This window comes from Delphinus delphis, chromosome 3, assembly GCF_949987515.2.
Source record: "Delphinus delphis chromosome 3, mDelDel1.2, whole genome shotgun sequence".
Taxonomy (NCBI): domain Eukaryota; kingdom Metazoa; phylum Chordata; class Mammalia; order Artiodactyla; family Delphinidae; genus Delphinus; species Delphinus delphis.
Window position 1 is genome coordinate 42,872,878 of NC_082685.1, and position 109,403 is coordinate 42,982,280.

Below are 109,403 nucleotides of genomic sequence, written 5' to 3' on the forward strand. Positions count from 1 at the left end.
TATTACTGAGATGGAGAGGGAGGGAGAGAGAGGAAACGAGGGAGGGAAGAGGAGGAGGAAGGGAGAGTGGAGGGAGGGAAGGAGGGACGGAGGGAGAGAGAAGACAGAAATTCCTAAGATGGGTTCTTTCTCAAGGACACACTCCTTTTACCTCTTGATAATCACTATCCTGTTTCAGTCTTCACTTCCTTGTTTTACTTTATGCTTTGCTCTCGTATGTATTCATCACCTATCTTTTCTGCATATTTTTAAGTTTCTAATGGTTTGATTTTTTTTCACTCTTATTTATAATCCATTTGGAATTTATCTTATCATACGATGTGAGGAATCAAAAGTTAATTTTCCACAAATGGTTTATCAATTTTTTCAGCACTGTTTAGCATAATACTTTCTTCCTGAATCAGTTTTTTAAAGTCAGATCTCTCAAGATGTAATTCATCCTCTTGAAGATTATAATGCCATGAATTCTGACAAATACATAATGCATAGTCACAACAATCAAGACATATAGATGGAGTATTTCCATCATCCCAGAAAGTTTGCTTGTGCCCTTTTGTAGTCAATCCCCCATCCCCACCTGCCAGCTCCTGGAAACCACCAATCTGTTCTCTGTCCATACAGTTTTGCCTTTTCCTGAATGTCAACTGAATATAATTATACAATGTATATAGCCTTTTTTTTTCCCCCAATGTTTTATCCAGCCTTTTGAGTCTGGCTTTTTCACTTACCGTAATGCTTTTGAGATTCATCCATCTTATTGATGAGAAGTATTCCATTGTAGGGACGTACCACAATTTATAGATTCAATCTTCCAGCATTAAGTATAATGGTAACCATAGGGTTTTTGTAGATGCCCTTTATCAGATTGAGGAAGTTCTAGTTTGCTGAGTTTTTATCATAAATGGATGTTCAATGTTATCAAGTGCTTTTCATGCAGATATTAAGCAACACATCTTGGTCCGTCTGCCCTGGGAGTAATAGACTCTGCCACTCCAGAGACTTGAGGTTGTAGTCTACTGTCCAGGGAAAATTGTCCAGGTTAGTAGGCAGGGCCTTGGGCCTCACATCCACTGATCACTTTGAACCCTGTGGGTAACTGAGTTTGCTGCCCTACCCACAGTAGCTTAGAGCTTTTGATCCCTAAAGGAGGAAAATCCAGGGAAGCCAATGGCATTTTGTGTCCCCAACATCCATTGATTGCCTCCCTCTGCCTGGACCTCAGAGGTGGGCTCAAGAGGGCCAGCCTCCTGCCCTGCTCCCAATATTTCTTGTGAGCACCTGGTGGAAGTCTGTGGAAGAGAGTTTGTAGCTGAGTGGAAACTCCTCTTCTACCTCAGCTTTCCCAGGTTTACACACTCACCCACACATGGATTTTGTGTTACAATTTAGCTGATTTCTTCTCCCCACGTGGACAGTGGCTGTGCCTCTCCTCCCCATGCTCTGCCAGAATGCGGACAGTTGTGAAGCCCATTTCTCCTCGGAGGGGCTTGTCTCTCTTCTGAATGAGGTTACTTGGTTGCCTCACAACCTCATCTTTCTCGTGAGCTCAACAAAAGTAATGATTTTGTAGTTTATCTGTCATTTTCTCATTATTAGGACAGAAGCGATGTGCTTAGCAGCTTTCTGTAACTTAAGCAGAAATATAAGAACATTTCAGTTCCACCTTTATCCTAAACCATATGTATATACTTGAGCCTGTTTGGCGGGCTATTTTTATTCTTACACAAGAATCATGCTACTTTTATAATAAATCTTTCTTTCTAGCAGTGTAAGTCACCTCTCAATCTTCTAAAAATTCTTCAGCCTTTTATTAAGCTTCCCAGGTGACCTTAGGCTTATATTGTCTAGTTAAAAAGAAAAATACTTTTGACATTTTTATTAGAATTGAAATGGCTGAATTATCGAGTTATGCCATCCAAGAATGTGGTATGCTCTACCATTTATTTAAGTCTTCAAGTCTCCCAGGTAAGTTTTACAGTTTTATTTATATGGGTCCCGCATACTTTTCTTATGTCAAGTTTATTCCTAGATATTTTCTATTTTAGTCTCTATTTTAATGCCTTTTTAAAATTGTATATTCTGATGATTATTGATTTAAGGCATAAGCATTGACTTTTATATACTGATTTTGTAACCAGCTGCCTTACTGAACTCTCCTTACTTCTAATAATTCTTCAGTTGATTTTCTTCGGTTCCTAGGGAGGCAATTATATGCAAGTAATAATTTGTCTCTTCCTTTCCAAAGATTTTTCTCTTATTTCATTTTATCTTACTGCTTTGACTAAACTTTTGGTAAATTAAATAACCATGGATGGTGGGCATACTTGACTTGTACCTGACTTTGGTGGGAAACTCCAGAGCTTCATCATTAAGTACGATGAAACCTGAGGCAGATACAACAAATTCGCTTACTGAGCAGTCACTCAAATTCCCTTCCAGCCTGTACTTGAAAAAGAGGAGAAAGGAACAGCCCCTGACATTCAGAAGCTGGCCAGGCACTCAACGCTGTTATTCTCCTTTCATCTCACAGAATACCAACTCAGACAAGGTCATTCTGAGAACATGATTAAATCATATAAAGCAAGTCCACAACATAATTTTGTCTAAGCACAGACAAAAATAAGGTTGCTGTGCCATCCACAAAATACCAACCATCACCCTCTTTTTGCTTAAGTGAGTGACTGTTAATTCTTTATCAATTAATGACACCTGTTTCCTCACCCTAGTCTGCCCTCCCTATGTATAAAATTTGAGATAATCATAGAATTCCCACACACACACTTTCTGATGGCATCCAATACTGAGCAAACCTTAGCTTCCCTAGACTCTCCACAACTCAATCAACCAAAGCCCAGATCCTATAAAGTCACTCAACCAAAGCCCAAATCTTAATATCCTCTTGCTGAGGATTCCCCATGGTTCCCCACAGTGTGTGTTCTCCCTTGCTGCAACAATAAACCTGACTTTTTCAACTATAATTGTGATCATGGTGGTCTCTGGCTGCAGGACATTGACATGTTTTAAGAGGCTAGAAAACTAGAAAGTACATTTCTATACTCCTTTATAGCTAAGGTTCAGTCCTATGACATTTCTGCCAGTCACTGATACCCATGCTTAAATTAGTCTAACAAGATGTTGGAATGGGACACTTGCTACCTTAGTGTGGTGTCTTAGACTGAGGCACCACTGTGATAGGTATCAAGATGCCAAAATGATCGTGAGAGAATCACTTCTAACTCCCAATTATGACTCAAGTTCATCTTTTGATCAATTCTAATCCAGAACCGTACAGAGAAATAGAATGATCCAGCTCATTCCTACAAAGAATTTTAAATTTTTTCTGTATGTTTTATGCCCTTGTCTCATACGTATTTTTTCATTTGTATTCCTTTTTAATTGTAGTTGATTTACAAGGTTGTGTTAGTTTCTGGTATACAGCAAAGTGATTCAGATACGTATATATATACACACACACATATACTTTTTCATATTTTTTCCATTATAATTACAAGATATTGAATATACTTCCCTGTGCTATACAGTAAGACCTTGTTATTTACCTATTTTATATATAGTAGTTTGTATATGCTAATCCCAAACTCCTAATTTATCCCTCCCCCACCCCCTTTCCCCTTTGGTAACCCTAATTTTGTTTTCTACGTCTGTGAGTCTGTTTCTGTTTTGTAAATCATTTGTGTCATAGTTTACATTCCACATAAAAGTGATATCATATGGTATTTGTCTTTCTCTTTCTGACTTACTTTACTATGATAATCTCTAGGTCCATCCATATTGCTGCAAATGGCATTATTTCATTCTTTTTTATGGCTGAGTAGTATTCCATTGTATATATACATATATACACACCACATCTTCTTTATCCATTCACCTACTGACAGATATTTAGGTCACTTCCGTGTCTTGGCTATTTGTATCATTTGTATTTCTTATTGGACTTACAAGATCTGTCCATTTCAATGATTCTTTCCCCCAAAGAACCAAGAATTAGGAGTGTTTTATTATCAAGTATATTATGCTTAAACTTTCTTTTTAAGAACAAATTTCTGGTTTTAGGGCAGTATTTTTAAAAGTGACCTAGGGCTTCCCTGGTGGTGCAGTGGTTAAGAATCCACCTGCCAAAAAAAAAAAAAAAAAAAAGAATCCGCCTGCCAATGCAGGGTACATGGGTTCGAGCCCTGGCCAAGGAAGGTCCCACATGCCCCAGAGCAACTAAGCCCATACACCACAACTACTGAGCCTGTGCTCTAGAGCCCGCGAGCCACAACTACTGAGCCCACATGCCGCAACTACTGAAGCCCGTGCACCTAGAGCCCGTGCTTTGCAACAAAAGAAGCCACCGCGATAAGAAGCCTGCACATCGCAACGAAGAGTAGCCCCTTCTCATCACTAGAGAAAGCCCACGCACAGCAACAAAGACCCAATGCAGCCAAAAATAAACAAAAATAATTTTTTTAAAGTGGTCTATATAATTCTTATTTGAGATAATGTGAGGTCTTCTTTGTAAATCAATTTTACAATTGTAGAATCAATTTAGAGTCTACAACTGTAGAATCTAAAATTTGTAGAATCAATTATACAAATTGTTATGGACATTTGAAAAGGATAGGTATTCTCCTTAAGAGTACAAAGTTTGAAATACTTATCACAGCTGCTACTATGTAGCAAACTTCCTCATATTTCAGTGGCTTAAACAATAAGAACTTACTAATTTCTTCATGAGTCTGTAGGTCAGTTTGTGGTGGTTTACCTATTCTCACCTGGGCTCATTCATGCTTCTGTCATCAGTTTTTGCTGCATCTGCAGCTGTGCTGATGTCTGCTGGACTCTCTCGTGTTTTGTGGTTGGCCGCCTGTAAGCTGGGGCCCACATCTCTCTTCCACGTGGTCTCTCGTCCTTGAGCAATCAGCCTGGGCTTGTTTACATGGAGAAGCAGAGGTCCAAGAAAGAAAGAGGAAGCAAACAGGGCCAAGGCTGAAAACCTGCAAACTGTCACTTCTGCCACGTTCTATTACAAAGTAAGCCCAAATTCAAGAGGTCAGAAGAGACTCCACCTCATAATAAGAGGCGCTGCAAAGTCACACTGCAAAGAGCATGGATATAGAGAGAGTCAAGAACTGTGGCCAGAGAAAATGAACTTAAATCATTTCTTATGCTGGGGTCCACTATGGAAACTTGGAACTTTTCGATGACCTTCAGGAGGTTTAGAAACGGTTTCACATTGACTGCAGAATGTATTCCTCCATATGGGCATTAAACAACGCTTTTAGGTTCATTTATGTCTTTTCCTTAAATTCCACTTTGTGATATTAATATTGCCATCCCTTACTTTCCAGAGTGGAATTTTTATAAGTCTCCTTGAGCCATAAGTGAAAATAAAAATTCATTCAAGTCCCTATTGGACAAACACAAAAAATATTTTACTTGACTGCACAAGTATGATTCATTTCCCAGTATTTTCTCTTTGATCCAATGTATTCGTGATTCCATACAGATAAATCCTAAGTTATGTACTAACATAACTCAGAGTAGGCTGGTTTGCTTACGAATAAAGGCTAGAACCTCTCTTATATAGAGATCTGATCCTAGACAGTTATATCAGAGACAGTGGGTTAAGAAGAGGTGCCTATTCCTAGAAGTGTTAATAATGTCATCTACATAGACAAAACTACATAGTTTTGTCCTGCTTTAGAATCTTTCTGGAAGCTCACCTACGCCAAAACATTTCCTGTTTTAAACCCACACGTGTGATTGAGCTCTTCTTAATCAACTAAAATTGTAATTACAACCTCTGCACTAAAATGAAATGACTGGAAAAAATCTAATCGTTTTCATCACATAGAAAAACATATCCCTTTTATTTTGCAATGTTTGCGGTATACTCACTTTGCATGCTTTTCCCCTCAGTGTTAGCTGGAGCCTCATAAAGTTTAGTAACTCTGAGTCAGCTCCAAAGACAGTATATTCCCCATCCACATCACACATCCCACATCTTACTTCTGGAAGGATGAAGTGGTCCTAACATTTATAGAGTTGAAAACAAAACCCAAGTCGGCATTCTGACAACATGAGCCTTTACTGATCCATATGACATTTGTCATTTTACCCTTTCCCCTTACCGTATCTTTAAGAAAATAAACTTGCCCCAAAATCCAATGACTGTTTTCCAGGGCACCCTGATGTCTGCTCCCATAGGCCCATGTCCCTCTGCTTTCGTAACACTCAGCACAGTGAAGACTTGTAGTTAGTGATTTACTGAATTACTCTGCCTTTCCCAGCAGAGTGTGAGCTCCAGGAGCAAGGGCTGATTCCTCTTTCACTATCTGTATCCTCAGCACCAGGCATATAATGGTTGCCCAATAAATTATGCTGAGTTAAAGAAAACAAAAGCTAACCTTTAAAAAAAAAAATCTATCATATGGTAGCAGTCGGGGTGACGGTTACCTTTGGATAGGTGGGTAGTGACTGGGAAGGGGTATGAAGGGGACTCAGGGTTGCTATCACATTCTATTTCTTCACTTGTTTACCTGGGCACGTTCACCACTTGATCAATTATTGAGCTAAACTTATGATCAGTGCACTTCCTGAATGTGCTACACACCAACTAAAAAAGTTTAAATCTATCATAACTCTCTGACAAAGAAAGAAGGAAATCACAAGCATTCAGATATTGCCATTAAAGAATAATTAAGACATTAGTTTCTGAACCATGTAAAGTTAATTTTAAGTGGGGACCAAAATGTTCATTTATGTTAGAAAGTGCACTCTCAGCCACGGAAACTAACCAGATGGACTTAGCAACATTCACAATGGGAAAGATTCATTGAGAAAATATATATATACAGTGCTTAAAACAGTGCTAGGTACCCAGTGCTGCATGTTAGCAGTTAGTACACTTTAACCAGAAGCAGCTCCGAATAAAGGCTGAATCTTAGATCACAAGCAAACTTTCTTCATTAGAACCTAAGATCTGTTTTGTCCTTAACTCTTTCAAAACAGCTTTAACAGCCTGATGAAGCAGCAACCTCATTTACGTAATTTATAGTTACGGAGTCCACATCACCACCTGGCGTGTTTTAGTCACACCCGAGGAAGTCAAAACTCAAGGCTAAAACTCATGGAGCCTCTGCACTGAAAGAGAGCCCAGAGACCCTCTGGCCCAGTGATTCTCTAGCCACACATCACTGGGGCATTCACTACAAGTGCAAACCCCCTGGTCTTCCACACCAGCTCCTGACTCACTAAGTCTGAGATAGGGCCCAGGGATTTGGATCTTTTAACAAGTCCTTCAAGTGATTCTGAAGAAGGTGGTCTACAGACAACACTGAGCCTCTTATCTTCTGGATGAATGAAATGGAGGCCAGGGAGGGAGGAGACCTGCCCAAAGTCGTCTTCTGGTTAATGAGCATGCCAGGACTAGAATAAAGTTCCCTTTCCACCACTCCAGTGTTATTTCCATGATTCCATGCTATAATAGCTTAGGACCCAGGATCTGCCCTAAACCTCAGTGGCTTACTCCACTGAGCTCTTTGCCTTTTTACCCACACATTAAGGTAACTGCAGAGGCCCAGAAAATACCTGTATATTCACTAGGTATGCAGAACCAGGTACTTAAACCTAGAGTTTAAATCATAGCTCCAATATTCACAAACTGTGTGACCCTGAGACAGTTATTTGTAAAATATAGCATGGAACATGTCAAATAATGAGGTCCCAGTAAATAGTATCTATAATTAATGCCATCTTAAAACATGGCACTAAAGCTACATTCTTCATTTGACTAGAGGGATATTCTCAATGTACAGTCCCCTACAACAGAATCACCTGGAAGTGCTTGTTTAAAACAGATTTCTAGTGAATCAGAATCTCTTGGGCGAAACCCAGAAGTCTGCACTAATAAGCAAGCACCCCAAGTTCTTCCTCTACATACAAACGTTTGAGAAACACCGGACTAGGGCTGTGGACAGAGTGCCTCTTGTCAATGAAAACATGTGTATCAACGAGAATCAGGTACTGCCGAACACTCTTAACAATTTTCTGCTAACAAGAGGGAAGTGAGTGCCACCTACTGCCTTATTTTTATTTATTATTTATTTATTATCATTATTTTATTTATTTTTGGCTGCGCTGGGTCTTCATTGCTGCGTGTGGGCTTTCTCTAGTTGCAGTGAGCAGGGGCTACTCTTCGTTGCAGTGTGCGGGCTTCTCATTGCGGTGGCTTCTCTTGTTGCAGAGCACAGGCTCCAGGCACACGAGCTTCTGTAGTTGTGGCACGCGGGCTCAACAGTTGTGGCTCACAGAATCTAGAGCACAGGCTCAGTAGTTGTGGTGCATGGGCTTAGTTGCTCCACGGACTATGGGATCTTCCCGGACCAGGGCTCAAACCTGTGTCCCCTACACTGGCAGGCTGATTCTTAACCACTGTGCCACCAGGGAAGTCCTGTGCATTAATTTTGTATCCTGCAACCTTACCAATTCACTGATTAGTTCTAGTAGTTTTCTGGTGGCATCTTTAGGATTTTCTATGTATAGTATGTCATGGGCAAACAGTGACAGTTTTACTACTTCTTCTCCAATTTGTATTCCTTTTATTTCTTTTTCTTCTCTGACTGCTGTGGCTAGGACTTCCAATACTATGTTGAATAATAGTGGCAAGAGTGGACATCCTTGTCTTGTTCCTGATCTTAGAGGAAATGCTTTCAGGTTTTCACCATTGAGAATGATGTTTGCTGTGGGTTTGTCATATATGGCTTTTATTATGTTGAGCTAGGTTCCCTCTATGCCCACTTTCTGGAGACTTTTATAAGTGGGTGTTGAATTTTGTCAAAAGCTTTTTCTGCATCAATTGAGATGATCACATGGTTTTTATCCTTTAATTTGTTAATATGGTGTATCACATTGATTGTTTTGCATATACTGAAGGATCCTTGCATCCCTGGGATAAATCCCACTTGATCATGGTGTATGATCCTTTTAATGTATTGTTGGATTCTGTTTGCTAGTATTTTGTTGAGGATTTTTGCATCTATGTTCGTGATATTGGTCTATAATTTTCTTTTTTGTGATATCTTTGTCTGGTTTGGGCATCAGGGTGATGGTGGCCTTGTAAAACAAGTTTGGGAGTGTTCCTCCCTCTGCAAATTTTTGGAAGAGTTTGAGAAGGACAGGTGTTAAGTCTTCTCTAAATGTTTGATAGAATTCGCCTGTGAAGCCATCTGGTCCTGGACTTTTGTTTCTTGGAAGATTTTTAATTGAAGTTTCAATTTCATCACCTGTGATTGGCCTGTTTATATTTTCTAATTCTTCCTTACTCAATCTTGGAACGTTGTACTTTTCCAAAAATTTGTCCATTTCTTCCAGGTTGTCCATTTTATTGGCATAGAGTTGCTTGTAGTAGAGTCTCTTAGGATGCTTTGTATTTCTGTGGCGTCTGTTGTAACTTCTCCTTTTTCATTTCTAATTCTATTGATTTGCATCCTCTCCCTTTTTTTCTTGATGAGTCTGGCTAAAGGTTTATTCATTTTGTTTATCTTCTCAAAGAACCAGCTTTTAGTTGTATTGATCTTTGCTACTGTTTTCTGTTTCTGTTTCATTTATTTCTGCTCTGATCTTTATGATTTCTTTCCTCCTACTAACTTTGGGTTTTCTTTGTTCTTCTTTTTCTAGTTGCTTTAGGTGTAAGGTTATATTGTTTATTTGAAATCTTTCTTGTTTCTTGAGGTGAGCTTGAATTGCTATGAACTTCCCTCTTAGAACTGCTTTTGCTGTGTCCCATAGGTTTTGGATCATCGTGTTTTTGTTGTCATTTGTTTCTAGGTATTTTTTGATTTCCTCTTTGATTTCTTCAGTGATCTCTTGGTTATTTAGCAGCACCGTTTAGCCTCCATGTATTTGTGTTTTTTACTTTTTTTTTTCCTGTACATGATTTCTAATCTCACAGTGTTGTGGTCAGAAAAGATGCTTGATACAACTTCAATTTTCTTAAACTTTCCAAGGCTTGATTTGTGACCCAAGATGTGATCTATTCTGGAGAATGTTCCATGTGCACTTGAAAAGAAAGTGTATTCTTCCGCTTTCAGGTGGAATGTCCTAAAAATATCAATTATTTTATAATGCAAGCCTGAGACTGGTTCAATTCCTCTCTCCATTAATTTGAATGCACTCTGAAAAATGAATCAATCCTAAACAAGACAACCAAGCAATAGAAAGCATTGTTGGTAGGAGACATAAAATAGTCATTATTTAAGTAAAATAAAACTTTCTAAGTTAAATGGTTTTTGGAGTTTTAGATTAATATATCTAATAAACTCCTGTAATTTCAAGTTACTGCTAAATCAGTAAAGGAAAATATAATCCCTCATCCACTGGCCTACGCCAAAAGTGAAAGGAAAAACTGAACTACAGAATGCCCTAAAATACTGCACTGAAACAATGTGCAGGGATGCTCCCGTCCACCACCCCCTCCCCCAGTTCCAGGAGAAAAATCAAGTGAAATAGTAAGGACAAGTTTTCTTATCCTGTAACTTTCTACTCAAGTCCAGTATCAAAAGTACCACCTGCAGGGCACAAGCTAGAAAGCTAACATTGCCTTCAAACATCACTCAAAAAAGCCTTCTGAATTACATAGTCTGTCACTATGTTTAAAGCTGATTTCTCCTTCTTAGTTGCAAATACATAAAATATACCCAGAGGCTCAAGAGAGATGGGCAGAGCTTTATAAATATTCATGTAAAACTAGCAGTTGTACTTCATATTTCAATAATTCAATGACAAATCATAAAAAGCATCTGTCTTTAATTTCTGTTGGTTTTAGGAAATGAATGGTAAAATATATACACTGTGGAGTCTTAATACCCCCATCATAGAGTGTGAATGATGGTCCGGTTGCGAAGCTCCTGGATATACTCTTTGGCGTGGGCGACTGCTGTCTTTGGTGCCTCAGGTGGAGGTGGAGGGCCTTCCACCAACTTCACAAAATAATGGCAAAAAACCTTCTCCATAATCCCAAAGCGACCTCTGCCGTGGTATCGGATGCGTTTCAGGTACTGGCCTCGCCCTGAGGTGGACTGAGCTAGACAGAGAAGAAAAAGAAAATTATAGGAAACAACTGTATCCACAAGATTACAGCTTGATCAGCTGAGCAATTTCTGCCCTTTCCTCAACTGGATTCTAAGACTACATGAGCTCACAGGCTGGCTACAGCAGGTTTGTCTCAAGACAAGTATCTCCTGAGTCCTTCCTTACTAAGGACCAGCCTCTACTCCAGGTGCTGCAGAAATAGGAGTGAACAAGAATAGCAAGGGCCCTGGCTCTGTGCAGTGCACACTCTAGAGGAGAAAGAGAGAAAATAAACATGATCATTTTAGTTAGTGACAAGTGCTACGAATAAAGAAAACAGTGATGTGACAGAGACTGATTGGGTCCTGGGAGGCAACTTGAGACTGGAGGGTGTCAAGACTGGAGGGTGTCAACTTGAGACTGGAGGCATCCTTGAGGAAGAGACATTTGATCCAAGACCAGAATGAATCATTCATGCAAATATCTAGGGGCAAGGTGTTCCAAGAAGAGGGAACAGCAAGTGCAAAGGCCCAATGGTAGGAACATGCTTGGCTTGGTTCAGGAACAGAACCTGCTGAAGCATAGTAAGCAAGGGAAAGAGTGATACAAACAAGGGGACGAGATCAGAAATGAAGGCAAGATTACACAGAGCCCTGGAGGCTGAGGGATGACGTCCTGATTTTATTCTAACTGTATTATATTCTAACTGTTCCTTTGGAACCAATGATTCCCAAATGCTGTCCTCAGGCTACTACATCAAACTAACTTAGGGAACATATTTAAAATGCTGATGCTGAGATCCCATCTCTAGATACTCTATATTTGGAGTGGGCTTTGAAAATTAAATCCTGAGCAAACAACACTCCCCCACACCCCAAGCAATTCTGATTCACAGCGAGGTTTAGGAACTCCTGTATCACATCTGTCCCCTCATCTCCCCTCTCCCATTCAACATGTCAAAGTTTGACCCTGCAAAATTTGAAGAAACCTCTTAAACAGCACAAGAAGAAATCTGTTCACCTGTTCACCCACAGTAAATCAGGGTAGTAATTACCTTCTACCACCTTCTGAATTTACTTAGTCTTACGTTTTTAGTTAATTTAATAAGCCTTTTAAAAAGGCAAAATCTATAGCATATGTAGCAAATTAATTCACTTCAATACTCACCATTCTTTTACTGTGACAGAACTTTATACTGCAGGGACCATATCAAAGTATGTGCTCCACAACCCTCTAACTACAAACCTCTCATGAAATGGTTTCAGCAGAAGCACCCTAGCTTTGCCAAAGAGAAAGCTAAGGATGAAAGTGATTAAGAAAACTGCCTAGGGTCTCAGTGAGATAAGGAGAGAACTACCACGCTTTTATCAACTTCATCTACTGGCACTAAAGAAATGAATTTAAGAATTTCCAAAGATGGGGGTGGGGGGCAGGTGGCTGAAATGGGTGAAGGGAGTCAAAAGGTACAAACTTCCAGTGATAAAATAAATAAGCCATGGGGATGTAATGTACAGCACGGTGACTATAGTCAATAATACCGTATTGCATATTTAAAAGTTGTTAAGACAATAGATCTTAAAAGTTCTCATCACAAGAAAAAAAATTCTGTAACTATGTATGGTGACAGATGTTAACTAGACTTGTAATCACTTTGCAATACTGAACCATTCAGTTGTACACCTGAAAGTAATATAATGTTATACATCAATTATACCTCAATTTAAAAAAAAATTTTATTTTTCCAAAGAAAAAGCAGCATTACACAAATCACTTTATAATACAGTACTACCAAGTGCCCTGAATCCACTTGTCAGGAGGAATCCTACAAACAAAAACAGTGACATTGGGAAGAGTGTAGAAACTTCTTAAAAGATTTTACAAGCATGGTAGCTAATTTTATCCAAAACTGCTACTCTACCCAACTTGAGCACCAGTTTCCAAATACCCTGAGAATAAGGAATACTACTCCAGTGAAGGAAGTATCAAAATTAGCTAACTGTGCAGGACTACATAATCTATCAAAACACAATGATCAACCCTATGAGGGTCTACGTTAACTACCATTTTCCTTCCATCTCTCCCAAAATACAGAAGAGAAGACACTCAATACCTGCTAAATGCCAGTTATGATTTCCTCCTTAATCCATAAAATATCATCTGCTTACCTTTATGCAAATAATGCCATCCCTTTTTTATGTCAAAACAAAAACATTAATTCTTCTGAAACACCAGGGTTCTTTAACACTCTGGAATGGGAATACCCAACACAGCCACTCGGACATCTGAATGAAATCAGGGCTTAGAGTATAAATTCCGAATTGTTTTTTTTTTTTTTTTTTTTGGCCGCACCACACAGCATGCAGGATCTTAGTTCCCTGACCAGGGATCGAACCCGTGGCCCCTGAATTGGAAGCGTGGAGTCGTTTCAAACTGCTTTAGTACGGAACCATTTCAATTAAATGAAACAATACGTAGATGCCTACTTCCACGTGAATCTGTTAAGAATGAAACACGGGTGAGAGTAGATCCAAAACTGCTGCCATTCATTCACCCAACATATAGAAATTCCAAGTTCCTGCTGGGTGTGAAGCACCATCCTGGGCTCTAAGGATACAGCAGTGACCAAGAAGCCTTTCTGCTTGACCCAGGCCCCACCCCTGGAGGCCTCAGAGCACAATTTCAAAACCAATGCTTAGAGTTAATAGTCTTAAAACACTGCCTTAATAACATAAATCTCTTACCCAAAAACCTCCTGTGGTTCCTCGTCAATACTGTTTTAACCAAATGCCACAGCTTGCCATGTTCAGCCCTCTGAAATCTAGGCCATGTTCACCTTTTCAATTTCATCTCCTCTAAGGCAAGCCTCTACTTTCTCTGCACTGTTCTACTCACTGTACCACACACTTACTGCTCATCCCAACCTATGTGCCTTTGCTTAAGTGGTTACCTCACTTTGAAAATTTTTCCTCTTGGATACTCCTTCAGATCCCCAAAAGCGTATCTTTAAAAGCTAAAATTGTCTAGAAAATCTCCATGACTATTTTAACCTATACTGACCTCCTCTTCTCTATTCCAACAATACCATTTACCTGTTACTCTTTTTGGTCCCAAACCATACGCTACCTTGTGTACGTGTTCATATTTCACCTGTAAAAGTTACTTCCTCAACAAAACTTACACTCCTCTTGTATTGTCCCCAAAGTTCATGCCCCATAAGGAACAGAAATGATTTTGAAATACATCTTCTGCTAATTAATATCATTTTTTCAATACAGATGTCTCTGGTAAATTTGCTCAAATTCTAAAATAAATTTCAAAGTTTTCCAAGTACATACAATACTAATAGTGTACGTGGTTTTGTTCCAACTAGGGAGAACAATTTATGTATTCTTCCAAAGGGCTATTACTGTCAAAGAACAAAACTACTTGTGCTAAATGTTTTAAATTGCTATAAAAGATATACCATCACCTAACTGTGTGTGTGGTATACTCACTGAAGGCACTCAAATACTTTTTGAAAGAAAGAAAAAACATAAAGACATCTCAAAAGTGGAAACAACCTTCTAAAGATAATGCCCAAGATAATGCTCTTCTAAAGATAATGCCCAGCAGGTACCATATTTAAAATATTGTCAATATTTCCTATTACTTGTATTTAGGTAAATACGAATCTTGACTTAACTTTAGAAACTCTCCCCCTTTCTCCTTCATCATTCTTAGCCCAGAAAACTGATTTACAAAGTCAGTCGTTCACTTTCCCTGAAGTGAACTACTATAGATGTCATGAATCATGAAGCAGTGACATTTTATTAGTCCATGTCCACTTGTTAAGGCCTGTTCACAGTGTCATTAGTCATCATTGTAAGTCTGAAAAGGAAATGAACTTTCAAAGTCTGTGGTCATGCAACACCAGGTATTAGCTTTAGACTGATGACAAGCATTTGAGGGAATTACCACATAATGAGAACATATGCTACCAAAAAAGCAAGTCCCTTAAAATGCCAGTACTTACTTATTTCAGGGGACTGAAAGAGCTATTGCTGAGCCGAAACAGTAGCCAACAAGTAACTAGTCTTTCAAAGCTCTAAAAGAAGTCTACGGAATAAAATGTCTAGGCCTTTTCAAAGACTGTAAGAAGATAAATCCATTTCCCAGATTTTATAGGTAAGAATGAATAGAACTTACCCAGGCCTCTCCCCTGGGGTTTCAGATTCAGTAAGTCTGTGGTGAGGCCTGGGAATCTGTATCTTTAATAAGAACCTCAGACGATTCTTATCAGGGAAGTTTAGCAAATACAGGGATAAAATGCCTGATGTGTTGTGGTCAGATACTTCATCTTCCTGTGGGTACTCATCTCTTTTTCCTTCATAATGGAATTAGGCAACAAAATACTTAGCAAATGAGTTTTTAAAATCATAAGACAAATCCAAAGTTATTAGCCCTACTTAAGAAAAGAGATTTTGACCCAGGACTACATGAAAGGAAGGTGTAGGAAGGGCAGAGGTTTTTCAGCAGAAATGTGCCTGAAGAGACCAATGCATTAAAGGACCATTCACATGGGACTGGTTAAGTTGATTTTTGCTTAAAGGCAACATTGGACTTTGCTCCTTCATTTGGGAAGACAGGATTAAGCTCCTCACCCTCTCTCTCAACAGTACTACAACTGTTGAAACATATTTAACACAAATCCCATTTCACTTGCATCTGATTTCCATTATGAAATGTTGCCTATCAGCTAAGAAGCCAATATTCCTATAAAGTTGAACAAAATTAAATAAATTTGATTTCATATTCAGTCATGGAGCAGGAAAGGTCACCAAGAGGTTTTAAGCAAACGGTCTTGCTCTTTATTTCATCTCTTCCAATGATTCTGGGTCCTTCCAGCATTATTTATTCATGCTGCTCCCAGAAGAAAATGCTTATGATTAATTACTGTGGACTGCATCTTCTGAGTTGCCATTTGATTCCCCTCTGTATAAGAATGTAATTAGTTATACAAGATTCAGCTTTAAAATAAGATATTTCAGTTGAAAATCATAACTCATTTGAATTTCAGAAGTAGGTGTGGTTGCCAGCATCAATTCCAGGTGAGTTGAGGTAAGGTACTAACTAAATCAGAATAAATATCTCCAGTAGAGCAGAGGTTATATGACAAAGTGCAATTTAGATGTTTTTTTTAAAATTCTAATTTTTGAAAAACTATAAGGCACAGCTAACTTCCCCCAGAATGATTCAGCCTTTTACCCTCCATTTGGAGAGCAGCAGTTCCCATATTTTGAGTTTAAAATAGCTTTAGGTAAAACAGTCCTTCTCATATGCAGGTTTGGCAGATTGAGAAAATTTTGCTTTGACATCAACATCTCTGTTTGATTACAAAACTGCTGAGGTTAGCAGTAATTGCTGCAGTAACTCCAGCCACTGCTCTACTTTACTGTGGTGTTAGGGGAGCGGGGGGAGAGCTTTATAATAACCATTGATCTCTTTCTAAAAAAGGAGCAGTATGAAGGTATGCTACCAAAAAATCCCTTACATTTGTACAGTGTACCAGGCTTCCCAAAACATATTGCCACACATTAATTTAATGTGATGTGGAACAAGCATACAAAGCTGAGGTAATGCTTCAGGATGTAATAACAAAGGGGAACCAACACATCTGGGTCATCTGAGCCTTCGAAGGCCCCCTTGGCTTTTAGAGTTCAACAGATTTTCCATTCTGGTAAATGGAAGACTAACTTATAGGATACCTTTAGGGATTAGGCACCTGGCTTGGCACATTATAAATAAAGATTTTTTTAAGTCCACCTGTGATCCTTTATACATCTCCTTTGGGTTGACAAAGAATTCATTTTTTAAAAAATCAGTTACATTCTTCCATAGTTTCATTATGATTAACAGACCACTCTATATATCATCTTGATATCCATTATTTAATAATTATCAGCAATAGGTTTCATGATCTCAGTCTCATTACGAAACAGGTAACAATAAAGCAGTAAAGTTAGGACCATTTACAACTGACTAACATTAGCATGCTGAAGGCTGAAGAATAAGTTATTACCAGCAATTTTCACTAGCAAACACAGTCCAAAGTATTTAGATATCAAAGACTGTTATTAGATGAAGAATTTGGCATCACTGTTGGAAGCCATTTTCCAAAGCTAAGAATATTAAAGATCTTACCTATATATAAATTGGATCTGAATTCCACATTGTGGTCTCTCACTGCCATATCTTGTGCTTCTAAGAGAACCTTAAATAAGGAAAAGAAAGGCATTCATATTGCTGACCTGAACTAAAACAGAATTAAATTTCTCATTTCTTATTGTTATCTCTATGACTGCTAATCACATGCCTTCCTATTGCAGTCAGTTTTAAAAAGAGAATATCAAATTATAACAGTACTAAGGAAAAGGGATACAGTGAGCTTTCCTTCCTCAGACAAGAATTGCAAATGCAAAGAACACAGTCCAGGTCCTGCTAAGTTTTAAATGGAATGTTTAAGCTGTAAAGGAGGAGATAACAACACTTGCAGCAGTACCCTTGGTAATGGGCATTATGGCTTTGATTCATAGACTTGTCAAGTTCAAGAAGCTCAAGGGCTAAATCTTATTGAAAATTCTTAAACTTTAGATCCAAAATAACCATTAACAACATCAGACAAGTAGAGAAAATCATACTTGAAAATTTCCTTTAAGAATTATTAAATTTGGGAATTCCCTGGTGGTGCAGTGGTTGGGAATCCGCCTGCCAATGCAGGGGACACAGGTTCGAGCCCTGGTCTGGGACGATCCCATATGCCGCGAAGCAACGAAGCCCGTGGGCCACAACTACTGAGCCTGAGCTCTAGAGCCCACGAGCCACAACTACTGAGCCCGTGTGCCACAACTCCTGAAGCCCATGCGCCCAGAGCCCATGCTCCACAACAAGAGAAGCCACCACGATGAGAAGCCCATGCACCGCAACAAAGAGTAGCCCCCTCTCACTGCAACTAGAGAAAGCCAGTGCACAGAAAGGAAGACCCAGTGCAGCCAAAGATAAATAAATAAATAAATTTTTTTAAAAAAGAATTATTAAATTTATACTCCAAGGATATTTTGAATTAACTTCCTCCAGAACACATTTTTTAAAATAGGACAACTGTTGTCAGAAATAACAGAAATCAGATCTTTCCCTCCTTTAAAGATGAAGAATGTAGTACAAAGCTGGGTACACAACAGATAATTAGTAACTGCATTCTGAATGGAAATAAATACAAGCATTACAATAGAGCCTCTTACAAGTCTGAATCCAACCACCTTAAATATTCACCCACTAAAAGATATGACTTTATATGAAAATTAACTGAACTATAGGAAATAATGCTAATATCCCCAGATGTCCTCAACTCAGCTTTTTGAAACAAAAACACTCATGTGCCTAGAATGAGTCAGCACAAATATCAACAGTCATGTGCACCTAGTGAATCAGCTACATTTAGAGCTAGAAGTGTCTTTAGAGATCATCCAATCCAACCCCACCTAGTTTACAAGTGAGAAAAATGGAACCAGACAAGTGTCTTGCCCAAAATCACAACAGAAACTATCAGAGAAAAGGTAAGACTCCAACTCCCCTGAGTGCCAGTACAGTGCTCTTTCCACTCAACTAGTTATAAAATCCCAAGCTCTCAGTTGTGGAACTTACAAAAAAAAAAATCTTTTAAAAAGTTTATCAAGCCCCCAATCATTAAAAATAAGATGTATCACTTCACTTCACAGACAGATCATAAAACATAAATCACTATCTGGTGCAAATAAAAGCATCTAAGGAAAAAAAAAATACTTAAAGCACAGAACATTCCTAAGGTATAAGGACATTAATAAAACGGAGTCCCCTCAATCTGTATTATATAAACTATGCATTTACACTAGCGAATTCAGGATTTAGGCAAAGCTTACTAACACCTGCAAGCCAACTATTCGCTCCCTCCCCACCAATCTTAGTTTACCTCTTTAATTATCTGGGCCCCTTTTTTGTCACTGAATTCCAACTGAGCCAGAGCCTGGTCAATGGACATTCCTCGTATCTAGAATTAAAGGGTAACAGACAAGAGAAAATAAACAAATTAGTTTACAAAGTCAGCATTCCCTTTTCAGTGAAAAGTAAAAGTCTTACATAATCCAAATAACTTCTAAAATTAGCTAACTAGTTACATGTTAATTACATCTCAATAAAAGTGGGGAAAAACCTTTTTCATTAATAAAAATAGCTAACTAAATGCAGGCAAAAGAGAAGAAAACAAGTTTGAGAAGGGATGCCACCACCCTCTGTAGGTCAAAATCAAACTTAAAATTTTTAACCACTAAACCTGGATTATAATGGTTTCAATAATAATAAAAGAAAGCGGACGTGACAGAGAAAGGTCACAGGTTGGCAAGGATCACAGTAGGCACTAAAGGCATCTCCTTCTCCTATAGAAGAAATGTATTACATGTGTATTTGCTGCTTTTGTCTTCTCTCATATATAAATTTCATTTTCGAGGTAAAAAACTTACAAAGGCAACAGTTTTGAAATAGGTTGAATCAACTTTTACAGATACGTAAGTTTACTTCCTGGATTCTCTAACTATAGCCAGGTTCTTGATGCCTTTCTTCTAAAGTGTCTATATATCCAACATGATTTAGTTTGTCAGGAGGTAAAAATTAAGCAAAATCACCAATCTCTGAACTATCACTTTTGGATTACCTACGAAATGTCTAAAAATGTAATTATATTCCTCACTTTTTGGAAAAAACAGGGCAAGTTTTTTTGCTTTTTTCAAATCCTGGGGTAAAATTTGTAGCTTCTTTCCCTATATATTATACGGTAATAGTCATTTTAGCTTACCAATTTTGCCAAATACCACATCTTGTCTTTGCTGTACTTTATTTGTCTTCGACAATGGTAGATTTCCTTACAAACAGGAAAAAAAATTAAGCAATTTTATCAAAATGACAGTAAAACACTGTTAATAAAGTTTTTACTTTCTGTGCTTAATGAAATGCTGCCATAAGAAATAAAAACATTATTAAGAATTTGGAAGACTTCCCTGTGGTGCAGTGGTTAAGAATCCGCCTGCCAATGCAGGGGACACGGGTTTGAGCCCCGGTCCAGGAAGATCCCACATGCCACAGAGCAACTAAGCCCGCGAGCCACAACTATTGAGCCCGTGCGCCACAACTACTGAAGCCCGTACACCTAGAGCCCGTGCTCCGCAACAAGAGAAGCCACTGCAATGAGAAGCCCATGAGCCTAGAGCCCATGCTCTGCAACAAGAGAAGCCACTGCAACAAGAAGCCTGCGCACCACATCGAAGAGTAGCCCCCACTCACTGCAACTAGAGAAAGCCCACGTGCAGCAACGAAGACCCAAGGTAGCCAAAAATAAATAAATAAATTTATTTATTTTTTTAAAAAAAAATTTGGGGACGCTTTTTCCCTATACAAAGTTATACTTTTCCAAATTCTCACTATGTTATAAAGATTACTAAGGGAAAAACAAACTGTAAAATGGCTAGTTTGTGACAAAGTTTGCAATGCTGCTATACAGAGGAATAGTAAAAGACTGAAACTAAAGTATTTTGAAAACATTTAGCTGGCTAAAAGAACAAAAGAAAAGGTACAAAAAGGTTTCTTGTTAGTGAGGAGAACAATGGCAAAATGGATAAAGTAACTATTTTCATAAGAAAACCAATATTGTAAGTGTTCAGTCAAGAGCAGGTTCTAGAATCAGACTACCTCGGTCTGAATCCCAGCTCTACCATTTACCAGCTACTTAACTTCTCTCTGCTTAAGTTTCTTGTTCTTTAAAATGAAGATAATAGTACCTAACACATAAAACTATAATAAGGATTAAATAAAGTTACCTATATAAAGTAAGTACTTTACAGTGTCTAGCACATGGTAAGATCTTACTAAACGTTAGCTTTTATTGTCTTCTATTTATAGTGGTAGGTATATCCTACTGAATTTTTAAATCAATCCTCCGTTGAACAATTTATAGTTCACAAAGCACTTTTCATAATTCATATCATCTAACTCTATGAGTTGGGAGAAAAAACACTTTATAAACCTTTTACAAAATGAAAATCAGAGAAATCAAGTGACTTGTGCAAGATAGCAAAGTTTGTAAGCTAGTGCCACACAGGGAAGTATGTGAAGGGCTTAATACAATGTCTGGCAGGTGTATCTTTAAAGTTCCCCTCATGACTCTAAAACCCACATTCTTCCTACTATTATACCATAATGCCACTTAAAAAAAAATTAGAAAACATTTTTCAAGGCAAATAAAAGCAGAGGAACCTCAAAACTTTCTAACATTCTGACTCCTGCTAGAAGTTTACAAATGCCTTAGGATTTTACTCAGTGCCCCATCTACTATTATTTAACTACATATTCCAAATTCTGAAGATCAGAATGAGATAGAATAGTAAATATTATCTGGCCTTCTTCTAAACAAGAGATAAAACAAATTTTTAAAATGTTTGCAGGTAGCGGATTGGAAAGCCTAAGGGACACTGCAAATAATGGCACAGTGTATCAACTATGTGGCTAGGTGAGGAAATTATTCCCTGTTAATAAGCAAGGTGTTTATAAACAGCATTAATAATTTAGGCATAACAGGTATAACTGTTACACCAAAATCAATTTACTAAATACTATTTAAAAATCAGAAAATGTTAAGGTATTTTCCAAAAGTCTTAATTTGTCCCAGAAAAGGATTACTCCCTCAAACAAAATCTGTGCAAAATAGAGAACTAAATGAGGTTTCTCCAAAGTGCCTATATAAAATCTAACCAAACGTCTTCACACAGGCACTTATAGAAGTATATATTATGCAAAAGTTAACCAAAATAGTTTCAGTAAATTACAATATATAACAAATGATTTAACTGACACTGTTCTTCATTTGCTAGAGTTAGGTAGATAATCTACTGTTAACGATTTGAATTTTGCTATTTAGGATGTATCCTGAAGTGTGTTTAACATCCAAAAAGACTGGTACTTACAAAATACAAAATTTCCCTTTAGATTCTGGACCTGACAAATACTATTATGATTTCTTTATTTCCAGTTAAAGCCAAGTCCAGAGAGCTCAAGTAAGAAGTAAAGAAAGCTCATTATAGAAAATATATATTTTTTTTAATTTTTACTTTATTTTTGGTTGCATTGGGTCTTTGTTGCTCTGCGTGGGCTTTCTCTAGTTGCGGCGAGAGGGGGCTACTTTTCGTTGCGGTGCACGGGCTTCTCATAGCGGTGGCTTCTCTTGTTGCAGAGCACAGGCTCTAGGCGCACGGGCTCAGTAGTTGTGGCACATGGGATTAGTTCCACCACGGCATGGGGGATTTTCCCAGACCAGGGCTTGAACCCATCTCCCCTGCATTGGCAGGCAGATTCTTAACCACTGTGCCACCAGGGAAGTCCCTAGAAAATATTTTATTTATGATAGTTGTACAAATGTGTAAATTTTGGTTAATTACAAAATGGAGTCAATGCTTAATAGCACAGATTCTATGACAAATCAAACTTTTAAGCTCTGATGGCACAATAAAATATGAAAGTTAACAACTCATTTGTTTAAGCTATTAAGATCTCTTTTTCTTCTTAGTTCCCAATCAGGTAGGAGGTCTTTAAATGAATAAATAAACTCCCCTAAATGAGAAAAAAAAAACCATAAAACTGTATTAATTCAGACTAATATCTAGATAGCAACTGAATTTTAATAAAATGCATGCTGTCAAGTTCATATAAAAACTAAGCAAATGACATTACTTAGATTATATTGATTATCCAGTAGCCTTAAATCCCAAAGGACCTTAAAAGATGTTTGCTAAACTGAATGATTTATAATTAACACAGTAATTCTATTTCTAAAGTACTTATCACAGTTCATTTTCTTAAGGATTCAAATGTTCCCACCTTGTTCATGCTATTATTACTTACTTAAACTTTTTAAGAGATGTGTATGTATCCCACAGAAAATTCATATTAAGCTAGAAATTTGTCTTTTATTTCAGACTAGAGCAATGTCTAGCAATTTGGAAAGGGCAAAAGGATTCTGAGCAACTAAAGATAAGTTAAAGTCTGGAAGGAATAAGGTATCTCTGGAAGGAATCCAATGATTAAATTCAAACCTTAGGTTCAAAGTTTTGTAAATTACAAAAAAAAAAAAAGGAAGAAAAACCTCACAACCAAGTGTGTCTATACTCAAGTATAAAACATTGGAAAATCATACATATGATTTAAATATTGGCCAACGGCTTAAGCCATTCTTACCAACCCCTCGTGCTCCATTATCAAGCCTCTTGGAGTCAAAATTCAGTTGAAACGTCTCAAGCTATTAGCTCAGTTTTAGAGTTAAGGCTCCTATCCAGGAAGTTAAGTCAAGGCAAATAAGTAAAACAAAGACAATCATTTTAACTACAAAAAAGATAAATCTAGAACATTTTCTGTACCAATTAAAAGATTCCTGTATAATTTTTTTCTTTTCTTAACATGGAATAATAAATCACTGCTAGCCACACAAGAGCAAGAGTGCTTTATCAAAATCAAGAGATTAGTTCTACCCACAAACTTACAGCTGGTCTCCGAGGTTCTCCAGGCAGTTGTGGAGGATAAACAATTTTATTCTTCTTCTCCCATTTTCGAGATATTTCAAGAGAAGCACTTGTGTGAATATGTGATTGGGGTAAAACGCTGTGAGATGAAAAATGCCTGTAAAGCAACAGACATTTAGAATCTTTTCCAAAGCTTATCTATCTTCTGAACCACATCAGCTCCATTTTGATGGCAACTATTTAAGGATCACAAGTGGAAACATTCTAGACATATTTGTTAACAAAGAATCGAGATTACATAAAATACCACAAAGAGCTAGTAGTTTACTGAAGACTAAGAAGAGTGAAAAGTCAGTAACTCATGTAAGTCAAATAATAAACAGTTATTAACACAAGATTTTAATTGAGGTATAGCTGGTGTACAACATTACGTAAGTTTCAGGTGTACAGCACAGCGAGTCACAATTTTTAAAGGTTACATTCCATTTACAGTTATTATAAAAGTTTGGCTATGTTCCCTGTGTTGTACAGTATATCCTTGGAGCTTATGTATTTTATACATAGTAGCTTGTACCTCTTAACCTCCTACCCGTTCTGCCTCTCACCCCTTCCCTCTTCCCACTGGTAATCATCACCTTGTTCTCTACATTTCTGTTTCTTTTTTGTTTATATACACTAGTTTATTTTATACTTCAGATTCTACATATAAGTGATATCATACAGTATTTATCTTTCTCCATCTGACTTATTTCACTAAGCAGAATACCAACCCAAGTCCATCCACGATGTTGCGAATGGCAGAATTTCATTCCTTTTTATGGTGGTCAACGACTATTGATTCTCTACTGTAAGTCATCTCAGTCCTAAAATAGATTTAAAGGCACAGAGGATCTCTGACATGATCTGTGGAATTCCTCAACTTTGTTGAATAATCAAGACAAAAACATCACTTTCTAATCCCTAAGAAATTAATGCATAAAGGTGGCTTCATTCGCCTCCTGATGTAAAAAGACACCACCCACCATCCATGAAGTAGTCTTTCTGCAAAAACAAACTCGAATTAATCAAGCCTCTAGATTCAATGCAGAAAATACAGAGACAGGGAAACCTGTTAAACAACACGAAGGGGATGCACTCAGCAAAATCCAAGCTGTACAAAACTCTACAAGACGAACAGCCCATTTTCTTCAACAAATAAATTACAAGGAGAAAAAAAAAGAGCTGAATAAAGAACCTACAGATTACGAGAATTAAGAAAAAAGTCAGTTAATGGGTGGACTTTTTAAAAAATTTTTATTCAATGTATTTAAACAAAAAAACAAACAAAACAAACAAACAAAAAACCCCAATTCACCCATTTCTCTCACCCTCAACCCGCTGCCTCTTGCAATCACCAATCTGTTCTCCGTACCTATGAGGCTGGTTTGGTTTTTGTTTTGTTTTGATTTTTAGATTCCACATATAAGAAATATCAAATGCTATTAGTCTTTCTCTGCCTGACTTATTTCACTTAACATAATACCCTCAAGGTCCATCCTTATTGTCACAAATGGCAAGATTTCATTCTTTTTTATGGTTGATTAATATTCCTCTATGTTTGCGTGTGGTGAGTGTGTGTGTTTATATATTTACATATATCACAATTTCTTTAACTACTCATCCACTGATGGAAGCTTAGGTTGTTTCCATACCTTGGCTATTGTAATGTAGCAATGGACGTGAGTGTGTATATATCTTTCCAAATTAGTGTTTTTGTTCTATTCAGAAGTGGAATTGCTAGATCACACGGTAGTTCATTTTTAGTTTTTTGAAGAACCTCCGTACTGTTTTCCACAGTGGCTGCACCAATTTACATTCCCACCAACAGTGCACAACAGTCCCTTTTCTGCACATCCCTGCCAACACTTCTTATTTCCTATTTTTTTGATAATAGCCATTCTAACAGGTGTGAGGTGGTATCTCATTGTGGTCTGGATTTGCATTTCTCTGATGATTAATGATATGGACTATCTTTTCATGTACCTATTGGTCAATGGCATGTCTTCTTGGCAAAATAGCTATTCAGATCATCTCATTTTTTAATTTGATTGGGGTTTTTTTTACTATTTAGTTGTCTAAGTTTGTTGTATATTTTGGACATTAGCCCTTTATCAGATATATGACTTACAATTATTTTCTCCCATTCAGTAGGCTGCCTTTTCATTTTGTTGATGGTTTCCTGTGCTATGCAGAAGATTTCTAGTTTAATTAGGTCCTACTTGTTTACTTTTGCTTTTGGTATCAGATTCAAAAAATCATTGCCAAGACCTATGTCAAAGAGCTTACTGCCTGCTTTCTTCTAGGAGTTTTATGGTTTCAGGTCTTACATTCAAGTCTTTAACCTATTTTGAGTTAATTTTGGAGTATGGAGTAGGATAGGATCAAATTTCATTCTTTGGCATGTGGCTGTCCAATTTTCCAAATACCATCTGTTAAAGAGACTGCCCTTTCCCCAACATGTATTCTTGCTCTACTGTCATAAGTTAATTGACAACATGTGTGAGGGATTATTTCTGGGCTCTATATTCTGTTCCATTGATCGATGTGTCTGTTTTTATACCAATATCATACTGTTTTAATTACTATACCTTTGTAATATAGTTTGAAATCAGGTAGCATGATGCCTCCAGCTTTGTTTTTCTTTAAGATTGCTTTGGCGGGGCTTCCCTGGTGGCGCAGTGGTTGAGAGTCCGCCTGCAGGTGCAGGGGACACGGGTTTGTGCCCCGGTCCGGGAAGATCCCACATGCCGCGGAGCAGTTGGGCCCGTGAGCCACGGCCACTGGGCCTGCGCATCCGGAGCCTGTGCTCCGCAACGGGAGAGGCCACAACAGTGAGACGCCCATGTAACACACACACACACACACACACACACACACACACACACACACACACACACACACAAAGATTGCTTTGGCTTTTGGGGTCTTTGGAGGTTCCACACAACTTTTAAGCCTGTTTGTTCAGGCTTCTCTGGTGGCACAGTGGTTATGAATCCACCTGCCAGTGCAGGGGACATGGGTTCAAGCCCTGGTCTGGTAAGATCCCACATGCTGCAGGGCAACTAAGCCTGTGTGCCACAACTACTGAGCTGGTGTGCAACAAATACTGAAGCCCGTGCGTCTAGAGCCAGTGCCCCGCAACAAGCCACTGTAATGAGAAGCCCGTGCACTGCAATGAAGACACAACGCAGCCAATAAATAAATAAATAAATAAATAAAATTTAAACAAAACAAAACACTGTTCCATTTCTGTGAGAAATGCCATTGAAATTTTGACAGGAATTGCACTGAATCTGTAGACTGCTTTGAGTGGTATGGTCATTTTAACAATATTAATTCTTCCAATCCATGAACACAAAATATCTTTGCATTTATTTCTATCTTCTTCAATTTCTTTCATTAATGTCTTGTAGTTTTTAATATACAAGTCTTTCATCTCCTTGGTTAAATTTATTTCTAGGTATTCTATTCTTTTTAATACAATTGTAAATGGGTTGTTTGATTAATTTATCTTTCTGATAGTTCATTATTAGTATAAAGAAACAAAAGATTTTTGTTTGATTTTGTATCTTGCAACTTTACTGAATTTGTTTATTAGTTTTAATAGTTGTTTGGAGTCTTTAGGGTTTTCTTATCATATCATCTGTAAATAGTCATAGTTTTACTTCTTCCTTTCCAATCTGGATACCTTTTATCTCTTTTTCTTGTCTAATTTCTGCAGCTAGAACTTCTAATACCATGCTGAATAAAAGTGGCAAGAGTGTACATCGTCGACCTTAGAGGAAATGGTTTCAGCCTTTCACCATTGAGTATGATGTTAGCTGTGGACTTGTCATATATGGCCTTTATTATGTTGAAGTATGTTCATTCAATACCTGCTTTGTTGAGAGTTTTTATCAAAAACGGATGTTGAATTTTGTCAAATGCTTTCCCTGCATGTCAATATTGAGACGATCATATGATTTTTATCCTTCATTGTGTTAACGTGGTGAATTGCACTGACTGGTTTGCAGATGTTGAACCATCCTTACATTTTTGGAATACAGCCCACTTGATCACGATGTATGATCCTTTTAATGTATTGGTGAATTCAGTTTGCTAAGAATTTGTTGAGGATTTTGCATACATGCTCATCGGGGATACTGCCTGTAACTTTTTGTGTGTGGCACCCTTGTCTGGTTTTGGTATCAGGAAAATGCTAGCCTCATAAAATATGTTTTGAAGAATTCTACCCTCTTCTGTCTTTTGGGAGAGTTTGAGAAAGATTGATTTTAATTCTTTTAATGTTTGGTAGAATTCACCAGGGAAGCCATCTGGTCCTGGACTTTTGTTTGTTAGATGGCTTTTGATTATTCATTCAATCTCCTTGCTAGTAATCAGTCTGCTCAGATTTTCTATTTCATCATGATTCAGTCTTAGTAGTTTATATGTTTCTAGGAATTTCTCCATTTCTTCTAAGTTGTCCAATCTGTTGGCGTATAATTATTCATAGTAGTCTCTTAAGATCCTTTGTATTTCTGTGGTATCACTGTCACACTAGTGACACTATCACTCTTTCATTTTTGATTTTATTTATTAGAGTCCTGTCTCTTTTTTCTTGTTGAGTCTAGCTAAAGGTTTGTCAGGTTTGGGGTTTCTTCTCTTTTTTTAATCTTTTCAAAGAATCAGTTCTTAGTTTTATTGATCTTTTCTTTTTTTTTTTTTTGATCTTTTCTATTGTGTTTTTAGTCTCTAGTTCATTTATTTCTGCTCTAACCTTTTTATTTCCTTCCTTCTACTAACCTTGGACTTCATTTCTTCTTCTAGTTCCTTGAGGTATAGAGTTAGGCTGTTTCTTCAGACTTTTCTTATTTCTTGAGGTAGACATTTATTGCTGTGAACTTCCCTCTTAGAACTGCTTTTGCTACACTGCATAAATTCTGCTATGTTACATTTCCATTTTCATTTTCCTCAAGGTATTTATTTCTTCTTTAACCCAGTGGTTATTCAGTAGCATATTGTTTAATCTCCTGAACTCACATCCTCCTACAAACACACTGAGTCTACAGCTACATGTGGAACAACTTCCTTTTAAAAAAAACTAAAGGCTGGCTGGGTGACAACTACATATCAGGCAAACAAGAAGAAAACGACATTAAAGCAGGTAGGAAAGGGTGGCTCACAATCCTGTCATAAACCCCACCCCCAGTATGGCAACCCACACCTGGGAGGGAACTCAAAACCCAGAGCTTCTCCCTGAGAAACAAAGGGTTCAAACCCCACATCAGGAACTGCAACTTTTAAGACACGCACTTCAGATGAACCCCCAAAACACCTAATTTTGAAAACCAATTGAGCTCATGGCCTGAGACCCACAAGATGGAGACAATCAGAGAAACACCTCTTAAAGAGTCACGCTCAGAAACTCACCTGCCCCAATGCCCAGCTCAGAGGCAGCTGATTGCACCCATAAGTGAAGTAAAGGAGGCTCACCTGCTTACAGTAAAACCTCAGGCTAGGGGGACTTCCCTGGTGGCACAGTGGGTAAGACTCCACGCTCCCAATGCAAAGGGCCTGGGTTCGATACCTGGTCAGGGAACTAGATCCCACATGCGTGCCGCAACTAAGAGTTCACATGCCACAACTAAGGAACCCGTGTGCCACAACTAAGGAGCTGGCAAGCCGCAACTAAGGAGCCCTGGAGCCGCAATTAAGGAGCCCACCAGCCACAACTAAGGAGCCCACGTGCTGCAACTAAGGAGCTGGTGAGCCACAACTAAGGAGCCCACAAGGAGCAACTAAAGAGCCCACCTGCCACAACTAAGACCCTGTGCAACCAAATAAATAAATAAATATTAAAAAAAAAAAAACCTCAGCCTGGGGACTTCCCTGGGAGTCCAGTGGTTAGGACTCCACACTCTCACTGCTGAGGGCCCAGGTTCAATCCCTGGTCGGGGAACTAAGATCCCACAAGCCATGTGGCATGGCCCAAAGCCAACAAACAAACAAAAAAAAACACCTCAGCCTGTGGATCAGGCATCCAATTTTACACACACCTTTAGGAGCCTGCTGGAACGCTCACTGTACGGGGATGGAGACTAGTGGGTGCCATCTTTGCCCTCTCCCTTTGCCATGTCCCCTGCATTGGCAGGCAGATTCTTAACCACTGCCCCACCAGGGAAGAAGTCCCTAGGCGATAACTCTTTATTGCCTGGCTCTGGAGGTCAGGGGAGTTTGCGCTCCTGGTCACATGGGACTGTAATAATAGGTGTCACCCAGAAAGGAGTTCATAACCCTGTTTGGCACCATGATTTTTATGACTGCTGCTAGGGGACACTTCTACATCACCTGACTCTGGTGACCAGTAGGGCTTATGCTTGTGGGCCCCCCAGGACTGTAACCAACAGAGAAAGAGTTCCTAAACAGCTGCCACCCCCAGGGCACAGCAAGAGGCAACAGACCTTTGAGGTCTTTCTGTGAAGGAGGCCTATTAGCTAATCATAACGACTGTGGCCTGGGGGCAGGTTTCTAATTAAACAACATATGGAGGGGCTGACTGTAATCCTTTACACACGGCTGGTGCAGTTTCTGCAGCTGACATCCAGAGGATGCCCATCACCTGGCCCTGATGGCCAAAGGGGCTTGTGTTCTGGGGTCTCATGGGACTGTGGCAACTGGGGAGGGATGGCTGTTGGCAGGCTACTATCCTCAGGAGACTGTGCAGACAGCAGACCAAGGCACACTCCCCATTCTTTCTGCGAGGAGGCCACTCTGCCTGTCCTGGAGCTTTCGACTGAGTGGCAGGCCTCAAGTCTGGCACACGTTTGGTGGCCTGTGGAGCTGCTCTCAACAATGCAGACTGGAGACACCATCTTGGTGCTCCTTCTCTGCCTTGCTCCAGCTCACCAGTAACTCCCAAAAAAGAAGCTTATACACTCATCTGGACAGTGTATCCTGATTTTTGCAACTGCTGCCCAGGGGACAGATCATGTGGCTCTGTGGGCCAGCAGGGCTTACATTTGTGGCCCCCCAGAACTGAATATACCTGCATACTTATAAAGCTGCTGCCTGAGGGTCTAGCTTCCAGTCCGACTGAATCTAGGTGCTGAAATCCTCCTCTTTGGGACACTGTCTATTCTTGGCACATCCTCAACTACTGGGAGCTACTAATAACATAACAGGATGCTTGGACAAGCACAAAAGTTTGAGAGATGACCAAAAGTTGGGGCAGGGCTAAATAAAAACTTTTATCTCTTACATGAGTCCACTCGTTCAAGACTGGGAGAAGTGGTTGTTTCTTCTACTGTATAGAAACCAACACAGAGAGTCAAGCAAAATAAAGGAACAGAGGAATATGTTCCAAGTCAGTTAACAAGATAAAACCTCAGAAAAATATCTTAATGAAACAGAGATAAGTAATTTACCTGATAAAGAGTTCAAAGTAATGGTCATAAAGATGCTCACCGAACTGGGAAGACAAATGGATGAACACCGCGAAATCTTCAACAAAGAGATGAAAAATATAAGAAAATACCAAACAGAAGTCACAGAGCTTAAGAATATAATAACTGAACTGAAAAATACACTAGAAGTGTTCAACAGCAGACTGGATAAAGCAGAAGAAAGAATCGGTCAACTTGAAGAAAAGGCAGTGGAACTGACCCAAGCAGAGCAGCAAAAAGAAAAAGAATGAAAAAATTTGACTATAGCTTAAGAGACTTATGGGGCAATATCACACAGACTAACGTTTGCATTATAGGGCTTCCAGAAAGAGAAAGAAAAGGGCAGAAATCTTACTTGAAGAAATAATGGCTGGGGAATTCCCTGGAGGTCCAGTGGTTGGGACTCCAGGCTATTACTGCCACGGGCCAGAGTTCGATCCCTGGTCAGGGAACTAAGATCGCTCATGGCCAAAATAAATAAATAAGTAAATAAATAAATTACTATCCCTCTACTCTACCATAAAAACTCCTCTTAAGAATGGACTTGAGGACATGGGGTGGGAGGGGGAAGCTGGGGCGAAGTGAGAGTACCATGGACATATATACACTACCAAATGTAAAATAGCTAGTGGGAAGCAGCAGCAAAGCACAGTGAGATCAGCTCAGTGCTCTGAGATGACCTAGAGGGGTGGGATAGGGAGGGTGGGAGGCAGGCTCAAGAGGGAGGGGATATGGGGACATATGTGAGCATATGGCTGACTCACTTTGGTGTACAACAGAAACTAACACAGTATTGTGAAGCAATTATACTCTAATAAAGACCTATTTTTAAAAAACCAACAAACTCCTCTTAAAAAAAAAAAAAAAAGAGAGAGAAAAAGAAATAATGGCCAAAAACTTCCCTAACTTGGGGAAGGAAACAGACATTCAGATCTAGGAAGCCCAGAAAGTTCCAAGTAAGATGAACCCAAAGAGACCCACACCAAGACACATTATAATTAAAATGTCAAAAGTTAGACAAAGAATATTAAAAGCAGCAAAAAAAACCAAACAGAAAGTCTTGTTACATACAAGGGAACCCCCATAAGCCTATCCACAGATTTTTCAGCACAAATTCTGCAGGCCAGAAGGGAGGGGCATAAAACATTCAAAGTGCTGAAAGAAAAAAAACTTCCAACCAAGAATACTCTACCTGGCAAAGTTATTCAGAATTGAAGGAGAAAGAGAGTCTTCCAGACAAGCAAAAGCTTAAAAGCGTTCCTCACCACTAAACTGACCTTACAAGAAATAAGAAATGTTAAAAAGACTTTTTTAAGTGTGGACTACTATAATCTTAAAAGTACAAAAGTTATTTAACCATTGGAAATTTGAACATTAACTAGGCATTTGGTATTTTTTAATAAGATACATGGTGAAATATTTATGGATGAAATAATATACTAACTGGGATTTGTTTCAAAATATGATGGGGAAGAGCAGGGGCTCTAGATAAAACAAGAAAACAAGATAGACCATGAGTTAATAATTGTTGGAGTTGGGTGATGGGTTCATGAGGGTTCGTCATATTGTCTACTTTTGTTTACATCTGGATATAGCCAAATAACAACAACTCTGGTGTTTCCCTACTGCTCAGAATATAGTCTAAACTCCTTAACAAGACACAGAAGGCCTTCCATAATCTAACACCAGCCTGGTCATCTCAGCTTACTCACCTTAAAGCCTAACGACACAAACATTCATTGTTCCCTAAACAAGCCACATTCTTTCATATCTTTACACTTTTGCTCATGTTGTTTTCTCCTCCCTTATTATCTCCTAAATGAAACGCTTGTCCTGTTTTAAGTCCCAGCTCAGGTGTCACCTCAATGTGAACCAGATCCCTTCTCCAAGAGAACCAATCCCCCCATTGCCTTAGTACTCTGTTCTTGCCAGCCGTATAGCAATGAGTTGTATTACTCCTGAACTGTAAGGTGGCTGCAGAAGAATGAGTTCCTGGATGTAAGAGGACAGAATTTTCTAATAAAACTATAAGCCAGGTGATGAGGGCAGAGACTACAGAGTCAACTAGACCTGGGTCTAAATCCTAACTCTAATACTAGAAGAATGGCCTTGGGGAATTCACATAACTTTCTAGACCTCAGTTTTCTCATCAGTAAATGGAGTAATAATAGTAATTACCTCATAGGCTTCTTTTTTTTTTTTTGGTCACACCGCAAGGTATATGGTATCTTAGTTCCCCAACCAGGGATAGAACCCACGCCCCTGCAGTAGAAGCACAGTCTTAACCACTGGACTACCAGGGAAGCCTCCCACACAGGCTTCTTAAGGAGCTCAAATGAGATACTTTAAGGAAAATACTTAACCTGACACATAATAGGGCTCAATAAATTTGAGATTATTACTTTTAGAATGAGAAGAATACCTACTTCATTCTGTTGGTGGTATATAAATAATTAACATACAACACCCTACAAAGTCTAGCACAAGATAAACACTGGTAGCTAGTATTAACTTTAAATTAGGCCCTCTGAACAGTTCATGTCTCCTGTTCTCAAAAAAATAAACAGTCTGAACTGTCTGAATTGTGTAAACTTCGTATTACACAATTTCAAACCTTCTTCTCATGTTTATAATCTTGATCATTTGTTTCTATGAAGTTGCAATTCGTGGGTGCACTAAGTTTGTCAATTTCTTTATCGATGAGAAGAGGAATTGGCGTACTTCATCTCCAGGGTCTCTCCAAACCTTAATTCTTCTTTCATCTCATGGATGACAGCAGGATTACAGAAATATGAATACCTTGGCTTCTCTTTAACTCTTCAGTGAAACCACTACTATACTAAACAGTCTGAAAGCCTGCTTGACGGTGAGGCCCATGCCTTCTATATCCCCCATACCTAGCATAGTGTTCAGTACTCCTCAAATCCTCAATACACATTCAGTGAATTAAATACAATGGCTAATAAATTAAACACATTATGAATCAATAATGACAAAGCTTTCCGAACGCCTACAATACTTTCAGGGCTCAAATGCTTCATAAAATGAATTATCAACCAAATACTAAACAACTGTAATCAAATCAAAGTAAAATATGATTACAAACGGGGTCTTTAATTCAGAAGTATACTAAATCAAAAAGTTTCATGCGCCCTCTCCTGGCCAACTATTGGAATAACACTAAGTTAAAGCAGGAAACGAAGAGCTCATAAAGTACAATCGAAAATAAAACTAGTTCAAAATTTAAGGCTTTGTTTTTTTTTGCCATGCCAATCGTCTTGCAGGATCTTAGCTCCCCGACCAGGGATTGAACCCAGGCCACGGCAGTGAAATCACTGAGTCCTAACCACTGGACCGCCCGGGAATTCCCAAAACTTAAGGCTTTTATGAGACCACTTTATGTAAGAAAGCCTGTGAAGAGTCACTAAAGAAAACAAATTCAAGAAAAGGAAGTTGGGGGACTTCCCTGGTGACACAGTGGTTAAGAATCCGCCTAACCCATCACCAAAGAAATCTACAAACAATAAATGCTGGAGAGGGTGTGGAGAAAAAGGAACCCTCTTGCACTGTTGGTGGGAATGTAAATTGATACAGCCACTATAGAGAACAGTATGGAAGTTCCTTAAAAAACTAAAAATAGAACTGCCATACGACCCAGCAATCCCACTACTGGGCATATACCCTGAGAAAACCATAATTCAAAAAGAGTCATGTGGGCTTCCCTGGTGGCACAGTGGTTGAGAGTCTGCCTGCCGATGCAGGGGACACGGGTTCGTCCCCCGGTCCGGGAGGATCCCACATGCCGCAGAGCGGCTGGGCCTGTGAGCCACGGCCGCTGAGCCTGAGCGTCCAAAGCGTGTGCTCCGCAACGGGAGAGGCCACAACAGTGAGAGGCCCGCGTACCGCAATTAAAAAAAAAAAAAAAAACTCATGTTATTAGATGCATCAAGGTAAAAAGTTCTTTGTTCCAAATTTACTTCAGATAACATTAATCCCACACTTGAGGCTGAATAAAAGAACATCCTCCCTCTTGCCTCCATTAAAATCTAAAATAAAAAGCTGAAGTGATATGTATATTCTCATAACTCAGTATAAATTTAGTACTTAGTGAAAGTCAAGGACAATCAAACAAGGAAACAAGAATTTAGCAAACAAAAAAAGTGAAATCCCAGCAACTATGGACCATGGTAAGTTCAGAGTTTTTCGACCTCAGCATTACTGACATTTTAAGCAGGACACTCTTTGTTGTGAGGGCTCTCCTGTGCCTTTGTCATAAGGATGCTTAGTGGCATCCCTCACCTCTACCTACTAGATGCCAGCAGCACCCCCTGCCTTGTGACAATCTTGCAGCGCCTCCAAATGTTGCCAAATGTCTCCTGGGGGGAGGTGAGAGACAAAACTGCTCCCAATTGGAAGTCACTATTAGCTAAAGCAGCATTAAAACAAACACAAAAACAAAATGACAGTGCTAGTTTTTGCAGACTAGGGAGCATGACCTCTCTGTTCCAAAAGGTTCCAGTTATCACGCCATACACATGTGGATGGTTAGTAAGTCAGATTTTCTCACTCTGTAAAGCAATAATGACTGAATGCCTAAATTTTACATTCTTATTCATAAGAATAAGCGGGCCCTTAAGGCTGCCTGGCATTCCTACTGTATTTCTCTAGTCCATTTACTCTCCTAGCCCCTGTAGACAAACTTCATACCTCTTCCTTGCTAGTTAAACCTCCCATATCTCCTCCCTCATCCTCAGTCTCGGCTGAAAATTGTGCTTATTCCCTGAGAAAACTGAAAAATCAAAAGAGAACTTCCAGGGGACTTCCCTCAGTTAAGAATCTGAGCTCCCAATGCAGGGGGCCGGGGTTCAATTCCTGGTCAGGGAACTAGATCCCACATGCATGTCACAACTAAGGAGCTGGCAAGCTGCTACTAAGGAGCCCACGAGCTGCAACTAAGGAGCCCGCGAGCTGCAACTAAGGAGCCTGCTGGCCGCAACTAAGAAGCAGGTGAGCCACAACTAAGAAGCCCACCTGCCGTAACTAAGACCCAGCACAACTAAATAAATTAAATTAATTAATTAACTGTTGCTTTTAAAAAAGAAGAAGAAGAGAACTTCCACAAGCTCCCACCACCTAATCTATATACCCACCAGCATCCATACCCATACAAACTTACTATCTTCACTTGTTACTATGAATGCAAGTCTATGCCCTAATCAGGACCAATCTCATCCCTTGCTCCCTAAATCCTATTTCTTCCCATCTACTCAAGGGCACTGCTTCGGCAATTCTTTCTTCCCCCTTTAAATCATCAATTTTTCTTCTTTACTGGAACACTACCATCAGCAAACAAATATACTCTAATATCTCCCAACTTAACTGTCCCCTGACCAACTCCCTATAGCTACTGCTGCAAAACTCCTTGACTGAGTTACCTAAACTCCCTGTCTCTAATTCCAGCCCTCCCATTCATCCTTAACCCTCTCCCATCATTCCATCAAAAGTGCTTTATCAAGGTCATCGAAGATATCTGTGTTGTAAAATCCAGTGGACAATTCTCAGTCCTCATCTGAGAATGATCTAAGTATCCCTGGTAAAAGGGCTCTCAGACTACCCAACAATTCCAGAAAGCACAGGCACAGCAATGAAGACCCAGTGCTGCCAAAAATAAATTCCTCACACCACCACTAAGCAACGCTCTGACACCAGCTGGCTGTCCTACAATTAAATTCAATTCTGACACTCTCTACCTAGGGACAGCATCACATTAAGGGCTCTGTCCCACAAGACCACCCTCCACTTCTGATGCCAATTACAAGCTCAGGTTGTTACCTGTGCTTCTGACCAACTGGCTATAAATCAAGAGGTTCTCATGATGCCCTTCTTGGGTTTGATTAATTTGCTTCACCAGCTCACAAAATTCAGGAAACCCATTTACTCACTAGATTACTGATTTTTTATGAAAGACAGTAAAAGATATGAATCAAAAGCCAAATGAGGAGATACATAGGGCAAAGTCGCAAACAAAGGAGCTTCTGTCTTCGTGAAACTTGGGGCCCAGCACAGTGACACACAGAAGCATTCTGGTTCCCCACTCAGAAGCTCTCTGAACCCCCTCCTTTTGGCTTTTTATGTAGGCTGCATTACATAGGCAGGATTAACTAACTCATCGGCCTTTGGTAACTGATTCAACCTCCAGTCCTTCTCCCCTCCCTGGAAACCAGGAGGTGGTGGGACTAAAAGTTCCACCCCTCTGTTCATGGTTGGTTCCCTTGGCAACCAACCCCCATCCTTAGGTGCTTCCCCAAATTCACCTCATTAGCATAAACCCAGTTGTGGTGGAAAGGGGCCATGTCAGGAATAACAAGACACCCATTTCACTTTATGGCTCTGAAGCCATAAACTGAGGACAAGAGAACAAATATGATGACAAAAGAAGCTGCCATAACCCTATGGCTCAGGAAATTCCAAGGGTTTTGGGAGCTGTGAGCCAGAACCATGGACAAAGACAAAATATACATGAGAAATATATTTTGGCCTATTTGTCATAAATCATAATATCACATCTGGTCACCTGCTCTTCCTTGAGGCACTTTCTTTACTTGAGTTCCAAGACACTACACACTCTGGGTTTTCCTCTCACCTCTCTAGACAGTTCTCTAGTCTCCTTTGTTTTGTCCTCCTCAACCTGATCTGTAAATGTTGGCTGCCTCAGGTAGGAATCAATCCTTGGACTCTTGTGCTTTCTATCTACTCTCAGAGTGAAGTCAACCAGACTCACGGCTTTAAATACCGTTCATACACTGATGGCTCCCAAACCCACAGGCCTTCTATGAACTCCAAACTCATATATCCAATTGCATCCTCACGTCTCTACCTCACACTCACAAGCCCCAAATCGAGCTCCTGATGGTCTCCCCAACTTGCTCCTCTGGAAGTCTTCCTATCTCAGCAAATGGTGACTCCACGCTTCCATCTGCTCAGGTCGTAAACCCTGGTGTCACCCTTCTTTCTCACAACCCACGTCCAATTCACCAACAGGTCCTGTCAGCTGCTGTTAATGCACTGCCAGAATCCAACCATTCACCCACCTTCACAGCCACCCTAATCCAAGCCACCATAATCTCAAACTTGAAATATCCAGTGGTCTCTACTTCTATCCTTGCTCCTCATCCCCACTCTGGTCTGTTCTGAACACAGAAAGAGCCACCACCCATAAACATAAGTCCAATCATATCACTCTTGTACTGAAAATCCACCAATGGTTTCCCATCTCAGAATAAAAACCAAAGTACTTACAATGATCCATAAGGCTCTACATGATCTCCTATTCCTTCTTCTGACCTCATCTCCTACTACGACCTCCCCTCCTCACTCACCGCTTCTGACCATACTAGGTATGTTCCCTCCTCAGGGCCTTTGCACTTATGTCCCATCTCTCTAGAGTGGTGTTTACCCAGATGCTGGCGTGCCTTGACAGCCTGCTCCCTGGTTTCTTGCAGATCTTTACACAAATGCCATCTTAATGAGGCCTTTCCTATCTAAAACTGCAACCTCCCTCTTGTATACACACACTTCCTATTCCCATTCCCTGCTCTCATTTTCTAAGCAGTTGTCACTATCTAATATACTCTGTATTTTACTTATTATTTGCCTCCCTCACTAGATTGTACACTTCATGAGAGCAATGATTATGTTCTTTGTTCACTACAAAATTCCTAGTGCTAGAATAGCCTGGCACACGGCAGGCACTACATACACATTTGTAGAATGAATTAGAGAATACAGGGGGCAGCCAGGTAATATAAATAAGAGGGCTGGGTATAGGTACCTATGTAAAAATTTCACACTTGGTTGGAAAATGAGGAAAACTGAAGAATATACATCCCATCTAAAGAGTGGTACACTCTTCTGCTCTAGAAAATTGTTGCCACGCTTTGCAATGCATAATAGAATCTAGAAACCTAGATTTTTATGAGCAAGCTACTACTTTTTAAACACTGAATGAAAAAGAAGGTTTTAAACACAATATAACATACAGACAAAACATATCTGTAGGCTTGATTCATCAGACAGATCTCCAATCTGTAACCTCTCGGGGTAAGCTAGCACAGCCCCAAAGCGGCTATCTAAAATGTTTCATTCTTCCCTGCCCCCATGTTACTCTTCTTTTTCATGATATAGCACATATTTATTCATTTATTTTTATTTATACTTATATACTTTTGGGAGTTTGGCCCACTATAGAGGGGATGAGAACAAATTTAAAAAGTCACAATTCTCAGTAGAACAATTTTTAAAAAGAATCTGAGAATAAATCAGAAAGTTTATAAATGTATTCTTGTTCAACTTCCTAGTTCACAGATCTAACACCTTCCCTCAGAAAAGCCTCTGGTGTCAATAATCATGTGAAAATAAGGCATTAAACCTTTCAGATCACTACTGTATCATTCAGAGTAATAACAGTCATATTCTAGTGAGTAACTAACTGCATGGGTATATAGAGCTTCTAAAGCCCTCATTTTGTCCTAAGGAATACTTAAAAGAATTTGTATAATCAGCATAAACTATTCTATTACATAAAGCTGGAAATCTGTACCTATACTTAATTTGCCATTAGGATTCCTTCTTGGCACTGGAGTGGAAAAACCTGAATCTCATTTCTGGCAATCTCTCAGACTACAACTTGCATCTGTTCAGGCTGACTGATGGTTCAACTTACACTTACTGACCAAGTAATAAGGATAGGGTACTACAGGTACTATTCTAGGTGATGGGAATGCAAAGAGACATAAAACCTATTTCCAGCCCTCAAGTGACTTAGAATTCAGTTAGAGAGATAAAGGATTAACCATAATGTGCAACAGGCATTACAATGTCAGAAGAAGTCACAGGAGGGCTGGGGTAATCAGGATGGCTTTAAGGAGTTGGGACTTGAGCTGAGTGTTGAACAAAGTATGGACTTCCACGTTCAGAAATCTGGTAAAAGAGCACTCCAGGTTAAAGGCATAGCAAAAGTAAAGGTGTGATTTACAGGGCATCTTTCCGAAAAAAAGGACCTGAAGATGATACAATAGACCTGTTTTGAAAGAGAATACAGTGGGCTGAATGCTGGCCCCAAAGATATGTGCACATCCTGACTCCCAGAATCTGTGAATAATACATTCTATAGAAAAGGAGGTAATTAAGTTAGGGATCTTGAGAGGAGGAGCTTATCCTGGATTATCTTGTTTGGCCCTAAATGTAATTGTGTTTTTCTTAATGAGAAAGATGCAGAAAAAGTTTTGAAACAGAAAAAAGGAGGGAAAGGTGAGGTAAAGACAGAGAGAAGCCGGAAGAGGCAAGGAATGGATTCTCCCCTATAGCCTCCAGAGGGAGTACAGCCCTACTGACACCTTGATTTTGGATTTCTGGCCTCCAGAACTGTGGGAGAATAAATTTCATTTGTTTTAAGTCACCTAGTTTGGGGTAATTTCTTACAGCAGCCCTAAGAAACTAATACAGAAACCTTTCAGATCCATGAGTGAGACATGAAGGAGATACAAACTCTGATTGAAAGAAGAGTCCTGAGAGTGCTTTCAAAGGAATGAAGTGTCACATAAACAAGAGACTCACTAAACAAACATAAATATTATGGAATTGAAAATGTCCATCTATAAGGTCTCCTTGTTTTAATGCATGGCCATTTTAGGGCTTATTGTCAAGCCTCAATAATGGTCAATTTTTCTTTTTTCAAAAGTAAATGTCAGGAAACTTGCCTGGTGGTGCAGTGGTTAAAAATCTGCCTGCCAATGCAGGGGACACAGGTTCGATCTCTGGTCCAGGAAGATCCCACAAGCCACAGAGCAACTAAGCCCATGTGCCACAACTACTGAGGCCGTGCTCTAGAGCTCACGAGCCACAACTACTGAGCCCACACGCCACAACTACTGAAGCCCGTGCACCTAGAGCCTGTGCTCCACAACAAGAGAAGCCACCGCAGTGAGAAGCCTGCGCACCGCAACAAAGAGTAGCCCCTGCTTGCCACAACTAGAGAAAGCCCGTGCACAGCAATGAAGACCCAGTGCAGCCAAAAATAAACTAAAAAAGAAAAAAAGTAAATGTCAGGGAATTCCTTGGCGGTACAGTGCTTAGGACTCCATGCTTCCACTGCAGGGAGCACAGGTTCAGTTCCTGGTCAGGAAACTAAGATCCCGCAAGCCACACAGCGCAGCCCACCCCCCTCAAAAAAAAAAAGCAAATGTCAGCATACACTTGATTTCTATTTGAATCCTTTTAACTAAAACATTAAAAGATCACCAAATTATACCATTTTGATCATGGTTTGTGGTTCTTGGGGACTGTTGTCACTTTCAGGAAATACAACCTGAAGTGATTAGGAGTAAAGTACCATAACATGTACAATTCACTTTCAAATGATTCAGGGAAAAAAGCATGTATATTTATAGAGTTATGTTTACAACTGATGAATCCAGCTGAAGGACATTGTAATCTTTCAACTTTCCTATACGACTGAAATTTCTCAAAATATATTGAGGAAAATATTTCACCCATTAACACAAGGGTCACTGCCTGACACATTTTCCAACATACTTTACACCACTGATCATTATTGTGTAGTTACGTTTATTATTGTGTATCATTATTGTCCTTTTGTTTCGTTATGATGTCCCAGTGCAAAGATTCCTATACTAAGGGTTATGAAATTACAAGCCAAACTATGAATGCGATATGCATTTTTCTGGGAACATTTCTTGTGGCTTTCGCCACACTCTCAAAGAGGTCTGTGACTCAAATTTAAGAACCACTGTCCTAAAGGGCAAGGAATCACGAGCCCTCAGATCATAGGATAAGATCTATTTAAGAGAGCACAAATCAGCGGGGCTGTCAAATCTGCTGGCCATGGCACTCAGAACATTGAAAGCATGGATGCATGAAAACAAGAGGTAATTGCTACCCCTTACACTGGAAAAGTCTCTTAAGAGTGACTCAACTGAATAGGCTAATGTATATTTCAGTTTCTTATCTTCCTGCCAGTTGTTCTACAAAAGTAGGGCTGATAGATGAAATATGTAATCTCATCTAAGAGTGTTGAAAAACTACTGATTGGTTCCAGCATTAAATCTGATTCCTCTCAAACAACTTCACAGCAATATCATCCCGAGTCAACACCTCCACAGTGCCAGGCGCTAAAATAGACATTTTACGTATTAGTCTCTTAGTTCTCACAACCACCCTTGAAGTTAAATATTATCCTCATTTTTTGATATGAGGAAACTGAGCCTCACAGAAGTTAAACAAATGGCCCAAGACCGCAATACCTGTCCCTGACAGAGACCTAAAATCCAGCTCTATCACCTGAAGCCCAGTATTTATTCAAATATATCACACTGTTCTCATCATTTATCCACCAAATTGCCGATTCATGACATTTCCAACTTGGTTTATCTTGTGGAGAATTTTAACCTATGTACAGCTTAGTAACCAGTGCCTTCAAACTTTTAAACCACCAAAATATACTCTTCATTCTTTAAACTTAAACTCACCTCTTCCAGAAAGACTCCTCCGACAAACCCCTTCAGGGCTCATCACTCAGTTCCTCCCAGGATGTGATACAGCACTATTTTAACCCAGAGAATTTTTTGTTTAGATCCTAGGTTTGCCATGTAACCTTCAGTAAGTCACAAAAATTCCCAAATGCATGCATCAGTAAAATGGGAGACTTGAAATTCAAAGGTTGGAAATTGTCAATCTGCTGCCAAATATAGCCTGCAGAAAAGTTTTATTTGGTCAGCAGCATTTTTTTTAATCCAATTCAATGCCTTTAGAGGAGGAATGCACTCTATGACTGCCACAGGCCCTACCACTCTCTTTTTACAAAGACCACCTCTCCTAGTTTATTCATTTCTATTACCTGTCTGGCAATTGGTATGTAATTAAGTTTCCAACCACTGAATTAGATATCTCTAAAATTTTACACGGTCATCAAAAGCATTAGTTATGCCTTTTCTACTTAGTTTTCATGTGGTCATTTCCCCACTAAAAAGTTCAGAATGGGGACTTGCAAAATTATATAACTTCAAAACTAGAAAGAGCCTCCAAGACTACCTAGCAAAATCCAACCCTCTTGTATTACACAGATGACAAGACTGAAGCCAAGTTGCTTTAGTTACTTGCTCAGAGCTTCCCAATATAAGTCAGTGTGGGACAATTTAAATCAACAAAAATCAACAAAATATTCACTTTGTGCAAGACCCTATACTGGAGCTACAAAAAAAACAAGAAGTGTCCCTAACTGTCCAGGATACACGAGGTAGCAAAAGACACAGACACATATACATGAAGCCATTATTTAAGGAACACATACTAAAGGAAAGGAGAAATTGATTTCTTTCATTTTTAGTGAGATCATGAAGGGGAAACAGTTAAAGAGGGGTCTGAATAATGAGGACTGCTGTTACTGACAGAAAGTGACAGAAAATTATGAAAAACCAAGAAACAAGTAAAGGCACAGCACACTCAGAAAAAGTAAGTAAATCAGCATGGTTGGGGGTAGGGTGATAGAAGATAATCTACGAAAGCAGTGAAGACAAATCCTAAATGCCAGTACTTCCTACTTTCTTCTGTAGCCCACCTCTTCCTCCCTCGAGCCGAATCTAAGACAAAGCTAGATATAATGGGAACTCAATAGTAGTTTATAATGATAAAAACACTAATGGAAGCTAAGATTTAGAGTGGGATTATTATACACCATGCACTGTACAAAACACTTCATAAGCATTATCTCATTTAATCCTGATTAAAAATATATGAGGGAGTACTAATTTTCCTCTCATATCATAGAAGATAACTGAAGCTGAGAAAGAATAAGTAACTTTTCCAAAATCGCAGTTAAAATGTGGACTCACACTCAACTTATCTGTCTCCAAAGTCTATGGACTAAACCAAAATTAATGTTAACAAATACATCGATCAGAAAATTTACAATCAGATTATCAACCTCCAAAGAGCCACAGCTGTACTACAGAAGAAGAACAATAAGAAGGGAGCAGAGAAAGCCTCTTGCCAGTACTGACTTCAGCTGCATTCCCTAACCTTAACGCTTTGTCTTGAGGTCAAAGAATGCTCTAAAAATATAGTATAAAGCTTCAAAATTCCTGTAACTGACGGACCTTGGGCAACTTACTTTACTTTGCGGGCTTCAATTTCCTTGTCTGAAAAAATGGGTATAGCAGTACCTACACTACGTAGGATGCTGTGAGAAAGAGATAAGGCGTACAAAGATTTTAACAATGTCAGGCACGATGTAAACCGCACCTGTCTGCAATACAGTCCCTGCCCGTAATAAGCAAATAATTACAGAGATAACTAGAAAAGTACGCTCCCAATTTGGACGGGAGAATCTAACCATATCCAAAAAGATCAAAAAAAAGGTGTTCAGAAAGGACATTTACAACGTCTCTTCGGTCATAGATAATCCTGATACCCGCAGGGCTATGCAATACGGCGGTGAAAACACAGGGTGGCAAAGCAGAGACTGGCTGTCTCATTCGCTAGCCTCAGAGCCTAAAGCAGAGCCTGGCACTTAGGCTGTAAGTAACTGAGACTAGTAAGACTAAGGCTTGGACCCTTCCCCAACTCCGAGGCGAAAGACTTACCCCAAGGCCAGCTTCCCCCTCAGATTCTGCATCCATAACGCACCTGCAATATCAACACACGCCGTCAATTCAGACTCCCACCTCACTCCCTCTCTCCACCCACCAAGAAATCCTTACCCAAACGATCCAGTATTGCCGCCGCCATCTTTCTCCCGCCCTCTACGGAAGCCTCCGAGTTCAGAGGCCGTGTGGGCAAAACGCATGCGCAATTCTCCGGCCTTAACCCCCCCCCCCCCTTATCGCGAGACCGAGCCGCAACTGACACCCGAGGTGTTGTCATGGAGACCGTGAACACGCGGCCGGCGCTTAAAGTGTGGTCACATCAGCCTTGCTTGGGAAAGAATTACTTAACAAAGGTCAAAGACTAGCGAGTTTCCGAAAATTCGTCGGGATCCAGAAAAACTGCGAAGCCTCACCTCACAAATGGTCTGAAAGGATTTGGAAAACAGAGACCGTGAACCAAGCCAACTAACCTGGGAGGGCTTCAGTTTTCTCAAAAGAACTAAGTATCCCTACGGCACAGGCTTGTGAAGATCACTAGAGATTGTGTGAAAGCTCTTTTAAAGAACAAACATACAAACTACTATGTATAAAATAAATAAGCTACAAGGATATTTTGTACAACACAGGAAATATAGCCAATATTTTATAATAACTTTAAATGGAGTATAATCTTTAAATATTGTGAATCACTATATTATACACCTGAAACTAATATTGCAAATCAACTATACTTCAATAAATAAATAAAAATAAAGAACAAACAGTTCAAATACAAAGTATGATGCTAATCTCCAGGTTGCCCTCCAAGAGATAAGGGTTAATAATCAGCAGGAACTTGCTACCATATATGGCCAGCAGGCATTTCACTAAATCTCGTGTATTCCTCACAGCAATCCAACTAGACCTGTATTATCAGGTCTTCAATTGAGAAAAAAGATTTAGGATAGGTTAACGTCTCTCAGATAATACCTGGCAAAAACAGTGGTCAGTCTAGGGTTGGGTGCCTCCAAAGTTAGTGCTCCTACCCACATCCGAATAAGTAAATGTATGTGTGTATATATATATTTTTTTCATTAGCATAGATAGCTCTGGTTTCGTTTGCTACATATGCAAGAGTTCCTGGTATCCAATGAAAACAAGCAATACGGAGTAGAAGAGTGTACGCGCAGAAACTGAGCATTTTAGGACGTTTGAGTTGGAAGGAAACTTTGGTTCTTTTTCCTCCACAGCACTTAACACAAACAGTCCCTTCATAGAGTTGGCACTTAATCAGATCAAAAGAGAGTCACTCTATTCTGCTGCTTCTTGAGTATCAAAAACCAGAGCCAGAATTTCCACCCAGTTGCAGAAACCCTTGTTTTTGATTTCTGATTCGAACTTTTATCTTTTTGTTAATTGTCTTCTTGTAGATACGTTTAAAACATCTCCAGAGCTACCAAGGCACCCCGGCACATAGCTTTAAAAAAATATTTGATGGGACAGGGTTGAACAGGTCCAGAGAATAAACCAGCAGTGCGGGGAGGTGACTCCATCATTCTAACCTCTTAATTAACCTTCCTTGCTGTAGCAAGTGAGAATACCTAACCAGCAGCACCAGACCCTCCAGCCGCAGGCGGCATTGATGGAGCAAAAAGCCGCCCGCAGGGCCCAGCCTTTCCCAGCCCCGAGGCCGCAGGAGCGGCGCGCGCAGTGAGACCTGGACCTCCGCGCGCGCCGTAGCAGCGTGCCCCAGGAGGCGGGGCTCTAAATTAACCCCGCCCCCTTCCCGTCTCTGGCGTAGGGCTACGAACTGTCTGCCTCATTCCCGGTTGCTCGTGATCATGGGACAGGAACCGCGCACGCTGCCGCCCTCCCCTAACTGGTACTGCTCCCGATGCAGTGATGCCGTGCCCGGGGGCCTCTTCGGCTTCGCGGCGCGGACCTCTGTCTTCCTTGTCCGCGTGGGCCCGGGAGCGGACGTGATCCCAGGGACGTCTCCATTTCGAGGTAATTCCCCACCTCTTGGCCCCAGCCTTCCTGCACTAATTGCGTTCCCCGGGGGCGCCGAGTGGGCGTGTCCATCCACCCCCCTCTCTATTGATGGGGAAACTGAGACACGGGCAGGGAGAAGGGTCCGCTCACAGTCATCCAAACTGAGTCGTGTCCCGGTCTCCGAGGTTGGCTGTACACCACGCTGCGGCTGAGTGGTCCCGCCTCCTGGCGCTCTCACGTGGATCCGCTGGCTTACTGAAGAGTTACCCATGTGTCTCGCCAGGAATTTATAACACCTAGCCCTTCCTCCCCAACCCAGTGCGTGCGGGCCCCCTGAGAGCCTTCCTGGGATTGGGTGCTGCCTACAGCTCCAGGTCCTAAGAGAGATCCTACAAATATATGATACTCATTTCTGTAAGATGAATGACTTGAGCCGGATGCTTTCAGGCTCTAAACTAGGTTTTGATTATGTCTTGGGATATGGTATGCCAGATACTTATTCTTTTCCAAATGACTTCTGGCCAGATCTAAATAGGAATCCCTTTTACATTCTTCACTTGAGCTGCTCCTCAGCCTAAGAACTAGGCACATCAAGTGATATGAATGGTATTTTACAGTTGAGAAGACTGAGACCCAAGAAGATAAAAAGACTTGTCTGAAGTCAGGTGGCAGAGCCAATACCAGCAGTTGGGGTTTCTGATTGTGAGTCCCTGGAAATGTTTGTTATTCCATGGGATAAGTGAGGCCCCAATCACCATCTAACAACAGAAGGATTCTGCCTGGAATCCTAGGTAGCACTTTAATCTGGAGTCTGGTTTTGCTTGAAGTCATAGGGGAGTTGGTGGGACACACCGAAAGGGTGTCTGGCTTCACGTTTTGTCATCACCCGGGTCAATACAACCTCTGCGCCACCAGCTCTGATGACGGGACTGTGAAAATCTGGGATGTAGAGACAAAAACAGTTGTGACGGAACATGCGCTCCATCAGGTACCATGACTTGCTGGTTTCTCAGACCATTATTATTTATCTGTACCAGAGTTCTCTTCCTTCAAGTATAGTTTTGCTAGCTCATCTGTGCAAGGTAACTTTTATAATTGTGTTTGTTCATTAGATTAGAAGCTCTATACTGTAAGGTACCTCAAAACTTTTATGGAAGGAGATACATATAAATCAGAGGTCAGCAAACTGCACTGCTGCCTGCTTTTGCGAATTCTTTCATTGGAATACAATCACAGTCATTCATTTAAGTACTGTCTACAATTTTAAGTATTGGCTGCTTGACACACTACCGTGGCAGAGTTGAGTAGTTACAACAGAGACAGTATGGCCCACACAATCTGAAATATTTACTCTCTGGCACTTTACCGTGAAAAAGACTCCTGATATAAACCGTAAGTGAATGAAACTTGTTTCCAAACTAGATGATTAATTGATATACCTGCCTAGAGAATGTAGGAAAGGACTCAGTTAATCATAGTAAGGACTTTGCATTAATCTATCAAAGGAAGAAATTTTTTAAATGGCTTTTTGATCCCCAGTAGCCTAAATTCTCCTTTCATTTGGTTATAATGTAGTCTTGCTCTACAAGTGGTCCTAACAGTATTTATTAAGTACCTATAATGTGCCTAGCATTATACAAGTTAAAAACTAAGTAAAAAAAAGTTCAGCATTGACAAATGAAAAGCAAAGATATCTTTGTTTTGTTTTAAAGCATACAATATCAGCATTGCATTGGTCTCCTCTAGTAAAGGATTTACTGGTATCTGGAGATGAAAAAGGAGTAGTTTTCTGTTACTGGCTTAACAGAAATGACAGCCAGCACCTCTTTATAGAACCCAGGACAATTTTCTGTCTTACTTGCTCACCTCATCATGAAGATTTAGTAGCCATTGGGTAAGTACTGTGCCATCTGCACTGATGATCTATTTTTGTTTATGATCTTATTTTGCATTTTCTTTACCTTCTCCTGTCCCTTTATTCTTCAGAGGAAACCATTTACAGGTACTAACCACTCTCCCTTCACCCCTGGTATCATTTATTCTTGTGACCTCTGGGTCCTCATTGTCTCTCCCATTCTATTTTTGTTTCCTTGGTTTCCATGATACTGTACTTTACTTTACTCATTCTTCATATCTGATTTCTTCAGTCAACCTCCAAATGTCAGAAATGTCCTCTTTCATCTTTTTTCCCTCCATACTTACCCTTGGTTATAACATTTACTCCCAAAGTGTCAAATGACTCAGCTCTGTGTCTTGTTCTCAGCTCTCCCACTCAATTGGGAAAGCGATCTGGCATTGGGATCTGTCTCCCCAGTGATCACCAAGGTTGTTTCACACGAGCTGCCTGAGAGCACAATCCCCTCTCCTTTACCACTCCATTTACTTCTCTCCCAAAGATGTTCAGTCTCTCTAGTTTGAATACTAGACATAAGCACAAGAATGTAGGAGGAGAAAGTTCAACTGGAGTGGATTCAAGAGACTGGGAGGTGAGGTAGATACACATGGAGACAACGTTTCCACAGTTTGTTGTGACAATGTGCATATAGACATGAAGCCAGAGGAGGTGTATGGGGGTCAAGGGAGTATTAAATGGAAGATAACAAAGGCATGTTTTTATGCTGATGCTGAGGCAGAAAAGGGGGAGCCTGTGGCAGGGGTGAACAGTGAAGAATGCATGAGTGATAACGGGAGGTCAAGAGGAAACTGGATCCAGACCACAAGTAGAAAGAACAGCTAAGAATGTGGAAATAGGTGCAAGAAGGTTCACAGATCTTGTTGGAAGAGGAGGGTGTTTCATTCTGATGGCTGCTGATTTTCTTAGTGAGGCAGAAAGAGGTGGAGAAGAAGTCAAAGAGGTGGAGTCAAGTTCAGGGTGGGGAAGGAGCTGGATGCAGGAAGAGGGTATGTATACAGTCATCTCAGAGAAGAGGAAAATGAACTTACTGAGAGAAACTGCAGGTCCTGTGGTCCTGGTTGAGTGCCAAGCCAAGGATTGTGGTCATGAATTTTAAGTAAACTACTCAAACTGGCTGAGAAAGGAAATGGTGGGATTCAACCAGATTTGGGGTTTTGTGGAGTAAATACCCCTGAGAGAAAGGGGGAACAAAGGAGATAAGGGTGTTTTTTAAGGAGTGAATATAATGATGGATCATAAAATCTGCACTGCATGGGGCAAAGGACAGGAAGACAGGTAGGTGTGGGTGAGTTAACAGTGAAAATGGAAGGGGTCTGTGATCGGAGGTCTCCACGAAATGGGAGCATTGTCTTGGTGGGAGTATAAGAGAGGGAGCAGAAAGGGTGGTAGGCAGGGGTCAGAGAAGCGTGAATCAAACTGACCTTGAAAGATGAGCAGGAATTCACAAGAAGAGTCTTTCAGGTGGAAGACAATCAAAGAGGATTGAATCAGAATTTGTTTTTAGAGGTTCAAAACAGTCCCTGAAGTCTTGACTGAAATTGTAAAACAGGTTGATCACATGACTATTAGGTTATATATCTTGATGGTTTTCAAAGTCTGTGTCTTCAAAGATTTGATATATTCTATGAGTTCATGTTTTTTAAATAAAGCTGTAATGGGGAGAAAAAATTTTTAACAAAAGGAGAAAAAATAAATAAAGCTGTAGTGGTATTTTTCCCTGTAGGACCGTCTAGTGTATAGGAAATGTAAACAGGTATGTCCACTTTGGAGAGCAATTTTGCACTTTCTAGTAAAGCAACAATGTGTATATCTTAACATCCTATTACTAGGCATCAAACCTGAAACTGGCTTAAGTGTGTATAAAATTCTTAATAGCATTTTTTGTTTGTAATGGTAGAAAAAAAATGGAAGCCCTTCAAAAGGAAAATGAGTAACTAAACTTGTGGTATATTCATACAGTGGAGTACTATGCAATAGTATAAACGACTGACCAGGAACTAGAGTTACATGTGTCAACATGAATGACTCACAAAAAGAATGAGTGAAAAAAGCAAGCTACAGAAAAACAGACAACATGATACCATTTATATGAAGTTTCTAAATGTACAAAGTAATTCTGTATCTTATTTAGGAATATATACAAAGAAAGGCTAGGATTAATGTAACACAAAATTTAGGAATAGCAGTTTACCTCTGGGGAAGAAAGGGAGAGAGGTTTGATTGGGGTGGGATGTACAGAGGACTTCAACTGTATTGGTAATACTTTTTTTCTTAAGCTAGAGAGTAGATATTTCTTGTATCTGAAATACTTCATCATTAAAAAAGAAAAAATAAAACTATTACAATTTCTAAGTTTCTTCCTAATTCAAAAAATGACAGCCTTGGAATATCCAGATCTAGAAGTTAGAATTCTGCAGCTTTTGTTAGAAAAGTAAGATCATTTGTAAAAGGAAGGAGATATTTTTCGTTTATTAGGACAAATTCATTTCCAATTAGGGAAATTGCTGGGCCCCTGTCAGAACTATTCTTCTGTAAGTTCCCCTTGGGCACAGGCATGGTCCACTGTTTGAGCTTCGTGACAGGCAATGTGTATAGTATAACTTAATGCCAGGAGTTTGGCATGGGGGAGGGTTTTTTTAAAAACTGGAAAACATGAAATAAGTACTTTGGAATAAGGACAGAACAAGATTATTTCTTGCTCTTTTTCCTTCCCCCCACCCCAAATGCACTTAACTTTTAGAAATGCACAATAACTCCTAAGCCAAAATGTTTCCTAGAAAGACAGTCTGTCTTCATTTTTCAGTAATATTTCTAACTCTCGTTTTTTAGCTACAAGGATGGCATAGTGGTTATAATTGACATCAGCAAGAAAGGAGAAGTTATACACAGGCTTCGAGGCCACGATGATGAGATCCATTCCATAGCCTGGTGCCCCCTGCCTGGTGAAGATTGTTTATTCATAAATCAAGAGGAAAATTCAGGTAGAGATGATTTAAGAGGGTTCAGTACTCTTTAGACCTAAAGAACAAATTAGGTAGAATAGTACAATTTGAATTATGTTTAAAACTAGATTTTACAGATCAAATCTATGAAAACAGTAACTAAGTTTCAGGAACCCTTGCAAACTAATTTTTCTTTGATAAGTGCATGTTTAATGCAAATTAAAAACAAAATTACCATCTCTACCCTAGAAGAACTTGAAATCCCCAATGGGAAAGTTATAGCACAAACTCCAGTAAAAAAAGGCTGCTACTTAGCCACTGGAAGCAAAGATCAGACCATTCGTATCTGGAGCTGCTCTAGAGGCCGAGGTAAGACTGACATTTAACGTTTCCTTTGTGATATAACCTATTATCAATCCAGTAGAAGTAGAAGCTTATTATTTTTTGTTATCCTCCGTGTTGTGTCATCTGTCAGAAAGCAGTTCTTTACTTTTCTATCCAGAAAGTTTTAGCCTGGGCTGGAGCTCTCTGCACTCTGAACATCTGGCTTTGGTGTTGGCAATGAGGTTTTCTATTGCATTCACAGAAAGATCACTGTCTGGCCTGGAGGGCAAGATGTTTATTATGAGAATGGGAATATCTGAACTTGGCAAGGCCTGGATCGAAGGAATGGAAAAGATCTCTAGAGCTAGAGCTTTTTTTTTTTTTTTTTTTAATAGAGCTAGAGCTTTTAATGCACAAATGCAGAATTAATAATGTATACCTAATATAGAAGTACCTGTTTAAATGTGAAAGCTCACTTTACCCAAATCACAGAGACCCTCGGTCATAAGCTTTCCCAAACTTCTCTTCGAACAGAACTTTTACCTTAAGTTTATATTGAATAGATTGAGAGGAACTCCAGGCAGACCGAATTCTACCTTTACAGTAAAAATCTAGCTTTTCTCTTTACAGCAGTCTTCTTTCTCCAATTTATGTAAAACCATGGAAGTTTTTTCGTCTTTATCCAAATGCATTAGTACACGTAAAGCAAGCAGCACAGTGCTTGGCACATAGTTAGGGTTCAGTCAGTGGTACCTAGTAGTATAATTTTGGAAAGCAGAATTTTTTAAGGTTTGTGGACTGCTTTTGGACACACTTTGGCTGATACTCCCTAGTAGGGACAACATTGGGCTAGGAATCCCTCCAAAAGGGTAATCTCTGAACTTACAGATGTCTAATACAATGGTATTCAATTCTGGTCATGCAGCAGAATCAGCGGGAGGTGCCTACACCCCACCTCAAATCTGCTGAATCAGAATCTCTAGGGGTAGAGCCCTGGCATATGTATTTTTAGAAGCGCGAGTGGTAGTTCTCATACACAGTAGGGACTAAGAACATCTGGTCAGTAGCATGTCAGGAGTGGAGAACTTACCACCGCAACTGCCAAATTTGTCCCCGTTGTTGGATTTCTTGCCAGCTAGAAGATGGAGTCCTACTCTCTGTCCTTCCAACTTTGAAGAATCTTGGGTTGTGTTACCACCTGGGTTCTCAATCCCAGTTGGAACCTCATTTTCCCAGATACACCATATTCTTCTTTTTTTTTTTTTTTTTTTTGCAATACGCGGGCCTCTCACTGTTGCCGCCTCTCCCGTTGCGGAGCATAGGCTCCGGACGCGCAGGCTTAGCGGCCATGGCTCACGGGCCCAGCTGCTCCGCGGCATGTGGGATCTTCCCAGACCGGGGCACGAGCCCGCGTCCCCTGCATTGGCAGGCGAACTCTCAACCACTGCACCACCAGGGAAGCCCCACACCATATTCTTAATGTTTAAGTTGCCGAGACAGCCTGTAAGAGCTTGTTTGACCAAAATGTGCTAGACTAGTATTAACCACTATATGCGTAAATTTCCATGAGAAAATGAGGTCTGAATTCTAAGCAACCAAACTAACAAACTTTTAAACATGAACTGTGTTGTGAACTGCTGCTGGCTTCATGCATGTACTTTCATTGTCTTGACTGTCCATGGACCTTCTTTTAATCTGCAGTGGTGACGACTTTGAAATTGCCCTTTCTGAAGAGAAGAGGAGGGGGTATAGACCCAACTGTTAAAGAGCGCCTTTGGTTGACACTCCATTGGCCCAAGGGTCAGCCAACACAGCTGGTATCCAGCTGTTTTGGGTAAGTCTTTTTGGTCATGCTCTCTGACATATTTTGTTCTCTCTAGCCTCAGGAATTCCTAGGCCTTTCTTTCTAGACACAGAAGATGGAGAAAGCAGTGACTTAGGTTTATATTATAATGGGCCATTTGTAATGGAAAAATCATGGAACTAATAATACCTGTGCTGTCTAATAAGAGTTGTGAAAAGATCAAATAAGTACGGCCTGGTGGTTAAGTGTGGACTCTGAAGTCAGGCGGAACTGAATTTCAGAATCAATCTGTTACTTACCGGCTGTTCATAAGCAAGACCCTTCACTTTTCTGAGCTTCAGTGACTTCACATGAAAAAAGGGGAGGATATAAGTGTTTCCTCTCTCTTAGCATGATTATGGCCATTCATTAAGCAAAATTTATTGAGCACCAGCTTCTAGTTGCTTGAGATGATAAGTGAATTTAACAGACAAGTTCCCTGCTTTTAAATGAGGTAATACAGGCAAAGCATATAGAAATACCCCAAAGTGTTAGTCACATCCCAACTATCCCCACTGCTCCAAAAAAGACATACTATGTCTTAAAGCCTTTGTGGCTCTGCAAATTGTGGTGGCATTTTATAATTAAAGCTTTCAGGAAAATCTGTTCAAAAGGTAGTCCAGTACAACTGTATGATTCACAAAGAATGAAAGGATATAGTAAAGCTCCCTTTTTTTTTTTAATATTTCGGCCACACCACACAGCTTGCGGGATCTCAGTTTCCCAACCAGGGACTGAACCTGGGCCGCTGCAGTGAAAGCACCAAGTCCTAATGACTAGACCACCAGGGAACTCCAAAGCTCCCTCTCCACCTCTGTCTTCACTACTTGGTTCCCCTCCCCATAGGCAGTGACTTTTTTTTGTTTTTGTGTGTGTTTTTCCAGAGATTATTTTGTGCGTATTTCAGAATATGTAATTTTTATCTCCTTAAAGGAACAATGAACAAATTATTTTGCAGCTGAGGGCCCACACTCTCTGGCCCAAAATCACTTGTTTTCAGATTGCTCATGAAAGAGAACTAATACTTGTTTTTCCTTCACAGAGGCGAACTGCTACTATGGGATCTCACTCAGTCTTGGAGACGGAAATATACCCTCTTTAGTGCTTCATCAGAAGGGCAGAATCATTCAAGAATTGTGTTTAATTTATGTCCTCTACAAACTGAAGATGACAAACAGCTGCTGCTTTCCACATCAATGGACAGAGATGTAAGAACAGCTTATTTTGCATTCAGCACTGTACAGCAGTGATTGAGGACTTGCATGGGATTAGGGGGCTTTTTCAAACCGTACATTATTTCTCACACCTCACCTTGCCCCCGCGTTCCAGGTTCAGAGTTACTGTTACTGATTGGCATTAAATACATTAGCAGCAGAAAAGTAGGGGAAAGCTGAGAAACGACCAAGATGCCTTTTTGCTAAAGCAGGTACAACAAGGAAGAGTAGATGTGTCCATGGAAGGCTGTGCGAGATCATCAAGCCTTAGCTTTCAGATACCCTCGTCTGTCGTTCAGGTAGCAGAGCCATCCCTTCTTGGCACAGTCTCTGTAAGAGACAATCGGCTTTACTTGAGACACCTTTCTGTTTTACAATAAGCTAGGCTTGTTTGACAGACCGTTCTCTTCCAAGTCACTGTTAAACAAGTGACGATTAAAAACTCAGCACTCCTCTTCCACTGGCTATGATAAAATATTTTGCTTTTGAAGATAACGACTCTGATTCTTCCACTGTCCTGAGGCACCTGTATCTTTTTTTTTTTGAGTCTGCCAAATGAGAAAATTACCAATGCTGTAATACAGTGATACAGTATAGTGGAAAGGCGACTGAACTCTGGGAAACAGGAAGCCTGGGTTCTAGTTTATTGTGCTCTCTATTCACTTGGCATCTTAGGGAATAAATGTATTCTAAGATCCCTCTGAGCTCTACAATTTATAACTGATTATTTTTTTCTCATTCCTACTGGAATAGTTAAGTTACATTATCCTGATGTATTCTGAGCCCATCCTATTTGAAGTGTTGATTGTTTTCCCTGTTTCTCTGACCTTCTTTATAAAGACCCTAACCCTTCATCTTTTCAGGTAAAATGTTGGGACATGGCCACCCTGGAGTGCTGCTGGACCCTGCCTTCCCTTGGTGGGTTTGCCTACAGTCTGGCTTTCTCTCCTGTAGACACAGGCTGTTTGGCGATAGGCGCTGGTGATGGCATGATCCGTATATGGAATACATTCTCCATAAAGAACAACTATGATGTGAAAATTTTTTGGCAGGGTGTCAAGTCCAAGGTTACAGCGGTAAGGAAGCTTTCTCTGAGCTTGCCTCGAACTTTTTTCAAATAACTAATTCTCTTTTAGAGAATACCTGTTCATATAAATGAACTCTGTTGGGAATTCAGACTTCTTCAAGGGTATTTTCGATGCAATTTGAAAGTGGAACAGCAGAAGGACTCTCTCTGACCAAGCCCATTACATACCTCCTAATTCAGAAATTTGGCTTTGTTTGTAAAATTAAGGTTTTGTTCAAGTCACACTGTTTTCTAATAGTAAGAAATTAGAAATAACCTGGATGTGTATTCATAGGAGATACATTAAATTGTAACCACATGGGGAATAGTATTAAACTATTAAAAGTGATAATGTAGATCTTTCTTTGATGTGGGAAAATGTTAATGATTCATGAAAAATGCAAATTACAAAACATGGAATGCAGATTACAAAACAATACGTATAATTTTTTTGTTTTTCTTCGAAGTGATATCTTTGTTGTGGCTATTTAGTCTAAAAGCAATAAAGGTTTGTGGTTCAAAACGAAAACCACAGTACAGAAGTGTAGGAAGCAAAAAATGTTTCCTACCCCACCCTTGACTCCATTCTCCCACTTCCATCATCCAGAGAACCACTGTTGACAGTTTGTGATGTATCTTTCCAAGCTTTGTTAATGATGAATAGAATCATATTTTCTGAATTGTTCTGGAATCTTTTATTCCCCACTCAACAATGTATCATGCACATCATTTAAATGTTTGAACCTATTTTTGTTTTTTCAATTATATATAAAGTTCAACCACAAAAAATGTCTAGAAAGATACAGAATTGGCAATGGGGTGTTTGGATGGTGAGATTACAGGTGGCTTTTACTTTGTTTTTAATACTTCTTTGTTTCTCTCTTTTAAATAATGAGAATTTGTTACTTTTAAAATTAGAAGACAGAAGGAACAAGAAAGTTTCCCAACTGAACACTTGAAGTATAACCTAAGGATTCCCTTAACACTGCCCCTTTCCTCATTTTTTTGTAGCTCTGCTGGCACCCAACCAAGGAAGGCTGCTTAGCTTTTGGAACTGATGATGGAAAAGTGGGATTGTATGACACCTACTCCAACAAGTAAGAAATAGACGATTCCTATTTAGCCCATTGACCAAATTGTCAGTGAGTTAATTTTGAGTTCATAAACCTGGATGTATATCATAATAGGCCTGGGAAGCATCTTTAAGATTCTGACTCTGAGTTTAGGCTTAGAACTCAGAATTTTATTTAAAAAATTTTTTTCAGGTGATGGTGGTTCAGCCCATCTGACCTGTGGGAACCACTGAAATAAACCATTTGCTTTTGTTTTCCCTCAACATTTTTTTTACAAAAGTTTTCAGACATTGAAGAATGTTAAAAGCCGAGAACAAAGAACATCTCTGTACCTTCCATCTTGATTTACCAGTTAACATTTTGCCATACTTGCCTTATTTGTCTACACTTAACAAAAATTAACAATATCCATAATATGAGCTAATATCCAGTGCATATACAAATTTCCTCATTTGAGCCAAAAACGTTTTCCTGAGTGTTTTTTTTTTCAAACTTTTTTCAGTCAGGGATCACACATTGTATTTTGTTATGTCTCTTTAGTCTCTTATTCTAGAATAATCCCCCACTTCTTTCCATAACATTGCCTTTTCAATTTGAAGATTCCAGATAAGTTGTTTTGTAGCATATTCTGCATTTTGGACTTCTTAATTCTTTGTGGTGACTTGTAACTCATTTCACTATTCCCTGTGTTTCCTATATTCCTTGTATTCCCTGTATTTCCTATAAACTGTCTAGAGCTGCACTGTCCATTACAGTAGTCTTTAGTCACAGGTGGCTACTGAGATGTGCTGAGTGTAAAACATACTCGAGAGTTCAAAGGCTTAGTCCCCAGAAAAGAATGTAAAATGCCTCAGTAATTATTTATTTTCACTATATTTTAAAAGATAATACTTTTTATATACTGAGCTAAATAAAATACATTCTTAAAATTGAATTTCACTTGTTTCTTTTACTTCTGTTAACTTGGCTACTAGAAAGCTTTGAGTTGCAGATGTGGCTCACAGTATAAATCTACTGGGCACAGCTATTCTAGATGCTTGATTAGATTCCAGACCTGCACTGTTCAGTTTGGTAGCCACTGGCCATGTGTGACTATTTATAGTTAAAGTAATTAAAAATAAATAAAATTAGAAATTGAGTTGTTAGTTGCATGAGCCACACTTCCAGTGCCCAAGGGCCATATTTGGCTAAGGGCTACTTTATTGGACAGCACTGTTCTAGGCCAGGGATTAGAGAATTATGGCCCATGAGTTAAGAATAGTTTTATCTTTTGAAATAAATGAAAAAGAATCAAAAGAATATTTCACAATGTATGAAAAGTAAATAAAATTCAGATTTCTCTGTCCATAAGTAAAGTTTTATTAGAGCCCAGCCATGCTCTTTCTTTTTTTTTTTGGCCGCATTGGGTCTTTGTTGCTGTGCATGGGCTTTCTCTAGTTGCAGTGAGTGGGGGCTACTCTTCATTGCGGTGCGCGGGCTTCTCATTGTGGTGGCTTCTCTTGTTGCGGAGCACGAGCTCTAGGCATGCAGGCTTCAGTAGTTGTGGCACACGGACTCAGTAGTTGTGGCTCGCAGGCTCTAGAGTGCAGGCTCAGTAGTTGTGGCGCACGGGCTTAGTTGCTCCGCGGCATGTGGTATCTTCCTGGACCAGGGCTGAAACCCGTGTCCCCTGCCTTGGCAGGAGGATTCTTAACCACTGCGTCACCTGGGAAGCCCCACACTCATTTTTTTTTACCTCTTGTCTGAGGCTGCTTTCATGCTACCACAGCAGAATAAACGAGTTGTGACAGAAATTGCATGCTTCACGAAGCCTGAAGCACTGACTATCTGGCCCTTTACAGAAAAAGGTTGCCTAAAGATCATTTGCATCTAAGAGAGAATCATTCATTATACTGTGCAGCTAACCTTTTTATATGCCAGTTTTTTAGGTACTTATGTATAACTGAATACGCATTAACTATTTTTCTTCATATCTAGCTTTTTTTTAAAAGGCTACACTATTTCAAAGAAGTATTTAATAAAATAAAACTATATATCAATTTAAATAGGTTTGTGTCATCACAAAACTGCTGACTAATTCTGGTAAATTACTATCGTTTGGTTATTATAAGCTGAATATCCAAACTGATACCAGCAAAGGTATGTAGTAGGAGGAAGGATGTTGCTGTAGGTACATTGTTAGTATTCAGCCAGAAATGCTTATTCTACTTCTTTCAGCCAAAGAAAAATTGGTTCATTGTCTAGAGTGATAATGGTAAATGTGTCAGATACATGGAAATAAAGAAGTCAACAGCTAAGTTAGTTCAGTCATAGGTTCTAGAATCCTGGAATTCTAAAATTATACAAAGAATACAGTATATGTTAAAGGTAATAACCGCACTGCTCTGTCCTGACACATCACATATTATTAATCACCACAGCAACCTTCAAAAATACCCTGAAGAGCAACGTTTCTTTAAAAAAAAAAAAATCAAAAACTCAAAAAGAACTACCATATGATCCAGCAATTCCACTCCTGGGTATATATCCAAAAAAAACAAAAACACTAATTCGAAAAGATACATGCACCCCAGTGTTCATAGCAGCATTATTTACAACTGCCTAGATATGGAAGCAACCTAAGTGTCTATCAACAGATGAAAGGACAAAAAAGTTGTGTGTATATACACACACACATACACAATGGAATAACTACTCAGCCATAAAAAATAATGAAATTTTGCCATTTGAAGCAACTTGGATGGATGTGGAGGGTATTATGTGAAGTGAAATAAGTCAGACAGAGAAAGACAAATACTGTATGCTATCACTTATATGTGGAATCTAAAAAATACAACAAACTAGTGAATATAACAAAAAAGAAGCAGACTCACAGATACAGAGAACAAACTAGTGGTTGGGGTGGGGTGGACTATAGGGGTGGGGGAGTGGGAGGTACAAACTATTGGGTGTAAGAGAGGCTCAAGGATGTACTGTACAACATGGGGAATAGCGCCAGTATTTTGTAATAATTAAATGGAAAGTAACCTTTAAAAACTGTAAAATAGGGCTTCCCTGGTGGTGCAGTGGTTGGGAGTCCGCCTGCCGATGCAGGGGACACGGGTTCCTGCCCCAGTCCGGGAAGATCCCACATGCCGCGGAGCGGCTAGGCCCGTGAGCCATGGCCGCTGAGCCTGCACGTCCGGAGCCTGTGCTCCACAATGGGAGAGGCCACAACAGTGAGAGGCCCGCGTACCGCAAAAAAAAAAAAAAAAAAAAAAAAAAGAATGTGATGTTAACGACAGGGTAAGCCAAAAATGACTTCCAGTCTTTTACTTGAATATAAGGTGGATACATCTGCATGGTGATAATATATGCTTAGCAGTAACCTTAGTTCTGGGCTTAACAGTTTGCATTTTCTGTCTTGTCCTGTTTTTCTCTAGTTGTGATAGCCTTTACACTGGTATATAACTACAGTAATATTAGAATATTTGACAGAGATGGGGAGATTGATCCCAAGCTGGCCAGTTGGGGAGGTTAATAGCATTCTTTTACTGGGTGAAGTATGTTCGGGACTTAATTATTTTGTTAGTAGCTATCATTACATGGTATATTATTTAAGTGTTTGCTTGTTTACAGTCAGTTATTTGGAGAAGGGTACTGTTAAATTATTTTTCTTTAATATCAGCAACTAAGTTTATATAACAGGTAACTTTTTTAAAAAGATGGTCTGTTTTCCACTATATCTTTTTGTTTTAAGTCTTTCTGTTTGTAATCCCCCTTCCCCCCAGGCCTCCACAGATTTCTAGCACATATCACAAGAAGACTGTATACTCATTAGCCTGGGGGCCACCGGTACCCTCCATGGCACCCGGTAAGTGTGAGTCATTCTGTAACAAACGTGAGAGTATTCTCTTTCTTTCAACTTAATCCTAGGATGTGCAACCTGGAAAGAGTCATAAATATTCTAATGCAGTGGTTACTTAAGCAAGCTGCTATGTTCCCAGGGGTCCATGAGGGCAGTTGTAACAGGTGATAAATTAGAAAGCATTCACCCAGAATGAGCCTCTCCAAACTCCAAACTAAAGCATATTTGATCTCTTTGAGCTGAATTTTTTCATTGTGAATATAGTTATCTCATGCTTGGTCCTGATACCTAATCTAATGATTTTCACTAAAATTTGCTATCACCTTTTAATTTTATCAGAATGATAATGTTGGGAATTCCCTGGCAGTCCAGTGGTTAGGACTCTGTGCTCTTACTGCCAAAGGCCCAGGTTAAATCCCTGGTCCGAGAACTAAGATACCACAGGCCATGCAGTGTGGCCAAAAAAATAAATAAAGATAAGCAATTTATTAAAAAAATAAATTTAAAAAAAAGAATTGTAATGTTAATGATCATCTGTTTTCACCTACAGTTAGAGCAAACTTAGAATTTCTCAAATGATCTCTTGTTGCCTTTGATGTATTCTGACCCTTTTCCTTTTCTAACCCCTCAGCCTTATATTTCTCTTTCTTATGCCTACAGTGGTAGGTCTTGCAGAATTTTAAAAATGAATGTGTTCAGCAAAAGTCTTTGGTAATCTTTTCTTCACCATATATAATGGAACATCTGTAAATTTCCATAATAATGTAAACGTTTACAGTGTAAATCATCAGAACTCAAGCAGCACTGCAGTGGTAGTTCGTTCATTCATTCATTCATTCATTCAACAAATGTTGATCCTCGACTTGTGCCAAGCATAGTTCTAGCAGTGGTGAAAATAAAACTTGCCCTTACAGAAACCCACCAGAACCACTGTTTGCTTCTTAAAAATCAACAGGATGATTGCTGTAACGCCAAAGAAATCATTGCTTTGAGTACAGCTTCTTACAGTTAGTCATAGCAAGTCCTGCAGCTCCATATATTTAAATGCCCAAAGAGTACTTGTCGGTAAGAGAAGGTAAATTCCCCAAAACTTTGAAAACATGTTTTCTGATCCCAGCTTTGGCACCCCTACTATTTTGAGTGGCAGAAGAATGTTTAAAGCAAATATGTTGTATTATAAATATTAATGTAGAATTAATATACCGTTTATTTCTGCCCCCAACAACTGTGTTCAGATGCAAAGAACAGTGACTTTATTCCAATAAATTAATGTAATTCTTTTAAAACATCTCATAGTATGATATGGTCATACTATAGCAACAAATAGTTAAGCTGGTGAAGTACAAAACGGATACGCTTTCTTTCCTTATCTCATATAGGAGGAGAAGGGGACAGACCTTCCCTCACTTTATACAGCTGTGGAGGGGAAGGGATTGTCTTACAACACAACCCCTGGAAGCTTAGTGGAGAGGCCTTTGACATCAACAAACTCATCAGGGACACCAATTCAATCAAAGTGAGTTCTTGTGGTCTAAAGTCTTCTCATGATCTCTCCATCTTCTTGGCTTCTCATCTTGCATGATAAATGCCATTATAAGAGGTATCCATTATGCTCAGGCAGATTTCAAGCGTCTCTCAATTGCAATGGTGATTTATTATAAACTTTCTGATCTTGAATATAAAGCAGGCTTTTCACGCCAGCCACTTTCTCCAGAGTGAGGTGTTCGTAAAAATAATTTTTTAATATGGTATTCAAGTGCAGATATAAGGTATTTTGCTCAAGACAGAATTGTCATTTTGTTTTTAATTTTTTTAGTGAAATAATTACAGATTTATACAAAAGTTGCAAAAATAATACAAATAATTTCCTTATATCCTTGACTGAGATTTCCACATTTAGCCACATTTTCTTTACCATCCTATCAGTGTATCTGTATGCCAGAACTGTCTTTTTAAATGAAACCATAAATGTTGAGATTTCCTTACTCTTTCAAATGAGCATTTTTTACTGTTGCTCACTATTTTGTATGGCTAGCATAAAAATAACATTTAATCATAAATTGAATTATTTTTGTTGACTGTATTCCTTCATGTCTTAAATGTCAACTGAACATTAACATTCAACAATGAATAAAAGAGACAAAATTCCTATTCTTAACAAACTTTTAGTTTTGTGACAGTTAAATGTATGGATCAGAGGCTCATATAAGGAGTTTGGGCTGGAAATAGAAATTTGGAGTCTCTTCACATGAATGGTAGCTAAAGAAGCTGCAGGTATGTATGAGGTGATCTAAAGAGACAAGTAAGAAAAGAAGAGGGCCCAGGCAGCTTTGGGGAACACCAAAAAAAGTTAGGAAAAAAAAAAGATTCTGGAAAAGAAACAGAAGAGATAGGAAGAAAAAAGCGTAGTGTGTATGACTTCTATTAAAAAGGCGACGACCCCCATGTTATCAAAGCCAATGGATATGTTTCATGTCTTATTGTGGGATAAAAATCATTTTAATTAAGTTCATTTCACAAGGTTAGACACTGCAGACATGTAGTATTTACTGGCCTCTTCTTTATCCCATTTAAGAAATCGTATTTCAAACAGTTGCTCTTAGTACCTCTTTGGCGAATTACGTAGATTATTTATAAGAATGGCTGTTGTACAATTAGAACATTTTTAAACTAGGGATTTTCTTTTTTTTCCCCACACTGTCATCACTGATTTGTAAGAAGAACAATGTTTTCAGTCAAGATTGGTTTGTTTTGCTTTCTAGTACAAATTGCCTGTACACACAGAGATCAGCTGGAAAGCAGATGGCAAAATCATGGCTCTTGGCAATGAAGATGGGTATGTGTTTGTTTCTTTATAAAAAAAACTTTGTAATTGCGCATATATTTGATCACAAGCTAATGCCATCTGTAATGTTAGTTGGGAAAACCTAGTTGTATTTGATGTTCTGACTTATCCTTGATATCCTTAAATGACTCAGCTCTCTGCATCTTTGAGAACTGCAAAATAAGTTAAATATTTTCAGCCCAAAGAGTACTCAGCACTACTCTGTGTTTTGGCTGTTGTGTGCTTCACAGAATCCTCATCTCCAGAACTAAACTGCCTAAATCTCCCTTCATTTTTTTTATAGTAAACCTAGGCAGAAATGCTTTTTAGGCCTCACCATGCCCTTTGCAACATCTTTTTCTTTTGTTTTTGTTTTTTGGGGGTTTTTTTTTTCCCCTTTCCAATGTTGATCATAGTAACATAGTCCTATTTCAGCCATTTGTTTATTAATTCTTCTTTTAGCTTCTCCCTTGCACCATTTATTATAAGAGCCTGATAAACACAACTTTCCAGAGATTGTTGAGATTTGTGAAAACTGTTTGAAAGACTACTTTTTGTGTCTGGTTCTTTGTGAGAGAGTAACCTCTGCAGTTTATATAGGGTTATCCTATTCCATCTCACCTTTCTTTGACTGATGGGATGAGGGAGATACCTGTTTGCATTGGACTGTAATTTGAGCATCCATCTTTCTTGTCTTGGTGTGTTTCTTATTCCAGATCAATAGAAATATTCAAGGTTCCTAACTTGAAACTGATCTGCACCATCCAGCAGCATCACAAGCTTGTGAATACTATTAGCTGGCATCATGAGTATGGCAGCCAGCCAGAGCTGAGCTATCTGATGGCCTCTGGGTCCAACAATGCAGTCATTTATGTGCACAACCTACAGACCGTCATAGGTAACTTTGGTTTCTTTCCATATTGGGGTGGTATATGTGTTCCACTACTTCTTGTTCCAATTTCTGTGCCTTTTTCCTTTCTTTTCGGTATTAAAGTAAATACTATTTTTATAATTTTTCTGCTTTCAAAAATAGTATATTCACCTTATTTAAAATACAACAAAAGTTTCAAACATGACAAAATTCCCTAATCCCATCCCTCAGTAAAAACCAGTGTTATTAGTTTGCGGCATGTTTTCTCCAGATTTTCTAAAGTATAGTTATTGCTATAGTTATTCCAGGCCAGGGGTAGGGATATGACTTTTCATCTTGTGTGAAACTGTCGCTCTCCAAAAAGATTTTGCCAGTTTGTATCCCCTTCCCTCAGTGTTTCCATGTGTGACTGCAGCTAATTCTCACAGTCCTGGGAGGCAGGTTTTGTTATCTTCATTTTCCTGATTAAATTGAGGTGCACAGAGGTTAGCTCACTTCCGTAAGTCCCACAGCTAGTATACGATAGAGCCTAGACTCAAACCCAAATTGTCTAATTGCAGAGTCTGCATGTGTTCTAGTAACTACTAGTCCCTGCCTGGCACGTTGATCTTTTTCATATTTTCATATGATGTATTCCTTAATGAATCTTAAACTTCTCTGAATTTCTTCAGCACCCAGAAGAATCATAATAGTGGTCAGAGGCGCCTGTTCTTTTAATGTGAAGGAGATGTAGTTACTTTTTTTCTAATATGAAGAAATTATAATGTGACACTAATCTGTTTCCAAAGTGCTGGAGAGTATGTGCTGTCAACCATAGTGAAAATTTCAAGTTGACATTTTAAATTTCTCTAGAACTAATTTCCAGTGATTTCCTGAGAATCTTTATTTGTAATAACAAAACAATTTTTATTCTAGCAGTGACTCTCTCAAGTTAAAAGGAATATAGGAAAACTAATAGTGTACATAGATTTTGCTAATAATAAATAGCAGACAGTTTGTAACTAATAAGCATGATATGTTAGAAAGCTTATCCTAGTCCTCTGATTCCAAATTAAATATCTACTTTGGCAAAGGACATAAACTTAATTTTTTTAAACTGAAGTATAGTTGATTTACAATATCGTATTAGTTTTAGGTAGACAACATAGCGATTCAGTATTTTTATAGATTATATCCATTTAAAGTTATTATATGGGCTTCCCTGGTGGCGCAGTGGTTGAGAGTCCGCCTGCCGATGCAGGGGACGCAGGTTCGTGCCCCGGTCCAGGAAGATCCCACATGCCGCAGAGCGGCTGGGCCCGTGAGCCATGGCCACTGAGCCTGCGCGTCCGGAGCCTGTGCTCCACAACGGGAGAGGCCACAGCAGTGAGAGGCCCACGTAGCGCAAAAATAATAATAATAATAAATAAATAATAAAGTTATTATAAAATAATGGCTATCTTTCCCTGTGCTATACAACATATCCTTATTGCTTATTTATTTTATATACAGCTTTGTACCTCTTAATCCCACACTCCCATCTTGCCCCTCCCCTCTGCCCTCTCCCCACTGATAACCACTAGTTTGCTCTCTATATCTGCGAGTCTGTTTCTGTTTTGTTACATTTATTCATTTTATTTTTTAGATTCCACATATAAGTGAAAACATACAGTATTTGTCTTTCTCAGTCTGACTTATTTCACTTAGCATAATACCCTCTAGGTCTCTTTTGTTGCAAACAGCAGAACTTCCTTCTTCCTTATGACTGAGTAATATTCCATTGTACATATATACCACATCTTTATCCATTCATCTGTTGATGGACATTTAGGTTGCTTCCATATTTTGGCAGTTGTAAATAATGTTGCTATGAACATTGGAGTACATGTATCTTTTAGAATTAGTGTTTTCATTTTTTTTGGATATATGCCCAGGAGTGGAATTGCTGGGTCATATAGTACTTCTATTTTTAGTTTTCTGAGGCACCTCCATACTGTTTTCCATAGTGGCTGCACCAGTTACATTCCCACCAATAATGTACTAGAGGGAAAAAAAAAGAGAGAGAAAAAATAATAATAATAATGTACCAGAGTTCTCTTTTCTCCACATTCTCACCAACATTTGTTATTTGTGTTTGTGTTTTGTTTTGTGTTTTTTGTTTTTTTTTCTTTGGCTGCATTGGGTCTTCGTTGCTGCACACAGGCTTTCTCTAGTTGCAGCAAGTAGGGGCTACTCTTCGTTGCGGTGCATGGGCTTCTTATTGCAGTGGCTTCTCTGTTGCAGAGCACAGGCTCTAGGTGCGTGTGCTTCAGTAGTTGTGGCACACGGGCTCAGTAGTTGTGGCTCACGGGCTCTAGAGCACAGGCTCAGTAGTTGTGGCACACAGCCTTAGTCACTCTGCGGCATGTGGGATCTTCCCGGAGCAGGGCTCGAACCCGTGTCCCCTGCATTGGCAGGCGGATTCTTAACCACTGTGCCACCAGGAAAGTCCCTATTTGTGTTCTTTTTGATGATAGCCATTCTGACAGGTTTGAAATGATGTGATTGTGGTTTTGATTTGCATTTCTCTGATAATTAGCGATGCTGAGCATCCTTCCATGTGCCTGTTGGCCATATCTTCTTTGGAAAGATGTCTGTTCAGGTGTTCTGCCCATTTTTTAATTGGGTGGTTTGTTTTTTTGACACTGAGATCTATGAGCTGTTTAGGTATTTTGGAAATAATCCCTTATCCGTCATTTGCAAATATTTTCTCCCATTCAGTAGGTTGTCTTTTCGTTTTGTCCATGGTTTCCTTTGCTGTGCAAAAGCTTTTAAGTTTAATTAGGTTCCATTTATTTATTTTTGCTTTTGTTCCTTTTGCCTTAGGAGACTGAGCCAAAAACAATACTGCTATGATTTATGTCGAAGAGTTCTCTTCTAGGAGTTCTAAGATTTCACGTCTTACATTTAGGTCTTTAATCCGTTTTGAGTTTATTTTTGTATACAGTATGAGAAAATGTTGTAATTTCATTCTTTTACAGGTAGCTGTCCAGTTTTCTCAGCATCATTTATTGCAGAGCATTAACTTAATACTTAAGAGCAGTGCAGATCTTTTTCTACTGTAATACTGTCACCCTAGTTTGTTTTTTATTTCATATCTACTGAATAACAGAAAAAGGAAAAAAATGGCCAGAATCCATTTGATTTTATTTTTACCTTCTTATATTTAAATAATTGAGACTTAGAGGAAAGTTGCAAGAATAGTACAAAGGACTCCCATATACCCTTCACAGATTCAACAACTTATATTTTGTCATATTTGATTTGTTCTGTGTGTGTATGTACGTATTTTTCCAAACTGTTTGTGTTGCATGTGTCATGCCCCATATCCCTTAATATTTGTGTATTTTGTAAGAATAAGGCTATTCCCTTACATAACCATAATTCCATTATAAACTTCAATTAATTTAATACAATAGTTTGATCTGCCATGCTTATTCTAGTGTTGTCAATTGATCCAATATTGTCTTTTATATCTAGAACAGTGTGTCAGCCTTTTTTTTTTTGCCGCACCACGCAGCCTGTGAGATCCTTGTTCCCCAACCAGGGATCGAACCCATGCCCCCTGCATTGGAAGTGTGGAGTCTTAACCACGGGACCACCAGGGAAGTCCCTCATGTTGATTTTTTTGAAGAATGCCAGCCTGTTATTTTGTAGATGTCCCCTCAATTTAGTTTGGTCTCCTATTTTCTCATGACTAGATTCAGGTCACACATTTTTAGCTAGAGTGCCATATACATGATATGTTCTTGGTATCACATCCAAAATATATTATTTTCATTTTGATGGCTTTTAGAAAGAAAGAATGATAGCTAATACTTCTTGCAGTAAGCCCATGTGCCAGGCACTGTGGATATGCCTACGCACTTAACTACTAAACAACACTGCCCACGTAGAAACAATATTGAAAATCACACAGAAAGCACGTGGCAAAATCTTGACTCTTGCCATGTTAATACCCTCCTTTATGTCTTTCTGTAGTTGTTGCTGGTAGAAATGACATCATCCCCTTGTCTTATAGAGAGCAATCCTGAATCTCCAGTGACCATTACAGAGCCCTACCGGACCCTCTCAGGGCACACAGCCAAGATTACCAGTCTGGCATGGAGCCCACATCATGACGGAAGGCTGATATCTGCTTCCTATGATGGTACAGCTCAGGTACTATTGCGTCCTTGATTCAGTGGGTTCTTCACTGTGTACTCTAACTCAAACTCTTTCCTCCTTTCCCCCAGTTTTGTACAGACTCCTTCCCTCACCATTATCTTCTATAGAAAGGGATTTTTCTGAGCTCTAGAGGGCATTTTAGTTTATTAAACATATCTGGGCCCTTGGCAGGCTAAGTCTGGGGTGCATTTTACTTAGATGAAAGGGGAAATATTAACAGGAACTAGCTAAATTCTGATGTTTTTAAAGATTTCATTCTGACCTACTGTCAGTTTAATGGACTAAAGTTGATGTGAAAAGTACTCCTCCCATTCTGTTCTATCACAGAATGGTGACTATAAGTAATGAAAAAATGTTTCTAATAATAAATTGGTAACTCAGACCTCCAAGTTCTCAAAAATAAAGATGAGGTGCCAAACCAGAGGTATGGGGTGAGTTTCGGATATCAGAACCAGAAGAGACCTTAGGATCTATCATCTGTGATGGATGTCTGTCTCAGTATTGAGTGGTCAATGAGCTATCTGCACAGAGCTGAGAGCCATGATGGGCTACCCTTTGTGCAGCGCAGACTGGAGTAATTCAAGAAACAGCAAGGAAATTGATCATTTGCCCACAGACAGAAGAATCACCTGTGAGAAGTTAGAACCCTAAGCATCCATCACATGTGCAGGTGTGGGCTCTGAATTAGAATTCTCTTCATGGTATCTGAATCCCCAGCCCAAAAATAACATACGATACTGGTTGAGGACAGTGAAATCCATAGGGCACCATTAAAGCTTACTCAAAATCATCCACATGGGAATGCCTCTATATCCCAGAATACAAAAATCTCCCACAGGAAATAGCACTTTCTGAAACTGAAATCCTAAAAGTACAAATCACAAGAGGAAATAAGAGTACACAGATTTTTTCTAAAATCTATACCCCCCCAAAAAACAATAGAATAACGAGAAATTATTCTCTTGTGTGACTTTTGGTTCTAGGTGTGGGATACTCTCCAGGAAGAGCCTCTATGCAATTTCCGAGGACATCGAGGTCGACTGCTTTGCATCGCATGGTCCCCGTTGGATCCAGACTGCATCTACTCAGGGGCAGATGACTTCTGTGTGTACAAATGGCTCACTTCCATGCAAGAACATTCCCGACCTCCTCAAGGTCAGTCAAACCCTGGAGCCCATAAAGGCTTGCCTAATTCCCTTTCTCCTTTCCTCAGTAAGTGAGTTGACTGGAGTCAAGCAAGGAAGACATTCATGCAGGGCGGCAGCAACAGGATGGTAGGGTTGGAAGCCCAAGCAAGGATAGCAGCCATGAGGGGCCTGAGGACAATACCCAAATAGTAACAAGTATACCTAGCACCCAGATCTTGTTTTCTAAATATCATTCTCCATTAAAAGGGACTGACCAGGGCTTCTGGAGAAATGGCTAATTCCAGGTTAGGACAGGAAAAATACAAGATGAGCCTGCAACATCATATGCCACAAAGGAAGGAAGTGCTCAAAGAATAGAGATCATCAAAAGGACAAAGAAGCCAGCTTGAAGGGGCTGGCTATCCAAATCTGGGACATTCTGAACTTGAAATAATTAACAGAATTTCATTTCTGGCTATAAAAGAATAACTGGTACCAGATTTGCCCACTCACCAGAAATAGCTAGAAAACTAGACAGAGTATATAAACGACTAGAAATATACCCGAAGAAATGAAATGATACATCCATATAAAGACCTATAAAAGAATGCTTATAGCTTTATCTATAACTGCCACAAACCGGAAACAACAACCCAAATGTACCTCAGCTGGTAAATAAACTATGCTATATCCTGTAGTGGAATTCTACTCAGCAATAAAAAGTAACTACTTTTAAACACAACAAAATGGATGAGTCTCAAAAAGGATTATGCCTAGCAAAAGAAGCCGGGCACAAAGACTAAATACTGTATAGCTAATACAGAGTATGAAATGTAGTCATAGGGCTTCCCTGGCGGTGCAGTGGTTAAGAATCCACCTGCCAATGCAGGGGCCGCGGGTTCGAGCCCTGGTCCGGGAAGATCCCACATGCCACAGAGCAACTAAGCCCATATGCCACAACTATTGAGCCTGTGCTCTAGAGCCCGTGAGCCACAACTTCTGAGCCCACATGCCACAACTACTGAACCCCGTGCACCTAGAGCCCATGCTCCGCAACAAGAGAAGCCACTGCAATGAACAGCCCACAACAAAGCACCACAACAAAGAGTAGCCCCTGCTCGCCGCAACTAGAGAAAGCCCATGCACAGCAACAAAGACCCAATGCAGCCAAAAATAAATAAATAAAATAAATTTTTAAAAAAAAGAAATGTAGTTATAAATCATATGAATTTCTAAAACAGACAAAACTGAACTACAGTGACAGCAAATCAGTGATTGCCTGGGGCAATGAAATGCATAACCTAAATCTAATCGTGAAAAACATAAGGCAGACCCAATTTGAAGGAAATCTGACAAAATAAGTATCCTGTAATCTTCATGAGTTTCCAGTCATGAAAGTCAAAATAAAATCTGAGCCTGTTCAGGCTGAAAGAAAGTAGAGACATAACAAGCCAGTGCAACATGTAGTCCTGGATTGATTCTTTTTGCTATAAAGGACATTCTTGGTACAACTGGCAGAACTTAAGTGAGGTGGGAGTAGACAGGAGTAATGTATCATCGTTAATTTCCTGATTTTAATGGTTGTGCTCTGATGATGTAGGAGAATATCCTTGTTTGTAGGATACACACTCAAGTATTCAGGGGTAAATGGGGCATTGTGTTTATGATTTAATGAAATCCCAAAAGGGTTTGGTTTGGTTAACGTTTTGATAATATAACTAAGAATTCATTGGGAAGGAAGGGAAAGGGCAAGAATGTTATCAAAAACAAGAGTAATAAGGTTTTGGAGATTATCTCCTAGAGTGCTTTTAACCAAGAATATATACTTTAATCTATCCTTTTCTGAACTGTGATTTCTATAGGCAAGAAAAATATTGAATTAGAGAAAAAAAGGCTCTCTCAACCTAAGCCAAAGCCCAAAAAGAAGAAAAAGCCCATCTTGAGAGTGCCTGTAAAGCAGGAATTGTGTGACGGGAATGAAGAAGAGAGTGTAAAGGAGAGCTCGGGCCCTGTTGAGAATGGAGTGTCAGACCAGGAGACTGAGGAAGAAGCCCGGGAGCCAGAGCTACCCTGTGGTGTCACCTCGGCAGGTATGTGGCCAAATCCTGTGTTTCACTAACTCTCTAGGACTTAGTAGTCATGACCAGGAAACTAAGCCAGGTCTACCTTTGACGTATTAAGGGGGTCTACTGGGTGACTGGGATGGAAATAGTGAAGTTCTATAGAGAAAACTTCTTATCAACTTGAGCAGGGTAAGACTGTGGGACAAAGTGAAACTAGGGCAATGTATACATAGAAACTTACATGGGGAAAGTTGTAACAATATGATGTCATCAGCCATGTTTACTGAAAGAAACCATTGTCCCTTACAAATATCTGACCTAGAAACTATCACCACTCTGGGAACTTGCAGGCAAACAATATAAATAGGACTGACTCATGTTTAATTCTACAGCAGAATATTTTGATGTGACAGAATTTAAAATGGCCAAAATATATGGTACAGAGTCCTCCCTGACCCTCTCCATCCCAAGGGATGGCCACTGGGACCCACAGTTTGGGTAAATAAAGATCTAAAAAGTTTAATGGATTTATTTTTTAGATTCATCAGAATACTTCTTTATCGTAAAATGTTCTTTACCCCTGTAGATCAACAACTTAGTTTGGGTTTTTTGTTTTTTGCGGGTTTTTCTGAGTTCATGGTGTGTACACTCAGGATTGTGACTCTGTATCCCATACACTTTAAATTTCTATTGGTAAAGTTGTTCCTTGTTTGTGGAATTAAATATGCAATTAGTACTTTGTCACCCAAGCCAAGTTGGGAACTCCTAGACCTATGGTATAAAGCTGTGGAGGCTAGAACCTTTATAACTTTTCCTTAGATCAATTAGTCAAGAGTTCTAAGTAATAAACTTACAGATTCCTGGAAGGCAGTTTGTGAGATGGGGAAAGGGAGACTACCCATGCTTCCTATCTGAAATATTTCATCTTATATTTGGGGTAATAGATAAAATCACACCATGAAGACTGGTATACTCTTAATTTTTAAAAAGAACTAGATTCTACATTGTTCTTATCCACATTTTTTTTCTTTTTCCCCATGATGTAGTCTCTAAAGAACCAGTTATCTGCACTCCAGCATCCTTAGGCTTTGAAAAGTCAAAAGTCACCATTAATAACAAAGTCACTTTACTGAAAAAGGAGGCACCTAAAGAAAAGTCAGGTTGGTATTTAATAATTAAAATATTTGGGGGGACTTCCCTAGTGGTGCAGTGGTTAAGAATCCGCCTGCCAATGCAGGGGACACGGGTTCAATCCCTGGTCCAGGAAGATCCCATATGCTGTGGAGCAACTAAGTCCGTGCACCACAACTACTGAGCCTGCACTCTAGAGCCCACGAGCCACAACTACTGAGCCCGCATGCTGTAACTACTGAAGCCTGCGCTCCTAGAGCCCGTGCTCTGCAACAAGAGAAGCTGCCGCAATGAGAAGCCCACACAACAACAAAGAGTAGCCCCCTCTCACCACAACTAGAGAAAGCCTGTGTGCAGCAATGAAGACCCAACGCAGCCAAAAATTTTTTAACAAAAGAATAAAAAATTTATTTGGCTATTACAAATAAATAAAATATTTTGTTAAATTATCCTCAAAAATTACATGCAACTGAAAACTCAGAAGTTTTCAGTTTTTCGTTTTGTTTTAGATTTTAAATATTTGTAAGTGTTTTGATTGTTTCGATTTGGGGTCATTTTTTTAGTACTTGAGGAACTGTCATTTTGCAGTTGTTGATGTTGCTTCACAAGTTTTCACAGGGACACGTTTGTGTGTGTTGTGAACATTGCCCCCAGCTAATTTAATTTGAAAACTTCCTTATAAGAGTGGGAACTTTCTCTGCCCAGCAGTATCCCTCCAGTAGGTTACATATAAAATGGGCATGCATTCAGTTTTGTGTTTTTGATCAACTCTTCTTCAGACAGTCGGTACTTTTATTACATTTCAGAAGCCTTAATCAAGAAGCGAAAAGCTCGTTCCATGCTTCCACTGAGTACAAGTCTGGACCACAGATCCAAAGAGGAGCTTCATCAGGACTGTTTGGTATTAGCCACCGCAAAACACTCCAGAGGTACAGAAATACACTTCCTTGGCCCATCCGTAGTCTTCTGGGAAGTGACACATAAGAAGTGCTTGTTTATATGTTATATGAATGAGCCAACAAATGTCCAAAATTGTTGTATTTCTGCATCATCCCTCCCCCACACCCTGCTTCCAGGTTCTGTCCACACTCTGACCGCTGTCAGCACTCTCCAGTGCCTTGGAGACATAATGCTGTTTTTCTATTATAAATCAAGTTGTTGCCAGCCATATGGGTGCTGGAATTGGTATGATGGCTTAAATATCTCAGCGTGAATCAATTCCATCAACTGTTTTTCCCCAGTAAACAGCATGTACATGTAGAAAAAAAAATCATTTGCTCATTGGAAATAACCCTTAATACGGCAGTTCCTTTAAAAATTTTTGATGGAAGTTTTTGTTTATAGAAGGTTTTTTGGTCTCAGTTTTTCAAAGCCCTCACCTAATGTGTGTTATTTTAACATTTGAGCAACTTTTTTCTTTAATTTTGAATTTTATGTGTTGAAAAGGGATGCACATGATAAAATGAAATTCAAACAGTATAAAACCTGAGCCTAACAAACCTGACAAACAAACTTAACAAACCTACCAAAGAATTTTCATATTTTGCCAACTTTGTAACCAGCAGGGGTCTCTGTTAGGGTAAACAAGGGCACAGGACTCTTTTTCTCAGCATCTGAAGTGGGTGTTACATACATTTGGAAGTAACTGGACAGAAAACAGTAACCTATTAAATGACTTCATCTTAATTTTTGTCTTTCTGAATTAGCAGAGCCAAAGGAGGATGTGTCTGCTGATCTTGAGGAAAGACTTCACCTGGGGCTTTTCACAGACAGGGCTACCCTGTACAGAATGATTGAGGTTGAAGGTGAGACTAGTCCAATCAACACAATCCTGTCCATCTTTACGCTTCCCTAACGCTTTACACATACCTCTTTTATGGCTGCCATCCTGTGGTGTGGTAATAGTTAGTTTTACATGTCAGCTAACTAGGTTTTGAGTTCCCTTATTTGCATGTTCATAAACACCCCTCACTCGCATCTGTCACAGGACCCTAAACATACAGTGTTCATTCTGAGTGTCTGAGTACAAGTGAAAGTGGGTGGGTGGGTGGACAAGTGACTGAGTGGGCTTCAGTCCCCATTATGAACACTCTGGGAAGTGACTTACCCATCAGCCAGTGACTACATATTCTAGGAATTTATTCCTGTCGTTCATCCTGCCTTTCTTTTTCTAGAAGACAGTGCAGACAGATGTTTCTGAAACATCTTCCAAATATTTCTCCTCCAAACAGGAAAAGGTCACTTGGAAAATGGCCACCCTGAATTATTTCACCAGCTCATGCTTTGGAAAGGAGATCTAAAAGGTGTTCTGCAGACTGCAGCAGAAAGAGGGGAGCTGACAGACAATCTTGTGGCTATGGCACCAGTCGGTATGTTCTTTTCAACAAAAGCCCTAGCATCTCTAGGATACATCCACTAAAGATAGACTTGTCTTGAAGGACAATTTGGCCATGTCTAATAATTAAATTTAAAATCCACATCCCTTTGACCCAGCAGTTCTGACTGTAGGAATTTAACTGCACCTACACATGCAAAATGGCAGCTATATATGGACTATGATTGCAGTGGTGTTTGTAATAGCAAAAGATCGCAAGAACCTCTATGTCCATCAGTATAAGACTGGTTAAATCTTGTATATCTATACAGTAGAAACTCTTATAGGTACCCCAAAAATGAGGTAGCTCTGTACATTCTGATACAGAGCGGAGCTCCAAAATTTAGTAAGTGAAAAGAATCAAGGTATAGATGCACAACAGAATATATAATACTCTGTCCTTGATACTTATACATGTGTGGTTATATATTCATAGATTATTGCCAAAGGTTTCAAAAGAAACTAATAATAACGGTTGTCTCCAGGGAAAGGAATTTGGACAAGTTTGGGTAGTAGGATGCCAGGATAACAAGGAAATTTTTTATGCCATGCCTCATTTTTTAGCTTTTTATTGAAGTATGCCAGAGAGAGAGATGGAAGTACACAGGTCATGAGTGTACTTGAATTTCACTAACTGAATACTCCCTTGTAACTAGCACCCATATCAAGAAACATAACATTACCAGCACCCTAGAAGCTTCTCTCATGCTCCCTTTCAGGCAGTCTACATGCACCCCAGCAAGGGTAAGCACTGTCTGACTTCCATACTCATGTACATTTGAATTTTGTACTATTTTTTATGTATTACATAATCAGAGAAACAATTTACATTTCAAAATGTAGGGATGGGGAGAGGTAGATGAAACATGATCAGATGAAACAGCAACTGAATTACTATCTAAATGTTCTGCTTAATGCAGTGACTAACAAGCATTTTCAACCCAAATGTACGTGCTTTTTTTCCTTAAATCTGCTGTTTTTTGTTTGTTTGTTTGTTTGAAGCCGGTTACCACGTGTGGGTATGGGCCGTGGAAGCTTTTGCCAAACAACTGTGTTTTCAGGACCAGTATGTCAAGGCTGCCTCTCACCTACTTTCTATCCACAAAGTGTATGAAGCTGTGGAGCTGCTCAAGTCAAACCATTTCTACAGGTCTGTATGACCCAACAGCTGAACCAGCAGTTGGATGTAATGTGAAATTAATCTACGTAACAGTTCTGTTTCATTATAACCACCATAAAACCTTTATTGTAATTAAACATCTCAAATGTACACAAATATATGTTCGCTAGCTTAAACATCAGTGCACCCACCACCTATACTTAACAAATGTCAACTTTCAGCAATATTTGCTACTGATATTTTTTTTTAATTTCTTTATTGTTAATACAAATAAGGAAAAGAGCATGACACAAATGAACAGCTTAATGAATTACTAAGAGAGGAACTTTTTTAAGCCCCACCCGTGAAGTGAGAAGTATAACATTCCAGCCTTAGTTGAATTGCCTTTCCCCGATTCTGTCCTCATCCCTTCTCTAGGAGTAACCACTCTTCTGAGACTGGTATGAATCCTTTCTGTTCAAGTTATTATTCTTCCACTACAGTACATATTTAACTACAGAAAACAAAAGCAACAAAATATTTCTTGTAGACAGCATACAGTTGGGTCTTGTTTTTTATCCAGTCTGATAGTCTCTGCCTTTTAATTGGAGTGTTTTAATGTAAATATTAGTGCGACTGATTTAAATCTACCATGTTGCTATTTCATTTCTTCTTTTCCTGCTTTCTTTCAGATTAGTTAAATATTTTTTTATCTCCAGTACTGGCATGTCAGCTATAATCCTTTATTTTTTTTAATGGTTACTTTAGGGTTTATGATGAGCATTTTTAACTTATCAGTTTACCTTCAGATAATATTGTACCACTTCTTGCATACATCATACTTCTTTCTTTCTTCCTGTCCCTTCCACTATTGCTGTCATATATTTCACATACTATATACATGTTATAACCCCACATTACAATATTAGAATTCTTGCTTTAAACAATTACCTTTCTTTAAGTTTTTAAACATTTTCTTATATTTGCCCATATATTTATTTCCAGCACTTTCCATTCTCTTATGTAGATCCAAGTTTCCAATTGCTGTCAATTCCTTTTTTTCTGTGAAGAACTTCAACATTTTTTTTTGTAGTGTGGTCCCGCTGGTGACATATTCCATCAACTTTTGTTTGTCTATAAAAGTCTTTAATTTTGCCTCTATTTTAAGGGATCTTTCAGTGGGTGTAGACTTCTAGATTGGAAGGTTCTGTCATTTTGTGCTTCATAGATATCATTCCCTTTTTTCTTGGCTTGCATTGTTGACTTGACTACTGCATTTATTCTTATCTTTGTTACACAGGAACTATTTCTTTTTTCTCTGACTGTTTTTAGGACTTTCTCCACCACTGATTTTCAGCCATTTCATATGATGGCTTTGGTGAGACTTTCTTTTAATCCTATTTTGGTGTGTTGTCTTCCTTTAGAGATTGCCGGACTCTGTTTTGGCAAGCCGTAAAGTTACCTGCAGATCAACTTGATCTTTTCCTGGCTGTTTTAAGCTTTCTTAGGGCAAGTTCAGAGAAATCCATACTCTAGAATTAGTTTGCCCTCCTGCCTTCTGGTGTCTTTACCTAATGCCTTGTGTAAGTCAACAAATCAGAACTCAAATGTCTGGGTGGTCAAAACTTTTATGTCTCCACAACCTGAGTGAGCCCTGGGAATTATTCAGCTTATCGTTCCCTGATTATTCTTTGTACAGCCTTAAGGACTTTCCTACATATGCAGAGCTTTGTGTTTAAACCAGAGACTCAACAGGATCCCTAAGCACTGTTGTGGAGCTCTTCCTCTGGACAGCTTCTTCCTTCCTACTGTCCTGCCCCACAAATTCCAATGGCTTCGTCTCCCCTCAGCCCTGACTGCTGAAGCTCTGCTGGGATTCCTTCTGGGAAAATGGTTTTAGGCAGAAAGCCAGGGCCATGATTGGGCTCACATTTGTTTCGTTCTCTCCGGGATGACAGTCCTGTGCTGCCTGATGTCCAGTGGCTGAAAACAGTTGCTTCATGCCTATTTTCTCCAATGTTTTAATTTTGCAACAGGAGGATACGTCTGGTCCTAGTTGTCACTCCATCATGGCTGGAAGTAGAGGTCTCAAATTATGTACTTCTTAAATATTGCTGTGTCTAAATCACCTTAGTGTAAAACACTTCTATTCCAGCTACAACTTTATGTTGGCTGCAACTCAGAAGTTGTATGTCATTTGGAAAATAGTAGTTCAGTCAGTTAACACAGATCCTCCAAATGTTAACATATCTCACTATAAAATATCAAAAAAAAATCACATTGCTTACTTCATCAGAAAAGTCTTTAACTTTGGGGAAGCCGTCAAGCTCACAGTGGCAGGCACAAGTTTCCTAAAACTCTAATTTTCACCTGAAAGCTCAAATTTTATCATTGGCAACAGTACTGTTGGTCGTTTTCCATGAAATGACAGGCTTGCTTTGTTCATTTTTGAGAAAACATCTGCCAAATACTCAACACTAAATAACTATAGTTTGTTTGTTTGTTAGTCATTCTTTCAAGAAGTAATGAGATTCCATCTAAAAAAAAGCAACTAGTTCAGCTTGCAATTCATTCATACAGGTTTTTCATAGAACCATTGTACTTTGGAATTCAGCAAAGAATACAAAATGTTCTTCCCATTTTGTCACATAGAATATTAACAGGATGTGCAAGATTTACTGAAATTAATCATTTCTCCTTTTCAAGGAAATTTACCTTTTTTTTTTTAAAGACAAGGGCCACTAACTGGATTCCTGCTCCAGGTGCCAGCACCTGGATCAGGAATCAGTACAAATGTCAACACACTGAGAAAAGGCAAATAACCTCTTGACATTATTGTGAAAATAGTCTTGACCTCATGAACCCCCTGAAAGAGCCTTTGGAACTCCGGGAATCCACAAACCACACTTTAAGAACTGCTGACATAGGTGAAGAATTGAGCACAGCACGCAGTTCTAACTTGCCCTGTAATGCAGGGATACAGTTTTTTTATGGGAAGTTGGAACAAGACAGACAACACAAAGGGAACGGCTTATCCTACCTTGCAGCCCCTCCTAGGGCCTCTTTCAGATTGGCTAATTACCTATTCTTGCCTCTAGGGAGGCTATTGCAATTGCCAAGGCCCGGCTGCGCCCAGAGGACCCGATCCTGAAAGACCTGTACCTCAGCTGGGGAGCCATCCTAGAAAAAGACGGCCATTATGCCTTAGCAGCCAAATGGTAAGTCTGAGGGAAACAGGAGTGCACCCAAACAAAGAAGAGCTTTGAAAGAGCTGGACAAGGATGGAAGAAAGAAGTTTAGAGGTGGGGGTGAAATAACTAGCAAATTAAAAAGCGTATATGTATTAAAGCAGCTTCATAAGATTCATCGGGATCTACCTACTTGGTATTTATGTAAGTCACCATAACTTCAAGAAATCCAAGTCGTGGACTTGGAAATCACTCCTTTCTTTAGGGATGTCTTGTATCAGTAAATATGGGAAATGGGAGGGAATGCCTCCTTTGCTTGGGTTCAACTCAGCAACTGCTGAAGTTCCTTTATTTCCTTAACCTGTATAATGCTGCCTCTTCAGCTTCTGCTGCACTGGCCTCAGCCTTCACAGGGACAGCCACAGGTAATGACACACCTGGGACCACAGGAAGGCACGCAAGGCAAAGTGGACAGAAAGAGATGATTCAACCCTCTGGGGAGCAGGTGTAGGCGATCTGTTTATGACACTCTGCTTGAGTTTTCTTTTGTATTTTAGCTATTTAGGAGCCACTTCAGCTTATGATGCAGCCAAAGTTTTGGCCAAAAAGGGGGATGTGACATCACTTAGAACGGCTGCGGAGTTGGCTTCCATCGTAGGAGAGAATGAGTTGTCTGCTACCCTGGCTCTCAGATGTGCCCAAGAACTGCTTCTGGCCAGGAACTGGGTGGGAGCCCAGGAAGCCCTGCAGCTCCACGAAAGTCTAAAGGTCAGTCTGTTACTGCCTCTCCTGCTTTTAAGAGGGATGAGCCCCAAACCCTTTTCTAGTCAAATTCCAAGTGAATTACCCAGTTGCACAAGCTGTACCAATTTGGTAAGTATCCTTAGAAGTGTCCAGCAAGCCCTGGCCATACTATCCCATTTAAGTACTGTGGCTTATCAGTTGCCCCATTCAGAGTAAAAGATAATGTGGTTACTGACAGTAATTCCCACTGCTTAGCAGTCGAATAGCCTTCAGTCAGTTCAGCCCCTGTGTTTCTTCATTGATGTCATCAGCACACAAATGAAGAGGAAGAGGGTCTGCTTTGAAGAAAACGGATTGGCTTTAACAGAAATCACGTTGCTCTACCTGTAGCAGCCCTCTTCAGCTGTTAGCTGTAATTCTGCCTGTATGAAACGGAGACCTTCCCAAGCTTAAGTGAGAAAATATTATAGGGATATACAAGGAATCTCATGGCAACTGAAAACCCAGCAGAAGTAAGGATTTTTTTTAGACCTTTTCTCTGTGCTCTCTTCTCTTCCAGCTGATTCCCTCTGTTAAACCTACTTGGATACAGCCCCTAACCACTCCCCCAGCTCTCAGATCTACACAGCTTGTCTGGTCCAGCACCTTCTGCCTATGATGCTTTAACTTCTGTACGCTTTAATCTGAAGTTTGGGCAGAGAAAAGAACTAGATGAGTCCAGCCCATCTTTTCTCAAACTGGGCCACAAGTCTTAAGTGGCTGGCCTGCATGTGGCTTAAATTTCAGTGAGTAGGGCTATAGCTGGGGTGTCATATTACAAATATGGTTGCTAAAAAAAAAAAGTAATAAATATGGTTGCTTGAGCCCCAAGAGCTGTGGGTAGGAATCCCCCAAAAGGCATTTGGAAAAACTGTCTGTTAGATCACCTCTTTTTCCCTCCCACAAGACTCACTGGGCTGGCAGCACAGAGGGGAAGGCTGCTGCAAATGCAAAGGGGGAGAATCTGAGAGACTGGGGAGAGCTCTAGATAATGGAGCACTTCCCTGCATAACAGCTCCTCTCCTTTGTTATTGGGTTCCAGGGTCAGAGATTGGTGTTTTGCCTTCTTGAGCTACTGTCCAGGCACCTGGAGGAAAAGCAGCTTTCAGAGGGCAAAAGCTCCTCCTCTTCTTACAATGCGTGGCCCGCAGGCAGCGAGAGGCCCTTTGTGGAGAGGGTGACGGCAGTATGGAAAAGCGCCTTCAGCCTCAACTCCCCAGAGCAGTCCCAGGCAGCATTTCAGCAGCTGCAAGATATCAAGTACCCATCTGCTACAAGTAACACTCCCTCCAAACAGGTACCCCTTCTGCATGAGCTTTTGATATTAATCACTCAGTAGTCTGAGACTTCTCTAATCCATGTCTAGTATAATAAGGAAACATGTAGAATGCCAGTTTGTACTTCAGAAAAGATTAAGCCAGGCCCAGGAAACCTGGAAAGATCCCTTCAGATGAATTAGAGCCCTTTATCTTTAAAGTTAGTCTTCGATCCGAATTCCCTTCTAAAAGAAAAAGAAAAAAGTCTAAAAACAAAGAAAAGCACAGAAACTAATATAATAATAGGTACCCATCAATTAGAATTAATTAACAGATGTTCACATTTTGTCATTTTTGCTTCATGGAGTCTTTTGGTTTTGTTTTGTATACTCCTTTGCTTTTGGTAGAAGAATCAAGTTGAAGTCCCTCATGTTCCCTTCCCCAGTGCCATTTCCCTGCCCTAGCTCACAAAAATTTCAGCCCCTGCATCAGACCACATGTGTTATTTTGTGGCTTCCTTATGTGATCATTGTTTATAAGATCTTAAACATACCTGTGCACGAAGACACCCAGCAACCCCATTGCTTAGATATTTCACTAAAAGAAGTGAACCCAGGTGTCTACAGAGTCTTGTACAGAAATGTTCATAGCAGCTTAGTTCATAATAGCCAAATAGAAACAACACAAATGTCCATCAGCTGGTGAATGGGTATACAAACTGCAGTATATCCATATAGTGGAAAACTATACTATGCAACAATAAAAAGGAACAAATTACTAATGCAAAAAGAGTATCAGTGAATCTTGAAAGCATTATGGTAAGTCAAAGAATCAAGTCACAAAAGACTACATACTCTACTGTTCCATTCATATGAATTATAGAAAAGCCAAAATTATACTGGCAAAAACTAGATCACTGGTTGCCAAGGGATGGGGAGAGGGGAGGTGAATGCAAAGGGGCACAAAGGAGTATCTTACAATGAAAATGTTCTATGTCTTGATTTTGGTGGTAGTTATACCGTATGTATGTGTGTGTGTATATATACCTGTATACAGGTATATATACACACACACATATATGTATTTGTCAAAACTCATCATATTGCACACTTAAAATTGATAAATCTTCATTACACTCCAGATTTTTTTTAATTACAGCTTTTAGTTCAAGAAACTCACTTTTTGTTTTAATTTTTGTTTAATTTTTTAAATTTTGTTTTAATTTTAATTTTTTGTTTTAATTTGCATTTAGCAAATGTCAAGGCATTTTCTTAGCATGAACAGACTTTAACACCAGACAGTGTATGTTGCTGTACAACTAAATATGAAAGTTTCCAGTGAGGAAGCAAAAATGGGTGGTGGAGATAGGGAGGACCTTTCTTAATTGTGGACTGTGTGTGCTTCCCAAATGCAGTTAATAGGAACATTTCTGGTGTCATTCCCAGTGCCTGATGTGAGAGGATGTTTAACTGAGTCTCTGGCTCCTCTCTCCAGCTCCTGCTTCACATTTGCCATGACCTGACCTTGGCAGTGCTAAGCCAGCAGGTGGCCTCCTGGGACGCAGCTGTGGAAGGACTGCTTCGGGCTGTGATCCGGAGCTACAACTCAGGAAACTTCACCATCATGCAGGAAGTGCACTCAGCCTTTCTTCCAGAGGGTAAAAGACCCCCAGCTCTGCTGGAGCACACCCACTAAAGGATGATATAACCACCGCCAGTGTTGTGGCACCAGGAGTACCTAGGTTATTGAAAGACAGACATGGGCCAGTGTGTCATATAGTAGGAAGTTTGAATTCTCTTACCCAACCTCCTTAAGAGGTAGCCAGAATGACTAAGCTGTTTTCCTTTACCTGGTCCTACCTACCTACCTCACTGCCTCCTATATACTTTCCTACACACAGCTCTAGAGAAATAGCAGTGTGCTCACAAGTTATTAAAAATGGAGAAGACATTCCTTGAGCTGCACAATTAGTCACTAACCTAAAACACTGTGGTTTTTCAGAGACACAGTGGGATCTTACCCCCAGAGCCTTCAGTGGGACAGATGAAATACTTTTTCTATCATGCTTTAAATGGCCTGTAGCGATGAGGACACTGCCTTAGGCCAAGAAATGTTTAGCTCTGGTTGGCTTCTGGTGGAAAGCATGTGGTCCCATGGATCACTGCTGCTCTGTTTCTTGGGATCTGATATGCCTCTTGGGTGACAGGAAACAACATGTGGGCAGGAAGCCAGATTTCTGACAGATAAAAGAAATGAACAACCCTAAATCCTCTTCTTCTCTCCTAGGCTGTGACCACCTAAGAGACAAACTGGGTGACCATCAGTCCCCCACCACACCAGCTTTCAAAAGTTTGGAGGCCTTTTTTATTTATGGACGTCTGTATGAATTCTGGTGGTCTCTCTCCGGGCCTTGCCCCGAATCCAGCGTCTGGGTAAGGGCTGCTCACAGAAGGACAACCTCTGTTGAGCAGAGCCAACAGCTCGACAATGTCAGCCCTGAAGAAACTGACCCCAAAGCTTCCCAGCCAGAGCCAAGCAGGACTCTAGAACTAGACGTGAGACTCACAGAAGAAGGTGAGCAAATGCTGAACGCTTGTAAGGAGCTCTTTTCAGAAGAGCACGCTGGTCTCCAAAATGCACAGAGAACCATTGCTGAAGTCCAAGAGACTTTGGCAGAAATGATCCGCCTACACCAGAAGAGTCAGCTTTGTAAATCCACAGCAAATGGCCCTGATAAGAATGAACCTGAACAGGAAGCAGAACAGTCCCTCTCTAGTCCCCAGAACCAGTGGTAAGTACTGATTCAATACAACATGGAACTAAAATACCCTGCTGGATTCTCACATAGTACTTGATGAGATTGATCAGGTCACTTGGAAGCACCACAATGCAGTCATTAAGGCACAGGCTTTGAAGTCAGATGTGGGGTTGCAATCCTGGCCCTGTTCAGTGACCTCAGGCAGGAGTCTTTAATGTCTCTGAGCTTTAGTTCCCTCATCCATAAATGGAGTACCAACTCCATCCTTGCTTGTTTTGAGAATTAAACAGAATCACAAATATTGTTAATAACAACAGTACAATAAAATCCTACTTTTGTGCGATAGGTTCCTAAATCATCAATCATGTAAAATAGGGAGTTGCATTATTGCATCATTAATGAAAACCATTGATTTTCTTTTTTTTTTTCTTTTTTTTTCACCATACCATGCGGCTTATGGGATCTCAGTTCCCCAACCAGGGATTGAACCTGCACCCTCATCAGTGAAAGCAGTATCCCAAAAAATACACAAAAAGCGTAGTGTACAGAATTACACACTAAACTGTAAAAAATCCCAAATGATCAGATTGCTGCAGCATCCTAATCATTTCCATTGAAAATAAGGGCCAGGTAGATATAGATGATTATTAATCACTTTAGAGCCCTTTTGCATTATCACAGGGCACTTGGCTGTGGGCATTTGCAGTGATTAACAGTTACTGATTAGTTGTTATGCCGAGTGCCTTTTACCTTGATTATGTCCCCCCGCAGCACAGGGCCTAAAATATAGTAACTAGCACAGTCAATAAACTTACAGCTATTATTACTAAACTTTTAAAAATTAAAGTTACATTTGTTGCTCTAAAAATACTACAAGTGAAATCCTGAGTCAGAGTTTTGAGTTACTTCTCTAGTGAGCTACCACACTCTAGGCAGCGCTTTATGTTTGGTTTTAGTAATAAGAAAAACACAAAAAGGTTCTCTAACCCAGCGGCTCTTAACCTTTGGATCAGAGGGCCCCTTTGAGAAGCTTAAGACACTCTTCCCAGAAAAATGTGCATCCACACACCCTGAGGGTAGGAACCCAGGCTCTGTCTAACCCATTCCCCAGAGAAGTCCAAGCCCTTTGCATTTGGCTGCGGACTGAATCCCCTAAAGGTCCTTAGTTTTCATTGGAGCCCTATGTCTAAGAAGTGGGGATTTGGAAAGTGGTGAGGAACAAGACTGCATTTTGAAAATTTTATATCACATCACATTAAATTCCCTTCTCTTAGCCTTTGTATTTAAAGATAAGAGATAAAGACCCAGGTGACAAAGTAATTTTATTTACAGGACAATAGTAAAAGTTAGGGGCAAGACGTATAATTTGCACTTTTTTTATTATTATTATCACTAGTAAAGAAGAGAAAAATGAACCAGTTTCTTTGCCTGAATTAACCAAAAGGATTACAGAGGCCAATGAGAGAATAGCTAAGTTTCCCGAGAGTATTAAGGTAAGATTTATATAGCAGTTCATTTGGTAAAACATTACTTTTTATATTATCAATTGACTACACCAAATTCTTTAATGTCATCTGAAATCTGTACAAATTTGTATGTGCTTAAAAATTGAAGATCCAGTTGCCTTTGGTGAGCTAAAATGTTTTGTGGGAGTAGAATTATTGACACCACAAGCAATTTTATACCTTAGCCTTCAAAGAAATGTAACAAATTTTCTAATGACGAGGTAAAGTAAAATTACAGTTGGTACCATGTATTTGGTTGCTTACAAATGAATAGGTATATTTGGATGTGGCCCTAGTAGTAACAGAAGCATCATGTTTTAAATTCATTTGAGTAGGGCTCTAGAAAAAGATTGTATCATTTGAGAGGGACATCTCAGTTTTGAGTATCATCTCTCCTTAGAGTAACTGATGAAGTCTTAGGAGAGAAATGGCTCAACCGTGCCAGAGAAGTGTCATGAGATAAGACTTGAGACACTCATGCCTCTGTGCAGGTGTCTGTGGCTTTTTTTTTTGCAAATGCTTCCTTATTTATCCCCGTGTCATCTTTCAGACCTGGCCCTTCCCAGATGTGCTGGAGTGCTGCCTCATCCTGCTTCACATCGGGTCCCAATATTCTGGCTTCGTGACCCAGGAAATGCAGCAACAGGCTCAAGAGCTCCTTCAGAAATACGGCAGCACTAAAGTTTACAAACGACACTACCAGACCCTCTGCACGTGAACTTTCAAGGACCTCTAAGAAACTGTGCCAAATTCAAAACATCCAACACCTTTCACCTCTGCATTTACACCTCGCCAGACATTCACTTTGATCCCTGTATGTTTCTGCAGTGATCCAGATAATACAAATGAGAGTCAAGTTTCAATCAACTCTACACTTAAACACAATGAAATCTGACTTTGGACTCAATTGTGGTTTCCTACTGGAAGAAAGATCATGAAAAGCCAGCAGTAGTTACTCAGAACTAACACCTACAAAGTGATTGTTGATAATCTCTAAAGCCTTATGCAGGTTTCGTCCAAAGAGGAGAAACTATTTTAATCACCCAAAGTGTTACATTCTTAAACACAAGCTACCTTTATAAATGCTTTGCCTGATCATAAACATGTACACTCTTGTTTGAGGGTAGAGATTATGTCTTCCCTTTACTATTTTACCCCTAGCACTCACTAAAGAGTGTCTAGTATCTAATAGGCACATAATGGAAACTTTCAACTGAATAAGTTGGGAAACAGAAAGAATGCTCATCAATAGCTTAGACTTAAAGAACTCTTAACTGAGGTCATTGATACCAGCACTGGCTGACAACTAAGGCTTGTGATTGGTAGGTGACCTTACTGCGTTAGCAGAACACAGGAATTCAAGAACATCTGGCAGTACAGTAGCACCCCCGTCAGCCACGATTTCACTTTCCACAGTTTCAGTTACCCCCAGTCAATAGCAGTCCAAAAATATTAAATGGGGAATTCCAGAAATAGACAACTTACAGTTTTAAACTGTGGCCGTTCTGAGTAGCATGGTGAAATCTCACGGCGGTCCCACTCCGTCCTACCCAGCACATGACTCATCCCTTTGTCCAGCATACCCATGCTGTATATACTACTTGCCCATTAGTATAGGAAAACCACAAAGCATACATTACAGGGCTCAGTACTACCCATGGTTTCAGGCCTCTACTGTGGGTCTTGAAACATAACCCCCGCAGATAAGGGGAGACTACTGTATATGGAGGGGCTGAATTACACCCATAGTTTGTATTCTCTTGGTTACTCTTCAGGACCATCCCTTTCTGAGGATGACCACTAACACAGCCCTACATACACTCATATATATACACAAGGCAAAGTTCTTTACAGTTCTACTACACTTGCGCCCCTTTCTTTAGCACCACTTTAATAAGCTGTTTCTTATCTCTCCCATGCAATGAGCACACCCCCTACTCAACACTCAGTTCCTCAACCCTTCATCTCAACATTTCTCCTGACATGTCAGTAAGCCTGTTGTCAACTGTGGCAAAAATAAACACCTATTTTAAATCCAAATTTGTTAAGGATATATGTGGAGGGCTCACAGTCACCAGCATGCTAAAGCACCTTGGTTGAGAACCACTGACCTATGCTGCTTTACCACAAATCTTACGATAAATATATCTCTTCCAGTATGTGAACATCCCAGGCAAAATCCTAGATCTGCTCCTGTACCTGACTTCTTACAACCCCACATTTTTGGGCCAACAGACAGGATTGGAAACAAAGTCCTGAACCAAGTTTAGGATATCAGACGTTCAATTTATCCAAAAGAAGTCCACAAATTAATAAGTGAATCTGCCGTATATCATGGAGTAGCACCAGGAAGTAGAATTAAAACTGATTTCCTAGTAAGGCCCAATAATCAGCGAGGCGTATGAAGTAAAGGGACAATTCCGCTTACACAGCTGCTCGTTAAAAGCTTCCTACAAAGTGAGACATTCTGTAATGCAAGCCAACTTGTGGAAAATGAAGGCAAGAGATAGGGAACAGACAAGATGCTTCCATATCACTGACAGCGAACAACCGTCTTCTAAAGCCAGCAATTCAGAGCTTTGAAAGACCAAACCTTCATGCCAGTGGTTAAAAAGAAATCTTTATTTTACAAAATTAAAAACATAAATAATATTTACAAGCATCTTAAATACCAGCTTATAATACTTGACACTTTTGAATCATTTTAAATTGAGTTTTCCATAAGCTTTTAATATGCAAGACTATTCAACCACTTCAGTGAGTTACCAGTTTTCATTTCCACTATTCCAAAGGAGTTTTTGGTTTTTTGAAATTGTCCATACTGTAGTCATTCAAAAAAAAATACAGTGTACTTTTTAAATGACTAGTTTTAAAAAAAAAAAAAAATCACAGTCCTGAGCTTCCTACCCCAGTTGTGGGATATTACTCCAAGAGAACCCTATAAACCAAATTCCTTACTGTCCTGTTTACATGTAACCACTATAACTTTTTAAAGACTCACATTGCTGGTACTCACCATAATCCATCTACCTAACTTCTCCTCAGTTTGCTGAAAAGGAAAGGCAGGGAAAACAGAGAAGAGAGGCAGGAGAATACAGATGGCCCTCTGAAATCACATTACTGAAAATGTAACAGAATTATGATCCAAAAACCTGCTCTTAGTAGTTTCCTTCGGGATCAAATCCAAGGTATTTTATGAAATGAAAACTTAAAATGATTTCAAATGATGCACATGTGACAGCAAATCTCAGTGGCGCAATGGAACACAGACTTAAAGAAAGTGCTTAACTTAATACCCATTCTGGAGTTCCTTGTGAATAAAGGGTAGACAGATTCAGTAGAATTTTGTTTTTAAGGAAAGTTTTCATTATCTGGTCTTCGTATTTCAGCACTGAGTAATTCATTTCCACGGAATAATACATAAAGACCAACAAAGTGTGAGGAAAGCAAATGTCCTCGAGAAGGGTCAAAATAAACGAAAAGGAAGGAAAGGAAAGGTTAAACATCTATAACCCACTTCACAAGACCACCACTTGGTTCCACTTTCCCTTGAAGCCCTCAGCTCATCTGAGAATCACAGCAAGAAGTCTTCATCCTCAGAGATTAGCAACAAATTTAAAAGAAAAAGAATGACACAGGTAGGAGTTATATACATTTTACTAGTTTGTTTCTGACTTGTCCTGGATTTTAGAAGGTGTCAAATGAGCCATGGATGCTGGTGGCAGGAGGCAACTGGAGAAGAGAGGCTTAGGGATGAGGAACAGGGAAGACGTGTTTACAAATTCAGAGCAAACTCCCTTCTTCCGGATCTAAAAGACATCTTTTGTCTTCAGCAAAACAAAAGTCTTTCTGTCAACGCAGATGGTAGGTACAGTTTGCTCAAAAGCAGCGTCTTCTCTTGGGGAGGAAGATAAGTATACACAGTCAGCACGTTAAGCACCACTCTGGGACCAGGCCCACCCTGCAGAGCCTCGCCGCCATCACTGCTGCATGTTGTTGATGATTGCCAGGATGCTCATCTTCTCCTGGGCAGAGTCCACATCCTCATTCTGCTTCTGGGCCACTCCCGTGCCTAGGCCATAGAGCCGCCCACAGTACTTGGCATCATCAATACTGTCCTCAAAAAACAACTGCAGAATAGGACAGAGAACCCCTGGTGAGAATCATGCCAAGAGTCATGCCAAGAATCAGGCCAAGCCGCAATACCACTACATCAACACCTCCCAGCTCTCTTAAAGCCTTGAAAACCTAGCCAACTAGAAACTAACTTCATAAAGAAAGGCTCCAGACCTTTCCTACACAGTCTTTTCATGCTCCTTTCTCTCTACATAGGCTCCCCTTTCTGAAGAGACTTCCACTTTCCATGAGTTTTTACTGCCAGGATCCCTGTGCTGCTGTTGCTGTTTAATACAACTGCCTCTATCTCCTCCCTTCTCTTTAACAGGTAGTGCAATGGTGAAGAGCTTGAGCTCTAGACTCAGACTGACTCACTGTGTGATCTTAGAAAAATCACTCCAACGCTCCTTAAGCCACGGTTTCCTATCCATAAAATGGGTAATATAATAATAGGTTGTTACAAGTGAGAAAATGGACAGGAAGCACATACACAGCAAGGTATCTCACCCTTTTGGGCACTACTAGGCAGGATAACTCTCTGCGGGGCATCGAGGAAGGTTGTCCAGTGTATTGTAGCACTGTAGGATGTTCAGCAGCATCCCTGGCTAGTAGCACACAACCCAGCTCCCACAGGTTATGACAGCCGAAAATGTCTCCAGACATTGCCAAAGGTGCCTCAGAGGGCAAAATTGGGAGCATGACGCTGCCAGCTTTGTTCTTCTTCCTCAAGAGTGCTTCGGCTATTTGGAGTCTTTTGTGGTTCCATACAAATTTGAGGATTATCTTTTCTATTCCTGTGAAAAATGCCACTGGAATTTTGATCAGGATTACATTCAATCTGTAGGCTACTTTGGGTAGTATGGACATTTTGACAATATTAATTCCTCCAATCCATGAGCCCAGAATATCTTTCCATTTATTTGTGTCTTCTTCAATTTCTTTCATCAATGTCTTAGAGTTTTCAGTATACAGGTCTTTCACCTCCTTGGTAAAATTTATTCCAAGGTTATTTTATTCTTTTTGATGCAATTGTAAATGGGATTGTTTCATAATTTCTCTTTCTGATAGTTCACTATTAGTGTATAGAAACAACATATTTTTTATATTAACCTTTTATCCTGCAATTTTACTGGATTCGTTTATTAGCTCTAACAGTTTTTTGGTGGAGTCTTTAGGGTTTTCTATATATGTCATCTGCAAACAGTGACAGTTTTCCTCCTTTCTGATTTGGATGCCTTGTATTTCTTTTTCTTGCCTAACTGCTCCAGCTAGGACTTCCAATAACATGTTGAATAAAAGTGGAGAGCGTGGGCATCCTTGTCTTGTTCCTGATCTTAGAGAAAAAGCTTTCAGCTTTTCACCACTGAATATGACGTTAGCTGTGGGACATTTGATAATTAATAGAACTTAGCATAAAATAAGTGGGTGGGTTCACAAATGTGTTCATATTTTAGAAATCAGAAGAAAAGCAAATAATTGCAAGGATGAGAGGTGCTAGGAACACCAAGTACACTTCTGAGTGACCTCCATTTCAGAATGCTTCTTTGCCTCCCAAAGCACATCTAATATACTGAACACACGCATAACAAACCAACCAAAAAAAAAAAAAAAACCCACTGCTTTCAAGGTGATCACCAACTTCCAAGAGAAACTATAAATTTTCAACAAACCTCAGCCCAAAAAACCTTTGCCTTACCTCTTTCATCCTGAAGAATGCCATTCCCGTTAGCAGTGAGTCTGAGCCTGCCTGGTGCTGCCTTCCAATTCTCTGCAAATCCAACTGATCAGCAACTTCCTGAAGACCTCCCTGGAGATGTAAGGAAAACAAATATATTACAGACCCGACTTCTCTACTGGAGTCAACTATGTCTATTCTTGAGTTTACTTCTTGTGGTGACAGGAAGTAGGAACAGGCCATTTACTTAACAGGTCTTCCCCAGCAGTATCCCCTTTTTAGCCCTCCAAATGATACACTGTGTTATATTCCACTTTTCACTCCTTTCATTCTTTTCTGTATCGTTAGTTTTGTCAGACCTCCGCCCCTGAAAGTCCTCACTGCTGTAAAACAAGGTTGGGGAAATAGTAAATGCCAATCCAATTCTAGATGGCAAACCTCTTATACCAACAATTTATTAGAGGAGGGAGTTCTTAAATTGTTTAGAGCTAAGAACCCCTCTGAGTCTGGTACACTGTAGACCTCATTCCTAGCAAATCATACATATACCTCATGTCTCCAACTGTTTCACTAGGTTCGTGGGCCCTAAGTGAAGAATGCCTGCCTTAGGGTGACAGTAGCAGAAGGCTCCCTTCATGCCCAGGTTAAAGACAGTTACCACACAAATCCCTCTGCCAATCAACTCTACATATACCCTGTCTAGCACCATGCTGGCACCTAGCAGGTACTCAAGGACACATGCTGAACAAACTGCAATAAAGCAAAATGACAAGTCTGCGTTTTTGTCTTGTTGTCGTTACTACTATTAAGAAAAATATTGTGTACCTTAAGATTTTTGCAACTTTTCATCAGGTATTTCACATCATAAATGGATGGGAAGAAAAGGTTCAGAATGTGAAAGAATTCATGTTCCTCTTCTGGCAAACGAGAATCCGTAAGTAACTTAACCATGTAGCCAAAATCATAGCCACTACGAGGAGAGAATGAGGCAGTAAGGTGAAAGAGCAGGAGTTAACAGGCCCCAGCATTCAACTGCTTTATTTCTCAGAACTTACGATGCTACCTCATGTTAGGAACTTTCAGTTTTCCAAAGTAGTTTATCCTGTCCTCTGCACTTTCCACTAAATGACCACATAACAGATTAATATGGGAGATATATAAGAGAACCCAAGGGTTTATAAATGTGGGTTTTTATTCATCAAAAATTCAAAAGTACTGAAAGGTATGGAGTCCCCTGGTGGGCTAGTGGTTAGGATTTGGCACTTTCACTGCTGTGGCCCACGCTGAATCCCTGTTTGGGGACTGAGATCCCACAAGCCAGGCGGGGCGACCAAAAGAAAAGAAAAGGTATTGAAAGGTAAAATAACTTCTCCTAAGGGGAATTTGGCTTTTGAGTACCGGGAAACTCCAGGCCAGCCATTTAAATGACAAGAAAAAGATGACCAAGTACTTCCATCCTTCCCACCCTCCATCTTTCCACTCGACATATGCCCACTGCAGCCACATGATACAGCCTAGTACTGTGTGAAAGAAACCAGTATGCGCTCCAAAGTGTTTTCTAAAAAACTGACATGTGAGCAACTGTTACCATTTCAACTTTATAACTGCTAGTGAGCAACAAAAGAGCGCCAAGAGGACTGCAAAAATAACATAAGAATTCAATTCTTGCTTCCAAAGGAAGAGAGAAACACTCTCTTGAGACTGACCTGTGAAATGAAAGCCATTTGACATTGTCACAGAGAACCACCCCTGATGTCATAAGCAGCTCTGCAAAGTGCAAAGTGTCAATCCCTTCCTCTTCATGCTTCTGAAACTGCAGTCCTGAGTTAGCAAGGAGATCTATGGAATCCTGGGAGTACATGTCCTCTCTAAAAAGAGAAGGTGTTTACTTCTTAGCTGCTGGTAAGGTAACAGAAGTAGTGGGCAACAATATTACCATCACCTTATAAATTATAGAATAAGTATTCTTTTTTTTTAATTAATTTTTTAATATTTTATTTATTTATTTTTGGCTATGTTGGGTCTTCACTGCTGCATGCAGGCTTTCTCTAGTTGTGGCGAATGGGGGATACTCTTCGTCGTGGTGCGTGGGCTTCTTATTGCAGTGGCTTCTCGTTGTGGAGCACGGGTTCTAGGCACGGGGGCTTCAGTAGTTGCAGCAGGCGGGCTCTGCAGTTGTGGCTCGCAGGCTCTAGAGCACAGGCTCAGTAGTTGTGGCGCACGGGCTTAGTTGCTCCGCAGCATGTGGGATCTTCCTGCACCAGGGCTCAAACCCATGTCCCCTGCGTTGGCAAGCTGGATTCTCAACCTCTGTGCCACCAGGGAAGTCCCTAGAGTAAGTATTCTTGAAATACTTTCATAATTTAAGAATAAATCAATTCATTCCTTCCAGTATTCTAGCAAACACACAAAGTAATCTTACTTGTGACAGAAAGAAAAATGGGATTTTTGCCCCACAAAATAAGTATCTTAATTATGAAAGATCCATATTTTCTCATTATTTAATGAAAAGCAGGACTTCCCTGGTGGTGCAGTGGTTAAGAATGTGATCTTTTGTGTCTGGCTTCTTTCCCTTAGCATAATGTTTTCAAAACTCATCCATGTATAGCATATGTCAGTACTTTATCTCTCTGTACTGTGCAGTAACATTCCATGGCAGGGATATACCACATAGAGCCATTCCTCAGATCACAGACATTTGGACAGTTTCCAATTTGGGGCCTTTATGAATAATGCTGCTATGAACACTCACATACAAGTTTTTACACGGGTGTATGTCTTCATTTCTCTTGGGTGGAAATTGCTGGGTCATACGGTAACTCTATTTTTAACCTTTTGAGAAACTGCCTGTTTTCCAAAGAGGTTGCATCATTTTATATTCCCAATAGCAATGTATGAGAGTTCTAATTTCTCCACACCCTCACCAACATTTGTTATTATGTCTTTTTGATCACAGCCACCTAGTGGGTATGAAGTAGTATCTCATGGTTTTGGTTTGCATTTCCCTAATGACTAATGGTGGTGACCATCTTTTCATAAGCTTACTAGCCATTTCTAAATCTTCTTTGGAGAAATGTCTATTCAGATCTTGTGCCCATTTTATTTATTTATTTATTTATTTATGGCTGTGTTGGGTCTTCGTTGCTACGCACGGGCTTTTCTCTGTTTGCGGCGAGCAGGGGCTACTCTTCGTAGCAGTGTGCAGGCTTCTCACTGCAGTGGCTTCTCGTTGCGGAGCACAGGCTCTAGGCAGGCGAGCTTCAGTAGTTGTGGCTTGCAGGCTCAGTAGCTGTGGCTCGCAGGCTCTAGGGCACAGGCTCAGTAGTTGTGGCGCACGGGCTTAGTTGCTCCATGGCACAGGAAATCTTCCCGGACCAGGGCTGAAGCCCGTGTTCCCTGCATTGGCAGGCAGATTCTTAACCACTGTGCCACCAGGGAAGTCCTTGTGCCCATTTTTTTTTTTTTTGCAGTACGTAGGCCTCTCACTGTTGTGGCCTCTCCCGTTGCGGAGCACAGGCTCCGGACGTGCAGGCTCAGCGGCCATGGCTCACGGGCCCAGCCGCTCCACGGCATGTGGGATCTTCCTGAACCAGGTCACGAACCCACGTCCCCTGCATCGGCAGGCGGACTTTCAACCACTGCACCACCAGGGAAGCCCCCTTGTGCCCATTTTTAATTAGGCTGTCTTTTTATTGTCGACTTGTAAGAGTTCTTTAAGAGGGACTTTACTTTTTGAGATTCTTTACTCCACCTTCTGCTTGACTACTCTCTCCAACCCCCTACTTGGGTTTGGTGAAAACAAAACTTAAAATTAATAAATCAGTTAGAAATCAGTCTGTACAAATGTAGCAAATCTAAGAATAACATTGAGAAGTGTCTCAGACACTTACGTAAGGTTGAATTTGAAGTTGAACTGCCAAGTGTTGATTCCAGAAGGATATTCTCCCTTCTCATTCGTGAATGTAAGGCCCAGCTGGATAATTTTTAAAAGGTCAACATTGCACCGTAAAAGCTGATACTGGTAATCTATGGAACTACGAAATTCACCAATGGGTCGCACCACAACACCTGGAAATTCTGTGTCCTAGAAAAGGAAAAAATCTGTCATTGTAAGGTTTCACAAAACACTGAATGCTGGGGAAAAAAAAACAAAAAACACTGAATGCTGACTTGACCATTCATAAATAAAAATTTTACCTCAATTTATAAAAGTTACGTGAGAAGCCCCAAGCTCAGGCACAAAAATTCACCTTAAAATACTGATTTCATTGATGTATACAGAAGGAGCACTAGAAACATGAAGCTTTACACAACAACTTGGAGATCCTAAGCAGGATGTGAATAGAAGTAGTTGACTAACTCTAGGTCTATTAAGAACATTCTAGGTTCGGGAATTCCCTGGCGGTCCAATGGTTCGATCCCTGGTTGGGGAACTAAGATCCCACAAGCCACGCAGCACGCCCCCCACCCCGCCAAAAAAAAGAGAACATTCCAGGTTCATATACAGTTAATTAGGAACAGTCTAGGTTGAGAACAAAACACTATATAAATAAAAATGCAAATACAGGAAAGTGAAACAGCCATTCAACAAAAGTAATAGCCACGTTTGGCTTAGAGTAAAAAGCCTGGAACAAGATCAAAGAGAGTTCTGAATACCAGGCTAAAGACATAATTCTACACCCTCCACAGCAGGAGTTGCAAACTCCAGGCAGCTAACGTAACAGAGTAAAGTGTGCAGGGTATTAAAATGGTTATAAGTAATGGGGACTGGAGCAAACTAAAGGGTACATGCCACCCCTAAAAGAGGCTCTTGATATCACTATGATACGTGCCTCCCTCCAGCCACTCAGTGTCAGGCAGGAATGTAGACCCTATAATGCCAGATCTGTCCATTTCTTCCAGAGACACCAGAAATCTGGAGTTTAAGTAAGGTCTCTTGATTTTTAAATGTTGGCAACTACTTTTTAAAAACTGCTTTAACGCTGCCAGTCAAATTCACCATACCTGTGGAGCAGATGTGCCCTATGCACTGAGACAACTTCTGCTTAAAGACTTGCAGACAAAAGTAACATCATAAACACTAGATACTAGAGGTTACATCCTTTTCAGACACACAGGCTACCTTGATGTTTCATAAAAGCAATATAACCTTCCATCATGTTTAATTTACCATGGCTTTAGTATAATCATTTCTTTCAAAAATCTCCCATTAAATATTCCCTAAGTCCATACCAGAAGGTGAGTCAAACAGAGTAGAGCTCTTTACCATGGCAATATAACTGTAACTGAGCACGATTTCTCGGATCTTCCTCATCTCTTCTTCTAGATTGCTGGCCCAGACTTCACAGATGACCTGGCTGTTCTCCACAAGTGCCGCAGGCATCCTGAAGAAACTTGAAGTCGCTTTCAGCTGACTATGTTACAGGGGACTATGTCAATGGTTGATCTGATCTACATTCAAAAACACATTTTGAAATCACATTAATTTACATACTGGCATTAAGACATTAACAAAGATATCAAAACTATTTTACCATCACTTCATCAGCTTAAGCTAAAACATTAGGACTATTATATTTATTCTCCATTTTATATGATGAGGGAACCTGCCTTTGTCAAAACAGACACAAACACACACACACACACACACACTCACTCTCCCTCCCTCAGTTCTTTAACCTGAAGAAAATAAAATTACTTAAGAAACATGAAGAAACTTTTGCCCAAGCTACCCTTTAGCACAGAAATGAAACCATTGCCCTAAACCAGTTTTTGAGCCCTCTCCAGACTACCTAAAGACTAAAATAGTCCCCTGTTGACACAAATATGCCCTTACCATGACTTTCACATCACTTTGCACAGGGACCAAATCATGGAAACATTTCTAAAGGAATCACTTTAGCCAGTTTAAATGTACTGGGATCTCCAAAAGCCTGAAAGAATGTGGACCTGAACTCTCACACTGAAGTCCTAACACCATACGATGAATACGGACGTGGGACTTGCCCCTCCACTCCCCCAAAAAAGGAAATTCTTTTTCCCGACAATCCAAAAGTCAAATACAACTAGAGGCAAATAGATCATGAAGTGAGAGATGTAAGTTGTAAAAACCAATCCCAAGTTGAACAACCACAATGAAAATCAGAATTTATTAATGTCTACTTTTCAACATACAATATTATAAAGAAACTAAGTATCAATTCAACAATAAAAATAGAGAAGACAGCAGGTATAGATAATTCAACCAGAAGCAGAATGATTTACAGTGTATATTCTGGGAGGAAACTGGGGAGGCAACAGTATTCTACACGATAAAACTCAACATGGTTCAGCCTCAGAGTAATGCTGTTATTATAGCAATGATACGCTTAGTTATAAAAAGACAAAACGGAGCTTATCATAAGTGGATTTCCTTAAAACGCAAGCCCACGCACAGATCCTCAACACAATGTAAGAGTGGGCTCCAGCGCATATATTTAAGGAACAATTCCTAGAAAGAGTAAAACGAACCTTTGCTTTCTACTTTCAAGATAAGCAGATACAACAGTAAGAATCTGGATCAAAACAAAATTGCCATTCTCAAGTGGCATCATTTCTCTGAGACACTTCTGAGAAAACAATCTATTGGTTTGTCACCAACCCTTGAAGATTTCATTTATTCAAGTTACTCTACGTTTTTACAGATGCTTCTCTGAAATTATAGTAGACTTACTGTAATTACTCTGAAACTTAAGTAGACTGTGGTAGCTTCCTAACAAATATGGGTGAACACTTCTTAAAGGCAGAATCCATTTCTTCTCATTTTTGTTCTATACACAATGGGCATGAATGAAAGGCATGCAGATGAAGAAATCAACAACATCAGAAAATGGCAGAAGTTCAGACTGAGTGTGTAGTAAATTCCCCTATCTGACCATAATTAAGAAAATGTTGGGGGAATTCCCTGGCTGCCCAGTGGTTAGAACTCAGCTCTCTCACTGCAGGGGGCCACAGGTTCAATCCCTGGTCGAGGAACTAAGATCCCACAAGACACGCAGCAAGGCCAAAAAGACAAAAAAGAAAATGTTGGGGCTCAGAACTTTAGATTCTAAACCATGCTTAAGGTTTTCCCCTGCAAAAGGGCATAAAACCATTTCTATGCCCATTAATGTTAAATCAGTACCACTTCGCTTCCTTATTTCCCTAACTGAAACAATGCACTCCCTTTTTGGTGTCACTTTAAACACAACCATAAACTACTTTAGGGGAAGTGGGTATCACTAATTGAAACATCTCCATAAAAGCAAAAGCAACTAAAGGGACTCAAGCAAAAATGTCTCTGGCCTCCAAGCAGCAAAGAGCAGACTTAAAAAGAGGGCAATTAGATATTTACATTCAACCCTTAGAACAAGGCTCCCCAGCTAAGAAGCTCTTAAGGTTTTATCAGAAGAACTCAGGAAACAATACGAAGAGGCTCCCTCTCGTCAAATAAAATATGATATGAACATCATTATGGATAATTACTACGATGCATCACTTTTCAGATACAGATTTAAATCCAGGAGTTCATAATGAACTAAGAAAATAAATTTACTTGGCCACCATTGGAGAATGCTAATGAATGGACTTATTTTTAAAAATATGTATCTTGTCTTTCCTATATAAACTGTAACCCCAAGTAACCAAATAGTTGAAGGAAAGTTTCTCTTTATAAAAGTTGTATAAATAAAAATAAATAGGGAATGACAGACTATCACCGTTTTGTAACCCCTAATGAACTTAGAGATCTGGGCAATAATCATAATGGCATTTATACGGAATTTCCAGAAAAGGCAACTCTATAAAGGCAGAAAAGACTACATGGTGGGATGGGACTGAGAGTTATATAAATGGGAATGAGGTATCTCACCTCATGAGGTGACCAGAAATGTTCCCAAACTCCATTAAAATGATTATTGCACAACTCAGTAAATTTACTAAAAATCACTGAGTTTTACATGCAAATGGGTGAGTTTTATAGTATGTAAACTATATCTCAATAAACTTGTTAAAATAATCACTAGGGCTGTAATCATCACAAAAAGAGACCACCCGGTATTATGTGCCTCAAAACAACACATCACCACTATGAAACAGTCTTGACCAAAAAAAAATCTAACTTGAATCTGACCAAGCCTCTAGATTTAACTACCAATGTACAGAAAATACAGACAGAGAAACATATTAAATGACACCAGAGAAATGCAATCAGCAAAATCCAGAAACTTCTATACGGAACTAGAGAACCCAGCTCCTTCAACAAATAAATTACAAGAAATAAAAGTAAAAGACTCTCAGGAGATCTATCAGTCAATCAAAACATACAGACCTAAATTAAACCCTGCTCTAAACAAGTGATAGGAAAAAAAATTATAACATTTTTGAGACAAGCAGGGTTTTGTTTATTTTGCTTTTTTTTTCTTTCTGGTGTTATACTGTGGTTATGGTTTTTTTTAAAAAAAGAGTCTTACCTTTTACAGATAATGAAAAAGAGTTATAAGTGATACAATATGAAATGTGGGGTTTACTTCAAAATAACAGTGAAGAAAACTCTCAATAACTTTGTACAGTACTATCTTTCTCTACATTTTACAGATAAGAAAACTGAAATGCAGAGACAATTTTAAAAGGTAGTGTCCATGGCTTCCATTTCCAAGAAAATTCTTTTTTACAATATAGGGGTTGGGGATTAAGAGGTACAAACCATTATGTAAAAAATAAGCTACAAGGATATACTGTGCAACACAGGGAATATAGCCAATATTTTATAGTAACTGTAAATAGAGTATAACGTTTAAAAATTGTGAATCACTATGTTGTACATCTGTAACTTATATAACACTGTACATCAACTATAATTTAAAATTTTTTTGGGATTATTTTTAAAAGCTAACCATTGTATACATATTTGACAAACAAGGAAGTCAAAACCAGACCAGTGGCAAAACATTTAAGATATTCTTCCACCAAACCCTTACCTAGGAAAACTTGCAAGCCCCAAATGTAGTGCCACACAAACAATGAAAAGGAATCACATTGCACACATTTAACTTAGCATAAATTACTGGATATGCTAGCCAAAAAAGAAATAATAATAAAATAATACTAGCAATTCTGCCTGCCACTTTCCACTCAGTGAGCACATGCTCCAGTATGAGCCTAAAATGGGGATCACAAACATACCATTCCCCTTGGTTATTAGTCTTCCTCCTTCTAAGCCTCTCAGAGCCAGCACTGCACAGTGCACCTCACAGTGCAGAATGACTCTATGCCATTCACTTATGTTTATTTGTGCAACATGGCCCCTAAAGGTAAACCTAATTACTCTACCTGGGTTACAACCAAAGAAATAGTAACAAGTTTCAAAACAGAAGGAAAAATGACTGTGCTGGATTTACTGAGAAACACTATGGCCACCTCCCACTCCACACCTTCCTAAGGAATTGTTAAGGATAATTTTGGTTGCATGCACTGCTTGCCTTGCAGGCTGACTTGAAAACTTGACTGCCACATGAGCTACTCTACATGAAAGCAAAATACAAGCCCTGATACCTGCTGTTTCCCAGTACTACACCGTATAAGAAGGTCACCCAGGAGTTACTGAGGTCTCTGCCCTGCGCTCATCTGTAGAACAAACTGTGCAGTTCGCCCCCCAATGATCTACAGTGTAAACTTCTCCAAAACAAAGCTGCTTACTAACCCAGGAAAGCTCTGAAGAGCAAGTAAATGATAAAGGCAACCGAAAGCTTTCTCTGCAAGCAATCCAGAGTGCCAGACCTTGCTGGAGAAAAGCATGTTTTGGTTTTTCTGATTGTGTTTTGTTTAAGGCTAAGAGTGCAAGGAAACAATAAACATCACTTCCCCATTCTAGACGACCGGACAAAGGCTTTGCCGCGCATGGGTAAGATGGAAAAGGAAGTAGCAGCACTTCAGAAGAAATGGCAGCCGCTTGCAAGAGGGTTCTTTCTATCCACGGCCGCGGGGGCCGCAGTCCTCCATCCCCGCCAAACACAGTATCCCAAGACACCACCCTCGACCGAACCGCAGTTCAACCAGATCTTCAAACCACCCATGGGGCCCAGGCCTGTGAGCTGGCTCCTCCAGAGCCAAGAGCTCTGGTTCATAAAGCCACCGAATAGCAAGGAAAAGTTGCGGGGACGGAAGAACCAAGAAAGGGAAAAGCCCGCAAGGTTCCAAAGTCAGGTCCTCTGACTCACACCGTCTCTCGTCATCCTTCTCTTCCTGTTCAGGATCACTCTCCCTCTTCAAAACACCCTCATCCCTCTCCTCCTCCTAACTCCTTTTTTTTGTAAAACGAAGGTTTTAAAATTGCATGCCTTAAGGACAGAGAGACCTAAGTTCGAAGCCAGGACACGGACGAGCTGTGTGGCTTTGCATAAGTTACTTAACCTCTCTCGTGCCTCAGTTTTCCCTTCTTGTAAAATGGGTCCTCTAATGGTGGTGCACACCTCGGAGGGCTGCTGTAGGGGGTAACAGAATGAAGCATATAAGGTGCTGGCACATATCACTAGAATATTAATATCGTGTGGTAGTGGTGGTTATTATGACTACTATTCGACGGACCTCTTTCTCTTTTCACACACCCTGTCCCTCTCGCACGCTCCCACTCCCCTTCCTCCCGCAGGCCCCCGATGGCCTCCCACACTCTCTCATCTCACGCTCCTCTCTGATAAGCGGGAGCCCGCTTACCCTGACCGGCAGGGCCCGCGAAGCGCGGGCAGACGGGCTGGCGGACAGACTACCCGGGAGCTGCGTGACCCGGTGCTCTCCGCCCGCTGCCCCGGATCGGCTACTGGAACCGAGCGGCTCAGTGAGATGAGCGCCCTCATGCCCAGAGCGACCTTACGCACGGCCCTCCAAACAACCTGGCCGCACCGCTCTACCCACCCGATCCTCCCGACTCGCCTGCTCCCTTCCCGTCGCTCCAGGCGGGCGCGCGCCTGACGCTGCCTGCCCCTCCCCTTCTGCGCGCCCCGGCGACTCCGTGCGTGTTCGCCCAACCTGTGAGCTCGCGGGAGCGGCGCGCAGGCACAAAACCAAGAGGGCGCCGCGAAAACGGCGGGGCGGGGCGACCTCAGACGACGCAAGTGAAATACGGCCCCCTACGGCCTTCGCTGGGTTAGTTTCGCTGGTTCAATTCACCAGGATCACTACTCCATTTCGGTTCTACTTCTGTGCGCTCACAGGGGGCGTGGTCTAGAACTAGCCCCCCCCCGTGGTGGGCGTGGCCTATCTGAGCCCGAGGAGAGGGCGTGGCCCGTCTGACCAAATCCTCCAAATTGCAACCTCCCCGTCTACCTTCTTCGAAGGGCCATTAAAATCGGCGGAAGCTGAGTTGGGAGGAGGTTCGCTAGGGGAGATCCTGACCGCTTCCTTCTGTACTAATGCGGCCCCCTGGACCTTCACTTACAAAACCTCTACCATACGGCTTCCTTTCTGGCAAACACTGGGTTGGGGGTGGGGCAGCACCCCGAAACCGAGTCTGGGTGACGTCAGCCAAGGCCCGCCTCCCCCCCTCCGAGCCTCGGGGAGCTGAGCGAGCAGCGTTACCATAGCAACCGGCCCGCTAGGGTCAGCTCGAGTTACAAAAAAGATGCAGCCTGGGTTGGGGAGACGCAGGAGGAGCGCTGGCGCCCTCCCGCTTCCCGAGAAGGTCCGAGACCCGGCGGACGCTAAGCGAGCTCGCCAGATCTTCATTGAGAGACCAGTGGGGTCCAGGCCTATATTAGGAGGTTCCTTCAAAGCTCCCACCCGCCCTCCTATTCTCTGTGAATCCTGTTTGGAAAGAGAGCTCTTCGCCAACGCCTGTCCTTAGCAGCGTTTGTTCTCCAGTGGTGGGAGAGAAGACAAAGCACTGACCTCCCGCACACAGCTATCAGTTCCGGGCCGCCCTCCTAGTCAGTCGCGCAAGACCTCCACCCTGTCCCTAAGAGAAGGTGCGGACTCCCCAGAGCATGGCTGTGGTCATACTCCTTGATGCCTTCCCTCGAAAGGGGCTGTTAAGTGGATAGCAAATTCACCCCCAAGTCCCTGCACCTTCCTACTTTTAACCATTTCCCCCTAAAGAGGCTCTGCAAAATCCTACCTCCGTTTCCGAGACTGGAGGCAGGGCAAGTCTTCAGCGGCAAATTCCAACCTGGATTCCCAAAAGCTAGTCTCCAGGGACGTGAACCACCCCCACCCCACCCTCCACTGCCATCAAATGCACTTTCTGAACACTCCTCCCCTTCTCCCCTTCACATGAGTGTCTGTCTCCTTATCTGCAACATACGGATATGACTATATCAGCGGATGTTTGCGTTAATAAATGGAAAAACCACCCCACACTGTAGAAGATACATAAGTGTATTCAATAGATAATTGTTTCTGGCCTGTCTCAGTTTGTTATCCCCGAGATATTCAGTGTTTGTTAGCTCTGCTGCAGACTTAGCACCCTTGTCATTCTGTTCAGCAATACTGTGATGGAGAAAGCAGGTAAGCCGCTCTCTTCCCCCTGTCCTGTGAGTTTCTAATATTCTGTAATCCACTCTGAAATTACATTCAGGAGAGCGTAGGCCTATCAGCAGCTAGTCGCATGAAGAGCAGCCTGTTTTTTCCTGCAGCACTGGGCCTGGTGTGCACCGAAACAATCAAGCAGGAAACGTACCCCATATCCTTCCCCCTAATGCACCCTCACCCAGAACTGATGGTTCATTTCTCAGGTCACTGAAGACAAGGGTAACACAAACACAATGATGGCTTGTGTTTCCAGAGACCTTGGAGTGTCTGTTGCAAACAATGGATTTTATGCTGCTCTTATTGCAAAATTAGAACAATTGTGTAAATCACTGATTCCTGATGGGAGGGAGGCCCCAAACAAATAAGAGGGTAGTTGGAGTAGAATATATTCATTAATACATCACATTCGAAAAAAAAATATTGCTTGTGAACTACAAACTATAGAAAGTAAGGCTTAAACATCATCTCAGCTGGGAGAGTACAGGTTTTAAAAAACTGAGGAAAACATTGGTTGTAAAACGGGTCTCCTTAAGAACCAGACAGGGTGATTTCCTTAGCCAGCCAAGCCTTTCCGTTATTACCAATTCTAAATAAACCTAACAAGATGAATTTCTTAAACTGGAATACGTACAGGAAGATAAAATCTAAAATACATATTTGGGTTTGAAATATTTTGAAAATGGAGAAAAAGGTAAATGCCTCCAGGCATATAGTACTGCTATATGAGCCCAAATCTCAAAAACCTTTGTAGAGTGCTGACACACCTAGATGCCTGTCAGCTGATTAATTCCATTCCATTACAGTACCCACTGCCCCAAGCTTAGACAAGGTCTGTCACTTTGTATGATGTTTTTTAATCAGATTATATATATATATATATATATATATATATATATCTTTACATTCAACTGAAGATGCATCCAGCTGTCTGGTTTCCTTGGTACAGTTGGATAAATTTCCTGCTTTTGAAGTGTGTTGTCCCTGCTTTTCCTACATAATAGAAAAACCTTCTGACTCTTGACAATTATCAGCAGAGCATCAAACTTCCCCTAAATGTAAAGCAAAGATCATGTTTCATGACTAAGCATTTGAGTATTATTTTGATCTTTTTATTACAACCTGAAAAACCTTCTGATCTCTGATTAGATCAGAGATCAGAGTTCATTTTTTAAAATCCAGAAATAGGTATCATTTTATTTGTATCTCATTTGATTTTCCTTCTCCCTTGGAGTCTACTAAACTAACAACATTTCAAAATCTACCAATAGTAATCATAAGACTTATTTCCACAGCTGAGAGGGTCCATCAAAGTGTCCTAACTAATACAGTCCCCTAATTTCACAATAATTAAATAATTTTAGGTTACCCAGCTCCCAAAGATAGGACCAGGATTTGAGTCTTCTGATTTCCAGTCCAGTATGGCATTGGGTGTTCATCCAATCAGTTGTGTTTATGGTCCATTTGCTATGGGCAGGGCTGCATTTTGGCACTGGAGGATGCACTAGTGAATGAAACTGATATGGTTCCTGACCTGGTGGAGCTTAACATTTGGTGACAGGGACTGACAATAAAACAAGTAAGCAAGCATTCAAGTAAGAAATAAAAGGATAATGAAAATTTTGATAGCCATCATGAAGGAGACTAATGAGGCAAAAGTCATGGAGAATAACTGGATTGGGGGACGATATAGGCAATTACTTAAGACCTCTCTGAGAAGGTGGCATTTGGGCAGAGATAAGAAGGACAAAACGAGAGAGAAAGAGAGAGAGAGAGAGAGAGAGAGAGAGAGAGAGAGAGAGAGAGAGAGGCATGAGCAGTTGGAAGCAGTAAAAGGATTAGAAATGAGTTTTCTGTGTTAGAGGTAGTGAAAGGCCAGGGCAGCCGCCAAGAGGTGGAGCAAAGGCAGAGTAGCTCCACAGGAAAGCAGAACCCCAGTGAGCCTAAAGGCTGGGAGGCTTTAAACTGCACTCTGTTCAAAGTGCATCAGGAAACCCAGAAGGATTTTACTTACAGCAATGACCTGATCCAATCTATGTTTGTTTTTGGTTTTGTGTTTTTGGGTTTTTTTGGCCACACGGCATGTGGGATCTTAATACCCCGACCAGGGATAGAACCCATCCGTGGCCCCTGCACTGGAAGCGCTGAGTCTTAACCACTGGGCTGCCAAGGAAGTCCCCCGATCTATGTTTTTAAAGATTACCTTAAAAAAATAAATAAATAGGGACTTCCCTGGTGGCGCAGTGGTTGAGAATCTGCCTGCCAGTGCAGGGGACACAGGCTCGATCCCTGGTCCAGAAAGATCCCACGTGCCGTGGAGCAACTAAGCCTGTGCATCACAACTACTGAACCTATGTGCCACAACTAGTGAAGCCCGCGCACCTAGAGCCCGAGCTCTGCAACAAAAGAAGCCACCGCAACAAGAAGCCCGCGCACCACAGCAAAGAGTAGCCCCCGCTCGCCACAACTAGAGAAAGCCCGCGCACAGCAACGAAGACCCAACACAGCCAAAAATTAAATAAATAAATAAATAAAAGATGACCTTGACTCTCAGGGTCAGAGAATGGAGTAAAGGCAGAGACATCTTAAATTTTTTTATTTGAATTACAGTAAATTTGATAAGAAAAGAAAAGAAAGCTAGCTTCCCCCAGGCATGATAAATACGTCGCCTATGGAAATATTTGATGACAACTTAGGTAATTTTACTAGGTGGGTCTAAGAGTTACTTGCCACTACTTTCGATTTTTGTTACTGTGAAACTCATCAAAGCTGCTAACTGAATATTCAGTACTTTATAAAGAAGAAAGTTGACCTCTGTCTCTACAGAGCAAGGCAAACAGAAATACAAGCCAATGGAAAGAGAGCACATCAATATAGCTAAGAGTAAAACTTTTACTTTGGGACTCTCTGGTCACTTCTAAAGCTCTCTTCTCTAGCTGTCCCTTCCTCTCCCTGTTCGTGAATGTAACAAACCCATCTCTGGTGTTACAGCCAGATCTCAAAATCCCCTGTGAGGTTTTCTTTTTTTTCTTAATGTGACCAGTGTTGAGAATCTTGTTTTGAACTTCTGTAACATTCTGTCATTTTCTAGGAGCAATGGGATCCAAAGGCTTCAGAATATCTCTGAAGTTTCTAACCAGATGTGTTTGTTTGTGGGATAAGGGATATATTCCAGAAAAATTGGTAAACACAGTTATAAGTCTCAACTCCATTAGAAATAGAATGGGCCTCAGAGATCCTCTAATCCAACTGGCTCATTTGACAGATGAAGAAACTGAGACTCAGAGAGGCCGAGGTCACAAAGCTGGTCAGTGGCAGTGCTCAGTTTGAACCCAGATCTACCTTCTTCCAGGATCTCAGGGCCTCTCCTCCTTTAAAGGAGATCAGCTCAGGGAGGGGCCATCTTACACAACCTTGAAATAACAGGAAAGCTAAGCAAGTCCTCAAAATTAGAATGGAGAGAAAACCCAGAGGACCAGAGAGATATTCTCGTTTGTGCAGCTCTACTGAGAACCTACTATGTGTGAGAGTTATTAGAGCCATGAAGATACATAAAGCTTCTATTTGACCTGATTACAGAAAAAATTACCTGCTACTCTAGGGAGTGTTGAACACATAAGCTAAGAAAGTTCAGAAAGAAAAGAACAAGTGATTTCCCTCGTGGTGCAGTGGTTAAGAATCCGCCTGCCAATGCAGGGTACATGGGTTTGAGCCCTGATCCGGGAAGATCCCACATGCCACAGAGCAATTAAGTCCGTGCGCCACAAATACTGAGCCTGCGCTCTAGAGCCTAGGAGCCACAACTACTGAGCTCACGTGCCACAACTACTGAAGCCCGCACGCCTAGGGCCCGTGCTCCACAACAAGAGAAGCCACCGCGATGAGAAGCCTGTGCACCACAGCGAAGAGTAGCCCCCGCTCACCGCAACTAGAGAAAGCCCACGTGTAGCAACGAAGACCCAACACAGCGAAAAATAAAATAAATAAATTTATATATAAAAAAAAAAGAACCAGAGGCAGAGTAGTGGTCAAGATAAGGAAGGAAATTCTGGGTGGGAGGATTAGTATAAGCAATTACTTGGAGGTAGGCATGACAGAAAATAGAAAAAATTTTTCTGTACGTAGCAATCAATAAATATTTGCACATGACAGTGATGCTTAGAGCATAGGAAAATAGGAAGTAGTGAGGAATAATGTTATATGAGAGGAGCTAGATTAAGGCGGGCCTTGGAGGTGAGGTAGCAAAGGTTTGATCAGGGCACGAGGCAGACTTGGGTGGCCAGGAACATATACATTATGCAAATATCTGGAATATTGAAAAAAATATTGGTACCTCTAAAAGGAGAGATGATGAAAAACAGGAACAAGTTGTACAAAATAAAATTTGTAACAAACATTGAATGTTTACTGAGCTTTGTGCTGTGCAAGGAGTTAGTCAGGGAAAGATGACTAAGATATGGTCCTTTATTGGCCCAATAAAGGATGACACATCTGGACAACGGGACAGCACTCAGCCTTAAAAAGAACATTGTAGCTCTTAAAGGTACTATATGGAACAATCTCCATATGTGCGTGCTAAGTGAAAAGAGCAAGGAGCAGAACAAGCATATACGGTAAGCTGTTTCTAAAGATGGGGAGATATATATGTTTCTATTTACAGAGACAAGCTCTGGATGGATATACAAAACACTCGTCCCAGGGGTTGCCTCTCGGGAGAAGTAGAGGACTGGGAAGGAGTAAAAAAAGACTTTTTACTGTACACTCTTTTGACCCTTTTGTTTTTTATATTAGACATTATTACCTATTCAAAAATAATTTTTAGAAATTTAAAAATAAAAGCTCACTTCTTTTTCAAAGGTCTCACCTTTTTACATCACGGGTCATCCTGTATTCTAATTTCACCTGTTTCAAAGTGTAAACTTCACCTCTCCAGGGGTTCCTTTCCTGCAT

The 109,403-nt window shown here is 40.1% G+C and overlaps 3 protein-coding genes across 13 annotated transcripts; 1 reads left to right on the plus strand and 2 right to left on the minus strand.

Annotated features, from left to right (window-relative positions):
* Positions 1–10,699: 10,699 nt before the first annotated feature.
* Positions 10,700–47,026, minus strand: MRPL22 (mitochondrial ribosomal protein L22). Of its 5 annotated transcripts, none has more exons than XM_060008466.2 (7): positions 46,891–47,026; positions 44,767–44,809; positions 23,670–23,805; positions 19,940–20,005; positions 19,061–19,138; positions 17,257–17,326; positions 10,700–11,084 (listed from the first exon to the last, which is right to left on the minus strand). In XM_060008466.2, exons 1-7 carry the CDS (start codon positions 47,009–47,011, stop codon positions 10,957–10,959), a joined length of 642 nt encoding a protein of 213 aa, XP_059864449.2. In that variant the 5' UTR covers positions 47,012–47,026; the 3' UTR covers positions 10,700–10,956. The 5 variants fall into 5 exon arrangements, with proteins under 5 accessions (XP_059864449.2, XP_059864448.1, XP_059864452.1 ...); XM_060008465.1 differs by having other exon boundaries at positions 10,711–11,089; XM_060008467.1 differs by lacking the exon at positions 46,891–47,026 and adding an exon at positions 44,884–44,948 and having other exon boundaries at positions 10,717–11,089.
* GEMIN5 (gem nuclear organelle associated protein 5) lies at positions 46,558–88,571 on the plus strand. 2 transcript variants are annotated; one of them, XM_060008459.1, is made up of 28 exons: positions 46,558–46,755; positions 47,568–47,728; positions 48,453–48,634; positions 51,485–51,636; positions 51,847–51,966; positions 53,623–53,755; positions 54,807–54,972; positions 55,842–56,054; positions 57,056–57,141; positions 60,888–60,970; positions 62,344–62,480; positions 63,727–63,800; positions 64,505–64,686; positions 68,699–68,838; positions 69,828–69,999; positions 71,834–72,061; positions 73,081–73,194; positions 73,972–74,094; positions 74,875–74,970; positions 75,397–75,534; positions 76,542–76,689; positions 79,737–79,856; positions 80,384–80,594; positions 81,652–81,906; positions 83,360–83,522; positions 84,152–84,656; positions 86,020–86,116; positions 86,679–88,571. In XM_060008459.1, the coding sequence occupies exons 1-28, from the start codon at positions 46,590–46,592 to the stop codon at positions 86,844–86,846; spliced, it is 4,533 nt and encodes a 1,510-aa protein (XP_059864442.1). In that variant the 5' UTR covers positions 46,558–46,589; the 3' UTR covers positions 86,847–88,571. The 2 variants fall into 2 exon arrangements, with proteins under 2 accessions (XP_059864442.1, XP_059864441.1); XM_060008458.1 differs by having other exon boundaries at positions 74,872–74,970; positions 86,679–88,570.
* On the minus strand, positions 55,028–102,758 carry CNOT8 (CCR4-NOT transcription complex subunit 8). Of its 6 annotated transcripts, none has more exons than XM_060008463.1 (7): positions 102,648–102,758; positions 97,186–97,370; positions 95,810–96,003; positions 93,626–93,787; positions 92,745–92,889; positions 91,941–92,051; positions 55,028–55,308 (listed from the first exon to the last, which is right to left on the minus strand). In XM_060008463.1, exons 2-7 carry the CDS (start codon positions 97,300–97,302, stop codon positions 55,246–55,248), a joined length of 792 nt encoding a protein of 263 aa, XP_059864446.1. In that variant the 5' UTR covers positions 97,303–97,370; positions 102,648–102,758; the 3' UTR covers positions 55,028–55,245. The 6 variants fall into 6 exon arrangements, 5 of the variants coding, with proteins under 5 accessions (XP_059864446.1, XP_059864444.1, XP_059864445.1 ...); XM_060008461.1 differs by lacking the exon at positions 55,028–55,308 and adding an exon at positions 65,402–66,678; XM_060008462.1 differs by lacking the exon at positions 55,028–55,308 and adding an exon at positions 74,054–74,131.
* Between the last annotated feature and the right edge of the window lie 6,645 nt (positions 102,759–109,403).

What these genes read in the sequence shown, in the direction of transcription:
- GEMIN5 (XM_060008458.1), top strand. Translation starts at nt 46,590, where the DNA reads ATGGGACAGGAACCGCGCACGCTGCCGCCCTCCCCTAACTGGTACTGC. An exon ending in CCACATCAATGGACAGAGAT is followed by an intron (nt 54,973 to 55,841) that starts GTAAGAACAGCT and finishes TCATCTTTTCAG; the next exon opens with GTAAAATGTTGGGACATGGC. An exon ending in CTGTGGTGTCACCTCGGCAG is followed by an intron (nt 72,062 to 73,080) that starts GTATGTGGCCAA and finishes CCCATGATGTAG; the next exon opens with TCTCTAAAGAACCAGTTATC.
- MRPL22 (XM_060008465.1), bottom strand. Translation starts at nt 47,011, where the DNA reads ATGGGTAACTCTTCAGTAAGCCAGCGGATCCACGTGAGAGCGCCAGGA. An exon ending in TGTGGTATTTGGCAAAATTG is followed by an intron (nt 19,139 to 19,939) that starts GTAAGCTAAAAT and finishes CTTTAATTCTAG; the next exon opens with ATACGAGGAATGTCCATTGA. An exon ending in GGGCCCAGATAATTAAAGAG is followed by an intron (nt 17,327 to 19,060) that starts GTAAACTAAGAT and finishes TCCTTATTTAAG; the next exon opens with GTTCTCTTAGAAGCACAAGA.
- CNOT8 (XM_060008460.1), bottom strand. Translation starts at nt 97,302, where the DNA reads ATGCCTGCGGCACTTGTGGAGAACAGCCAGGTCATCTGTGAAGTCTGG. An exon ending in GTTACAGTTATATTGCCATG is followed by an intron (nt 96,004 to 97,185) that starts GTAAAGAGCTCT and finishes TTCCTTTTCTAG; the next exon opens with GACACAGAATTTCCAGGTGT. An exon ending in AAATGGCTTTCATTTCACAG is followed by an intron (nt 92,890 to 93,625) that starts GTCAGTCTCAAG and finishes CTCTCCTCGTAG; the next exon opens with TGGCTATGATTTTGGCTACA.